The 144179-nt window shown below is 40.9% G+C and overlaps 2 protein-coding genes and 1 non-coding gene across 3 annotated transcripts; 2 read left to right on the top strand and 1 right to left on the bottom strand.

Moving 5' to 3' along the window:
* Positions 1-8447: 8447 nt before the first annotated feature.
* On the top strand, positions 8448-70818 carry LOC147000772 (uncharacterized). Its single transcript, XM_085831417.1, has 4 exons — positions 8448-8540; positions 47922-48038; positions 54540-54595; positions 69938-70818. Exons 1-4 carry the CDS (start codon positions 8501-8503, stop codon positions 70145-70147), a joined length of 423 nt encoding a protein of 140 aa, XP_085687543.1. The 5' UTR covers positions 8448-8500; the 3' UTR covers positions 70148-70818.
* On the bottom strand, positions 10122-14270 carry LOC110310052 (alpha-1B-glycoprotein-like). The gene is made up of 6 exons (XM_085831416.1): positions 14191-14270; positions 14053-14115; positions 12932-13234; positions 12459-12752; positions 11441-11758; positions 10122-10539 (listed from the first exon to the last, which is right to left on the bottom strand). The coding sequence occupies exons 1-6, from the start codon at positions 14222-14224 to the stop codon at positions 10523-10525; spliced, it is 1029 nt and encodes a 342-aa protein (XP_085687542.1). The 5' UTR covers positions 14225-14270; the 3' UTR covers positions 10122-10522.
* On the top strand, positions 55470-55601 carry LOC115029469 (small nucleolar RNA SNORA17). Its single transcript, XR_003835044.1, has one exon. It is a non-coding gene; the product is annotated as a small nucleolar RNA SNORA17 (small nucleolar RNA).
* Positions 70819-144179: the final 73361 nt, after the last annotated feature.

Consider the following 144179-nt stretch of genomic DNA (forward strand, 5'->3'; position numbering starts at 1 on the left):
CTATTATCCGTAGGTTTGGTCTTCTCATTTTGTCCTGGATTTTCTGGATATTTTGAGTTAGGATCTTTTTGGATTTTGTATTTTCTTTGATTGTCATGCCGATGTTCTCTATGGAGTCTTCTGCACCTGAGATTCTCTCTTCTATCTCTTGTATTCTGTTGCTGATGCTCGTATCTATGGTTCCAGATTTCTTTCCTAATGTTTCTATCTCCAGTGTTGCCTCAATTTGGGTTTTCTTCATTGTTTCTACTTCCCTTTTTAGGTCTTGGATGGTTTTATTCAATTCCATCACCTGTTTGGTCTGGTTTTCCTGCAATTCTTTAATGGATTTTTGCGCTTCCTCTTTAATGTCTTCTACCTGTTTAGCAGTGTTCTCCTGCAATTCTTTAAGGGATTTTTGTGCTTCCGTTTTAATGTCTTCTACCTGTTTAGCAGTGTTCTCCTGCAATTCTTTAAGGGATTTTTGTGCTTCCTCTTTAATGTCTTCCACCTGTTTACCAGTGTTCTTTTGTATTTCTTTAAGTGTGTTATTAAAGTCCTTCTTGATGTCCTCTGCCATCATCGTGAGATATGCTTTTAGAACCGGGTCTAGCTTTTCTGGTGTGTTGGGGTGCCCTGGACTGGGCGAAGTTGGAGTGCTGGGTTCTGATGATGGTGAGTGGTCTTGGTTTCTGTTAGTAAGATTCTTACGTTTACCTTTCACCATCTGGTAATCTCTGGGATTAGTTGTTATTGTTGTCACTGTTTAAAGATTGGAGCAGACTCTGTGTTCCACTCACCAGAAGTCTTAAGATCCTGTGGTGGGTGTTGTGTGTAGCTCTCGGGTGTCAGCAGACCCTGTGCTCTAGCTACCCAGGTGCTGGTCAGACCTGAAGAGGCTTGTGGCCCTACTCAGGCCGGTTTTCTGCTTCCCTAACTAATGCAGTCTCATTAACCTAGCTACCCCGGTGCTGGTCTCGTTAGTGACTCTTCTTATTGTTCAATCAAATATCTAATGAGAAGCAACTCTTAATATTGGTGTGGCTCAAAGGTTAGCCTATCATGGAAGAGGAGGAAAGAGGTTCCCATCTGTGACTGCAAAGAGTGAGGGTGCTCACTTGCATCTGGACAGATTGGGAAAAAGAAACAGGACAGGAAATAGCATTAGTATGTAAATCTCAAGATCTGTTTTACCTAGACTCAGCTCCTCCAGCTTGGATCCACTGCTGAAATCTTCCACAAGCTTCTAAGTCAGCATTGGGAACCAAGTTTATAAGTGTGTGTGGGGCATTTTACATGTAACACAGGACAGTAATTTTGTACTCTGCACAACTTGATTGGTGGAACTGGTCAAGAAGGGAGACAGGAATAAAAAAAGTCAACTGTTGATTCAATTTATTTCCAAGTTCTGGCAAAGGACTCTTGGGTAGATGACAGTGGGGACACATAGCAAGTAAATTGCCACTTTGCAGATCAGATCGAATGGAAGAAGCAAGAACTGTAAAAATGACCTCAGTGTGTAGTTTTTAGAGTAGAAAAAGAGATCAGTGCTTAAAAACCCACTTTCCAATGCACTATTATTCCAAAGAAAGACTAGGCAATCGCTTGGGAAACCTTGGAAACAAAGGCCCATATGCTCATATCCACATGTTCTCATACAACCACACATAAACAACCACAGAAGCATAAGAAGTTTTTGTAGTCATGAAATCTTTAATTTTGACATGAATGCTATGTTACATCTCATCCCTTACAGAAAAGGCTGGAGAACAGCCATTATGAAATTTTCCTGTATTGCATTCTTAGCTGTCTCAGAGAGCCTGTCCAGGGTACTTACTTACCAGAGCTGAGCAATGTTCACTTTCATGGTGTTCCAAGACTCATCCCAGTTTTAACAATGGTAACGGTCAAAAGGAAATTCCTGCTCAGCTGATTGTTGTTCTTCATTCTCCTCTCTCATCTCTGTGAGTCACACAGGCTTGAGATTCCAGTCAGCTGAAGGAGCCTTAAAGTACATGCAGGCCATCCCCGCTGTCCCCACAGGGGAAATTACTGTCCAGCAGGGAAGTGATTGGTTCTAGGTCACATGGCCACTTACATGCAGAAATCTGGACATCGGTCACAGTTTACTCCTCTCTGATTCTCTCCTCTCTCCTTGCCTCGCTGCCTATTCTGGAAGAGAAAGTTGCTGTAGGTTCAAGGAACCCATGCTCATGTTTGAATATTAAAATTTAATATTGTAATTTTGGCCTATATCCAAACTGAATTTAAAAGGTGCATCTGTTGCAAAACATTAAATAATGCATTTCTGGCTTCAGTGAGCATGCCTCTGAATAATTTGTACCCACAGAGCTATTTGTGGAAGCAGGGCTGGTACAGGCAGAAAGCAAGTCAGCTTCATAGAACCCACATCCTGAACCTGACTTCTCTTCCATCTGCCTTTGAACCTCATGCTTCTACACTGACTACTCCAAATCCCCTGTGCTCCTAAGAGCATCTTTCTATCACCCAAACTGACATTTATGTGTCCTCTTGAGTTGATAGGATTTCCATAGTAAAATGCCATCAAACGCAAGACTCAAATAATAGTTTATTCTTTCTCTCAGTATCCTGGGGGTTGGAAGCTGAAGATCAATGATTATTTCCATTGGAGAGTCTAGAGGAAATGTCTGACTAGCACTCTCTTCTTACCCTGTAGTGACCAGGGTAAGAAGTCCTCTCTGTGTTTTACAACATTGTCTTATCACAGTCCATGTCTGGGTCCATGTTTCCTATTCTAAAAGGAACACTGATTTTATGAGGTTTGAGTCCACACAATAATTTCATTTTTATTTTACTGATTCTGTACTGACTTCATCACTCACTGAGCTCATGTGGTGAGACCCTGAGGTCCATCCTTAAGCTCTGAGGTAGTGGCGAGATACTCATGTCCCTGCAGGAGCAGAAGAGAATACACAAGTTGATCCTCTCTGCTCTTCACTTACTACTGCCCATCTTCATTATCCGGGGCACAGAAAAATATCTGATTGCACTTCTTCTGAAATAGCAGAAGTCACACGTGCATGTTTCAGAGCTGGGATGATAGCATACAGGGTTGCTCACCATTCTAGAGGTGATGTTACCTGGGAGAATAGATTCAATAAATGAGGTGGACTAATGTCTCACACCATATCCAACTTTAGTCAGAGCATCAGTTTTCACTCTGGGGGTTAGGAGAGCCATGTCATAAAGTGTATAACCACAAGGGCAAGCTGTACCTGGCAGACAAGCTGTGCATGGCAAAAGCATGGTTTCTCACAAAGGCACATAAACAAATAACAACAACCAGTTTAATGAATAGTCTGGAGCAAACTCACTACACCTGGAAAGGGCACGAAAACACGTTCTGAGAACAGTTCCATAATTTTGAGGAAACTGAGGCACAAGACTCTCATCTTTTCTTGGAGTTTCGTCACAAGCATTCAGAATTCTCTTCACACAACTCCGTTCTTGGACCATGTTTCAACAGAGAATAAATGATATGATTCAACAAACAGCTAAGACTTGGAGAATCTTAGGACATGCTCCTTCCCTTACCCACAAAGAAAGTTTTAGAGATTCAGCCCTGTGAAAACAGCCCAAAGCCCATCCCCCACCCCACCCCCGCCCCGCATCTCTCCTTGAAAACTTATAAATAAGTGTGTTGTTTTTCTTATGAATATAATACATATCTCCTATCACAAAATGTAATAGAAAAGTTTTGCATAGGGCTGTACATAGGGGGTACATTGCATAGGGGGTACAACTCAAAGAGAGAGAGAGAGAGAGAGAGAGAGAGAGAGAGAGAGAGAGCACAAAGACCCTTGGTTCCATCACCAAAGTTATCAACTATGAATTATTCAAATTCCTGCACTAGGACATGCAATAGTGTACATTATTTGGGAATGTTATCCTCTACCTTATTCTGTGAAATTTGTCATCATTGTGCTTTTGTTTGTGTGCTTGCTTTTGTCCTTCATAGACGGAAGCATATTATATGTATTATTTCCTCGCTTTCCTTGTGCTCACCCACAGCCTGCTCTCAGAGTTCTGCTCATACTAGGAAATGGATTTATTCAAGGTACATAAACCAGCCAGAGGCTTCTTATTCTACCTCTATTGCCACAGAATCAGTTACTTAACTATTGAAGGAAAATCTTGTCTTATCAGGATGTGCCAAAGTTGGAAAAGAGAAAATAGCAGTTCTAGAAAGCAGAACAAAGCCCGCATCCTGAACAGGGGTCTAAGGAGGACTTAGGCTTGGAGGAGGACTGTCTGAACATAACACAGAGCATTGGTCTTAGGAAGGGAAAACCCAGCCATCTACATCATGAGTACACAGGAGCTTCCCACACAAAAATGGCTGTGGAGATCAAGTCTGCCTTCAGTAAGGAACTGCCTTCCCATTCTGCCTGCACTTCTACCATTGTTGACCTGTGTGGCACAGGGCTGGGAACATGTGTCCAGGAGATTGGTCCAGGAGCTACAGTTGGTTTTAGTGTACCAATATTAGCAAATCAGTCGGTGTTTCAGGCTGAGCTTCTGAAATCTGTAAAGAAGGGGGTTAGAAAATGCATATGATCTTTCTCATAGTCTAATAAAAGAGTTTAGAGTCTCCTAAATGAGACAAGTAATGGAATGAAGGAAGAGTTCCAACACAGGATAAGGGGTCGTAAGCACAGATCAGGGGCATAACCAAACTGTATTAAGCATTTTCTTCCACCTCGCTTATAATCCCATCACTCATGTTTACCTTTCAGCGTCCTGTCAAATTACCATTCAGATCAACTGACTAATTCAGTCTGAAAAGGGAATGGAAAATCTCCATGTCATCCAATGCACTTTACATTGATGGATGAGGCTGTAGTTGTAGGGAGAGTTAGGCAGCAAAATCTGGCTCTTTCAAACTAATTACAGCATATCTGATTTATTTCCTGCCTTAATGTTCTTTATTTTGTATTTATTCAAAATATAAAATTACTCACTGAGTTGTGAGATTAATGGATTTTTTCTCTTTTAGCAACAGATCATTTGTGGGCTCAGGTTATAAACAAGAGGTTAGAATCTCTAATGCAAGAAAACCCTGTTCATACAGAAGGTCCCCTGAGATTGACTGAGTTACATTTTTTTTTTTTTGCCAGTTAGAGACATTAATGTCTAATTATTCACTGGCTGTTCTATTAGAGGCGTTTGATTTTAGGAAAATGTAATGGTTTGTTTTAGCACCTTATTTCAGGAAAACTGCTCATCAGTAAGGTGGAATTGTCAACATCAGGCGATTGTGTGACTGGCTGTACATTTAATTGGTTTTGTGATTAATTTGTTTAACAAATATTTGTTGTCCACTTATGCTCTATAATGTTTGTGAGCATTCAGGTTTTTAGGTGCAGCCAGGGTCTGGGTCTGGGAGCAGGAGTATAGAGTTGGGAAGAAACTCACCCCCAAGGAGGGTTTGTTCTGGACATGGAGCATTTTAATTTGTTTATTATTTATGCACGGATCCAACATCCACTGCAGCTGCAGGTCACAGCAGTGTTCTATACAATGTGTGTGTGAGTGGTGTCCACTCATCCATTTACTAGCAATGCCAACCACCAAACAATCCCCTTTGAAGTACCACCCTTCTACTCAACTGTGCAGTATAGACTGATAGAGGAAAATAGTGAGTCTTTCTGCAACGTGCTTACAGAGCCGTAGCTTGATTTACTATCTGGGTTTTGTCCAGTTTTAATTAGGCTATAGGTTACCCTAAAGCTGTTTATTTTGGAACATGTTTATTTTGGAACATGTTACCTAACTTCTCAGTGCATTGGTGCCCAGTGAGAAAAAAAAAAAAGGAAGAGACCCTGCAGATATTTCCAACAAAGCGAGATTTAATGCTGAGAAGTAGTCAAAATGCTTGGATAGAGATACAGAAGTGAAAGAGAGATGGAGGCCTTTCTGTCTATGCCAGGGAGCATGGCTCAGCATTTAGGAGAGGCATAGGAGACTTATGATGTTGAACTATTGGAGGGAGGAGGTGCTGCTTCTGCTTGTTCTGCTTCTGCTGCTCTCAGGTGGTCCATGCAGTAGCATACACCAGACCATCAGCTTTAACTCCTACCACTGCAGAAGGTATCAAAAGAAGCTGGAAATGAGCAACGAAGAAAAAAACCCAATTCTCCCATCCTAGGACTTCTGGTGTCTTCACAATGCCTCCCATATGCAGAGCCCCAGAGATGGCAGCTGAGACAGGATTCTGGGACACACAACTCAACGGATTCTATATACTTCCGTGGAATAAGGGAGAACATTGGTGGGCAGGAGTGAACCTGTCAGTTAACAGATAATGACCAGCAAATGAGTCAAGTTAATAAAGGTATCAATTGCTGACACATAGTAAGCAGTTGGTATTAGCTATCATTACCCTAATGATTCCCAGGAATCAGGGAAGAGTGGGTAGCAGGGTGGTGACAGAGTTAGATTTGTGTTTGAGGAAATTCAGTGACGACCATGGGAGAGACTAAGCATGACTGACTATTTGAGTGGCAGTGTGCTCCTACAGAGTGGATGGTCTATCTCTCCAGCGGCAATAGAGATGAGGATGTTCTTTAAATAGAATTATCAAGAGCAACTGATTTATAGAACTGATGAAAGGAGAAAATTCAGGGATAATTCCTAAGTTTGGGTATGGGTGATTGGATAGTGCCACTATTATTTATAATTACACCACCAGGGAAAGGATGAAGGGTGTCATGTTATCTATTGACTCCCAATAAGTAGGATGTGCTTGGAATACTGTACTTATGATTGAATAGTACTTGGGAACAAATCATTCAGTTATCTTTCTTCATTAAGAAGATTGAAACTCCCAGATTCTCAGGGAACTATGGCCAGGTTCCACGCGTGCTTTGCTTTTCTTGGTTGTAAAGGGGCTGATGAACATCTCTTCTGAACTTGGACAAAAGTTGTGTGGATTTTGCTGGAAGACACATAGAAATGCCCACTCACTCCAGATTGGACACCAGATAATCTCAGCTATTACTCCCTCCAAGTCTGGCTTTTGAACCCGTGAGTGTGTGGGCTTATTGGAAGGAGCGTGGGTAAGGGATTCTTCTAGGCACATGAGTGACTCAGTCAGTGTTGTGTCGAACTTCAGATGGTGACAACATGTGGAATCAGCACTATCACGTGAGTCCCAGTTCCATTGACCTCCAATTTTGTCTGGCACTGCCCATGCAGTGGGAACAGGAATGGTAGCTGGCCTCTCTGGTGGGGAACTGATGACTTTCTGTCCTGCAACAGAATGTTAATAGGGCCTGATCGTGTGATATTTTGAGTGTCTCACTGATACATTTTAAGCTCCTATTTCAAGCAGTAGTGGTCATGCCATGACCAGAGGATGGAGGTTTATTCTGCCAGCCATTTCTTCAATGTTGTTGTATCTCAACATTGTTCCATGTTCAGCACAAGTTTTTTTGTTTTTTGTTTTTTGTTTTGTTTTTGTTTTTACAGGAACTATATTCACACATCGGCATTGTTTTTTTTGTGCTCTGAGTATTTACCTTTATTCTGTGAATTCTCTTCTGATCTGTCCTTCATAGTTGACACTGCCCTGCTATATAGGTCAGGAAATTGTGTTTTATTAGCATTCCTAGACTTTTCTTGGCAAAATACATTGAGTAAAAGGGTATGGAGTTAAGGAGCTGAGTCCCACATCGTATCTTGGCATAAAGGCTTGATGCTATGTTCCAGGGAAAGAGATAAAACTGATTCCAACCATCAAACTAGCTTAGTAAACTCTGTGACTTCCTGGTCCTGTTGCTTGGGTCTCTTGTTAGAATGAAAATGACAGAGTGGGCCTTGTTGAATTGTTACGTCCTTGGATAGCTGTACTTATATGCAAAGACAGACTTGGTTAAGGGTTAAATTCTCACCAGAGCTTACTGGCCTCTTCTCATCCAAGATGACTGTAGGAAACAATAATGAAGCCTTGCTCTGCATCAGATGCTGTGGGAGACAAGCTTCCCCTCAGCCCTAGTTCAGAAATAGAGCTCTTCTCTGACACATTCAGTCATTTCTTTTCCATGATTTGGAACAGAATTAATTAACTTGACCAAGCCCTGGGACTATCCTAAGTATTATTAATGATAGAATTAGCTGTTCTTTTTTCAGGGTATAGGTATTTCCTTATTCTCCTGGCACCTCCTAAGGATGAACCGCATTCCTTGTATTCTGCTTGCAATAAGCTCTGGTCAGTGCAGGAAATCTCTGTAAGACATAGAAGAAATCCATGAGAATTCAGCTTCTGTGATGTCCAGGGAAAAGGTTATGTTCTTTCCCATTAACTGTTAAATAATTTCACCCTAATTGCAGCCACATAAAGTTGATAACGTCCATGTTGTACAGATGAAAAAGGAAGACCAACGAATTATTCCATCAAAGGACAATAAGCAAAGGATTCAGAAATCATCTCAAGTTTGTTCCACTTTCAAATCATGGATGCTCATCACATACCACACTCATGCTTTCTATGAACACCATGGCGGCAAACCTGCTTTATGGTAAGGCTATCCCATCTGTATGTTTTCCCAGTTCCACACTAAGACTTACTTCCTCTATGAATCTCTATATTTGGGGTTTGACCCTGTGCAGAACATTCCATAGCTGTCCCGCTCTGTGTCTTCTTGTTTTTAATTCTTCACAGAAGCACTGGGCACAGTGGCACATGACTATAATCTCAGTGATTTGGATGCTGTGGCAGGATAATTAGGCACGTCATGTGTTCAAAGCTAGCTGGAGATGTGAGATCCTGTCTCAAGACACAAACAAAAAGTCATCCCTGGGATCCCTTGTGCCTGGGTTCACAGGGCAAATTAGAGACAGGCTGAGTTAATGATTAAGAGACTGGGGTTGATACATATTGAAATGAAAAACAGCTCTGCCGTTTGTTAACGCATTTTGAGAGATGTGTTTAGTGTTCACTAGATTGGGAATAGTGAGATCATGTTAAATCATTGCTATTTTTCTAGAATTCCTGTTTTCTCCTTCATATCTCCAGCCATATCCAGGGGTCAACAACTCCTCCTCACTGTAGGAACAGTCAGATTGCAGAGGCATCTTTCTGATTTATTGAGTGACTTTGTTATGGACTTGGAGTATTAACTCAGGTTGTCATGCTTGTAAACAAAGAAAGAGCTTTGACTTACTACCACTTGCCCCACCCTAGACTGTTTAAGAACAGGGACCACATATTGCTCATCTTTGCCATCACCACTAACCAAATTGAGCTCTGGATTATTCTGAACTTCCAGTTAGAGTTCGCTGGGGGAAAAGATAAATGAATAAAACAATTCCTCAGGTTTGGAGCGTGAGTCAGTATTTTAACAGTCAGTATTTTAACATCCAAGTAAGAGGTGTAAGAAGGAAAGGCCCTCTGAACAGGCGCTGCAGGATCAGTGGCCACAGGGAGACATAGCGTATTTCTGAGTTTATTATGGGGACCAGAAGCTTTGGGGGGTTGGTGGGGTACACAGCAAAGAGGCAGGGTGGTTTTGAGCTGAGGGTCCTGGCTCTGCCACAGGGATCAATTCTTCAGACCTCAGTCTCAGGCTCCACTGAGGCCTGAAGGGAAAAAAAAAAAAGATTGGTTCAGCTCTGAAGATGTTTTGCTGTTTTGTTTTGTTTTTTTTTTTTTGTTTGTTTGTTTTTTTGTTTTTTTTTCTAGTTGGGTCATTTCAGACAATGCATTGATTTGGAGACACCCTGATGCTAACCACCAGAGCAAAACTGTAAACAATAAAAACACAGCCAGAGCACTTAATGTATTGTTTTCTAACCTACTGCTAGTGTAGAGACAGCCTCTTCCATGCTAAGATAGGCTTGGTTAGAGGATCAAGCTGGATGTCCACACCTGCTGGAAGGGGAAGAAGTACTTGTGAACTATGAGACAGCCAGACACAGGAGGGCAAGAGAAGGGGATCTTGAGAGGTGTGGCGAAAAGAGCAGGCCTTCACTCTTCTGTCTTTAGAATCCGATCCTGACTTGCTTCTCTTTAAAGACACAGGATCCCAGTCCTGAAAGCACAGCCTCTCCCAACTGAAACTTCCCCAGACCCACAAATGGAAGGCATGCTTTAAACAAACTCTTGTTTGATCTTTATTAAGTGGAGGAAGTTTGAGGGAAACACATCTTGCAGCAGGAAGAATAGGAGTTCTGCCCGTCTGTCTTCTGCTCTTTCCAAGAACAATGTTTGGTCCTGTGTCTGCAGCTACATCAGTTTCCCAGGCAAAGTAGTAGGTGACTTGACTTCAGCAAACTGCCACAGGGCCTTTGAATACCAGGCTAGATCACACAATTAACCGAATGCATAGTCCAACAAAGATCAAGAGGCAAAACCCAACCACTGCCATACCTTCCACTAGGAGCTCCATGGAGTTGCTGGGCTCTGAGTGGACAGGCTCAGGCTACCAGGAGGTATAATGGCAGGTATAGTTCCCTGTATGTTCGGGACCCACAAAATGCAGCTCCAGTTTACTATAGGAGTTCAGTACTCGTAGGATCCTGTGGGGCACAAATTTGCCATCATGCAGCAGCTCCATGATAACCCCAGGTATATCACTCTGACAGCATAGAGCAACATCATAACTAGCATGCACTTTACCCGTTCATAGAGCTTGGAGCTTTGGTGTTGGGGGTGGACTTAGTGCAGTGTGAGGGATAGTACTCAGTTTGGGGCACTTCCTATAAGGCCCTATGGTGAGCTTACTCCTTTTGCACTACATACTAGGAATCTGGCAGCTCTCTCTGTTGCCTTGCTCCTTGCGTATCTATCTAATGATGTCTGTATCTTCTCTAGGTGTGCAACTCCCCAGCATCACAAGGGCTATGAATCTCCCAGACTTTGACCTGTTCCAGGGATTCCCTGGCTCCCCAGAGAGGCGAAGAGACCTTTTAGGAAACTGCTTCTGGCAGAAGCACAGTTCAAAGGTCTGAGGTCCGAATTAAGCCTGGCTGGAGGCCCCGCATGGTCTCTGCTTGGATGACCTCTGACTCAGGGAGACCTTGGTGAAGAGATCGGAGGAACAAATAGACCCCAGGAACTCAAGGGCTCTATAAGGTTACAAATTAGCTCCAGCCTGTGGAGACAGTCACAGCCCAGACTAGGCAGTCACTGATGTAAGTGGTGCTAATACACATGCATCACAGATGAGTGTACCTGAACACTAAAATCTTGAATCCTAACACTCCTGCACATTGTTTTACCTGACCACGGCCAGTTTTGACTCTGGGAAACATACCAGAGTCCCATGCCTTGCCTGGAGGAGGATTCTTCAAGAACCACTAAGTCCAATATCTCATTAAGGCACAACCCAAAAAGAATCACAGGATCACAGCACAGAACCTCTGCCCCCTTATCTAGCACCCCACTGGGTTGCTAGCCACGTGGCTTTGCTCAGCTCACCGTCCACCATCAGAGGCACAAGGTTGCTGGGAGCAGATCCCGAGAAGGGTGGTTTCAGTTCAGTATAGATGCAGCTGTAGCTGGCAGAATCTGTGGCTGAGAGGTTTTGCAGCTGGAAGACAGTTTCATGACCAGAAGACTTCAGTATCTGGATCAGGCTGCGCTCATACAAGTCTTCGGTATGCAGGCCAAAGCGCAGGCCAGACTCAAAGCGTAGGCCAGCCTTGGGTGCGGTACATCGAAACTTCACTGTCGAACCCGGCTCAAAGCTCTGATTCGTCGATGGCTCTGCAGTCAACACTGGTGCTGGTAGTCTTTCTGCGGAGGATCAGACACATTGTACTCAGTCTGAAGGCATGGCAAGATACCCATGAGTGATCCAGCCTGTGCTTTGACGAATTCTTTTGTCTAAAACGACCTCCTCTCTCTCTCTCTCTCTCTCTCTCTCTCTCTCTCTCTCTCTCTCTCTCTCTCTCTCTCTCTCTCTCTCTCCCTCCCTCTCCCTCTCCCTCTCCCTCTCCCTCTCCCTCTCCCTCTCCCTCTCCCTCTCCCTCTCCCTCTCCCTCTCCCTCTCCCTCTCCCTCTCCCTCTCCCTCTCTCTCTCTCTCTTTCTCTCTCCCTTCCTCCCTCCCTCCCTCCCTCCATCCCTCCATCCCTCTCTCCCTCTCTCTCTTCTGCTTCTAAAGGCCAGGCAGTACCACCATACTTAATACCGTGCTTCAACCTCCTAGCCTTGGCAAACCCCGTGTAGGCAGCAAGTCCACATTACTCTTGCTAGGATCCACAAGGAGTGTTTTCCACTAAGGTCTGTGCCTGACTTGCTTGAGGTGATCCAATTCTTTGCAGGTCTCAAGTTTATTGTGTTAATTGTCCTATTTGAAGCTTCGGAAACTGAGACTGACTGTATAATTTGTTCAGGTTTGGAGATTTCTCCTTTGGGGTCCCCATCTTGCTCGCTTCTGACACCACCTATGCCTTTCTAGACTACCCTGGTCTGCAGCCCTGCTATGAGGCTTACCGTCGCTCCACAATAGCTCTACGGGCTCACTGTCTTCCGACCAAGCTGTCATGTTGCTTAGACGGTAGCGGCAGGTGAAGGGGCTCTGGTCACCCATGTCTGACAATTTCAGATAGAAGTTGACTTGCTCTGGGCTGGTGCTGACCATAAGGACCTTCATCTCACGCTTTCCCTGCCTCAGCTGAAATTCAACGTCATTCAGAAAAGTGGAACAGAGAAGGGTCATACGGGCCATGTGGGGTGGCTCCTCTGTGGAACTTTCTGAGGAAGTCAGCAGGGGTGGAGGTGGTTTGGCTGCAAAGCAGAGAAGATCCCTGAGTGAGGAGTCCAGGAGACCCTGCTTTGTAGGGTACCACTACCCTCTGTCTGGCCCCTAACCTCCAGTGACAGCTCAAGAGCAACTGACTCATCTTTAGACAGTATACATCAAGTCTTATGCAGAGCTTTTCATTTTGGGGGGGTCCAACACTCACCAAACTTCTTGATGGTCACAATCCTACTGGGCTTAGAGGAGGTACATTCTCCCTGAGTTTGATAGCTGCAGCTGTAGTTGCCCGGCTGATAGACTCGAAACATGACTTGTTCCCGGTATCTTGCCTGAGTTACATCCCCCAAAACAGTGGTAGTTTCAGCTACCTCTAGGAAGTCATCATCTCCTTCCCGCCTCAGCAGGAAGGTTACTCCATTCACTCTCCCCTGGCACAGCACGGATGTGATCAGGCCAGGTAAGATCCAGGGCACAGGATAGGGCAAACTCCAGGGCCTGGGCAAGGAATCTGTGTGGATGGGGGAAGAGCAGGATCAGATCGGTGAGTGCTTCAGTCTCATCCTGAAGAAGATGAGAGTGTAGACTCCAGATTCAGAAAGTATAAGAAAGGCAAAGGTAGGGGTGGTGATAAGAGCAAGAGGAAGGGTACCAGCTGTCTCCATCACTCTATAGATTTATCCATAAGCAACTGGGGACAGCATAAAGGCCCCCAATTGACAGATGTGCAAACTGAGGCTAAGAGATACAGGGATGGAGACTTTGCTATCTTCTTCCCTCCATGGCCTCCTAACCCCATAAGGGTCCTGTTTTCCCGTCCCTGTCACTTCCATAAGATTGCTCATCTCTAGCTAGGCAGTGATGGTGCACATCTTTATTCCCAGCATTTTGGAGGCAGAGGCAGGCAGATTTCTGAGTTCGAGGCCAGCCTGGTCTACAGAGTGAGTTCCAGGACAGAGAAACCCTGTCTCGACAAACCAAAAAAAAAAAAAAAAAAAGATTGCTCATCTCTCTCCATCTACTAGAGTAGCCCAAGACTGATTGGTAGTGGTAGAGGCCCCTATTGCCAATTGTAACTGCTCCCAGTGAGAAATGGTATGACACAGAAGGTATAGCAACATGGGCAAGCTCCTGGAACATCCCATTATGAGTATCTGGAAGTCTTTGGTAGCCTCATGGACCTTACAAGTCAGTGTCAGACCTGCCAAGGGTTTTAGCAGGACTAAATGTCTGCCCATGGGATAGGTTTACTGGCAGTATCTGGAATGTAAAGGAGCCAGGGTTAGCTTGCTGCTGTTACGAAAGGAGATCCCCATAACTTAGGCTCACTGTTTTTTATGGCATCCTTGAATGTACAGGTGGCTGCATCCGTTGCTGGGCCCAGAGTGAAACCTGTAGAGACAGAGTGTGTGAGTCTTCATTCATACCATGCCTGCCCCAGAGATTCTAGAACCCAGGATACCTCACCCCAGAGCAGCAGTACAGTAGCCAGCAGAGACATGGCAGGTCTTCAGTTCAGCAGGAGTGTCTGTAGGGAGCATCTGCGGTGGCAAATTAATCTGAGGCCCTGACCTTGTACTTTGTTTGCCCTTCCTGGAAGGTAGGGGCAGAGAGGCAGCTGCTTGGCATGGGAACAGCGGGCATTCAGCAATAATGCTAATCAATAATAATGCGTAATTATCAAGACAAACTGATAATAACAGTAAAATCCTCTTATCCTGTCCTGACAAGAGCCAGGTGTGAACACATGTCAGAACTGTCACTGACCCATGGGGACACTCTCACCCAAAGAATGAATCCTCCTTTATCACTTTGTAAGGTTCCAGAGAGGCTGGCTGTTCTTGCTGCTCTGTAGACTTCCCGAGGAGGCAGAGTGGAGTAAACACCTGGGAGGGGGCTCCTGCAAGGCCTAATACTTGTCAGTGGACCCTTATGGCTCTCCAGCAAAGCCTCTTCCATAAGGAACTGACAGTGTGTCTCCTAGATGGCCATGCCTTCCTATTTCCATGTGTCCTCAACCGAGAGGACAGTGACAAGAAGGTGGCCATTGCCACTCTAAGACACTGAAACCTGCATGGGCACCGGATGAGGACTTAATTTGGCACTCCCTTCTCCTTCCAGAAATCTCTTATTTAGTCAAGTATCCTTCTTCCAAGTGACACTGTCTAGGTCAGACTTGGCACTGTCTTGACTCACCCATTGAGATGGAGTTTCCTAAGCTGGTTCAAACCTGATGTCTCAAACCAGTGCTGAAGCTCCTGCATTTTGAGATATTTTTTGTGGTTATTTTTGTCCTTTTTTATTATTTTAAAGTTATTCATTTCTTCCTCTCTGGTTTTTAATGTCTCTCCTCTGATTCTTCTGTTCATTCTCTAGAGTTATCACGTTTGAAACCTACCATACTTATGTTAAATCTATGTCCTTATCTCATGAGGACCACCGCATTTCCTAGATTTTCCCATAGGAGAACAACAAAAAGAAATTGAAATGAAAGACAACAGTGAGCTTTTTCTGCAGTGTCCATCTCTCTTCCCATTTTACAGAGAGAAAGTGAGCCAGACCTATAATCTGATAACCATATATAACATACATTTTCTATCACAGTATATCATTTTTTCTTGTGAGTCTCATTTTTTTTTTCAGAGTTCTACAAGTCTCAAATATGAAATCCAGAGGTGGGTGTGGTTCTGGTTTGTCTTTGCCTTTTCTGAGTTTCTGAGGGATATTGGGAATCCTTAGCAGTGCTCAGCTTGTGTGTGCATTCCTTTGTTGTCTGAGCATGTTTTTAGTATCTCTTTTTTTTTTCCTCTGTGACTACATTTCTCTCTTCCTACGAGCACCCCAGTACCTGGCTGAGGGTCCACTTGAATCTATTACTTAAAGGCATCTGTAGAGACACTACTGCTTTCTAAGGAAGTCTATGAGGACTAGAAGTAGAACATCTGGAGATCATAGGTCAAAGCACAACTGGTGTGTAGGGTGATGACGAAGCTGGGGCTGGTCAGAAGACATGAATGGACCTGATGCTAAGGGTCTTCTTGGTCACAGATGCTAGAACAGTTTCTCGAATTCCTTAGTGTGCACCTTGGGGCGTCTTTTCTCTGCATGTGAGAAATTTCAGCAAGGAATGACACCTGGGTTGGGGCTTGCCAGGGAGTAGGACACTTGATACAAAGCATAACCGCTGGGGAATCCTCCAATTTACTTCAAAAGCTCTATTTTTCAGCACTCAAAAGGCAGACACAGAAGGATCTTTGAGAGTTGGGAGCCAGCAAAAAAAAAAAAAAAAAAAATTCTGACCAGTCAGCAAGAACTTTATAGTGAGATTCTGTCTCAGTTTGGGGTGCAAGAAGAATAATTTTTGACCTTGATCCAGCTCTGAAATTTGGATCTGACTCACCTCCACACCTTCCGTTTGTCAAGCAACATTTTCTTTTAAGTTCTCTTTTTTTCTCATCAAAGATGGTGTCTATATAGCAATAATTTCCTGAGTCTAAGATATATTCCTCTAGTTCTGTCAGGGAACAGTAACAATAGCCACTAACACAATATTAATATGTAAAGCAGAGAAGTCTTGCTTGGACCACCTATCCTCCAAAGCTTTTATGCATAGTCATTCACTTAAGCCTGCCAAAGCCCCTGTCTTAGTTTTACTGAAGACACATGACCAAGGCAACTCTTACAAAAACAACATTTAGTTGGGGTTGGCTTACAAGTTCAGAGATTCAGTCCAGTATTAAGGTCGGAGCATGGCAACATCCTGGCAGGCATGGTGCAGGCAGAGCTGAGAGTTCTGTGTCTTCATTTGAAGGCTGCTATGAGGAGAATGACTTCAGGCAGCTAGGCTGAGTGTCTTAAAACCCATGCCCGCAGTAACACACCTATTCCAAAAAAGGCCACACCTCCAAATAGTGACACTCCCTGGGCCAAGACTATTCAAACCATGACAGCCCCCTTGGAAGAAATACTATTAACCTTTCCAATATTCAGTAAAATGAACCAGTATGACAGGGACCCCAATGTGGTTCTGCTGGACCCAAAGTCAGTATAACCATTTAAGTATCAGTCCATACATGTCTTGCTTCTAGTAGAAGTCCTGTGGGGACAGAATAACAGTGGATTGGCAAGAGAAACTGTGGTGATCCCAAATATTCAGTTTATTATCTACAGCATGAGCTCTATGTCAGCAGAAGACACAGTTGTCTACAGTAGCTAGAATCTTACTCCCCATGTTCCCTCAAGACCTTCCCCAAATGGGAAACTTTCTAGGTCACAGTATATGTGACTGTCCTCATTCTCACATCATGACCCGACTTATCTGGGTGTGTTCTGGGTTGAGTCCATCCTTGGCACAAGACGAATGCATTGTTCCCTCATGCTCTCCAGTTTCTTTCTTCCTGCTTTGTAAGTTTGACCTTCAAACATTTTTCAGAATTTTTTCACAACTCAGTCTTTTTTTTTTCTGTCACTTAAACCACATACTTAGGTTCTTAATCATAAATGAAACATAATCCCCTTTTGAGTCACACTTTTCAACACCAAGAAAGTGATCATTCTTGCAGGCATGTATTCTGGGAGAGTCCCTGCCTTGGCAAGGCACCTCTCATCCCCTTGGACTATTTGAGAAATGAGTTGGTGACTTCATCTGTAAAGCAAAGCAAAGAGGGAAGTTTAGAGATAACAGCCACTTCCAACTTCCTTGGTGGTTAAGAGGCCTTTTCATGTTTTCTATTTCTAATGCCTCCTGCCTTATCACCCTTTCTTTACCACCTACACACATGAGCTCAAATCCTTGTTATGTATACAGGAGCGAGTTCTGATACCCTGCCTCAAACTTCAGATGCCCTTTTAAAGGTCAGTGCATGCCAGTTCTCTAGCTCACAGCACTCCCTTCCCACCATCTCTTAATTTCCACCTTTGTTTCCATTTTCTGAAGTACACCATTATGAGGATGTTCATAAGGCAGATTTAATAAATATCAAGGCTGCCACACACCCAGGCATCCTGTTGAGTAAGTACGGCATAAACTATTACTCTCCCTAAAGTTCCTTCTCCATCTCCAAGCACAGGGAATTTTATAGCCTTATTATACTTACTTATGATACCCAGCCTAATTCTACTTACCAAGAACTGTTTTGTTTTTTCTTTTCCTATAGACATTTTCTTCTATTTTTTTTCTCTAGTCCCAGAGACACACATAGAAGATTCCGTCCCCTTCTCGGGAAAACAGAAGAGAATTTATTTACAAAACACACTAACGTAGTTTGTGAAAAGCATTTGTTTTTAATTTCTCCTCTTAGATCATGGTTTAAAGTGTGCCTTTCAGGTTTAACCCAAGGCTCTTCCTAAATTTATTAGTCACTTCTATATCCTAACTGTAGATTTATCAGCACTGGGAATCAATCATAGGGACGGGAGCACGCTAGGAATATCTTCTGCTACTGAGACATATCCCCTGCCCAGGCCAGCCTGGAATTTGCTCTCTTTCTGCTTCACCCTCCCAAGGAGCTGGGATCCAGATTGTACCATAAGATCTGGCTATACTTACTTTTAGAAAGGCAGACACCTAGGGAAAAACACTTAAGTCCCCCTCCCATAGGTCTCTTTACTTCAACACCTGCTGATAGAAGCAGAAAGTGGTAGGGGAAAAATGCAGTATTTTCTATTGTCAAGAGCAAACCCTAGAGGCTGAAGGGATCCCTATTATTGTCCAACTTCAGACAAAGCCTAAGAGGTATGATTGCAGTGAGTTACAAGGTGCTGGCCCTCTGAGGGTACATTTCCTTCCTGTTTCTCGACATTAGAGCAATGCTGAGCCAGGTGACTCTCCCGGTACTTAGGCTCTGTCCAAACACTTACCAAACATGGATAACAGATAAGAAGGGAGCACAAATGTCCTGCCAGAAAAATTCAGAATAGATTGCACACATAACTTTGGCAACTGTTTGGAACATCTGCCACTAAGGTGAGTGACACTTGCAACCCACCCCCAACAGCTGTTGGCAGCAACCTTTCTGTGAAGCTTGTTGGGTAATTTTTGCTTCCTTTGTATTGCTCTGCTCACTCCACCTGCAGTAGATTCTCCTTTTTAAAAAAAAAAAGCTGGCAGAGTATGGCTCATCTGTCACCATCCTCCAAACTCAGCAGTTTTAAGATCAACAGCAAGAGCTTACTGAGAATGAGGCCTTGAGAGACCATCTCAGGCTAACTCACCTTAACATAGGTCACGAAGGGAGTCAGGTGACATCCACTCTTCCTAAAACTTACTTTCTTTGTTCATTAAAGCGATCGATCCATGAACGTGGCTTAAAGAGTCAGATAAACCCAAGGCTTTCTGTTTCAAACAAATCAAAAGGTTGGTTTCTACACCCTTTCATTTATAAGTTCCCAGAAACAGCCATTAAAAACATAGTAGCCATTTTCTTTTAATGTATCCTCTCCATATCGCTAAACATTATTTATTTATTTTTATTTATTTTACTTTATTTTTTTGAGACAGAGTTTCTCTATGTAGTCCCAGCTATCCTGGAACTCACTCTGTAGACCAGGATGGCCTTGAACTCAGAAATCTGCCTGCCTCCACCTCCCAAGTGCTGGGATTAAAGGCATGTGCCACCACTGCCTGGCCCAGCATTATTTTTTTAAGTTACATATTTTATTTTTTCCCATCAATGATAGGAACTGACGCGTGAGTTCAGTTTCCTGGTAAAGCTGTCACCACAGATGAGTAAAAAACACACTGTTTTTCCTTGTTTCTGCTTTCCTATTTAGCTAATTACAGTGAACGTTTTAGAGTTTAATTAATCAAAGCATGCAAATTTATACTTACATATTTATATATTCAAATGGCCAGATGTAACTATATACAGTCACGTGTCCCTTCATGGGGATGCCTTCTGAGAAAGGCATCATTAGATAGCTGCACGGTGCAGACATCCAGAAGGCCCGCTGGATGGTATAGCCCACACCACACCCAGGTTGCATGGATGAACGTCTGGCTCCTAGGCTACAAACCAATGCAGCGCAGTCCCGTGCTGAATGTTTTCGGCAACTCTAACCTGACATCAATGACATTTATGCATGACAACAGACCTAAACACAAGAAAGGGGCAGTAGTAAGAATGAATTATGGGAATTTTTCCAGGTCCATTGGAACTGTTTTAGACTACTGTCCTGTGTGTGGGATGTTATTGATTTAACCATCAATATAGCTCATTGATAATTATACACACAATTAAGGACATCTTTGTTCTACATTTACCCCACCCCACACCTGCACAGATTCTTTTTACCTTTGCTGAAGTTAAAAAGGGCCTTTCCATGTTTGTTTTCTTTGCTGTGTGTCTTAGTAGGCAAGTCTCAGTCTGCCTTTTCCTTTCACTTTATCTGAGACATGAAAGGGTCTTTCAACTTTATTTTAGTGAAGAAGACTGTCTCTGTTTCTGAGCCATGGGACACAGGTATTATGGGGACACAAGCATCAGGGTCCCCTTTACCATCCTTCTACCTTTTTTTTTTATAATGAAAATCTTGTACAAACTCAAATTGTGTGTGTCTGTGTGTGTGAGAGTATGAGTGTGTGTGTATGTGTGTGTGTGAGTATGTGTGTGTGTGTGTCTGTATGTGTGTATATGTGTGTGTGAGAGTATGAGTGTGTGTGTGTGTGTGTGTGTGTGTGTATACAGGTAAGAGGACAACATTGGGTCTTCTTCCTTGCCTTTGACTTCGTTTGAAAAAAATTCTATTGTTGCCTTTCACTATGACTAGCAAGATGGTTGGCCCGTGAGGTGCCAGGGAGTGGCCTTTCTCCACATCCCATCTCCTTTTAGGAACACTGGGATTACAGAAGAATGCTACCATGCCAGTTCTGATACGTGTTCTGGGTATAAGAGTTCAAGTCCTGCTTGGGGGATAAGTACTTTATGTTCTGAGCCATCTGCCCAGCCTTTATGCTTTGTTACTACATTTCCTTCTTTCAGAACTCTCATCTTAAGTTGGTTACAGAGGAAGTAGAAAACATAAGATTTGACATTGTTGATATGATGTAAGCCTAAAAGCATATCTGTTGTCCTTTGGTGTGGCCTGAATGCTTCTTTTACCCTCCACATTTGCTTGTTAAGTCCTAACCCCCAGTGGGGAGTGTTAGGAGCCAGGACCCCTAGGGAGTCTCTGATCAAGGGATCCTTGCCCTTCCTACTACCAGAGGACATGACTAGAAGTTTCTATGTATGAACCAGAAAGTGGGGCCTACACTAGACGTTGACTTTTCTGGACCTTGGAGCTTGGTCTTTAGCCTCTAGTGTGGACTACACAGAGACAAGCTACTGGCATTTATGAATCGTCCTGTGTATGGAGCTCTGTGATACCACAAGCAAAATAAAGGCTATGCATGTACCCTGACTTAGTCTTATGTACTGCATAGAATATTAGGAATCACCTGCTGCTCTCAGCAGTACGCAAGGCATGATTTTAGTTAGACTCTCTTTCTAAGGTAGTATGCATGAAGCCTTTTGATTCTGGACCCTCTGCAGAGAAATTGCTCTTATGTTTTTCCAGGAAACTTGTGCTAATTTATTTATTTATTTATTTATTTATTTATTTATTTATTTATTTTTATTTGGGTGCTTTGAGTGTTAAAAAACATGTTAGTAATTTATTAGCTATTACACACACATACACACACAGACGTCTTCCATTCTGCAAACGGTTAATATTAAAAAAGTATTTATCATTATTTTTCTGTGAATGGGTATTTTGTCCACATATATGTCTGGACACCTTGCATATGTATTACCCATGGAAACCAGGGAACTGGAGTTAGGGACAGTTGTGAGCCACCATATCAGTGCTGGGAAGTAAACTTGGCTTCTATGAAAGAACAAATGGTGTTCTTAACCAGTGAGGCATCGCTCCAGTCCCAAATTTTCAAATTTCCATTTTATATTTTTCTTTTATTTTTTTCTACTTTCTCATTCTAGAATTGATGATGCCACTGGTATTTTGGAACTCAAAAACTCAGGCTCAAAAATTATTTTCTTATTTATTTTCCTATTTTGTTTTGTTTGGATTATTTTGTATTTGTTTTTACAGTTTTTGCCCACATACCAGAAAGTTATCTTAATTGCACCTTAAAAACCTTTAAATATTCTTATAGTCACTCTTACTGGTTACATCTAGATTTTATTGGTTCTAGAATATGTTGTTGCTTCCTGCTTGGTTGGTGGGTACTGTATCTTATCTTGATAGAAATATTTCACATAGCTTTATCATTTTGTATCTAACTGCTTAAGTTAAAGGCTTCTCTACGTTGTTGATCTATACCTGGATGTCTCATATTTAATGGAGTGGGTCCCAGACTCATATTAAGAGGGTCACCCTAAGAAGCTGACTAGAAGCTTGAGTGTGTACATTAGACTCCTCGGCTGTGGATTTCATGGTAGGATGCTCTGTCTGCTTTTATCTATAGGAAACTCCTATTGTATTTAAGTTGTCATTGGGCGGGACTTTTGTGGTTTCTCTGGAAGCAAACACCAAATCAAAACTAGGCATAAGACATTTTTTAGAGACCAATACTTTGATGGAAAGGAGTCAGTGATTGGCACAGTCACACAGAAACCATCATGCAAGCTACTCTAGCAGAATATAAAGGCAGTATTATTTATCAGTGCCCAGTGCCCTCTTTTGGGCTGGAACCCAACTTGGACAGTGACTAGCCAATGATAAATGTGTGACATCTCAGAGAGAGTGTGACTTTGGGCAACTAGACTTTCCATAGCTGAGCCAGACAATTAAAGGACCGGAGGCACAGCTATACAAATGCAAAGCCAGGTGTTCCATGAAGGGATATCCAGGGGGTGACTCTCTGTACTGTGGAGCCAGCCAGGCTCCAAGTGACTCTTTCACTCCTGCTTTCTGAGGATATAACATCGTTCTGAGATCTAGACAGGAAGGAGACAATCTCAAAACAGTTACCAGGCATTCCCATTGTATAATTGTTCATGGGATGGGTGCCTCATATTTATCTGTATCTCCTATTACACAGGGGGGGAAATACCCACAAAACTTTAATTGGCCCCCTTGGAAGGATGAACCATCCTGGTGTAACTCATTCCTGGACAAAGGTAGAGTTTAAGGGAATGAGCCTCCTGTTTACTTGTTTTGTTTTGTTTTGTTTTGTTTTCTCCTGTTTTGTTAGTCTGTGAGTTTTCCCATTCTAGAAGGACCACTAATATCTGCAGTTTGGGGACACATACAGCACCAATCAGCTTGCCTGCCCAGCTCCTCCGAAGCTCAGCATCCTTTAGTTACCCCTCCCTATCAGTCATCCATCTACTTTGTAGTTTCTAACATATTGCTACATTTATGTCCTCTCAGTCTCTTGGTCCTTGAATGTATATATACTTAAAACATGCCCTTTCTTCTCTTTTTACTGTTCAGGTCACTGAACAGATATAGAAGTATATATTGACACCTTTAACTTGACTTTGTGTTTAAAGAGACATGGCCAGTAAAATTTTCCCCCCTAGTAACTTCAACAATTCATCGACACAAATTAGAGAAGCTGAAGAGAATTTTGAAAATAGCCAAGGGTTTATAGAGTGGCCCTTTGAGCTGATCTGTGAGACCTTTATTCATCTGGGCCTCATCTGATTGTCAATTGGGAAGCAGAGAAGCAGCTTATAGGGCATCAAATAGGTCAGTTGTTTGGTTGTAGTCAATAGTTACTAAATTTAATTCTCTCTTCCTTTGAAGCCTTAGATGAGTGTGCCTTACAATTAAAACACAAGCTCAAGTAAAACACTTGAAATTAGGTAGTAGGCATGCGTGCTTATTTTCTCTCATTGTGGCTCAAATAGCCTTTTCATCTTTATGTATTGGAGGATCAGGTCAGATTTCCAAAGGATTCTGAACCCGAAGGTGGCTGGAATCTCTGGCTCGCTCCCATCTTTGGTTGATTGACAACACTTTGCTCTTCTGGAATTTCATTCTTTTGTTTGGTTTTTTGTCTTGATTTGATTTTCAGGTTCACAGTCATAGCCCATTTGCCTTATCCCCCTCAGTTTTGTTCGAGGATCAGGCTTGTAAGAGAAACCATGCATATAAACCCTGGGAACATTCCTTCTGGAATCAACAGTGACAGCAAGAAATGAAAACTTAATCACAGTTGGGCGACCTGCTGTGCACGGCTTGTTTGTGAGTCCACATGCAAGACTGAGAGTGTGACATTCCTTGGGCTATTCAGAATTAGCTTTCCTGGGAAGTCGTGCCATAAGCCTGCTTGACTTTCTGGTCTCATTTTCATGCACTATTACTCTTCTTTTTAAATTATCTTTAATCTTTTTTTTTTTTAAGTCCAGTAGTTATCCCCATTCCAGTCTGCCCTCCTCCCACAGTTCCTTATCCCATTCCTCCTCCCCTGTCTCCAAGAGGATGTCCCTACCCTTCCCCACCCTACCAGGCTTCTCCACTCCCTAGGACTTCAAGTCTTTAAAGGGTTAAGTCCATCTTCTCTCACTGAGGCCAGATCCAGCAGTCCTCTGCTATATCTGTATTGGGGGCCTCCTATCAGCTAGTGTATGCTGCCTGGTTGGTGGTTCATTTTCTGAGAGCTTTCAGGGGTCCAGGTTAGTTGACACTGCTGGTCTTGCTATGAGGTCACCCAACTCTCCAGCTTCTTCCAGCCTTTCCCTAATTCAATCACAGGGGTCCCTGGTTTCTGTTGTTTGGGTGTAAGTTTCTGCATCTGACTTGTTCAGTGCTTGTTGGGCTTCTTGGAGGGCAGCCATTCTAGGCTCCCATCTGTAAGCACATCATAGCATCAGTAATAGTGTCAGGCCTTGGAGCTGGATCCCAATTTGGGCCTGTGACTGGACCTCCTTTCCCTCAGTCTCTTCTCCATTTTTGTCTCTACAGTTCTTTTAGACAGGAACAATTCTGGGTCAGATTTTTGACTGTGGGATGGCAACACCATCCCTACACTTGATGCCTTGTTTTTCTACTGGAGGAGGACTCTACAAGTTCCCTCTCCCCACTGTTGGGTATTTCATCTAAGGTCCCTCCCTTTGAGTCCTGAGAGTCTCTCATATCCCAGAGCTCTGATACATTCTAGAGGATCCCCCTACCTCCTGCCTCCTGAGGTTGCCTGTTCCTATTCTTTCTGTTGGCCCTGAGAACTTCATTCATGTCTCCCCCTCCCCAAAATACCTGCTCATCTTCCTCTTTTCCCCTCCCTGTCCCCTCTCCTACCCAGGGTCCTCCCCCCACTATGTGATTGTTTTCTTCTCCCTCCCAAGCGGTATTGAGGCATCCTCACTTGGGCCCTTAGGTTTGCTTACACTGAATCTTATAGAAGAGAAAATGGAAAATAACCTTGAACTCATTGGCACAGGTGTGTGTGGGGAGGTGTGGGGAGGGGTGGGGTGGGGTTGGGAGGATTTCCTAAACAGAACTCCAATGGCTCAGGCTATTGATCCAATGGATCAACTATTGAGAAATGAGACCTCATTAAACTGAAAAACTTCTGTAAGGCAAAAGACATAGTCAATTGGACAAATTGGCAACCTACAGATAGGGAAAAAATCAGACATTATTGGGAGGAGAGACCCTTGGTCTTGAGAAGATAATATGCCCCAGTACAGGGGAATGCCAGGGCCAGGAAGCAGGAGTGGGCGGGGGGGGGGGGGAGGGAGAGGGTATAGGGGACTTTTGGGATAGCATTTGAAATGTAAATGAAGAAAACTAATAAAAAAAGAAGGAAAAACATGAACAACTTAAGAGATGAACACTAAAGAAAAAAATGGGGTATAAAACTAGACAGAGAATTCATAAAAGAGGAATCTTGAATGGCAGATACACTCTTAAAGAAGTGTTCAAAGTCCTTAGTCATCAGGGAAATGCAAATCAAAACGACCCTGAGATAGCACTGTAAACTAATCAGAATGGCTAAGATCAAAAACTCAGGTGACAGCACATGTTGGTGAGAACGTTGAGAAAGAGGAACACTTTTCTATTGCTGGTGGGATAGCAAACTGGTACAACCCCTCTGGAAATCAATCTGGAGGTTCCTCAGAAAATTGGAAATAGATCTACCTGAAGACCTAGCTATATACCACTCTTGAGAGCACCCATATGATGCTCTACCATGCCACAGGGGCATGTGCTCTATTATGCTCATAGTGACCTTATTTGTGATAGCCAGAAGATGAGAACAACCTGGATGTCTCACAAAGGAAGAATGGATGCAGAAAACGTGGTTCACTTACACAATAGAATACTATTCAGCTATTAAGAGTGAGGACATCATGAGTTTTGCAGGCAAATGGATGGAACTAGAAAATATCATCCTGAGTGCGGTAACTCAGAACCGAAAGGACATGCATGGTATGTACTCACTAATTAATGGATATTAGCACCAATGCTTCTTAGCTCTTCACTCCACCTCATGTTGCCCTCTGTTAGAAACCACATATATACTCTCAACTCCATACCAGACCCCAGAGGTTCTCAAAGATTGACCTCTTGACCCTAATACTAGAAACACCAGATTTGGCATCTAAAACCTAGAGTCATGTTAGTAAGAAGTAAACTTTATTTTATTTACAGACTTTGAATTTTACATTACATGGGTGTAATTCCAGAGTAATACATTTTAAATATGTATAATTAACTATAAGGAATAGAAAATGAAATTATGTTATCTTCAATCAACATAATTATATATAAATTTTCTCTTATAGTATAGTGTAGGCTTATTGATTAATATATAAAATAAAATTTGTTATCAAGTTTAATATCGATTATTTTCTCTGCATAGATATTATTTTAGAGTATCTTTAGCAGAGTACTGTATCATCGAAACAACTTGTGGTTTCTACTGGTGATATAACCTATGTTATCAGTACCATCTACTTAGATGCCTATTTCCAAAATGCTAAACTTCAGGGCTGGAGAGATGGCTCAGTGGTTAAGAGCACTGACTGCTCTTCCAGAAAACCTGGGTTCAGTTTGCAGCACCCACAAGGTAGCTTACAGCCATCTGAAACTCCAGTTCCTGGAAACCTAATGATCTCTTCTGTCTTCCACGGGCACTTGGCATGTAAGCAATCCATAGATATACATGCAAGCAAAATACCTATATACATTAAAATGTAAAATCAGAAAACTTCAGCTACAATGTAGTAAACATTAATATGTAGAGTTTTCGTTTAGGTTCAGGAGCTGTCTAAATTCCAGTTATGTCTGCCATTGAGGTTTGTGGAAGAGCATTGTTTGGACCAATCTCCTACACTGGGCTCCGGTTCACCAGAGTCAGATCCAAATGGGAACACTCATGTTAGGTTTCACATAATCAAAACCCGTCTTTAAGAGTGAAGACAACTCTCCAAACAGACACATTTCCATGCCAGAAGAAGAGAAGCAGGCACCTGTTAGCATGAACCCTTTCTACAGAGAGTTTAGCCCTCCAAGCTTACTGATGAGCTTAAAACAACAACAACAACAACAACAACAACAAACTATTTGGTTTCCCTGTTCTTACTGTATCCAAACCAAACCACTCAAAAATGCCAGGTGAAGCACACACACCCCAGTTAATGAAATGAAGTTTGTGTCCTCTGATTATTAGCTTTACAAGATATGGTCATTCAGTCTTCAAACTTAATGACATGTTTTCTTTTGATGATAAAACCAAAGTTCCCGTACCCTCCCTTCTCCTCCCTCTCCCTCCCCTCCCTGCTCCTCCCCTCCTTTTCCCTCCCTTCCCCTCTCCAAAAATTTTCTGCATCCCCTACACTTATCCTCAGGCAGATGTTTTGCCCACCTGTATAAGTGTGCACCACATGCATACCTGGTACCTGAGGAAGGAGTCAGATCCGATCCCCTTGAACTAAAGTTACAGATGGTTGTAAACCACTATATAGGTGCCAGAAAGTGAACCTAGGTCCTATGAAAGAGCAGCCAATGCTAATAACCACTGAACCATCTTGACAGCCAGTAATAGCAGGAAGACCCTAAAGAGCATACAAAGCCCTGGACAGCAGATTCTGTGTTCCCATTGACATAGTTCCCTAAAGCAGGGTCCATTTTGGAGTGGCATTTCTAGATAATTGTTCTAGTCTCTGAGCTCTGTTTTATGAGCTTGGAGTCACCCCTAGGATTTCCATCCCTCTCTGTACCCCTGTGCACCTTTTTTCCTCACCAGTCACTATTCTGTGCCATTCAAGCCTTTCCCTGTTTTCTCATCAATTTGGTTTTGAAGTGATATGGGACTTTAAGGGCTTTTAGATTTGGATGATAGACCAGCAGAAGGCAAAGCTAAAGAACGTTACAGCGCTGTAGTTTTCAAGAGGATTGTATTAAGCACAATCACAGTTAACTGGATCTTTATTCTACAGACTGCTTCCTGCAGTCACTTAACTTTGTATCTCATTATGTTGAATTGGACCCATTTTCTTCTCCAGTAAGAGTAACATTATAAAAGTCACTAAGCTAGAAAAAGCAGGGAGTAGAGAAAATATTCCTAGAGAGAAGCTCTGTCTAATCACATATGGTCATTTTTTTAAAGGCGCCTCTCTGTCCCTTGAGACTATACTTTTCAGTACTAAAGAAATGTATTTAAAAACAAATACTTTTCTTTTAACTTGTAGAGGAATTTTAATCTCTTTAAGAGTTAAAGTTCCACAATTTAAATTTAATTTCAGTAAGTTACAATTGTATAATTAAATGATGATCCATCTATAATCAAATTATCTTATATAGAACTTTTCACTCAGTGGAGCATTCACAGGTAATGATTCAAAAGGAGAATTATGAGTATTTCTCTCTTGCTTCTAACAGTCATCAGATTGCTGGCATGTAGTTTAGTATATTAAGAACTTGAAGTGAGACTATATATATATATATATATATATATATATATATATATATTATGAGACTTAGGAAATATATTTTCAAATTCTACTTCTGTTATTAACTTGCTCTTTGCCTTTAAGGAAATCTCTGTTCCTTCTGGAGTTAGCATTCCCAACCTCCACTAAAATAATGGACCATCCCCGTCAAACAAAAAGCAGTGGTTCAAAGTTTAGAGTCACCTGGGAATCTTCGTAGTAGTACTACTACTAACAACAGCAATGATAATTATATCATAAAATACTTGTTTCTAGACTCCCACTTTCAAATTTCATGAGTAAAATGGGTATTTTAACTTTTGATCAAATATTTTTTTTATCATCACCAGTTTGAAAACAGCTGGTCAAGGGTCTTCTTGCTTCCATCTCTCAAACATGCAGGGTGTGCATGGGATTCTGCAAGTGGAACTAAAGAAACTTTGAGTATTGACTTCCTTCTCCTGTTGCCTCTTCCACCTCTTCCTCCTCCTCTTCCTCCTTCTCCTCCTCTTCTTCTTCCTCCTCTTCTTCTTTTTAAAATTTAATTCTATTTATAATTCATTTTTTTATACTCCATATTCCATTCCCTGCCCCTCCCCTCCCACTCTCCAATTGCTCCACATCCCACACCTCCTCCTCAGTGGGAAGCCATCTTGGAACATCCAGGCTCTGTACGAGCAAATACACTAAGCTGAACCATGATCTACATACTCATACACATCTGAAACTCCCTTCTATCCAACTGCAAAGTATAGCTATATATATTCAACTCTATGAAATTGAAGAAAAAATACCTATTTACTCCCCCTACATACCAGCTAAATTAACTTTGAAATATAAACTATGTGTACCATATACACCAAAACCAAACTTCATTTTGGTCTCCAGAGGAGTGTGAACATTTGCTCTAGAATTGCCAGTTCTTTTACTGAGTAGCTTGGGGCTGCGTTTGGAGTCTTTTGTTGGCTGTATCAAACTTTCCCTAGTATGCACCTAAAAGTTGTTAACTTCCCAGTGAAAAAGACCTTAATTTTATTTGAAAGTTTTGACTTCTATAATTCTCTTTAATGGTGTAAAAATCAGCTCTGGACTCCAGCTCTCAGACTACCTTTTTTTTTTTTTTTCCCTCAAAGAATTCTTTGCTGGGAGTATCAAAGCCTTAATTACCATATTTATTGCCAGATTCTGCTTCTCAATCCCTGTCACTCTTTTATGTTTCCAAACTATTCTCTTTTTTCTTTGGCCATGGGTTTGGAGCTAAGCATGTTGTGACACTAATTGGAGAACCTTCTGGACAATAAGAAGGGGCCAGAGCAGAGGCAACCCTGAAATACACTACATTCCAGAGCAGGAGAGAAAGGAAACACTGGTTGTCAGCACTCAGTGTTGGCATCCGCAGCGATGTATTACAGTTTTAATGCATGTAAACTAAAATACATAAATAATCTGGTTCCTCACTTGCTCAGAGAGCTCAAGCCAAGAACCCCCCTCTACCTCTCTGGGATCTAGAGAGGACCTGTGTGTCATCCTTCTGTTTATAGAAGGTTTATAGTTATTGGTCACTGGTACTGAGGAAGACAAATGAAGTGCTGATCACATTTAGGCACCTTGCAATTCTATCCAGGTGAAAGTACGGCTGGAGTGCTGGAATCTTTAGAGGGACTCTGACTTGATTCATGGATGTCAAACTGTAGTTTCACACAGTCCAGTAAGCACAGCAATTTGTTTCCTTTGGGGGAAGGGGAGGTTAGTCACTGTGAGAAACAACCAGTCCCTGGGCTGAGTAAGTAGGTAACTTGATGAAGTACCCTGGGGACCTGTGCTCAGTCTCTAGAAGCCACAGATAAAGCTGAACACGGTGATGTGCCCTTATAATCCCGGGGACTGAGACTGCTAAGGAAGCCCTATCCCTGGGTTAGTTTAATTATTGTATCACTTCAGTTCTAGGCCAGTGAGGGACCCTGTTTTAAAAAGGAAAAGAAAACACCCAAACAGTGACCAAACGCCTTTTCTTCTAATGAAGCGTCTAGGAATATTTCCTACTCGCATGTTGGAATGGCAAAATCATTGCTGTATCTGCTTCTGAGTTATTATTAAGTTTCTTCTCAGGCTACTGCAGTATTTTCATATGTCCTTCCCCTTTTATCTTGGCTGAAGACTGAGTTTTTCTACTGACTCCATTTATTTTGTCAAGACACTGGGTTGTACTCCCGAGTTGGAGCTATACGCCTTGCACCCAGCCATCTCTGGCAAGCTGCTTTTCACTTACAGTGTGCAAATGGGAAGTCAATATTTGAACTACTGTACTGATATGGCAAAAAAAAAAAAAAGCCTAAAAGGCAAAAATACAGGCAAAGGGAGCTGAGGGCTGCTTGGAGACCTCAACTAATAATAATAAACCAACACGTAAATAATCATGACGTCATACACCTCAGAGGCCAAATTAAAGCTTGAGTGTTCAGTAAACCAGAGGGGAAACTCTTTACTCTTTGGGAGGAGCATTTTCAAAGACCCATAACTGAGTCGTCAGTGTTCTCCTATTTTAGTATTATTTATTGCTCAGCAGGATCCTTCAAGATAAGCATCACTGTCCCAGTAATATATACCCAATCACTGGCCCATTTCTTATTCACATTCTATGATGGGATAAGAAATATATTTGGTCTTTATTCTTAGCTCTGGACACATAACTCCTAAATTTTGTGATGTGATTAATAATAAAGGTAGTCGGGGTATCTTTGTTCAAATTGTTTGGGATATAGAATATTTAAATTCTTGCATCCTCTTGATGTGTTTTATTACTCATAATAAGAATTTAATGTGACCTGAGTTTGTCTAATGTGACTGGGATGGTACCATTATTCAGACTAGGGATGTAGCTTGTCACCAGAGAAACCAAGTAGTTATATGCTTAAAATATTCAGCATCATCCACCAACTTTAGAAAAAATGGATATTGAGATTCAAGCTCCATACAAATTTACATAATTTTTTATTTTTTTATTTTATATGTATGGTCATTTTATCTGAATATATAGCTGTGTGCCACATGTGTGACAGGTGCCTGCAGAGGCCATATGAGGTCAGCAGATCCCCTTGGATTGAAGTTACAAATGGTTATGAGCCACTTGCTAAGAGCTGAACTCTGGGCCTCCGGGGCCTGCTCTTAATGGCTGACAAACCTCTTCAGCTTCTCTATGTAAATTCTGGTGCAATGAGATTTGACAAACTTGTGGCTGTTGAAGCCATCAAGGTTCTGGGAGAGTTGTACTCTCTGAAGAGGGCATACAAGCTTCGGGAATCCTACAACTCTTCCTCACAAACTGTACTGTGCTCTATGCAGCTCTTCCATTCAGTTGCATCCATGTTGATCCATCATAGTAAATCATAAGTCAAATGTTTTCATAGGCTGTATGAATTAATAGAGCAAATTATCAGCCATGAGGAGAAAGTTATGAGAACCTCCAGAATTACTAGATGATCAATCAAAAATTCTAATTATTCAGAGACTTGTGAGTGGCATCTGAATTGGGTGTAGCCTTATGGGATTAAACTATTAATTTATGGATGTGATGATGATAACTCTGTAATTAATATTAGGAATGAAATAAATGGCAGTCTATTTAGCTATATGGAGGGAATCAGAGATGTGATTATTGGACATGGAAAATACTCAAGATATGTTCACACAAGTTATTAATTTTGTTTTATTACTACCTACTTGAGTCTAACACGCAGCACAATAAGCCTGTTTTAAGACCCTTGAAATTTAAATAGGGTAGGAAGATACATATGGAAGAGGCAAAATGAAGTCCTGAAAGGCTAAGAGCCATGACAGAGATATAAATAAGATGTTGAAACTAAGAGCAAAACCTGGAGTCATTGAGAAATTAAGGTACTTTCTCTTTCCTCCTTTCCCTGGATAAAACCTACAGAAAAGCAAGGTCTTGAGCCAAGAGACTAATTGAATCTGCTATGGCAGCAATCTCACTGATTTTCCCAGTAATGAAGGATACAGGTACTGCCGCGGGCTGTATTCTTTTTTTTTTTTTTTTTTTTTCTTCCTGCAAGCTGCAAAGAGACCCAATTTGAAAGGATGCTGAGCTGAATCAAGGGACTAACTCTACTCTGCAAGATAATGGAATTCACAGACATTATGGGTAGACAAGAACTTCCAATTTAAAGCAATTTTAAAATTAGTTTCTACTGGGAGTTGTCTGGGAGAGTTGCCGGTATGGTTCATTCTCAATGGGAAATTGTGAAGGGGTAGGATTTTAAGGGCCTGAGAGTGCTTGGGGCTCATGGAGAGACTTCGCTCTATTCTATAAAATTACATTGGAAGACCAGAGATAGTTGTATGATTTCTAATACCATTTCTGATACTTAGTATGAGTTCTATCCACAATACTTCTTTCCCAGCAACTGGATGTCCAACAATTCAGTTGAGTTCTGACAGAAACTATACAGAACTGATGCAGACCCTACTGATCAAGGTTCATGTTAGAGTCCCATGATGGCACCTACTCCCAGCTGGAAATGAGTTTCCTAGGCAATCCACATCTTTGTCCTGCCAGCTATAAATTTGAGGGACCCCATGCTCAGGTTTGACTGCTCCAGAAAACTGAGACAACTCTCCATTCATGTTTTCTACTTTCCATAAAGGATATGCTACAGAAAGAATGAAATGAAAGTAACACCAGGCAAGGGGTGGAGGTGTGTGGGGCACAGGGCTCTGATGGCCTCTGGGCTTTTCACCTTTGCACATCAGTTACTCTACCAACCTGGAAACTCTCTGCTCCCTGGACAAAAGTATTTATATTCCAGTTTCCAGTCATTTTCACACATTATCAAAAGCTACACCTAAAATGTCCCACTGCTTCATCGGTTTCAGTTTCCTGGTGACCATTCAATTACATAGTCATATAGTGGGCCACATACTGAGTCAGCTCATTAGACTAAACTTAGTTTGGGTGGAAGAGTCTTATTATGAATAAAAAAAGAAAGTTCCATTTCTCAAAAAAAAGTAAAAATTTTTTAAGAATGTTAGGAGTTCTGTTAGGAGGGACTGGGGGAAGTCCATATATTTATTTCTTTTTGTTATAATTGTACAAAGTCAGCAGAATAGAAAAGGGAGGATTTTTTCCCAGTTATTTGAGTCCTGTGATTTTCTTCCTTCCTTCCTTCCTTCCTTCCTTCCTTCCTTCCTTCCTTCCTTCCTTCCTTCCTTCCTTCCTTCCTTCCTTCCTTCCTTCCTCTTTTCTTTCTTTCTTTCTTTCTTTCTTTCTTTCTTTCTTTCTTTCTTTCTTTCTTTCTTTCTTTTCTTTCTCTTTCTTTCTCTCTCTCTCTCTCTCTCTCTCTCTCTCTCTCTCTCTCTCTCTCTCTCTCTCTCTCTCTCTCTCCCTCTCTCTCTCATTCTTTTGTTCTTTCTTCCTTCCTTGTGTTGTTGAGTATTAGCAACAGGGTCTAACACATGCCAGTAGACATTATCTACTGAGTTCCCTTGTGATGTCTTACAAAGGATAAGAAGGGACTCACAAAGTTGCCAGGGCTGACCTTCAATCCACCTTTTTATTCAAGCTGACCTTGAGCTTGGTTTCTGTTTGCCTTAATCTCTAGAGTAGCTGAGAGTACAGGTGGCATACCTTCTAAGTTCTTCTTAGGACTCCTCATTAGTTCTTCTGTATATTGATCTTTGACATTGCTACAATAATCATATCACTAAAGGAAAACTTCAGGTCCAACAATTTGCCTAGAAATTTCATAAATTCATTCTTTTTAATAGCTGATGGATATTAGCCCAGAAATTTAGAATACCCAAGATATAAGTTACAATTTGCAAAACACATAAAACTCAAGAAGAACGAAGACCAAAGTGTGGACACTTTGCGCCTTCTTAGAATTGGGAACAAAACACCCATGGAAGGAGTTACAGAGACAAAGTTTGGAGCTGAGACAAAAGGATGGACCATCTAGAGACTGCCATATCCAGGGATCCATCCCATAATCAGCCTCCAAACGCTAACACCATTGCATACACTAGCAAGATTGTGCTGATAGGACCCTGATATAGCTGTCTCTAGTGAGACTACGCCGGGGCCTAGCAAACACATAAGTGGATGCTCACAGTCAACTATTGGATGGATCACAGGGCCCCCAATGGAGGAGCAGAGAAAGTATCCAAGGAGCTAAAGGGGTCTGCAACCCTATAGGTGGAACAACATTATGAACTAAGCAGTAACCCAGAGTTCTTGACTCTAGCTGCATATGTATCAAAAGATGGCCAAGTCAGCCATCACTGGAAAGAGAGACCCATTGGACTTGCAAACTTTATATGCCCCAGTACAGGGGATCGCCAGGGCCAAAAAGTGGGAGTGGGTGGGTAGGGGAGTTGAGGGCAGGGTATGGGGGACTTCTGGGATAGCATTGGAAATGTAAATGAGGAAAATACCTAATTAAAAAAAAAAACTTCAGAACTTCAATATCAGTAAATGCACTGGTAGGGATGATGGCCTCAGAGATGCATCTTGTGATTCATAGACCAGCACTCTGGGATATAAAGAACAGATATACATGCTAGAACTTTTTTTTTTTTGCAGTGTTTCAAGTTGTTCAGTGATGAGGTTGTCCAACCAAAGACAGATGGAGACTGAAATCTTCTCTGTATTCTGCATGTCTAATGCACACACCGTTGTGAGACACAGGATGCTCCAGTTGGAGAGTCTCTCCTTGTTCTCTGGAAGTTGCCTTCTAGGTTATCTGAATATTATGAGATTTTATCTGATAATGTTGGCAAAAGGCTTTGGCAAATTTGAGTGAATGTTGAGTGTGTAGTTTTAAGCTTTGACTATAACTGTTGAAGGTTCCTAAAAATATAGGAATAAAACTCCCACATATTCAACAGTTCTACCACTTGGTATATAGTGAAAGGAAAAAGGAAAGTTGTATAACAAAGAAATATGGGCAGTTTCATGTTTATTGTCGTATTAATAATAGTTAAGATATAGAATAAAAGTAGGTGTCCTCTGACAGATAAATGGTGTATATTCACAATGGAAGGTTTTCATCTACAAAAAATGAACTATCATTTGCAGCTACATGTCTGGAGTTGGAGAACAGTTATATTGAATGAAATGATTCCGGCACAACTAAATCTCATGTATTCTCACATTCATGTACAAGCTGAAAAGTTGATTTCAGAAGCAGAGAGCAAAATTGTGATCAGGTAAGACTTGGAAGAATGGAGTAGGAGATGGAAAGAAGATGATAAATATATAGTTGTGCAGTTGAACAGGAGTACTTTAGATATTCTATATCATAACATTTCAATGCCATAGACAGAATCTAGACTGTACCTAAGACAATGAAATAATAAATAATTACGATATATACGCCAATTGCCCTTGTCTGAATATAATAAATATGCACATGTATCTATATTCCACATTGCATATATTATGTATACTTACTATGTGTGAATTAAAGAGTTAAAAGTAAATCATACACACTGTATAATTCCTGTTACTGCTATGAAATGTTCTGGTGAAAGCTACTCAAAGGAGAAAGAGTTGATTCTGGCTCAGTTTAAAGTTCCACTCAGCCCATTAAGGGAGATAAGTCAGGAATATGAGTTAGCTTGTCATATCCTAATCACAATTGGAGAGTGGAGAGTGATGAATGAATAATATGCCCAGCTAGGTTTCTTCTTTTAGTACAGTTCAGGATCCTAAGCAGGAGATGGTCCTTTGGATAACTAAGATGGATTCTTCCATATTAACTAACCTAAGCAAGAAAATTCCTCATTCATGGACTTTCTCAGAGGCGAACCTTAATCTAAATAATCCTTTATGGGTGGCCTTGTAGGCTTGTCTCCTTGTCTATTATAGGCCCTGTCAAGTTGACAATTAACACCAGCCATCACACTTAGTAAAGATAAAAGGTATTATGAGATAGTGGCTCTTTTTCTTCATATTTCAGTCTTTCTAAGTTCTCCAATAATGCAATAACCCATGGGTTGGATATGAGTGTCCTTCTCAGGCTCCTGGTCTGAATGTTTGGTTCTCAGTTGGGTAGTGCAGTTTGAAAGGTTGAACAAAGTTTGGGCAGTTAGGCTGAATTGGAGGAAATAGGCCACTTGTTGTTGGGTCTTGGAAAAAATATTTTCCCTGGCCAGTTCCTTATTCCTTTTTCATTCTCTCCCTTCTGGTTGCATTTGGAATCAATAGCTGGACTCCTTCAGATACTCCAGTCACCATGATGTCTTGTGAAATCTCACAGGACCAAATAATTGTGGATAGAATCCACTGAATCCATGTCCAAAACAAATCCTTCCCTGCTTAGGTTGTATCAGTCATGCCAACAAATAGTCACTAATATATGGTAGTTCTACTACCCATGGGATGAAGGTAAATATAAGATAAAACAATAGGGCTGTCAGATGTAATTTTGTTGGTAATGAATTGCATTATGTCATATAAAATGTAGATGAGTAGGCAATGAAATATTTATAGAGAAATATAATGAACATAATAGAATAAAATAATTTTATAAAATACTATAATGAATGAAATAGTGGCATGTCAAAAGTGAAAGGAAGCATGCTTTGTGTGTCAAAGGTGATACACATATTACTGACCATTTTCCCTCCTCGGTCAAATACTTGTTTCAACACTCAAAGTCTGTATTTGACCCAATAAGTGACTCTTTTAATGTGAAAATGCCTCTCCTGTGAAGATTAAGCCATCTGGTTCCCATTCTGTGAATAAACTTAATTAGATCAATGTCTAACAGAGAGAGAGAGTCCCCACATAGAGCTTTCTATTACCAAGACTTTTTTTCAGAGTGAGAAGCCTGTGGTGGTATACACAGTTTTTGATTATCTGATATCTCATAGTAGCAATTGTTTCTATAGACTCTACAGAGTAAAGAATTCATTGTCAGAGCTTCAAACAAAAATCATTCTAGTAATAGTGATACAACAATAGTGATGCTAAGTATAGAGAGTGAAGACAGGTGATGATTGTGCTCAAGACGCACAAGCTAGGGGTCCTTGCATGTATCACCTCCTTCATTACTTTTAACACTATAACGTGAGTGCTAGTAGTCCTACCCTACCATTCCTCCTGCCACTTAATACAAGAGTAAACTTTCATGAGACATGTAACTTGTTCAAGGTCACCCAGCTATGAAGTGCCTCAGCTGGGGTTGCCACTTGAATCATCTTAGTTATAGGACTTAAGGTTTTGACCAGCATGATGGTGGATGCCTGTAATCTTGATTCTGAGGAGGCTGAGACAAGGGAGTCTCCAGCTCTAGGAAGTCTGCAATATACACCAGACTCCTGTCTCAAAACAAAGCAAAGCAAAACAAAACAAAACAAAACAAAACAAAACAAAACAAAACACACAAAAAAACAAAAAACAAAAAACAAAAGACAAAAAAACAACAAACTTCTTAAATAAGCCTAAAAGAAAGCTCTTTGGTTAGGAGCACTGACTGTTCTTGCAGAGGACCTGGGTTCAGTTCTTAGCACCATTTTGTAGCTCACAAAACATCTGCAAATGCAGTTGTAGGGTTTTGATACCTTCTTGTGACACCTGAGGGTTCCAGGCATGCACATGCTACACAGATACACATGCATGCAAAGACTCATACACATAAAATAAATCTTTTAAAAAATTTTAAACTTAAAAATACTGAATATTTCTCTTCAACCAGAAGAAAATTTATATGCACAGGGACAGAGAGCAAATATTTTAGATTTTCTAGTTCAAGATGTAAAATAGATGATGACACTGTATGGATATTGTGATGGCTAATATTGACAGGATCTAGAATCACCTAGGAAACACACTTATGAGGTATTATATAGATTAGATCAATTGAAATGTACAGAAACACCTTAACTGCAGAGGGCACTGTGTCATAGCCTGGGTCCTGTGCTACATAAAGGAAGGCGTGAAATGCACACCAGTGGTCATTTACCTTTGTTTCCTGATTGCTCACACAACATGACCAGAAGACTTATGTTGCTGCAACCGTGCCTCGCTAAACCATGAGCTAAAATACACCTCTCCTTCTTTAAACTGTGGTTAGGAGTTTTGTCTTAGCAACAAGGGGAGTAAATAATATGAGTGCTCACATAAGCTAGAGGAAACTAATTTGAAGGATTCTTTTTATTCATATGTTAAATTTTATTTTTTGATACTTATATTTTAATTTCATCATCCATATGTGACAAAATATTGTTCTTTTTACTTATTGTCAACCATTAAAAATAAAAAAAAATAAAAAACTGTCAATTTGCAAGTCATGTGACAAGCTAAGAACATTAGGTAGGGCAAAGTCTGATGACTTCTTTTGGTGAAAATTGATCGGATGTGACATTCTAAGAGAGAAATTTTCAGAAAGGTTAATGAGGTGAGGTCATTCTGTAAATTCACCTTCACCTTGGATATTAAGGTTTCCATTTTGACTAACATTGTGAAAAAAAATCTTGAGGGAGAATGAATTGAATACTTGAAATTGGAACTTGCCTGGAAATCCAGCATAAGTTTGTTTAGCTGCAGTTAGGTTTAGATGTTACAATTGAATTGGACCTCTGCCCGCTTCTGTCTCTCTTGCTGTAACCTACTTACTTCTGTAGAGAGATTAGCCCAAAGGGAGGACCAAATGGAAGACAAGAAGAAAGTGGGAGAACTAAATCTCTTCCTTCACCTCATCGGGAGTATTACAGTTCCATCACCTTCCTTGACAAATACATGAATTGTTTGTATGCTATAGTGTTTTGGAATTTTGCCAACTTTAGGAGAGGCTGAGAGGTAGAAAGAATACAGAAAAGAGACTCAGAACTTGGCACTCATTCCTGGCTGCCCAAGTGACCTCCAATAGGTGATTAACCTCTGGTGCTCTCAGTCATCCAGTGCAAAACCGTGTGTGTGTGTGTGTGTGTGTGTGTGTGTGTATATATATATATATATATATATATATATATATATATACATACATATATGTGTATATATGTATATATATGTGTGTGTGTAGATAGATAGATGAGATGATAGAGATAGAGATAGAGATGATAGAGATGATAGAGATGATAGAGATGATAGAGATGATAGAGATAGAGATGATAGAGATAGAGATAGAGATAGACATAGACATACACATACACATACACATAGACATACACATACACATAGACATAGATAGATGAAGAGCAAACTGAAGGGTTCTTTGGAAAGTCACTTTGATGGTGTTTTGCTGGGGCAAACATGTGAAGGAACATTTAGCTGAACCAAACACAGATGAAATGATGTTCTGCTAAAGCAAGCATGTCAAAGGGTCCGTGATGAAGGATTCTTTGCTAAAAACACACATGTATCAGTCCACCTTATATTGTGTAATTAAGCGGCATTTGTTGGGACTCCATAGAGAGAAAGGCACCCAAATCTCCTGGTGGTGTGTTGCAGTTTCTTGCTGCTTCAGTGACTCAGGACGATTGGCACAGTGATGTCAGCTGAGACAGATCAAAGTGCTGAGGCAAGACACAGGCTGAGGCAAGACAGGAGGAGGACATGGACATGTGATGTTTGGAGGGTAAAAATAGGTCTCGATGGACAGTGATGGGGGGGGGGCGGTGAGCTAGCCTTCGGTACAGAGCTAGCTGAGGAATGCTTGTGGGTCTTGCATTTTTGCTGATTGATCTTCACTTCGCTTTGAACAGCCAAGAACTTCTCCTGGTGTTCCTTGTGGTCCCTCCTGCTGACTTGTGCTGAGGCTGATGCCTGGCTGTCTCTTCTAAATCATGTCACCACTGTTGTTAACGTGACTCTACCAAACTGGATTGCTGCTTTATCCTTGAAGTGTTTGCACGTGGATTGAGCTGCTGCCACCTGCTAACCTGTGAACATTACTGCAGATTTCCAGACAACCCAGACAGGAGTTGTCTCAAAGAACCTTTCTAAACACGCCCACTCTTCCCTACCCCACCCCGTATCCTTTCTTTCCAACTACTTCTGGTGGGTGGTGGTTACAAGGGAGGTTAAAGCTTGTAAGAACCATCCTTAAAAGTAAGGTTTGAAAAACTCAAGTTACATATACTACCTAGTCATGTACCTTAAAAGGCTTACAGCCTTGAGGGTGTAGGAGAATAACAAACAATATGGAGCAGAAATCGGATGCTGTGCACTTGAGAGGTAGGGCTGAGGAACAGAGTGAAGGCACCTTACCCTGCTTAAATGGGCAATGAGCATGCAAGGCTCAGGCAAGGGGAAGCTCAGGAAGAAAGTATGTCCCAGGTAAAGGAGCAACATAGGAAACAGAACACAGCAAGAAGAATGTGGTGTGTTTGCAAACATAGTTCTTTGCATCTCTGGAAAAGGAATTGAGAGGATTATTGACACATAGGTTATTTGATCCAGTTCCCTTCAAGTCAGTTCTGATTCACCAATCCATGATCAAACTCATTTGTTTGGATGTGAGTCATAGGGATTTCTTTCACTAAAGGGGTAGTGTGTATGTGTCTGCAAGTACATTGGGTTTCACATGTTGGTTTGCGTGCACAATACACAGATATATCTCATATATTGACTATGAGTGCTACTTAATGAAACTTGCAAAGAACTGAGAATGAAAAGATGAATGGGGTAGGGATGCTGCCTCTGTACCCTAGAGAAACCTGTCAACAATTAATGCAGAGTGGTGATAAAGGCTAACACCACTGATGAGTTATGTTGGTAGGGTCTGTCCTTGAACTGTTGCATAGGATATGTAGCAGAGGATGGCCTTGTTGGACATCAGTGGGAGGAGAGGCCCTTGGTCCTGTGAAGGCTTGATGCCCCAGTGTAGGGGAATGGCAGGGTGGGGAGGTGGGAGCGAGTGGGTGGGTGATAGGGGAAACTGTGAAAGGGGATAATATTTGAAAATAAAGGAAATATCCAATTAAAAAAGAAGAAGAAATGTTTCACAGGGATGACACTAAAGAATTCCTGTGAAAATCCACAGCTCCAAACTAACTGACATAGACTGGAGATGAGCCCAAAGGGAAATTCCCCCTATCTATGGCAGCTCTCAAAGGGTCAAAGCGCTGAAAAATAAAGCTTCAGGAAATCCACACAGTTCAGAAATAACCAGGAGAACCACGCTCTAACTTGGGACCCCAAACATGCTATCCCAGGACCAGAACAATAAGCAGGTATTAGTAGATCCCAAGAAAGGTGTTTAATTCTAATTGCAAATCTTGGGCTCTTTATTGTGATAAATGTGTCATGGTAATGTAACATGCTAATAGAAGGAGGTGGAAGTTAATGGAGATGTCTGTCTTGTCTTTGCAACCAGAACAAAACCTAAAATAAAACAAACATTTACCTATCTACTTATCTATCATCTATCTATATCTATCATCAATCTATCTAATTTGTTTTTTTTTTAAATCAGATATTTTCTTTATTTACATATCAAATGTTTTCCCCTTTCCAGGTCTCCCCTTCAGAAACCCCCTGTTCTATCCTCCCTCCCCCTGCCTCTATGAGGGTGCTCCTCCACCCACCCACTCCCATCTTCCCACACTAGTATTCCCCTACACCTTCAGGCCTAAGGGCCTCTCCTCCCTCGGATGTCCAACAGGCCATCCTCTGCCACATATGTGGCCAGTGCCATGGGTCCCTCCATGTATATGCTTTGGTTGGTGGTCCAGTCCCTGAGAGCTCCAGGGGGTCTGGCTTGTTGACACTGTTGCTCCCCCCATGAGGCTGCAGATGCCCTTAGCTCCTTCAATCTCTTCTCCAACTCCTGAGAGCATCTACCTCTGTATTTGTCAGGCTCTGGCAGAACCTCTCAGAAGACAGCCCTATCAGGCTTCTATCAGCAAGCACTTCCCAGAATCCAAAATAGCACCAGAGTTTGGTGGCTGTGGATGGGATGGATCCCCAGGTGGGGCAGTCTCTGAATGGCCTTTGCTTCAGTCTCTGCTCCACACCTTGTCTCCATATTTCCTCCTGTGAGTATTTTGTTCACGCTTCTAAGAAACACTGAAACATCCACATTTTGGTCTTCCTTCTTTTTAGGCTTCATATGGCCTGTGAATTAAATCTTGGGTATTCTGAAACTTTTGGGCTAATATCCACTTATCAGTGAGTGCATATCATGTGTGTTCTTTTGTGTTTGGGTTACCTCACTCAGGATGATACCTTCCAGATCCATCCATTTGCTTAAGAATTTCATAAATTCATTGTTTTTAATTGCTGAGTAGTACTCCATTGTGTAAATGTACTACATTTTCTGTATCCATTCCTCTGTTGGGAGATATCTGGGTTCTTTCCAACTTCTGGCTATTATAAATAAGGCTGCTATGAACATAGTGGAGCATGTGTCCTTATTACAAGTTAGAGCATCTTCTTGGTATATGCCCAGGAGTTACCACTGGGTCCTCCAGCAATACTATGTCTAATTTTTTGAGGAACTGCCAAACTGATTTCCAGAGTGGTTGTACCAGATTACAATCCCACCAACAATGAAGGGGTGTTCCTCTTTCTCCACATCCTCGCCAGCATCTGTTGTCACCTGAATTTTTGATCTTAGCCATTCTGACTGGTGTGAGGTGGAATCTCAGGGTTGTTTTGATTTGCATTTCCCTGATGACTAAGGATGATGAACACTTCTTATTTAGGTGCTTCTCAGCTATTTGAGTTTCCTGTGTTAAGAGTTCTCTGTTTAGCTCTGTTCCCCATTTTTTAATAGAACCCCATTAAACCCTATTTGGTTCTCTGGAGTCTAACTTCTTGAGTTCTTTGTATATATTGGATATCAGCCCTCTATTGAATGTAGGATTGGTAAAGATCTTTTCTCAATTTGTTGGTTGCTGTTATGTCCTATTGACAGTGTCCTTTGCCTTAGAGAAGCTTTGAAATTTTATGAGGTCCAGTTTGTCGATTCTTGAGCTTAGAGTATAAACCACTGGTGTTTGTTTTTTGAGACAGAATTTCTCTGTGTAACCCTGACTGTCTGGAAACTCACTTAAGACCAGGATGGCCTCAGCCTTGCAGAGATCCACCTACTTCTGCCTCCTGAGTGAGAGCTGGGATTAAAAGTATGTGCCACCACTATCCAGCTAAACATTTATTTTCAAAATACAATATTGTGTTTTTGCAAGAACTGTTGATGAAGTGTAAATGCATTGGCAAATAACTCACTGTTTTACAACTATACAACTTTCTGAGAGGGGTCAGTGCTAAGAAATGAGTATTGCTCAGATAGGCCCATGTTAAGTTGTACTTGAGGTGTAGGGTTTCAAAGAGAGTTAGTGAGATAGGTGTGAAGCAGAATAGAATAGAGCAGAGTGAGGTCTGGAAGGGTTTTATGTAAAGCCTTTCAAACCTCGAATATGTTGATTCCTCTGCAGGCATAAAGGTAGACCAGCATATCCAAATGAGACCTTGGCTCATTGACTAAAGCACATATCCATGTAGGGAAGGTTAATATGCTACCAAGACATGACATGTGACATTGTATGTGGACCTACATGTAACAGTGTGTGGAAAATCCTACACTATGCAAACTTGCACCCCAACCCTTAACCCTTGTGCCACAAGGCTCTTATTGCAGTCTCCTGTATCACCATCTTTTAGAAATGCAAGATATCCTAACACAGTGCCTCTCCTTATTCTTTCAAAGGCATAAGTACCTGAAGTTACCATTTTCTAGACCTCTTTTTACTTGACACATACTTTGATTTGATCTTATTTGCATCTTTCTTCTGATAATTTAGAATCGGAGAGAAACTGGTAGGATGCAGTTTCAGCTGCCTTTGTAAATCCAAGTAACTGACTACAAGTTGTCCTATAAAATGGAATAAAGAGAAATCCTTATAATAGGCAGATTCTACCAGTGGGGTGGGAACCACAGACCCAGATACAAGATGACTTTGGCCTGAGTTATAACCAGAATGTTGGCAGACAACACCCTTTATCTCTGCCATAAAAAAGACTCTGGAATGGTTTAGATTTTCCCTTCCAGCCCTAATATTCTAAGATTCATTTTCTAAACAGTTGACAACATGCTCAGGGCCATGACATCTCTTCATAGACTAGAGTATTTTGCAGAGCCAAGAGGAATTTCTAAACAGTGACTTAATGCAATTATAATTTGAAAAATAATTTATTTTTCAAACTAATTTGTTTGGATGAAGTAGCTTACAGGGGCACCATTTTGTCATGGCACTACTTGGTCTATTCATCTCTTCTTTTGGTTTTACTCATCGTAGTTGACTAGGTCTAAGGAAGATGCCCTTTCTTTAAGAAGAATTCTGGTCAAGGGGAACAATTTTCGGTTTTTCTGCAGCAGAATATTGTAAAGGACAGCCAGGTGCTAAGAACAAAGGGGGATTGGGGGGGAGAGTCAAGCAGCATCTCTGGCTTCTTCATTCTGATGATTGCTTCCTTCATAATTTATTTTTCACCTCTACAAATATGTAAACAGAACTACATTAGCTACTTACTAGAAGCTTATGCTCAAGGAAGGAAAAGTAAATTATAGAATTCAACATAAAGCAAGTATATAAAGTGTGCCAAGAAGCCTATGGGAGAAATAGTTAATCCAACATAGAGTTGCCAAGCCTAGTCCTAATTCAGAACCAAGGTACCTGTAGTTCCATAAATCTGACACTTCCCAAATATAGTTATTGTTTGCTGTGATATACAGAGTTCCATTTTCTGCTCCAAAAATCTTCTGGACTGACCTTTCTTAACCAATCTGTTTTCTTTACTATCCTCAGCTTTCTTTAGTGACATTATTATATATATTTCAATTTTTCATTTTTATTTTGCGTCTTTAATGTTCAGTTTCAGTAAGGCAAAACTTCATTATTAGTTATAATCTCAAACATACATAGGTCTGTGCTTTTTGAGTTTTTGTTATATGATGAAGGAAGAGAAAAAGAAAAGGATGGAGGAAGGTAAGGAAGGGCAAGCCAGATGATCCACAAATACTTCCTGGAGGAGTGAGGTTCAGGCAACGATTTAATGAGAGCTAGAATTCTGGGGAGAGGAAAAGCATGCGTAGAGACTAAGGGGGTGAATACAGTTTCCTGTGGTGTTGCTGAAGCTTGGGGATGTGATAGTGGCTGGAATAGGCAACAAGGAACCTGGAGACTTCATCAGAGTCTATCACACAGAGCTGTGTGTGCAGAGCCAAGAAAAGGCTGAAGAGGGCTAGAGGTGAAAAGTGAAGGGACATTGGAAGAATCCTGTCAGAGGATGAAGAATCCCATGTGCCTTTTCAAACCTTAGTCATGTTTGCTCCAAATTTTAGCAATGAAAGCCTCTTTCTGCTGTCTGTTCTCTAAATAGAAGCACTTCAAGCATTTTTTTTCCCTGTGACTTTACAGTGAAAAATGCACTATAGTGTAAAGGGTAGAGAGAATTCTTATAAGCATCACCTGCCAATAAAAAAGCTGATGGCCAACGAGCTGAGGCAGGAAATAGAAGGTGGGACATCCAGCAGAGAGAAAGAGAATGCTGGGAAAGAGGAAGAGGTGGAAGATTCATCCCTGAATGTAAGAAGACGAGAGTATGAAGGAGAGGAAACCAACCATGTAGCTGAACTCAGAAGAAAAATAATAACTGAGTTATGAGCTAGTTGGAGAACAAGCTAAAGTTTATGGCTTAAGCATTTATTAATAAATAATTCGTCTCAGTATCATAATTTTTGGGAATTAATGGTTGGGAGAAAAAGCTTCAAGCTACAGTAAAGTTTATGGACTGATATACACAGTATAGGTAGATATTAACCAGGGGTTGTAATGTGTTCATCTTTCCACCCCATTTTGTTCCATCCTGTTCCATTTCATCTCACCTCATCTCGTTCCATCCCATCCCATCGCAACCCATCCCAGCCAGTCCTGTCCGGTTCCATTTCACCCCATGCCATCCTGCCCCATTCCATTCTGATCTATTTTTAAGAGTCTAACTATTTTCACTAAGCTAATCTCTATCCACTGGTTTTAGACACAACAGCAACAACCTCAGATGGGTTATGGTGTATTTTTTTTTCTTTTTACTCAGGTTTATGTTTTCTAAAGTCTGATTAATATTTGACTATAGTCTGTGGCCCAGGCCCACGCATTTTAACATCAGAGAACACACTCCAGGCAATTTGCTCTTGACCCTAAGATCACTCAGCTCTCTCTCTGGGAGAATTCTGTGATAGAGGACTGGGAGGCCAGTTAGTGGCTCTTGTCTTCAACATCGAATGCTCAAGGAGTGGGCTACTTTCTGACAGTGTGCCTCTGAGCATGCTAAGAGCAGTTGCCTTCAAAGCATAGTTATATTAAATGAATTCTGTAAATGACCTGGATTCCTGGAAGAGAGCCCCAGGGAACGTGCGTTAGTTTCTTCTGAAGATCATTGCTGATATCAGTCATACTGGAAGAGGTGTTCAGGAAACTATTGCTTGTCTGGCGTGGGTTATAGATTGCTGATATTAATTTACAAGAAGAAAATTGAGTTTTGAAGTAAGACTTTCTTTAAGGCAATCATATATTCTCTATATCACCTTTTGTGTGGGAGAAGGCAGTGATCTACTGGAAAAGAACACAGAACTATGGATTAGACTCATGGGATTCATACTACAACTGTCTCCTTCTGTGACCATGGTCAAGTTATTTTTTACAAATGAAGCAGCTGGGGAAATACCTCCCTTGATGTTATAGAGGTATACTGGGGACATCAAAAACTAAAGTAGTCAAAGTTAATGTTATGGTTCTCTGTAACATCCATAAATTGCCCAAGTTTGTATTTAACATGAATCATGATAGACTTCCAGATAATAAAAAAAATGACATTTTACAGACAGGAAAACTGACTCTAGAAAAATTATTTAAAGAAATACAAAACGAGCTATGGTATTAAGCTATGTCATCAGAAGTCAAACTGAGATCATTCTGGTTTTAAGTCCTTTCTGCAGATCACTGTACTAGAAACCAGACACTCTAATTCCAATATGGGGTGCAGCTGATAGAGCAACTTTTATGCCTGTCTCTTCACACTCACTTGAATAAAAAAAATACTCATGTCCTCTGTAAAGAAAAAAATATTATAATAATATAACAAAATGTTATATATATAATAATGTATGTTCCCATTTTCTCTTTCTTTGAGGAGATTGTAATAAAAATATCAAAATTAGTTTGTCTCAGGCTCATTATCGTACTAAAGGATTTGGAACAGAAATAAAGGAACAAAGTTTGCAGTGTGTTCAGGAATACAAATTATTTAGTCTGAACAAGTATAACTAAATACATTCTTTCCCCATTTTTATATAGGAGCACTGCAAGGAATACATGCAATCAGGCGCCTCAATGCTATTGTCCCATCCCTGCTCATGTATACTAAAGAAACAAGATCAGTGCCCTGCCTGAAAAAGTTACAGCTGGCTCAAGGTGAGAGAGAAACATCTGGAATTTGCCCTATCTGAGAGGGTCTTGAAGGCCTGGCCCTGGCAAGAAGGAACTTACACATTCCCAGTCCCGAGTGTGGAGGTCTTCATGGACACAGTCCTGAGAAAGTCGCTACATGCTTCAGAAAGGGTTGGCATGCCGAAGCACCAGAGCCTGGATGGCTTTGAGGGCAACCTTTTATTTTCTCAGAATTGTTGATCTAGTGCAAGGCATCTGAAAGCTGCTGTTTCTGAGGCCTCACCCCTTGGCTTTCAGAATGGCCATTCTTTTTCTATTTTGTTCCATTGCTTTCCCATGCATGTATCTGTGCCCTTATCTTCTGTTTTTAGAAGAAAGCTAGTCAGGTTTCATTAGGGTGTATACTGGAGGCCATGCTTACCTTTAATTACCTCTATAAAGTCCTTCTTTCCAAACAGAGTTGCACGTTGCGCTACTGTGCCTCAGATACTTGTGTTTGGATAGGGACATGACCCAGCCCACAGTAATCCTTAAATTGGGTCAGATTAAAATGGTAATGGAATCTGTCTCTGCCTCTCCAGGTTACAGAAAGTCTTGAAAAACAGAAGTAAAAGGTGTGTGAGGTGGAAGAATCATAACACTGTAGGTTTGTATATCCCAATATCCAGAAAATAAGTTTATTTCCATTCTTTTCTTCTATTGTGAAACTATAAAGAGATTGCCTCCTTTACAGTTGAAAATATCATGCTAGTTCTAAGGGAAGGGGGTGACATTAGGGTTCTCTCTGAGTTTTTCCAGAATCAATCATTTTAAATGTATCTGCATTTCACAGGTCTCAGAAAGGAGGAGGGCAGCTACTTCACCCTATCAGGGAAGTGACCAGCAGCCAGACTTATTTTGTATTTTTTTAAAGGTAATAACACAAAGGAACTAAACAGAAGAGAAGCCCTTGTGGTTTTTGATGGGCTCAGGCTCCCAGGTACACCTGCACCCACACTGTCATGGGCACCATTCTCTTAGCACTTCTTGCTGGCTGCTGTCTTCCAGTGTTGTTATCAGACTCTACTTTCAGACTGGTTGTTGCCATTTGGGGTCTTCAAGGCCTTTAAAGTCCACAGAACACCCATCTCTGCTCTTTTCTGTTGAAATCTTTAAATCTTTAAATATTGAAGTATAACTACTTTATGGCAAAAGTTACTCCTTGCTTTAGATACAGAACTTCGTTTTTGAGCAACATCCAACACAGTAATCAAGATACAAATCCCAGGCTAGTGAGATGGCTCAGAGGGTAAGCATGGCCACCTGGGTTTGATCCCCAGAATTGATACAATGGTCAAAGGACAGAACCTAATCCACAACATTGCCCTTTGACCTCCATATGTGTACATGGGGCAGTGCACATACACACACACAGCATGCCCACTCTGTGAGTAATACACTTGCTGTGACAGCATGAAGACCTGAGTTCAAATGTCAGCATCCACAGAAACAGCCAGGCATGGCTGTGCATGCATCTGTCATCTCAGGGCCATTGGGTGGGGTCAGAGATGGGAGGATAGTTGGGGATTCCTGGCTGGCAATTTATCTCTAGGGAGAGATCAGAGAGGGGTTTAGCCCTAAGAGTCTCAGCCCTAATCCCTTGAGTCAGAGTCTTTCCTTAAACCTGGAGCTAGGCTGGCAGCCAGGAAGCTTCAGCTATTCTCCCTCCCCCCACAGTATTGGAGTTCCAGATGAAGAAGCTCACTTCTGGCTTTTAAATATGGCCAATGGAGATTTGAACTCAAGTCCTCATGCTTGCATACTAAGCGCTATTAACCAACCTCCCCCGTCCCCACCTCCCCCACGTTAGGAGTTTGACTGGGCTTGAGCTGAACCAGTAGGTTAGTGAGATTTTTAATCGATGAGCACAGAATCTCTCTCCACTTGTCACTTACTTGGTTCTCCTTTAGTTTATACTATCAAAGTTTTTGTTGTTGTTTGTTCGTTTGTTTGTTTTTAAGATATTTTCTTTGTTTACATTTCAAATGTTATCCCCTTTCCTAGTTTTCCCTTCGAAAATCCCCTATCCCCTCCTCCCCCACCCCTTGCTCACCATCCCACCCACTCCTGCTTCCTGGCCCTGGCAGTCCCCTATACTGGGGCATAGAACCTTCACAGGACCAAGGGCCTCTCCTCCCACTGATGACTTACTATGCCATCCTCTGCTACACACACACACACACACACACACACACACACACACACACACGCACACACACACACAAACAGATAAAATAAAAATTTAGATTAATCATAAATATATTGTTTTTAATGTTGTTGGTAAACACTATCATTTCTTACTAACTTTGCTGGGTAAAAGCTAATATGTTTGCTATAATTTATTTTCAATTATTTATTGCATTATAAGTATTGATTTTCTGAATTAAATTCATATCCTATGATCTTTCTAAACTCACATTTTAGTGCTAGTAAAATTTCAGCACAAGTGTAAATAAAGAAAATATCTAATAAAAAATAAAAATAATAAAAAAAACCTTTTAATTGCACCTACCTAAAGGGAGATTTTGTTTCCCTGTTCCTCTCTGTGAGCATTTTCCCCTTTCTCTTACCTTATTTAAGAATTTTTATTTTTGCAAGACCATGAATCCAACTCACTGCCTTATGCTTTCCAGTCAAATCTTCTACCACTGAGCTACACACTAATTGCCCTCTTTTACCTCACCATCCCCCTCAGGCATTCCAGAAAGATGAGGTAATGACACAGTAACAGCAGGCATGTCTTCCTCCTGCTTGCTTTGAGAGAAAGCTATCTCAGTCATTCTCCACTTAAAGAATCAGCCACAGACCTGGATCAGATGACTTCAATCACATTTAGGGATTTGCCTCCTTCCCTGGTATACATTTAACCTGTGCAAATGGTCATTTGAACTGGGATTTTTGAATGCCAAGATTGTGAATTACATTGGTTTATTTTTTTAAATTCCTATAATTCATATGCCATGCAATCTACCCACTTGAAAGGTCAGAGTCTGTCTTACATATTCATGTGCATGTACATCCATCAACATTAACTTTTGTGGTACTGTTTTTCTTTCAGAGCAAAAGTCTTTAGCCTTCATCTCTACATTCAGCCATCTCCCTAGTCAGAGTTACCACAAGCTACTTCACTCTATATTTTTGCCCATTCTGGACATTTCTAGAACTAGAAACAAATACCATAGAGTAATACTTTATTCCTTTGTGCAGCCAGACACCTTTGTTTGTGTTATTGCTTGGTATTTGGTGGCATGAATGACACATCATTTATCTATCTGGTGATCTATTTTGTCAGTCAGTGGGGTTTTGCATTTTTCCTCTCTCTCTTGACTTTTCGGAATAATCCCAGTATAAATCACTGCACACAAGCTTCTGTGGACATGTTTTTGGTACATACCTACTAGTGTCTTCTTGCTGAAATGTGTGTTAACTCAACATTTAATTACATGCGAATTTTACAGACTGTATAGCAAAGTATGCAAGTTGACATCCCTACCCGTCATAGATGATATGGTTCATATTTGCCAATACATGCTGTTACTTGACACTGGGGGGGGGGGGAGTCTAGTTATCTTAGTGAACTTGAAGTACTATCTTAGATGTTTTAGATTTGCATTTCCTGGAAGACTTTTGATGTTGGGCATCTCTTAATAGATTAACTGGCCTTTTTTGTATCTCTGTTAAAGATCATTTTCCTGTTTTTAAGCTGGAGTATCTCTTTACAATGGCTTATTAAGAGTATTTAATATATATTTTGAATTCCAGCCCTTTATTAGACAAAGTACTTAAAATATTCTCTTCTGTTCTGTGTTTTCATATGTTTTGAAACTTTTTTGATGGTGTTTTTTGGAACACGAGGGATTTTAGCTTTTATGAAGTCTCCTGCCTTTATGTCTGGCTTGCCATCTTAGTGTCATGTCTAAGAATCCATTGCCAGGTCTGACATGGTGTTGATTTACCCCAGGGTTTTCTTCTAACAACTTTGCTGTTTTAGGTTTTACATTTATGCCTTTGATCCATTTTGAGTTAATCTGGGGGAGGGGGAACCCAGCCTCACCCTTTCTGATGTGACTATTTGATAACCCAGAACTCTTTGTTGAGAATAGTTTCCCACTAAGTGGTCCTGACACTTTTGCCAAAAATCATTATCTATAACACATTGTTTTATCTCTGAGCTCTTAATTGTACTCACTGTGGCTATCGTTAAACAACACATTAGTCCTTTGATTGCTAACACTTTGTTGGAGATTTTGAAATTGAAATGTGTGAAGTTTTCTACTTTGTTCTTTTTCAGAATTGTTTTTAAGACCCATGCCAGTTAATTTGCCAAAGTTTTGAACTTCAGAAAAGAACATTAACTTCTTTTTCTCCTTCCTTCTTTCCTTCCTTCCTTCCTTCCTTCCTTCCTTCCTTCCTTCCTTCCTTCCTTCCTCCCTCCCTCCCTTCCTTCCTTCTTTCCTTCCTTTCTTCTTTTCCCCCACCCTCTCTTTCTCTCTCTCCCATCTTTATTTAAGACAGTCTCACTATGTGTCCCTGACTAGCCTGTAACTCACTATGTACACCAGGCTGGGCTTTAACACACAGCAATCCTCCTGCATCTGCCTCTCCAATGCTAGGATTAAAGTCATACATCACAAACACCCAGCATGAACATTAATTTCTATACACAAGTCAGCTGGAGTGGTGGGGAGATGACTTAGTGGATAAAGCACATGCCTTGCAAGCACTGAGACTGGAGGTAAGATCCCCAGAGGATCTATAAAGTTAGATATAGTGAAAAAAAAAACACTTAATCGCAGTGATCCTTTATTTATACAGGTGAATTCCAAGAGTTCATAGACCATCGAACATTGGTTACACAGTACTAAACATCAAGAAACTCATCTCAAACAAGGTGGAAAGAAGGGTGCTAAGGTCTGCACACGGGTTCACATGTGAATACATGAACACCCCCACCCAAGACAGACAGACAGACAGACAGACACACACACACACACACACACACACACACACATACACACATACACACACACACACACACACACACAAACACACACACACACACAGAGTCAGCTGGGATTCTAAAGGGTGGCAGAGGGGGATACACTGAATCAGTAGATCCCTTTGGACAGCTCTGACATCTTAATCAATTTTAAGCCTCTGGATATGTGAAGACAGGAGCTCTTCCTGTTGTCTTAGACCATCGTGGGTTCATTTTTTAAGTTTAGGTTTAAGACTATATATCTGCAGCATTATCTGTCATAAAATATGTGCTATTTGTCCTGTGCATAGCATTGCCTCTTTTCACTAAGTTTTCCGTGGCCAGTTGTGTCTCCAGGGTGGAACAGATTGCTGTTGCTTTAGCTGAGCACCAGATGAGGTACTTGGCTTGCATTGAGGGGCTCATGTTGAATGAAAATTATGCTTGTCTCTATTTTTTTGGCTCCGCTTGTAGAACTGAATGTGGGCAGATTAAATCAATGTACATATGATACAACTCACCATAAAATACTTGCTCAAACAATCTTTTCGTGAGCCAACAGGAATAGACAGGAATAAAAATAAACACCGGTGCCAGATTACAGACTTCCTGATCAGCACAGGTTGATGGGAAATTAATGGGCATGCATTGAAATAGCAGCAGATGATGTGTTCTGAGATCTCTCTGAAAGCAAGTTAGCATGGCAATGCAAGTTAGTGAGTCAGTGATAGTCAACAGGGTCACACTTCCAAGTGTGAGTGTTGAAGCTTTTATAAAATGATTACATTTAAAATGTAATTTGTAGCAAATCCAAGGTCTCAATGTAATAGTTTGATTGCCCACCAAGGCTTATTCTAGAAGGAGACAAAGACACAGCAACAATTAACAACAACAACAACATTTGGTGTAACTAGTTTTTTTGTTTTGTTTTGTTTTGTTTTACCACTTTCCATACACCAAGAACTGTTCTATATGTTTTAAGCATGCTGTTTAATTTGATATTACTATCTTCATTCAGCAAAATGCTTACTGTTCATTTTTTTTCTGAGTCAGGCATTATTTTAGATCATTCATATTCAAGAAGGAGAGATTTTGCACCCTGGAAACACTTGACACAATTTTGAAATACTTAGCACATTATAACTATGGATTTGCTATTGGCTTCTAGTAGGTCGTAGTCAGAAATGTCCTACAGTGCACAGGACAATATTCTGTAACAAAGGACTTTCCTGCTCCAAATATCAGTGAGAAGACTGAGAAACCCTGTCTGGGCTATAGATATACAATAAAAAAAGCAGGAAAAATGTGTGCGTTCATGGAATTTCTATTCTAGCAGAGTAAAACAAAATATTTAAATAATAAAGATTTCTCATTTATATTAGAAGGTGGTATAATTTTTAAAACTATTTTTGCTTATTTTTAGACACTTTTTGAACTGAAAATGATAAGGGTGAGTGTCTTTCCAATGGAATTACTACTCTGTTTAATTTGGACATGTTTCATTTCAGGAGTTTCTTTGAACCATGTAGCGAAGTCACCGCACTTACCTTCCTCCATGAAAGAGGTATGTTGTGACATTTTGTAGATGAACAGTTTGGGAATTAGAAAGATAAGTATTAGATACATAACCATCTAACTATTGAGTTGTATAACATGCATTCAAGAAGAAGAAGAAGAAGAAGAAGAAGAAGAAGAAGAAGAAGAAGAAGAAGAAGAAGAAGAAGAAGAAGAAGAAGAAGAAGAAACAGGCTCATCAGTTTCTTTCCCTCCAGGAATGTCATCTTTTTGTCTTAATTTACATAGATTGCCTGGATAGAAGCAGAGAGAGAGAGAGAGAGAGAGAGAGAGAGAGAGAGAGAGAGAGAGAGAGAGAGAGAGAGAGAGAGAGAGAGAGACTGTACTTAGTGAAGTCTTGAGATAAATATTTTTATGTGCTCAGTGCCTGGCAGTTAATGTTATATCTGTCAACTTTGCCTTAATGGGGTCTTAAAGACAGCAACAGTGTAGTGATTAAAGAAAAGAAAAGGTAGGAAAATTTCACCTGCAGGTAGTTTAGAAGATAGTGTTGTGTGTGTGTGTGTGTGTGTGTGTGTGTGTGTGTGTGTGTGTGTGTGTTTGAATCACTTGTTGAACTTTGGAGTCTTACAGAAAGAGTTTCATTGAAGCACAGCCTCTCGCACCCACTAGATGCACAGTGGCACCAACATAGAATTTTTCTACATATACGCTGAATAAGTGTGATAACGTGCACAAAACCATTACATACATGGTATGGCCTTTCCCCCTTAAATGCTAACTTTCTTTTGTGGAGGTTATTTTTAATGGGTCTGGAGTTTCAGCCTGTGAGAAGAAAAGTTCTGCAAAAAGATGGTGGCGATATCTGTACAAAATGTGATCTCATTCAATGCAACTAAATGTGATATTTCAAACATGATTGACCTGTTCCTAAAAGCGTTGCTGGTGTGGCTGCTGTGTCATACGAGCATCAATAGGTGGCAGAGAGGAGAGAGGCTGTATCTACGCTTAGTGTTCTGACCTGTGAACATCAGAATTATTGGTAGCTTTCCATCTCCTGAAAAAAGTAAGCCTGAGACAACCACCAATCCAGTGCTGCACAGGCCCTTATGACTCCCAGGACAAGGAGCAACCCTAAAGCTAGAAGAACCTGCTTGGGCCTGGGGTCCCTGGAGTGAGCCCAAGACAGACAACTCTCTCATGGGACCACTCAGCTGGCCAGGTGAGGAATGAGCAGAGACGACCACCAGACTAGCACCATGCAGCCTGGATAGGAAGCTAGCCTGAGATTATCACCAGTGCGGTACCTTGGGACCATGCCTTAGACCATACCTAACATGATTTCTGAACAACACCATAAAATATGAGTGGGGCATACCACTCCTGATAGAACTCTGGAGATGATGCCAGATGCTCAGAGAGCCCCCAAGCACAACTAAGAGAGGAAAATAAGTAGTGGAGATATTGAAGAGAAACAGAAGGATGTGGGCACAATGAAGAGAGGTAGAACTGCAGACTAGAGGGTAGTGAGGAATAGCCTCATGTGAGTGGGTGGTGATGCCACCTGAGACCTGTGCTGCCACCGGGGGCCATGTCTGAGTCTGTGGCCCTGCAGAAGCAGACATCTGTTACCACCAAAGATCAGGCAGATAGATGTCCCTGGTATGAGGTGATGCCCAGGGACATGTTGATGTCTGAGGGCTGGGCAGAACTTGCCCCACCCCTCACCTGGGCATTGTGGGAGACCTGGCACTTGGGACATGATAGCACTATTACCAGACACTAGCCATTTGTAGCACTTGTTAGGGCAGGCCCCGCACATTGCTGGAGTTCCTGGTGAGGTGACTCCAAAGATAGGAACATGGGAGACCTGGTCCTACCACCGGTCTCCCATGCAGTGGTGTCAGTGAGGAAGGGCTCCCCTTCCTTCCTCTTTGCCCTTGCCACTGACTGCAGGCATGAGAGCTGGTCTTGATGGGATCACAAGAGCAGGAGAGCCCCTGCCCCTCACCTGCTACAGTTCTTGGAAGAGCCAGCCCTGCACCTCACCTGGGCTGCATGGTAGAGCTGCCCTGGATGAGGGGGTTTCAGGAGAGACATCCTCCTCCCTTTCCCTGTCCCTCACCATTTATGGCAGACAGGAGAGCTGGGTCATGGGAGAACTTGCCATGCCATGTCCCTTCTCTGAATGCAGAGAACAGTCTCTGCACCTCACATGGGCAGCAGAATAGAGTTTGCCCTGGTAGTGGACGTTGCTGGTGAGTTGGAGCCAACAGATTGGGAGATCTGGCAGGCTAACTAGATACTACTCAGGCCCAGATTCAGAGCTTTGAACTGACCCACCCCAACGTTACTCCATCAGTGAACTGCTGGAGTAAATGAAGAGGCTGGTCCTATACATCCAAAACTACAGGATGGCCCACAAAACAGGGTAACAAGAGGACATCAGTTCCAGTGAGGTTCCAGTATTGATAGATTAGCAGAAGCTAGAGGCCTTGTACCAGACCAAGGAGTCATTCCAATGAACATTTGCAAAGAAATAAGTGTGTGACACACTAAAGCTTCCACAAAGATTTTTTTTCCTCTATTGGAGAGTAGGTTTCAAGGGTGAAGGATGAGTATGAGGGAGGGGGGGGGATGAGTGGGATTGTGGTGTATGCTGTGAAATTCACAAAGAGCCAATAAGCCAATAAAAAGTTAAAACACACACAGGGGAGGAGAGAGAGAGAGAGAGAGAGAGAGAGAGAGAGAGAGAGAGAGAGAGAGAGAGAGAGAGAGAGAGAGAGAGAGAGAGAGAGAATATACAAGGCTATAAAATAGCAGAGGCATTTGTTGCAAAGCCTGCCCTGAGTTTAATATTCTGGAACCTCACAGTAGGAAAGAAATGATGCCCATAAGTTTGTCATCTGACGCCACATATATACACAGAAGAAATGCAAGCACAGATTCCAAACTGGAAAAACAATGATTAAAACTCTTTCTGTAAGATGAGATGGTGAGTAAAGGTGTTTGCTGCCAAACCAGAAAACCAGATTTTGACTCCCAGCATCCACATAGTGGAGAGAGAAAGCTGACATCTGCATACTGTCCTCTGATCTCCACACACATGCCCTGGAATGTGCATGCATGCCTCAGCGCTGCAAAATAAGTAAATAAACAAAGAAACACAGACAGTAGATAAAATTGTAAACTTTATGTAATCTCTGTTGCCACGGGCGGAGGCGGGGCGGCGTGGGGGGAGGGGGGTGGGTGGGGGGAACCAACCAAATCAAAACTAGAGATTCCTTGTGATTTTTCTTGAGTGAATTGGAGCTGTGGATGTTGGGGGAGAGTAAGATCTTCAATCAGGAACCTAAGTATATTTTGTACTTTATGAGCTCAGTGAAGAGGTTAGCTCTCCAGTACTTCAAAAGGCTGTTGTCCAGGGTTAATGCCTGGAAATGCCTCTGCAGCTGTGGGGAAGGGGAAACAAAGACACTCTCAGCTCTCAGCTCTCAGTCTCTCTGTCCTTTTGCATAGAAGCCTCTGCCACAGAAAACTGTTTATAGCACTTTGATGACATGGCCTTTGTTGTACACAAAGCACACACACACACACACACACACACACACACACACACACACACACACAGAGGCAGGAGGAGAGAGGGAGAAGAGGGGGAGGGAGAGAGGGAAACAGAGAGGAGGAGAGAGAGACAGAGAGACAGAGACTTTCCCAAAAATGTGTCTGAAAGGTCAGTGTGTTAATTTTCTATTTTTGATGTAATAAAGTCCCACAGTCTTAGTGATTTAGAATAATACATCTGTATTGTCTTACAATCCTGTGTCAGTGCTAAGTTAGATGTGCTAGATTCTCCCTCCCTCCCCTTCCTTCCTTCCTTCCTTCCTTCCTTCCTTCCTTCCTTCCTTCCTTCCTCCCTCCCTCCCTCCTTCCTTCTCTCCTTCCTTCCCTCTCTCGCTACCTCTTTCTTTCTTTCTTTCTTTCTTTCTTTCTTTCTTTCTTTCTTTCTTTCTTTCTTTCTTTCTTTCTTCTTTTCCTTTCTATCCTCCCTCCCTCTCTCCCCTTTTTCTTTCTCGCTCTTTCTTGTCTGTCTTTCTCTGCTTCTGTCTCTCTGTCTCTGTCTCTCTCTCCTTTCATATATTTTGAAACAGAGTTTCCTAGAGCCCAGGTTGACCTCATGTTCCCTACCTCATCAGGCTTGTTGTTGCCACTCATCCTCTTGCCTCTGGGAATACTTACACAGGACCATATCCAGTGATGCCTTGCAGATTTCTCTAGTACTAGTTTCTCAAGACCAAAACCCAAGTCTCAACAAGCTGGGCTCCTTTTCAAGGTCATTGGAGAGGTATCTGTTTCCAAGTTCACTCAGGTTGACTGGCAAGTTCAGTCCTTTGTATTTTCTGAACTGGAGTCACTGTTCCTGAGCTGGCTGTCAGCCAGCACTTATTTGTGGTAATAATGACATGAGATGATGTTTCTTCTTATATTTCCCTTGCTTACACCTCTCAGCCAGTAGGCAAACCTTCTGCTTTGTTTGGCACACTCCCAGGCTACCTACATCTTTCCTCTACTCTCTCTCTCTCTTTTTTTTTTCATGCTCCACCTGATTTTTGAGGGGAGGTTTTACTCAGATAATAGAATAGTCTCTTCAGATAACTAATAAATGATTTATGGTGTCACATCAATACTATGGTAGTATTTGATTGGTCATGAAAAGGAGGGGGACATGGGAAGATATTCTGAGTTTCAGTGACACTGCAGCCCAGTGTCCCTCCTCTTCCATGCTTCATGTTTCTCAATAGTTGACGCAAGCTTCAGTATATTATGCTAAGTTTGTTATGGATTTGTTTTCTGTCCCCCAAACCAGAGCTTATGATTCCTGAAGGAAAGATATATGTTAATTTTCTGTTTGCTGCTCGGTATAGCATCTGACAGAGAGGAGAAATGCTTTTCCAAGGTCAAGTAGAGCTGGTTTCTGATCCCAGAAAGCCTGCCCTAAGCATCAATGCAATGGGCAGCCACACTATTCCATAGCCACCACAGTGGGTCTTCAAAACCCCATGACTTATCATCACCTGGCCAGGTACATTGATCCATTTCAGCCAAGCCTCTGTTGCCACATTTGGGGATCAGAAATAGAGCTCTTGTCCAGGAATCAGAGAAGCTTCCTTCTTTCTCCCAAAGGCCACTCATTGAGCACTTACTAATACTCATAGCAGGAGGCAGGTCCTAGTCACGTGGTGGGAGGCTATGGAGTTACAGACTCTTGAAAGCCCACTGCGCTAGGTCTGGAAGAATACAAAGCATCACCGAATAGTCTTTGGAGGCAGGATTTTTGGAGTTAGCATCCAGTTCTGCTATTTCATCTTGGTAAAACACTCTTCCTCTTCGTATCTCCATTCTCTCCATGTCAGTTAGAAATGGCAGCAGTGGACTAAATGAGAAAGAAAAGGATGGTGCTTTCAGTAGCATACAAAGTGCATGCTATATTCAGCTGTATTCCTTAATTTAATGGTATGAATGTGTGCCTGGTTCTAGTGATGTAACTCTGTGGCAGTCTAGGAACTTTGCATTGTCTAAATGCATTCACACTCGATAATGTCCTTATGTGCGTATTTCTGTGTGTGTGCTTGTGTGAAATTGTCCATTATATAATTGGCTTTGGTTTAACAAGCAGAGTGTGGTTCCTGGAAAACAGCTATGCATAAACTTGGGAACCAGAAGAACCACAAAAGAACATTCTGGAGAGATCATGTTAGAAATGTATAACCAATAAACATTTTCAGGTTTCTTTTTAAATGATAGTCAGCTACCAATGGCACAGAGAAGAGCATTGGTTTAGCCATAGTAAGGTGGGCTGGGTTTCCCGGATTCACAGCTGGCTGATGTCATTGATGTCACACTGCTTCACTTCAATCTGTATCTATCAATCTAGCTACCCAGTGAAAACTTTGGCCACAGTCTGGAGGATTTGTCATGATCAAGGATGGGTGTAGAAAGATATTTTGTGCTTTGCCTAGTCGGAGCCATTTATGTTTTGCTGAACTAAGATTAAGTCTGCTGTGCAAGATGCACTGTGCAGTCAAAAGGGTGAGGCCCATACATTCTTTCAGGAAAAGACCCTTGTCTTTGCCTCTCTGGTGCCTGCTGCCTCAGGCAGAACTCTCATTGATCTTTGCAAATCTCTGCAGTCTGCAAGCACTGGCCCCTTTACACTGAGCAAGGACCATTTTATTCAATAGAAAAAGATTATAGTAGAATAAATTCCCAAGGAATCTTTACACACACACACACACACACACACACACACACACACACACACACACCTCTAAAAGACAAATTAACCCAGATCTCATTATTAAGTGTTCATCACCATATTTCCCAAGTACTAAGGATATTGTATAGATACCAGACTTCATTAAATGTAAATGAAACTTTCTGTCATTCATTCATTCATTCATTCATTCACTCAGTATCAGTAACTCTGTTATACCTAGGTATTTTTCTAGGAAGCAGAGAGAAGAGGTAAGTAGTACAGAACTATTAACTAAGACAGAAACATTTTCATTATTTTCTCTGTGAAAGTTGAGATTTCAAAGCAGGTGTCCTGACAAAAAGCCTTACATCTCCACTAACAAACCGTATTTTATAGGAATTGAGTTGAGCATTGAGTTTGTCTCTGTGGTCTTCAATCTTAATGAGGGGAACTATTTGAATAACAATAAGCCTGTATGTCCATTTAAAGCCATCTTCTAATGGGTTTATTATAACACTAAGATGTCCCCTTTCCTTAGCTGTCCAGCCCTAATCCTCAGGACTCTGAATAATGATACCACACTCATGCTTATTTTATACTCCATTGTAAAAGGTTTTCTGTAGGTATAAGGTCTGATGATGTTTGGCTAATTAAAAATTACTCTGGGTGGTGGGGAAATTGCTGAGTTGGTAAAGTGCTTGGTGACAAGTATGAGGACCTGAGTTCCATCCACAGCAACCAGATGAATGCTAGGCCAGATGGTGCATAGCACTAACACTAGGGAGCTGAGGTAAGCAGATCTCCAGAGCTTACTGGTCAGTCAACCTAGTCAAAGCAGAAAGCTCCAGGTTTAGTGAGAGACCTTCTCAAAAACTGAGGCGGAGATATAGTTGAGGATACACGGACTCAACCTGGGATGCATCTCAACTGTATACATGCAAGTCCACCAGTAAAAACAATTATGGTGAGCCCAGGTGTAATCACTTTCAAACTAGATCATTCTCTATCTGGGAGTAGAAAAGAAAGGAAGTAGGGGAGACTTTCATTGAGATGCAGGGATCCTTGGGATAAAGGCCTAAGAACATCCCGTGAACGCTGACAGTGGGATATAGCTGTCAGTCAACATGAAAATAGGGACCTCAGCTCTATCATACAAGGGACTGCCTTTTGCCAACTTTCTAGGTAAACTTGGAAGCAGATCCTTCCCAGGGTCACCAGAGAGGAAATAGGCCAAATGAGATGTCATAGGGGATAAACATACTTAATTTGCAAGCCTAACCATCTGGACTTGATATTTGAGTGCATGTAGAAAGCCAGATGCAATGGCGTGCATAGGACACCTATGGAGAGATGAAGAGTGGAGATGAGAGAATTTCCAGGAGCTTGGGCCAGGTAGCCTGGGGTAGATGCTGAGACAATCACATAATTCCATAAATTTACAATAAAATCACCACCTTGTATTTGTAGCCTTATTTACAAAATGCTTTTACACTTTTTTTCAGCTTGTGAGAAAGTTTTTATTCCAGTGACAATTTATTTTTTTTTAATTTTTAAAATTTTTTATTACATATTTTCCTCAATTACATTTCCAATGCTATCCCAAAAGTCCCCCATAGCGCCCCCCACTTCCCTACCCACCCATTCCCATTCTTTTGGCCCTGGCATTCCCCTATATTGGGGCATATAAAGTTTGCAAGTCCAATGGGCCTCTCTTTCCAGTGATGGCCGACTAGGCCACCTTTCGATACATATGCAGCTAGAGACAAGAGCTCCTGGGTACTGGTTAGTTCATCATGTTGTTCCAACTATAGGGTTGCAGATCCCTTTAGCTCCTTGGGTACTTTCTCTAGCTTCTCCATTGGGAGCCCTGTGATACATCCAATAGCTGACTGTGAGCATCCACTCCTGTGTTTGCTAGGCCCCGGCATAGTCTCACAAGAGACAGCTATATTTGGGTCCTTTCAGCAAAATCTTGCTAGTGTATGCAATGGTGTCAGCGTTTAGAAGCTGATTATGGGATGGATCCCTGGATACGGCAATCTCTAGATGGTCCATCCTTTCATCACAGCTCCAAACTTTGTCTCTGTAACTCCTTCCATGGGTGTTTTGTTCCTAATTCTAAGAAGGGGCACAGTGTCCACACTTTGGTCTTCATTCTTCTTGAGATTCATGCGTTTAGCAAATTGTATCATATATCTTGGGTATCCTAAGTTTTGGGCTAATATCCACTTATCAGTGAATACATATTGTGTGAGTTCCTTTGTGCTTGTGTTACCTCACTCAAGATGATGCCCTCCAGGTCCATCCATTTGGCTAGGAATTTCATAAATTCATTCTTTTTAATAGCTCCATTATGTAAATGTACCATAATTTCTGTATCCATTCCTCTGTTGAGGGACATCTGGGTTCTTTCCAGCTTCTGGCTATTATAAATAGGGCTGCTATGAACATAGTGGAGCATGTGTCCTTCTTACCGGTTGGGACATCTTCTAGATATATGCCCAGGAGAGGTATTGCTGGATCCTCCGGTAGTACTATGTCCAATTTTCTGAGGAACCACCAGACTGATTTACAGAGTGGTTGTACAAGCTTGCAATCCCACCAACAATGGAGGAGTGTTCCTCTTTCTCCACATCCTCGCCAGCATCTGCTGTCACCTGAATTTTTGATCTTAGCCATTCTGACTGGTGTTAGGTGGAATCTCAGGGTTGTTTTGATTTGCATTTCCCTGATGATTAAGGATGTTGAACATTTTTTCAGGTGCTTCTCTGCCATTCGGTATTCCTCAGGTGAGAATTCTTTGTTCAATTCTGAGCCCCATTTTTTAATGGGGTTATTTGACTTTCTGGAGTCCACCTTCTTGAGTTCTTTATATATATTGGATATTAGTCCCTTATCTGATTTAGGATAGGTAAAGATCCTTTCCCAATCTGTTGGTGTTTTTTTTTTGTCTTATTGATGGTGTCTTTTGCTTTGCAGAAGCTTTGCAGTTTCATGAGGTCCCACTTGTCAATTCTCGATCTTACAGCACAAGCCATTGCTGTTCTATTCAAGAATTTTTCTCCTGTGCCCATATCTTCAAGGCTTTTCCCCACTTTCTCCTCTATAAGTTTCAGTGTCTCTGGTTTTATGTGAAGTTCCTTGATCCACTTAGACTTGACCTTAGTACAAGGAGATAGGAATGGATCGATTCACATTCTTCTACATGTTAACAACCAGTTGTGCCAGCACCATTTGTTGAAAATGCTGTCTTTCTTCCACTGGAAGTTTTTAGCTCCCTTGTCGAAGATCAAGTGACCATAGGTGTGTGGGTTCATTTCTGGGTCTTCAATTCTATTCCATTGGTCTATTTGTCTGTCACTATACCAGTACCACACAGTTTTTTATCACAATTGCTCTGTAGTAAAGCTTTAGGTCCGGCATGGTGATTCCACCAGAGGTTCTTTTATCCTTGAGAAGAGTTTTTGCTATCCTAGGTTTTTTGTTATTCCAGATGAATTTGCAGATTGCACTTTCTAATTTGTTGAAGAATTGAGTTGGAATTTTCATGGGGATTGCATTGAATCTGTAGATTGCTTTTGGCAAGATAGCCATTTTTACAATGTTGATCCTGCCAATCCACGAGCTTGGGAGATCTTTCCATCTTCTGAGATCTTCTATAATTTCTTTCTTCAGAGACTTGAAGTTTTTATTATACAGATCTTTCACTTCCTTAGTTAGAGTCATGCCAAGATATTTTATATTATTTGTGACTATTGAGAAGGGTGTTGTTTCCCTAATTTCTTTCTCAGCCTGTTTATTCTTTGTGTAGAGAAAGGCCATTGATTTCTTTGAGTTAATTTTATATCCAGCTACTTCACCGAAGCTGTTTATCAGGTTTAGGAGTTCTCTGGTGGAATTTTTAGGGTCACTTATATATACTATCATATCATCTGCAAAAAGTGATATTTTGACTTCATCTTTTCCAATTCGTATCCCTTTGATCTCCTTTTGTTGTTGAATTGCACTGGCTAGGACTTCAAGTACAATGTTGAATAGGTATGGAGAAAGTGGACAGCCTTGTCTAGTCCTTGATTTTAGAGGGATTGCTTCAAGCTTCTCACCATTTACTTTGATGTTGGCTACTGGTTTGCTGTAGATTGCTTTTATCATGTTTAGGTATGGGCCTTGAATTCCTGATCTTTCCAAGACTTTTATCATGAATGGGTGTTGGATCTTGTCAAATGCTTTTTCCGCATCTAACGAGATGACCATGTGGTTTTTGTCTTTGAGTTTGTTTATATACTGGATTATGTTGATGGATTTCCATATATTGAACCATCCCTGCATCCCTGGGATGAAACCTACTTGGTCAGGATGGATGATTGTTTTGATGTGTTCTTGGATTCGGTTAGCAAGAACTTTATTGAGGATTTTTGCATCAATATTCATAAGGGAAATTGGTCTGAAGCTCTCTTTCTTTGTTGGCTCTTTCTGTGGTTTAGGTATCAGAGTAATTGTGGCTTCATAGAATGAGTTGGGTAGAGTACCTTCTGTTTCTATTTTGTGGAATAGTTTGTGAAGAACTGGGATTAGATCTTCTTTGAAGGTCTGATAGAACTCTGCACTAAACCCATCTGGTCCTGGGCTTTTTTTAGTTGGGAGACTATTAATGACTGCTTCTATTTCTTTGGGGGATATAGGGCTGTTTAGATCATTGACCTGATCTTGATTCAACTTTGGTACCTGGTATCTGTCTAGGAACTTCTCCATTTCATCCAGGTTCTCCAGTTTTGTTGAGTATAGCCTTTGGTAGAAGGATCTGATGGTGTTTTGGATGTCTTCAGGATCTGTTGTTATGTCTCCTTTTTCATTTCTGATTTTGTTAATTAGGATGCTTTCCCTGTGCCCTCTAGTGAGTCTGGCTAAGGGTTTATCTATCTTGTTGATTTTCTCAAAGAACCAGCTCTTTGATTGATTGATTCTTTGAATAGTTCTTCTTGTTTCCACTTGGTTGATTTCGTCCCTGAGTTTGATTATTTCCTGCCGTCTACTCCTCTTGGGTGAATTTGCTTCCTTTTGTTCTAGTGCTTTTAGGTATGTTGTCAAGCTGCTAATGTGTGCTCTCTCTAGTTTCCTTTTGGAGGCACTCAGAGCTATGAGTTTTCCTCTTAGAAATGCTTTCATTGAGTCCCATAAGTTTGGGTATGTTGTGGCTTCATTTTCATTGAACTCTAAAAAGTCCTTAATTTCTTTCTTTATTCCTTCCTTGACCAAGGTATCATTGAGAAGAGTGTTGTTCAGTTTCCACGTGAAGGTTGGCTTTCTATTATTTATTTTGTTATTGAAGATCAGCCTTAGTCCATGGTGATCTGATAGGATGCATGGGAAAATTTCAATATTTTTGTATCTGTTGAGGACTGTTTTGTGACCAATTATGTGGTCAATTTTGGAGAAGGTACCATGAGGTGCTGAGAAGAAGGTATATCCTTTTGTTTTAGGATAGAATGTTCTGTAGATATCTGCCAGATCCATTTGATTCATAATTTCTGTTAGTTTCACTGTGTCCCTGTTTAGTTTCTGTTTCCATGATCTGTCCATTGGTGAAAGTGGTGTGTTGAAGTCTCCCACTATTATTGTATGAGGTGCAATGTGTGCTTTGAGATTTACTAAAGTTTCTTTAATGAATGTGGCTGCCTTTGTATTTTGAGCATAGATATTCAGGATTGATAGTTCCTCTTGGATGATTTTACCTTTGATGAGTATGAAGTGTCCCTCCCTGTCTTTTTCAATGACTTTGGGTTGGAAGTCAATCTTATCAGACATTAGAATGGCTACTCCAGCTTGTTTCTTCCTACCATTTGCTTGGAAAATTGTTTTCCAGCCTTTCATTCTGAGGTAGTGTCTATCTTTTTCTCTGAGATGAGTTTCCTGTAAGCAGCAAAATGTTGGGTCTTGTTTGTGTAGCCAGTTTGTTAGTCTATGTCTTTTTATCGGGGAGTTGAGTCCATTGATATTAAGAGATATTAAGTAAAAGTAATTGTTGTTTCCTGTTATTTTTGTTGTTAAAGTTGGCATTCTGTTCTTGTGGCTGTCTTCTTTTAGGTTTGTTGAGGGATTACCTTCTTGTTGTTTCTAGGGCGTAGTTCCTGTCCTTGTATTGGTTTTTTTCTGTTATTATCCTTTGAAGGGCTGGATTCGTGGAGAGATAATGTGTGAATTTGGTTTTGTCGTGGAATACTTTGGTTTCTCCATCTATGTTAATTGAGAGTTTGGCTGGGTATAGTAGCCTGGGCTGGAATTTGTGTTCTTTTAGTGTCTGTATAACATCTGTCCAGGATCTTCTGGCTTTCATAGTCTCTGGTGAAAAATCTGGTGTAATTCTGATAGGCTTGCCTTTATATGTTACTTGGCCTTTTTCTCTTACTGCTTTTAGTATTCTATCTTTATTTAGAGCATTTGTTGTTCTGATTATTATGTGTCGGGAGGTATTTCTTTTCTGGTCCAGTCTATTTGGAGTTCTGTAGGCTTCTTGTATGTTCATGGGCATCTCTTTCTTTAGATTTGGGAAGTTTTCTTCTATAATTTTGTTGAAGATGTTTGCTGGTCCTTTGAGTTGAAAATCTTCATTCTCATCCACTCCTATTATCCGTAGGTTTGGTCTTCTCATTGTGTCCTGTATTTCTTGGATGTTTTGAGTTAGGATCTTTTTGCATTTTACATTTTCCTTGATTGTTGTTCCAATGTTCTCTATGGAATCTTCTGCACCTGAGATTCTCTCTTCCATCTCTTGTATTCTGTTGCTGATGCTGGTATCTATGGTTCCAGATTTCTTTCCTAGGGTTTCTATCTCCAGTGTTTCCTCATTTTGGGTTTTCTTTATTGTGTCTACTTTCCTTTTTAGGTCTAGTATGGTTTTGTTCATTTCCATCATCTGTTTGGATGTGTTTTCCTGTTTTTCTTTAAGGACTTCTACCTGTTTGATTGTGTTATCCTGTTTTTCTTTAAGGACTTCTACCTGTTTGATTGTGTTATCCTGTTTTTCTTTAAGGACTTGTAACTCTTTAGCCATGTTCTCCTGTAATTCTTTAAGTGAGTTATTAAAGTCCTTCTTGATTTCCTCTACCATCATCATGAGATATGCTTTTAGATCCGTGTCTAGCTTTTCCGGTGTGTTGGGGTGCCCTGGACTGGGCGAAGTGGGAGTGCTGGGTTCTGATGATGGTGAGTTGTCTTGGTTTCTGTTAGTAAGATTCTTATGTTTACCTTTCGCCATCTGGTAATCTCTGGGGTTAGTTGTTATCGTTGTCACTGTTTAAAGATTGGAGCAGACTCTGTGTTCCACTCACCCGAAGTCTCAAAATCCTGTGGGGGTGTCGTGGGTAGCTGGCGGGTGTCAGCCGACCCTGTGCTCTAGCTACCCCGGTGCTGGTCAGACCGGAAGAGGCCTGTGGCCCTACTCAGGCCGGTTTTCTGCTTCCCTAACTAATGCAGTCTCAGGTCCCGTGCGCAATTGGATTGGAGCAGAAGCTGTGTTCCACTCACCAGAAGTCTCAAAATCCTGTGGTGGGTGTCGTGGGTAGCTGGTGGGTGTCAGCCGACCCTGCGCTCTAGCTACCCTGGTGCTGGTCAGGCCGGAAGAGCTCCATTGACAATTTATGAGTTTCTGAGCAACATCCTGATACGTGCTAAAGATGGGATTTGAATTCAGACCATGACAGGCTCTCCTCACTCAAACATAGGTACCGTAAAATGAGAATATGGCTCCATGCAACTACTTTTTAAATCACATTTCCCCTTAATTGCTCTAAGTGTTACAAGCATTGATGGACAATGTGGACAATGGCACCGTGACCGTTGCTTATCACATGATCATGGACTCCAGAAGGATGTCGGAAACAGCCTTAATTTTTACAAAGTCAAAGTGTTTATTGAGTACATTGTGTGCCATAGCACTTATGCTGCAGCAGATCAAGCAAAATTGTAAGTGCCTTCTTGGTCACTTACCACAGAGGATGTGACCTGTGTGTAAAATAGAAGCAGGCTGCTCTTTCTATAGCTTCTTCACAAAATGAGGTTATTCACAATCCCTTCATTGTCTCTGAAAGTTAATTAACTAATTATATGTTTTATTTTTCCTCTGTAGGGGGGAAAGTTGTTTAGAGGAATTATTCATTCAGGCTATGCCATAAAAAATAGTTATAATAATAATTTAGGTGTGGATTCTTACCAGTTTCTTCTTCTTTCTGTTTTTTGTTTTTGTTTTTCAAGACAGGGTTCCTCTGTGTAGCTTTCGATGCCCTGGAACTCACACTGTAGACCAACCAGGCTGGTCTTGAACTCACAGAGATCCATCTGCCTCTGCCTCTGCCTCTGCCTCTGCCTCTGCCTCTGCCTCTGCCTCTGCCTCTGCCTCTGCCTCTGCCTCTGCCTCTGCCTCTGCCTCTGCCTCTGCCTCTGCCTCTGCCTCTGCCTCTGCCTCTGCCTCTGCCTCTGCCTCTGCCTCTGCCTCTGCCTCTGCCTCCCGAGTGCTGGGATTAAAGGCATACACCACTAGTACCCTTTTGTTCATTTTTTAAATTTCATTTTTTAAAATTTTTTGAAGTTATTTTATAATTACATAATATCCTCCATTTCTTCCCTCCAAATACCACCTTTTGCTCTCTTTCAAATTCATGGCCTCTTTTTCTTTAATTGTTGTCTACACACATATAAACACACACACACCATATACATATACACATATACATATCCTAGATGCATAAATAGAGCCAATGTAGGGTCCCTTGCTTGTATATGTTTCCAGGATTGAATATTTGAATATTCTTGGTTCCAGAAGGCACTGTGCAAGCTTCCAAAGCAGCAAGCTCACAGATACACATATGGGTCCCAGCTGTGATGCTGTGAACGGCAACAATGACCAGCATGACATAATAACCCTAAGGGTATACTAGTGGCATACATACCTTGGTGTCAGACAATAGACCTCTAAATGTACTTAAAATCTGCCTAATAAATTATGCCTGGAATTGAAAATTATGCCAACTACCCAAAGCTAGTGAAGTCATGGATCTTGGAGGCAAACCTGCAGCTATCACTTTGCTATGTCAGCATAGTCCCTAATTACATTCTAAATATTTGTCCTTATACCCACAGATGAGTGTAGTCCTCTCCAATAAAGAAATCTTCCTTTTGGAACAGACAGAGACCATTTCTGAAAACTACAACTCATCAAACTGCAGAGGTGTGGAGTCCAGTTCTCGCTGCTCCATTTATCTACAACGTGCTCCAGTACCTGAAGGCCAGGAACCAGTGGGAGTGGTGGCAAAGGTTGTAAAAGACAGAGGACTAAGGAGTTCTCTGTGAGACTGTGTCTTCTAGAAATGTCAGAAGCTACACCTGTAAAGTCTCACCAGCCTGAACCAAACAAGGATGGTACCAATAGACTTGCTAACATGGACACAAAAACACAACATGTATTAGCTTTCTTGAGCCAGAAAAGCCCCTTCAACTTCTTCCTGTTCCAAGAAGCCTTTTAGAATAGGAAGGCCTTGATAAGATATTGAGACAGTCAACACAATATTCATTTCCTCCTTCCAAGGTCCTCTTTACCTGCTATCAATTCAAGAGTCTGAAGACCCTGTCTGAATGATCAAAGGCCAGATGATCCTAGGACCTGCTTCCCTGACAGCGTTTCCCTCCCTGCCTTTCCTTATATTTTTCTTACAGAAAAAAAGAAAATCAAGTGTTGGCATGGATTAAATATGAAACTGAGCAAGTGCCCAGTCACATCTATTATAACCCAATAACACAATTTGGGGTTATCATGATGGTGCTGAACCTGCAGCTCTCAGTGTAGAGTACAATCTGGCAGAGCACGGGTGCCATCATGGAAACAGAAGTCTGTGGGGGTGGACATCTCCGCCCCCAAGAACATCCTGAATTTATTTGAACTCTTTAAAGGTATCTATCTGCAGTTCCAGGCAAGCTTAGAAGGAACATTTTTGTGATCCGCTTAGGAAGGGTTTACAGGCTGTGGTCGGTTGGGGCTTGTCTTAAAGCCAACTTGTTATAGCACACCCACCTTTTTCACTTAGCCTATAGCTTTATGTAGGGAGGCTGAGGGAAACTGTCCACTAGCTTCCAGCGATAGCTTTTGCACCATCGCTGAACCCACTACCGTGTTACCAGCAGGTCTTGGATGTTCACACCATCGTACCATCCTGCACCGCTGTTTCTCAGCCAGATGGGAGATACATATGACCAATAAACTCAGTTTTACTTGGTCAGTGAGAAAAGTGAATTCTGGGGACTATTAGTCACAGAAGGAAATGGGGACACATAAAAGAGTGAAAAGACAGGATTCCTGTGTTGACTGTGTAGGTCAGGTGGGGAAGAGTCTACACTCTAACCAAGAATTTAATGTATCGTGTCTAGTTCCCCTTTACGGAGAGCACATTTCAAAAATTCAAAGTTCCATCTGTTATGTGTCAACATTGTATAAGGCACACTGTGTGTTTTATCAAAGGCAGCTTTGCCATGGTGTGGGCAGAGTTATATTTTTGGAATGTGTTTGTAACCCAGAGCAGCAGGAAAAGAACTCAGCCCTCTAGGCCCAATCCCAGTGCTGCCTGTATTTGTGTTCCTCTAGCAACTGATGTTTCTGATTGATTTGTTTGACTAGAGGATGGGGTGAGGGTTGACAGGTAAGGGCAGCTGAATCAACATGGGGAAGGACCTTTTGCACATCAGATCAATTTCCTGAGATGAATGCAAAGTTCTGAAGCTCACCGCAGCAGCTGGACTAACTCTGACACCTCCAGAGTTGTTCATTTGAGGGCTGGTGTGCTAGGGCAGTAGCCCAGGCCTGGATCCTCCTGTCTATCCATATTCACCTGTTTCCAGAGTCGCCCTCTGCTGGCCATTTGGCAAGCTCTTGTAGCCTCGTTCTTAATTGTTTAGCTTCCAGACCAGGCTAGAAAACACAAAGGGAGACACAAATTGTCTACCGTGTGCTGTTCTTCTCAGTGTCTTGTCCTAAACAATGTGTCCAAGATCAATGCCACAAGGGCTGCAGTTAATCTGAGAACCAAACATGTTGCCAGGAGATGACACAAGGAAAGGATTCTCACCCAATTCCCACCTTTCCTCAGTTGCTTTCTGGATTGGGCAGGGCTAGTCCTGAGATTGCTGCTATGAGGATCAAATTGCTGCTTCTAAAGTGCCCCAGACTTTCCTTACACTGGAGACGGTGACACGGGTCTTGAAAGAGCTCCTGTCCCAGTGGGTGTGGGGGAGGGAATCACTGAATGACTTCCTTCTGAAGAACAGGTTTAGTACAAAAGGAGATCTATTGAGACGGCTATGAGAATAGCCATCATAGACATTTGGTACCAAGCTGATTTCTGTGGAGTAGAGAAAGGGTCACTGCATTGAGAGTCCAAGATCAAAAGCAGTGCTGATTGACACGAAGCGCCGGCGATGGATCAGCACGGATGAGGACAGTTCAGCTGAAGCTTACTTTGGAAAGATCAAAAAGATTCTGCAAAGAGGAGCTTAGATAAGTGGACCAGGCCCATAGAAACACTTTACTTAGAGAGGGCTGCGGAGAAGAGCTGGCTTTGGCTAAATTAAGGCTGAAGCTAGGTCTGGGCATACTGGTTTGGAGCCAAATTGGCTAACCTTCTCTGTCTTATTAGTATTCTTATCAGTGAACTGTATCAACCAGTCTGCAGTGGGCGTGCCCTAATGGACAAGTTATGCAGGACCAGTCTGAGAGCGACATGATGTGGCAGGGAGAAGATTGGGCAGGCCAGACACTAGGTTTCTTTCTCTTGCTCTTTTGAAACAGCTCCCGTTAGAGGAACTGGATCTGATGACAGGCTTCTACCGCAGCTACTGGGGGAGGAATGAGGTCTCTGTCTGTCTTCCTGCTTATAGATGAGGTGGGTATTTTTGTGATTATTCACAAAAAAACACAAGCCAGCTATCACCATATTTGGAAGTCACACTGAAGCAGGCCTATTTTGTAGTTTCACCTCATGTACCCTGAGCTTGACAGAGAAATTTAGAGCTGAATTTTAAGAGTTATTTTAGGAATGAGACTCCAGCTTCTGTCTTTTCTGGTTGCAATCTCATCTGCTATAAAGCAGATTTGGGGGATAACCCCCAAATATTTTCATTGGAGAAAGTGCAGTCTGAGAATTTCCTGGCCCCAAAGAGAATAGATATGGTAACATGAAACCGTGTTTTCTTTTTTAGTTTATTATTTTTTAAAAAACATTTCTGAGGAGATAGTTCAAAGCCACTAGCTGGTGTCTACAGAGGACTCACAGCATTGCTGCATTCCTGAAATTCCCTAAGAAGCCACCACTTTAAATCCTCCACCAGCAACCACCATGTTCCTATTGGAGCCGACTCTAGGCCCCAACAAGAAAATCACTTCTAGGGATTAAAAGAACCCCAATTAAGTTTGCATTAGTGAAAGCAATTTAACTTGAGGTCATGTTAAATCAGGCCACTACTGCTAAATGTGTGCAATGGAATTTGCTTTGGTGGCTCCTCAGAGGAGAGCTTCGAGTGGGAGCTGAGGGAGTGGGGGATGGGTAGAGCAGGGAGAGCTGAGAAGTCTTCCCTGTGCTTCAGAACATTGGAGGGCTTTTAACAATTTATTTATTTGTTTACTTTACATTCCTATCAAGGCCTCCCTGTTGTTTCTTTCCTCCCAATCCCACCCTTACAAGCCCCTCCACCATTACCCTCTCCCCTTTTCCTTAGAGAAGGGGAAGCCCCCTTGGGTAGCACCCATCTCTGGCACATTCAGTCATAGTAGGACTAAGCACATCCTCTCCCCCTGGGGCCCAACCAGACAGCCCAGTTAGGGGAAAGCCCAATGGCAGGCAGCAGAGTCAGAGGCAGCCTCCACTCCAATTATTAGGTGACCCACATGAAGACCAAGATGAATATCTGCTACAAATGTGTGTGTGTTGGGGGGAGGGGGGGGTAGGTACAACTCCTGTATGCTCTTTGATTGTTAGATTAGTCTCTGTGAGCCCACATGAGCCCAGGTTAGTTGACTTTGTAGGTCTTCTTGCGGTGTCCTTCATTCCTCTGCTTCACTCAAGTCTATTCCCCACTCTTCCACAAGACTCACTGAGCTCTGCCTCATGTTTGGGTATAAGTCTCCTCTTCTGTTTGTATGCATTGCTGGATGGTACCTCTCAGGAGACCATTGTGCTAGGTTCCTGTCTGTAAGCATAGCAGAGTATCATCAATAGTATCAGGGATTAGTTCTTTTACATGGGGTATGACTCAAGTTGGGCCAGTTATCACTTGGCCATTCCCTCAATCTCTGCTCCATTTTTATCCACAGAGGGTGGTAACTTTAGTTTCCAAGTGCCCCATTAGTAGAAATCTCAGCTAGGGTTACCTCCATAGACTTGCCAGAGCCTCCCTGTCCCAGGTCTTCAGCTACTCCCAGAGATAGATGCCCCTCATCTCTTGTTGTTCTCACTCCCAGCAATCTTCCATATCCCCTCTCCCCACACCTGATGTCCATTCCACCGCTTCTCCCACTCAGTTCTCTCCCTCTATCCACCTCCCATGACTGTTTTGCTTCTCCTTCTGTATTCAGTTTTATAGTAAGGTCTTTGATACACTTGGACTTGAGCTTTGTACAGGATGATAAATTTGAGTCTATTTTAATTCTTCTATATGCACACATCCATTTAAGTCAGCACCATTTGTTGAAGGTGTTTTCTTTTGTCCACTGGTTTTGATATTTTTTGTCAAAATTCAAGAGTTTATAGGTGTATAGGTTTATTTATGGTCTTTGATCTTATTGCATTAATTATCTTGTCTGTTTTTATGTCAATACCATGGGTTCTTTATTACTATTGTCGTATAGTATAACTTGAAATCAGAGTTGGAAATACCAGCTGAATTTCTTTGTATAGGATTGTCTTAGCTATCCTGGCTTTTGTTATTTTTGTTCTTATTGTTGTTTTTGCTTTGTATTTGTTTTTCATGTAAAGTCAAGAATTGCTATTTCAAGGTCTATAAAGAATTGTGTTGGAAATTTGATGGAAATTGCATTGAATCTGTAGATTGCTTTTGGTAAGATGACCATTTTTGCTATGTTAATCCTTCTGACTCATGAACAAGGAAAATCTTTCCATCCTCTGATATCTTCCTCAATTTCTTTCTTCAGAGACTTGAAGTTCTTGTCATACAGGTCTTTATCTTGCTTGGTAAGAGTTACACTATGATATTTTATATTATTTGTGGCTATTGTAGAAACTTTTGAAGTAAGACCTAATGATCTTTTGAAGTTCCTCAGTGTCTATTATTATGTCTCCATTTTCATTTCTGATTTTGTTTATTTAGATACTCTCTATATCTTTTAGGAAACTCAGTCAAGGTTTGGTCTATCTTGATGATTTTCTCAAAGAACAAACTCTTGGTTTCATTGATTCTTTGTATTGTTCTCTTAGTTTCTAATTTATTAATTTCTGCCCTGAGTTTGACTATTTCCTGTTGTATACTCCTCTTGGATGTGTTCTCTTTCCTTCTTATAGAGCTTTCAGCTATACTCTTACATTCCTAGTATGAGAACTTTCTAATTTTCTTATGAATGCACTTAGTGCTATGGATGTTTCCTCTTAGCACTGCTGTCATCATGTCCCATAAGTTTGGATGTGTTGTACCTTCATTTTCATTGAATTATTGAAAGTCTTTAATTTATTTCTTTATTTCTTCCTTAACCCAGTGGTCATTGAGTTGAGAGTTGTTCAAGTTTCCATGAGTTTGTAGGCTTTCTGTTGTTTCTATTGTTGTTGTAGTACAGCTTTAATCCACAGTGGCTTGACAAGTTACAAAATGGTTATTTCAAATTTCTTTTATCTGTTGAAGCTTGCTTTGTGACACTATATGGTCAGTTTTGGAGAAGGATACAAGAGGTACTGGGAAGGTATATTCTTTTGTGTTTGGGTGAAATGTTCTATAGATATCTTTTAGGTCCAAGTCATAACCTATGTGAGTTTAATTATTTTTCTACTTAGTTTCTGACTTGATGACCTGTCCATTGGTGAGAGTGGGGTGCTGAATCTCCTGCTATTAATGTGGGGTTCAGTGTGTGGTTTAAGCTTTAGTAATGTTTCTTTTATGAATGTGGGTGCCCTTGCATAATTGAGAAGTCATCTTGGTGGATTTTACCTTTGATGAGCATGAAGTGAACATTCTTATCTGTTTTGATTAACTTTGGTTGAAAGTCATTTTATTAGATATTAGAATGGCTACTCTAGCTTGCTTCTTGGATCTGTTTGCTTGGAAACCCCCCCCCTCCACCTTTTTACTTTGAAATAATATCTATCTTTGTTGCTGAGGTATATTTCTAATATGCAGCAGAATGATGGGTCCTTTTTCACATCCATTCTAGTAGCCTGTGGGTTTTTTGTTTATTTGTTTGTTTGTTTTTAATTGGGGAATTGAGTCTATTGATGTAAAGAGATAATGATGACCAGTGATTAATTTCTATTATTTTGATGTTGGTAATATTAGTGTGTGTGTGGGGGGGGGAGGGGTTCTTTTATGTTTTTGCTGGTGTGGAATTATTTTCTGTGTATTCTTGTGTATATTTAACCTTTTGCACTTGGAGATTTCCTTCAAGTATTTCCTGTAGGGCTGCATCTGTGGATAGATATAGTTTAAATTTGCTTGTTTCTTGGAGTATCTTGTCTTCTTCATCTATGGTATTTGAGTGTTTTGCTGGGAATAATGGTCTAGGTTTGAATTTCTGCTTTCTTGGAGGCTGTAAGACATCTTTTCAGGCCCTTTTAGCTTGTGGAGTTAAGAAGTTCGGTGTAATTCTTATAGGTCTGGCTTTGCATGTTACTTGGCCTTTTCCCCTTGCAGCTTTTCTTTGTTCTGTAGATTTAGTGTTTTGATTATTATGTCACAGGAGAATTTTCTTTTCTGGTCCAATCTAATTGGTGTTCTGCAAGATTCTTACATGTTCATAGGCATCTCTTTCTTTAGGTTGTGGAAATTTTCTTGTATGATTTTGTTGAAAATATATATTCTGGTCCAAGGAAGTGGGACTCTTCACCTTCTTCTGTTCCTATTCTTTTTAGTTAGGTCTTTTCATAGAACCCCAGACTTCCTGGATGTTTTGTGTCCAGATTGTTTTAGGTTTAACATTGTCTTTGATTGATACATCTGGGATAGGGATAGGGAAAGGGCTTTAATCTGGATGCTCCTTGTGGGGCAGGCCTGGTGGAGGCTGGACAATGGAGCTTGGAGAACAGCATTCCAACACTGAAGTTTTGATGAGTTCTTGTTGGCACTAAGGTTGTAGCTACATTGTTGTGTTTGAAAATTGTTTTTCTTTACATTGTAAGGCTTCGTGTTTTATAAATAGAACTATATAATTTGACGAGATGTTTTTCTATTCCTGGCACTCATTATTGTTCATTGAGTGAAGAAGGAAATGACTGGATATGGATTATGGCGATGGGAGGCCTGAGCTTTGACCCAACCTCCATGACATAATAACTTCAGTCACTATTGCTAAAGAAGTCCTGAATGCTTACCTGCATTTAGGAAAGAAGATAAATAATGATTCTTTATATTATATTATATTATATTATATGTGTGTGTATGTATGCACACACACACACACACACACACACACACACACACACACACATAACTTTGTAGTTGACTCCAAAACTATGTGGAGAGACTCTTAGTCCATCTATGCCTTGCCTGCAATAATATGACAAGTTAAAAAAAATAGATTAAACAAAGTCAGGAAATCATATGGAAGCAGTCATTTTCCTGGGAAGTGAAATTTTTTTTCTGTGTCACAGTTCTTGTGTGGCATCTACCTTCACTCCCAACATGGAACTTCCTTGGAGGAATCCTAATTTTTTTCATAATACATCTTGTATTTTTTATTGCTTTGAATTATAATGATCTAATGCCCATGTAACTGGCCTATCTGGAAAGGAGAATGGTTATACAAATGTCTCAGCTCAAGAGCTTGTTCAGTAGCCAGGCAGTGGTGGCACACACCTTTAATCCCAGCATTTGGGAGGCAGAGGCAGAGGCAGGCAGATTTCTGAGTTTGAGGTCAGCCTGGTCTACAGAGTTCCAGGACAGCCAGGCCTACACAGAGAAAAAAAGGGCTTGTTCAGCAAGTGACACCAGTTATAGTTACTGTTTACAGGGATGAAGATGACTTGTGGAGAAGACTAGCAGGGATCATATCCTGAATGCTCTCATTCCTAGCTGTGTGATTTCAAGCCAAGTGCTGACCCTGTTTCAGGGTAAGACTAGGTAGTGTTATAACCAACCCTACAGATTCAAGTGTGAATTAAATAACAAACAAATGTGAAATACTTAAAGTACTGATATGTCTCAGCAATAGTAACAATGTCAATGTAAAAACATGATTCTTACCTGAAAGTGGGGGTAAGGGATAGTTTATTCAGTTGCCAAATATGAGTGACTATGGTCCAGGGGCACAGATTTAGGTCACTTGAAATTCTGTGTTCCAATGTGGAAACAGTTGAATGAAGTGTTTATAGTGTTAAAACAAAGAAAGTTGACATCACTCAGAGGAAGCTCCACTCTCAGGCACTCTAATATGCCCAGGATCATAGGGTCAGAAGTGAGGAAAACACAACATCTGTCCCAACATTGGGAGTAACTGAGACCAGCAGGATCCAGGGACACAGAAACCATGCACAGATTCCTTCCAGTCTGGGCCAGTGCCCTGAGCAGACCTTTGGCACAAACTCTGTAGCCAGTCCCACAATACCCAGAGGAAGTTCCACTCTCGGGTGCTCTAACACACCCAAGATCAGAGGATCACAGGATTACAGGATACAGGATAACAGTATCACAGGATCACAGGAGCTTAGTCACACTGGTATCTCAGAGTCTGAGAGGCAGCTTGATTCCCAGGTGCTCTGACACACCCAGGATCTTAGGATCCCAGGATCCCAGAATCGTAGGATTACAGAGACAGTTGGACTCTGAGGAGTTCTGACACAACCAGAATCACAGGAAGGACAGGCTTCAGTCAAATATAGCGATGGCAGGTAGCACTAGAGATGACCAGATGGCAGGAGGCAAGCATAAGAACATAAGCAACAGAAACCAAGGTTACTTGGCATCATCAGAACCCAATTGTATCACCATAGCAAGTCCTGGATACACCTTCATACTGTAAAAGCAAGATTCGGATATAAAATCACTTCTCATGATGATGATAGAGGACTTTAAGAAGGACATAAGAAATACAGGAGAACTCAGATAAACAGATAGAAGCCCTTAAAGTGGAAATACAAAAATCCCTTAAAGAATTACAGGAAAATACAATCAAACAGGCAGGCAAAGGAAATGATCAAATCATCCAGGATCTAAAAATGGAAATAGAAACAATAAAGAAATCACAAAGGGAGATAACACTGGAGATAGAATACCTAGGAAAGGGACCAGACATCATGGATGCAAGCATCACCAACAGAATACAAGAGATAAAAGAGAGAATCTCAGGTGCAGAAGATACCATAGAAAACATTGACACAACAGTCAAAGAAAATGCAAAAAGCAAAAACCTCCTAACCCAAAACATCCAAGAAATCCACAACACAATAAGAAGATGAAACTTAAGGATAATAGGTATAGAAGAGAGTGACCCTGTGTTCCCCAATGGAGGAACTAGAAAAAGGACCCAATACGTTGAAGTGGTTTGCAGCCCCATAGGAGGAACAACAATATGAACCAACCAGTACCCCCAGAGCTCCCAGGGACTAAACCACCAACCAAAGAGTACACAAGGAGGGACTCAAGGCTTCAGCCACATATGTAGCAGAGAATGGCCTTGTGGGCCATCAATGAGAGGAGAGGACCTTGGCCTTGTGAAAGCTTGATGCTCCAGTGCCAGGACAGTGAAGCAGGAGTGGGTGGGTTAGTGAGCTGGGGGGGGGGTGAGATATGGGGGTTTTCAGAGGGGAAATGAGGAAAGGGGATAACATTTGAAATGCAAATAAAGAAAATATCTGGACACCCGCCAGCTACCCACTACACTCACCACAGGATTTTGAGACTTCTGGTGAGTGGAACACAGCTTCTGCTCCAGTCCAATCACGCAGGACCTGAGACTGCTTTGGTTGGGGAGGCAGAAATCCAGCCTGAGTAGGGCCACAAGCCTCTTCCGGTCAGACCAGAACCGGGGTAGCTAGGGCACAGGGTCTGTTGACACTCGCCAGCTACCCACAACACCCGCCACAGGATCTTAAGACTTCTGGTGAGTGGAACACAGCTTCTGCTCCAATCCAATTGCGCGCGGGACCTGAGACTGCATTAGTTAGGGAAGCAGAAAACTGGCCTGAGTAGGGCCACAAGCCTCTTCGGGTCTGACCAGCACCTGGGTAGCTAGAGCGCAGGGTCAGCTGACACCCGCCAGCTACCCACGACACCCGCCACAGGATTTTGAGACTTCTGGTGAGTGGAACACAGAGTCTGCTCCAATCTTTAAACAGTGACAACAATAACAACTAATCGCAGAGATTACCAGATGGTGAAAGGTAAACGTAAGAATCTTACTAACAGAAACCAAGACCACTCACTATCATCAGAACCCAGCACTCCCACTTCGCCCAGTCCAGGGCACCCCAACACACCGGAAAAGCTAGACCCGGTTCTAAAAGCATATCTCACGATGATGGCAGAGGACATCAAGAAGGACATTAATAACACACTTAAAGAAATAAAAAAGAACACTGGTAAACAGGTAGAAGACATTAAAGAGGAAGCACAAAAATCCCTTAAAGAATGGCAGGAGAACACTGCTAAACAGGTAGAAGACATTAAAGAGGAAGCACAAAAATCCCTTAAAGAATTGCAGGAAAACCAGACCAAACAGGTGATGGAATTGAATAAAACCATCCAAGACCTAAAAAGGGAAGTAGAGACAATGAAGAAAACCCAAATTGAGGCAATACTGGAGATAGAAACACTAGGAAAGAAATCTGGAACCATAGATACGATCATCAGCAACAGAATACAAGAGATGGAAGAGAGAATCTCAGGTGCAGAAGACTCCATAGAGAACATCGGCACGACAATCAAAGAAAATACAAAATCCAAAAAGATCCTAACTCAAAATATCCAGGAAATCCAGGACAAAATGAGAAGACCAAACCTACGGATAATAGGAGTAGATGAGAATGAAGATTTTCAACTCAAAGGACCAGCAAATATCTTCAACAAAATTATAGAAGAAAACTTCCCAAACCTAAAGAAAGAGATGCCCATGAACATTCAAGAAGCTTACAGAACTCCAAATAGACTGGACCAGAAAAGAAATTCCTCCCAACACATAATAATCAGAACAACAAATGCACTAAATAAAGATAGAATACTAAAAGCAGTAAGGGAAAAAGGTCACGTAACATGTAAAGGCAAGCCTATCAGAATTACACCGGATTTTTCACCAGAGACTATGAAAGCCAGAAGGGCCTGGACAGATGTTATACAGAAACTAAGAGAAAACAATTTCCAGCCCAGGCTACTATACCCAGCCAAACTCTCAATTACCATAGGTGGAGAAACCAAAGTATTCCACGATAAAACCAAATTCACACAATATCTTTCCACGAATCCAGCACTTCAAAGGATAATAACAGAAAAAAAAAAAAAAAAAAAAACAATACAAAGACGAAAACCACGTCCTAGAAAAAGGAAGAAGGTAATCCCTCAACAAACCTAAAAGAAGACAGCCACAAAAACAGAACACCAACTCTAACAACAACAAAAAAAAGGAAGCAACAATTACTTCTCCCTAATATCTCTTAATATCAATGGACTCAACTCCCCAATAAAAAGACATAGACTAACAGGCTGGCTACAGAAACAGGACCCAACATTTTGCTGCTTACAGGAAGCTCATCTCAGAGAAAAAGATAGACACTACCTCAGAATGAAAGGCTGGAAAACAATTTTCCAAGCAAATGGTAGGAAGAAACAAGCTGGAGTAGCCATTATAATATCTGATAAGATTGACTTCCAACCCAAAGTCATCAAAAAAGACAAGGAAGGGCACTTCATTCTCATCAAAGGTAAAATCCTCCAAGAGGAACTATCAATCCTGAATATCTATGCTCCAAATACAAGGGCAGCCTCATTCATTAAAGATACTTTAGTAAAGCTCAAAGCACACATTGCACCTCACACAATAATAGTGGGAGACTTCAACACACCACTTTCACCAATGGACAGCTCATGGAAACAGAAACTAAACAGCGACACAGTGAAACTAACAGAGGTTATGAAACAAATGGATCTGACAGGTATCTACAGAACATTTTATCCTAAAACGAAAGGATATACCTTCTTCTCAGCACCTCACGGTACCTTCTCCAAAATTGACCACATAATTGGTCACAAAACAAGCCTCAACTGATAGAAAAATATTGAAATTGTCCCATGCACCCTATCAGATCACCATGGACTAAGACTGATCTTCAATAACAAAATAAATAATAAAAAGCCAACACACACGTGGAAACTAAACAACACTCTTCTCAATGATACCTTGGTCAAGGAAGGAATAAAGAAAGAAATTAAGGACTTTCTGGAGGATAATGAAAATGAAGCCACAACATACCCAAACTTATGGGACACAATGAAAGCATTTCTAAGAGGAAAACTCATAGCTCTGAGTGCCTCCAAAAAGAAACTAGAGAGAGCACACATTAGCAGCTTGACAACACACCTAAAAGCTCTAGAATGAAAGGAAGCAAATTCACCCAAGAGGAGTAGACGGCAAGAAATAATCAAACTCAGGGGTGAAATCAACCAAGTGGAAACAAGAAGAACAATTCAAAGAATCAACCAATCGAGGAGCTGGTTCTTTGAGAAAATCAACAAGATAGATAAACCCTTAGCCAGACTCACTAGAGGGCATAGGAAAGTACTCTAATTAACAAAATCAGAAATGAAAAGGGAGACATAACAACAGACCCTGAAGAAATCCAAAACACCATCAGATCATTCTACAAAAGGCTATACTCAACAAAACTGGAGAACCTGGATGAAATGGACAAGTTTCTAGACAAATACCAGGTACCAAAGTTAAATCAAGATCAGGTTAATGATCTAAACAGTCCCATATCCCCTAAAGAAATAGAAGCAGTCATTAATAGTCTCCCACTTAAAAAAATCCCAGGACCAGATGGGTTTAGTGCAGAGTTCTATCAAACCTTCAAAGAAGAACTAATCCCAGTTTTTCACAAACTATTCCACAAAATAGAATCAGAAGGTACTCTACCCAACTCATTCTATGAAGCCACAATTACTCTGATACCTAAGCCACATAAAGACCCAACAAAAATAGAGAACTTCAGACCAATTTCCCTTATGAATATTGATGCAAAAATCCTCAATAAATTTCTCACTAACTGAATTCAAGAACACATCAAAACAATCATCCATCCTGACCAAGTAGGATTCATCCCAGGGATGCAAGGATGGTTCAATATACGAAAATCCATCAATGTAATCCATTATATAAACAAACTCAAAGACAAAAATCACATGATCATCTCGTTAGATGCTGAAAAAGCATTTGACAAAATCCAACACCCATTCATGATAAAAGTCTTGGAAAGATCAGGAATTCAAGGCCCATACCTAACCATGATAAAAGCAATATACAGCAAACCAGTAGCCAACATCAAAGTAAATGGTGAGAAGCTGGAAGCAATCCCACTAAAATCAGGGACTAGACAAGGCTGCCCACTCTCTCCCTACCTATTCAACATTGTACTTGAAGTCCTAGCCAGAGCAATTAGACAACAAAAGGAGATCAAGGGAATCAAATTGGAAAAGAAGAAGTCAAAATATCGCTTTTTGCAGATGATATGATAGTATACATAAGTGACCCTAAAAATTCCACCAGAGAACTCCTAAGCCTGATAAATAGCTTTGGTGAAGTAGCTGGATATAAAATTAACTCAAGCAAGTCAATGGCCTTTCTGTACACAAAGGATAAACAAGCAGAGAAGGAAATTAGGGAAACAACACCCTTCTCAATAGTCACAAACAATATAACATACCTTGGTGTGACTCTAACTAAAAAAGTGAAAGATCTGTATGACAAGAACTTCAAGTCCCTGAAGAAAGAAATTAAAGAAGATCTCAGAAGATGGAAAAAACTCCCATGCTCATGGATTGGCAGGATCAACATTGTAAAAATGGCTATCTTGCCAAAAGCAATCTACAGATTCAATGCAATCCCCATCAAAATTCCAACTCAATTCTTCAACGAATTGGAAAGGGCAATCTGCAAATTCATCTGGAACAACAAAAAACCTAGGATAGCAAAAACTCTTCCCAAGGATAAAAGAACCTCTGGTGGAATCACCATGCCTGACCTAAAGCTGTACTATAGAGCAATTGTGATAAATACTGCATGGTACTGGTATAACGACAGACAAGTAGACCAATGGAACAGAATTGAAGACGCTGAGATCAACCCACATACCTATGGTCACTTGATCTTTGACAAGGGAGCAAAAACCATCCAGTGGAAAAAAGACAGCATCTTCAACAAATGGTGCTGGCACAACTGTTTGTTATCATGTAGAAGAATGCGAATCGATCCATTCCTATCTCCTTGTACCAAGGTCAAATCTAAGTGGATTAAGGAACTCCACATAAAACCAGAGACACTGAAACTTATAGAGGAGAAAGTAGGGAAAAGCCTTGAAGATATGGGTACAGGGGAAAAATTCCTGAAGAGAACAGCAAAGGCTTGCACTGTAAGATCGAGAATCGATAAATGGGACCTCATAAAGTTGCAAAGCTTCTGCAAGGCAAAAGACACCATCAATAAGACAAAAAGACCACCAACAGATTGGGAAAGGATCTTTACCTATCCTAAATCAGATAGGGGACTAATATCCAAAATATATAAGGAACTCAAGAAGGTGGACTCCAGAAAATCAAATAACCCCATTAAAAAATGGGGCTCAGAACTGAACAAAGAATTCTCACCTGAGGAATACCGAATCACATAGAAGCACATGAAAAAATGTTCAACATCCTTAATCATCAGGGAATTGCAACTCAAAACAACCCTGAGATTCCACCTCACACCAGTCAGAATGGCTAAGATCAAAAATTCAGGTGACAGCAGATGCTGGCGAGGATGTGGAGAAAGAGGAACACTCTTTCATTGTTGGTGGGATTGCAAGCTTGTACAACCACTCTGGAAATCAGTTTGGCGGTTCCTCAGAAAACTGGACATAATACTACCAGAGGATCCACAATACCTCTCCTGGGCATATATCCAGAAGATGTTCCAACCTGTAAGAAGGACACATGCTCCACAATGTTCATAGCAGCCTTATTTATAATAGCCAGAAGCTGGAAAGAACCCAGATGCCCCTCAACAGAGGAATGGATACAGAAAATGTGGTACATTTACACAATGGAATACTACTCAGCTATTAAAAGGAATGAATTTATGAAATTCCTAGGCAAATGGATGGATCTGGAGGGCATCATCCTGAGTGAGGTAACATATTCACAAAGGATCTCACACAATATGTACTCACTGATAAGTGGATATTAGCCCCAAAACTTAGGATACCCAAGATATAAGATACAATTTGTTAAACGCATGAATCTCAAGAAGAACGAAGACCAAAGTGTGGACACTGTGCCCCTTCTTGGAATTGGGAACAAAACACCCATGGAAAGAGTTACAGAGATAAAGTTTGGAGCTGTGAAGAAAGGATGGACCATCTAAAGCCTGCCATATCCAGGGATCCATCCCATAATCAGCTTCCAAACGCTGACACCATTTCATACACTAGCAAGATTTTGCTGAAAGGACCCAGATATAGCTGTGTCTTGTGAGACAATGCCGGGTCCTAGCAAACACAGAAGTGGATGCTCACAGTCAGCTATTGGATGGATCACAGGGCCCCCAATGGAGGAGCTAGAGAAAGTATTCAAGGAGCTAAAGGGAACTGCAACCCCATAGGTGGATCATTATTATGAACTAACCAGTACCCTGGAGCTCTTGACTCTAGCTGCATTTGTATCAAAAGATGGCCTAGTCGGCCATCACTGGAAAGAGAGGCCCATTGGACTTGCCAACTTTATATGCCCCAGTACAGGGGAATGCCAGGGCCAAGGGGTGGGGGTGGGTGGGTGGGGGACTTTGGGGGGGAGTGTATTGGGGACTTTTTGGATAGCATTGGAAATGTAATTGAGGAAAATACCTAAAAAAAAAAAGAAAGATTTACAGTCATGTAATAAGATCTTCAACTAACATCATATTTTATGAATGTTGGAAATTAAATAATATATTGCTCTTGAAAAAAAATGTTGAAAGTAATGTGTATATTGGTTGAAAAAAAAGAAAATATCTAATAAAAAAGAAGAAGAAAGTAAAGATTCTCAACTTAAAGGGCCAGTAATATCTTCAACAAAATTATAGAAGGAAACTTCCCTAACCTAAAAAAAGAGATGCCCATGAACATACAAGAAACCTACAGAACTCCAAATAGACTGTATCAGAAAATAAATTCTTCCTGTCACATAATAATCAGAACACCAAATGCCCTAAACAAAGAAAGAATTTTAAAAGCAGTAAGGGAAAAAAGTTAAGTAACATATAAAGGCAGACTTATCAGAATTAAACCAGACTTCTCGCCAGAGAATATGAAAGATAGAAGATCCTGGGCAGATGTCATACAGACCTTAAGAAACACAAATGCCAGCCCAGAGTACTATATACCCAGCCAAACTCTCAATTACCATGGATGGAAAACACCAACACAAGGAGAGAAACTACACCCTAGAAAAAGCAAGAAAGTAGTCTTTCAACAAACCCAAAAGAAAACAGACACACAAACATAATTCCACCTCTAACAATAAAAATAACAGGAAGTAACAATTACTTTTCCTTAATATCTCTTAGTATCGATGGACTCAATTCCGCAATAAAAAGACAAAGACTAACAGACTGGATATGTAAACAGGACCCAGCATTTTGGTGCATGCAGGAAACTCACCTCAGTGACAAAGACACTATCTCAGAGTGATAGGTTGGAAAACAATTTTCCAAGCAAAGGGTCCAAAGAAACAAGCTGGAGTAGCCATTCTAATATCAAATAAAGAAAGTCATAAGTCAAGATCTTTTCTAATACAGTCTTGGGCATATCAAGTTGGCAAGTTATACTAATGTAGAGTAGGGGTGGGAAACTCAGCTACTAGTCTTAGATGTTCTCTGACAGCATTCTTAGCCTATTTTGGGGAACTAAAATTCTGTTTGCAGATTCCAATGGACTTTTATCTGCTAGTTACAAGGTGTTAAGTGTGACCCAGATGTCAGCAAGAAATGCCCATTTAAGAGGCTAAAGATTGCCTAAGATAAATAGCAATCAGGGTTTGAACATCCTAACCATTCTACATCACCAAAGCTCTAATCAATGAATGAATGAATCAATCAATCAATCAATCAGCTTTGCCAACACAACTTCTTTCCAGAAAAAGTTCTTGTTCAGAAAACCCAGTGTTTTTCTCTCTGTTTCTTTTACAGGGATTTCATGTAATCTAGACTGGCTTTGAACTTTCAATGTGGTCTAGACTAACCTTGACCTCCAGATCCTCCCACCTCTGCTCCCCAAAGCTATGTTTCTATTCACATAGTACCACACTGCCATACCCAACTTAACGCTGTTTATTGTATGATGATATGTATATCAGCAATACTATTGACACTATCCATACCGGCGTCCTCATCCATCATGTAAAGTCCTTATGTAATAAGGATAAGGATAATGATGGTAAAGACTACATCTCACAGTGCTTTGGGGAGGATCAAACTTGACCATGCTTAGTTAAAACAAAACAAAATAAAACCCCTGAAGCTCAGAAAGGATTTCATACCTCATTTCTAGTACTCACTGCAGCTCAGGAAGAAAGGATTGGTACATAATTCCACAGTATGAAGGAAGCAGGGACAGGCTGGAATGTTCTCAATGCTTGCTTGAGGGTTCACGTTCTCTTCTGCTATGACAGAAGTGCCAGAGACCCTGGGCACTCTGGGCCTTTCCTAGCTCTTATGCTCAGTTATAGCCACCTGGTTCTTGATAAGAGTGTATTTTAAACACAGATGCTTCCCCATTGCTCCCTAACAGGGGCAGGGCAAGCTGAGGATGCTTCCATTTGTGCTTGACCTCTGAGATGCTGAATACCAATAGTTAAGTCTTTCAGAGTACACTTGATGTGGTTTGTATATATTTTATGTGGTATCATTGAGAACCTAGAAGAAGTAGAGCGTAAACAAGTAGAAACAAAGGGTTGGGATGTGTGGATGGAGGCCTCATACTCACTCTTAGTCCCACTGATTATTTTCCATATCTTCATAATAGCAGCACTCAAAATTCTGCTGGAGCTTTGGCAAGTCTCTTCTAGTCACTTGACCTCATCGTTAGTTTTGTAGCATTTTCCCCCATGCCAGATTATTTTCTCAGTTGTGTTCATCACTGTATCAGTTAATAGCAATGACATAAACACATGCTAATTAAAACAAAGACACACACACACACACACACACACACACACACACACCACTGGTAATGCTCAGTACATGCAAAGACTTATGGGTTAACTCTGCATAGCGTCTTTAATTTTTGTAACCACTGTATGTGGATGACATCTTCCTATTTTCCAGATAGGAGAACTGAAGTGAGGCTGGGCACATGTAACAGATTACCAGTGACACCACAATCGCATCATGTAACTAGGACTCACTTAACCATTATGCTGTATTAGCAACTAAAAGAGATCAATAAAGCTTTCATGTTTGAATATGAAATGTCCTCCACTAACTCATGTGTTTAAACTCTTGCTTCTCAGCTGGTGGTTCTACTTTGGGGAATAACAGGAAGTTTTGGAGAGAGAACTTAGCAGAAGGAGTTTGCTCATTGGAGAGATGGTTCTTGGGGCTCATTTCCTGTCTAGTTTCTGCTTCCTAATCTACCCAGAAATGAGGAAGCACTTCACACACTTGCTGCCATAGCTAAGAATCACTCTTGAGATCACACTTTTCTGCTATGATGGCCTGTTCCCTGAGCCATGAGTCAAGAATGAATCCCTACTCCCTTAAATTGCTTCTTATCAAATATTTGATCACAATAGTTGTGTTAATCCTACCTATGCAAGAAGGACCACTGTCCCAAATCATGATCAAGTAAATGCCCACTTTATTTGTGCACACAATTGTCTCTCTCTGAGGTGAAACTCAGAAAATTAGCTTCAAGCCAATATTTCAAGCCCGTTATATAGGTCAGAATCATAGGGTGGGGGTTTTGCACGTAAGTATGGTTACAGAGGTGAAACCAGGAAGCTAAGGAAAGTGGGTTATGGAACAATGGGTATAGAAACTTTCTGAGAACAGACAGCTCTGAGGGTACATTCTAAGGTTACTGGGGTAGGGCATAGTCCAGCTCTGAGGAACAGAAACCCAAATTTTATAGAAAACAGAAACATGTCTTTGCTAAGGACAGAAAATAGCTCCTAGGAACAAAATGTGGACGTGCTGGTTTGGAGTTAGACAAGTAACTAATGCCCTAGAGTAACCTCACCTTTAACCATAGTCACTAAACTTCTGGTCATATGATCACTGACTCATAGTTTGCCTAGATTTTTAGCTGGGATGTTCCATGTGAGGTAACTGGATCTACAGAGAGCTTGAAGATGACCCTTCTTCAGTGGAGATGCTTCAACTGAATCCAGCCAACCTAGGAACTATTCAAAGGTTTCCGTCCTCCACTTTGCCAACACTTTAAGCAATAAGGTGGAAAGGGTCATAGACTAGAATTTGGAAGGCATGAGACATAAACTGAATGCTATAGTAAAAATGAGGAAAGATGTGATCTCTGAGTGTTTAATGTACATTGTGATATTTTTAATGTCGTGACACTGAGTAGGACCTCCATTTTAAGATTGAGGAAACCCAAGATTAGGGAGGTGATTCCTCACTATTCAGAAAGGACATTATCACACAAATTGACTTTTATTTTTCCAAAAGGAGTTTGCTTTTAATTTGAACACCTTATGTTTCTAGAACACCAGGAAAGATAATACCCAGCATTCCAGTTCATTTTACAGTTAACATCTTACTGTACAGTGGTGGATTGTCAGTCAAATCAAGAATCTGAAAGTCCTAAAACCATCACTGCTAAGCTCCAGACTTTATTTGGATTTTTACATTTGTTTCTGTTAATATTCTTAATTTTTGAAAACTTCCATAAAATATCACAGGTTTTGTGTCTTGAAGCAAGTTTTGGAGGCTAAAAGTCAAAAACAAGAAGGCCAGAGGACTGAGTCTCTCCGAAAGCTCTCAGAAAGTTCTGCATTTCTTCTATGCTGTGGTGGATGCCATAAACCTTTCTCTTTTCTTTTATTTTTTTTTGGGGGGGGGGTGCTCTTCTCTGGTATCTATCTCTGTATACAAATTTTCTTCTTGTAGATTTACAAATTTTATTTATTTTATGGTTCACTTTAAGCCAGTGTAAATTCATCTCGATTACATCTGAAAAGAACCTGTTTTTTGTTTTTGTTCTCTCTCTCTGTCTCTCTGTCTCTGTCTCTGTCTCTGTCTCTGTCTCTGTCTCTGTCTCTGTCTCTGTCTCTGTCTCTGTCTCTGTCTCTCTCACCACACACACACACACACACACACACACACACACCCTCATGGACAGGACATTCAAACTCAACACAATCTTCTTTCTACTTCAACAATCAAAATTCAATACAAATCTGGGTACTGCATTGCATTTTATAATCACATCTGTACTGATCTACTAATGTTTGTTATTTCTGCCTTTATCTTCATGAGCTCCCAGCCAGAGCACTGGGAACAATGTATATTTTTCACAGACAAAGCTCAGTTTTCACTTACTGAAGCTTTCTTCCTGAGCAGCAGCTATGAGCTACTGATATACCATTCTCAGTCATGGATTGCATAGCAGTGGGCACATAGTTGGAGGCTCAATAAATATTTGATAACTTGACCACTGTAGGACCTGCTGCCTTCCTGTTCTTATGCCAAAAGTACTTCCCCAGTCGTGGGACTATAACCTTTCCTTTGTGGGAAGTATGAGTACTCTATTCACATTGCTAATGCTAAATTTCATTTTTAACATCCAGCATTATATAATGTGTTTTTTGCAAACACAGAGTTGGATATAACTCCTGCTTGGTGGGCTTGGCCACCTAAATGGCAGTAAAGTGCAGGTCACCTGTAATAGCTGAGTTAGGTATAAAGATTCCTCAGCTTGACAGTGTCCAAATAAGCAGGCAATTGGCTCTTCCTCTGTATAATACGAGTTATGCAAATCCAGTTCTTTCAATGAATATTAATGACAACAAGCTAGACAACCCTCCTATTACGTGTATCTTGTCCTTCAGTCCCATTTAGGACTGAAAGGGAGAACATATACAAATTACTACATTTTAGAATTCTATCTCAGTTAGATATTTACATGCTTGATCACACACTAATATATTCATCCTAGAAGCAAGTATCCACCATGAAATAGAGAGAATGAGTCCACCACTTAGCACAAGCAACTTTCTCCTAAGTCCAGGTTTTCAGGCTTCCTTCCTTCCTTCCTTCCTTCCTTCCTTCCTTCCTTCCTTCCTTCCTTCCTTCCTTCTTTCCTTCCTTTTTCTTCCTTCCTTCTCTCCTTCCTTTTTCTTCTTTCTCCATTTCTTTCTCTCTTCCTTTCTTTCTTTCTCTCTTCCTTTCTTTTTCTTTCTTTCTTTCTTTTTCTTTCTTTCTTTCTTTCTTTCTTTCTTTCTTTCTTTCTTTCTTTCTTTCTTTCTTTCTTTCTTTCCTCCTTTCTTTCTTTCTTTCTTTCTTTCTTTCTTTCTTTCTTTCTTTCTTTCTTTCTTTCTTCCTTCCTTCCTTCCTTCCTTCCTTCCTTCCTTTCTTTCTTTCTTTCTTTCTTTCTTTCTTTCTTTCATTCTCTCTTTTTCTTCCCTCCTTTATTTCTTTTATTCTTCCTCTCTCCTTCTTTTCCTCCCTCCCTTTCTGAATTTCATGGTGTATAGATTCATATTCACTCTTCACCACCTATAGCTTTCTCTAGATCCCTCCTAACACATTCCTCTCCTAACTTCATATTGTCTTTTCTTTTCTGATTCAAAAATAATCCACTATGTCAAATTAGTACTTGTTTGTAATAATGCGGGGCCAACCACTATGGCTTGGTAACCTACCAAGTGTCCACACCATAAAAAAAAGATTCTCCTGCTGTGATTATTAATTGCAAAAGCTCTTCTATAAAGGGTAGGGCCTGGAGGCTTCTTCTACACCTATGCTGGAATTTTGGTCAAGCTGCCCTAAATGGTTCACATTCATCATCACCCTTCCTTCACACACACAGACACACACACAGACACACACACACACACAGACACACACACACACACACACACACACACACACACACACACACACACACACTATTGGGGAACATAGTGGAAAAAGAAAGAATGTAAGAGCTGGAGGACAAGGAGGAGTACTGTGAAATGCTATTTTCTGGACATAACATGGCTATTACACTCACAAATTTAAATAACAGACTAGAACATGCACACACACACACAGCAGGGGGGGGGACAGAGACAGAGACAGAGACAGAGACAGAGACAGAGAGACAGAGACGTAAAATTATGTTAAGTCCCTGGAAGATGGTGTTGCTAATGAGAGAGAACTTAGCAGAAAGCAGCCCTCCTCACACCATGTTGTTGATCTCCTATTCTCTAGAAACATGAGAACATAAATTTGTGTCCTTGATATGCCCAGCTATGAAAGGTTAAATACACTAAGACAGTGACCAAGGATTTAGACTCTGGGGTGAGATGCCCTGCTTCATATGCCCATGGAACCATGAATGAACAAGTTGCTTCACCACTCAGTACTAACAGTTTGTGGGTGATGGGTGAACAAAAAGAGAGCAGGTGGTTTGCTTTGAGAATCTGTCAAGCCCAAAAGAAAAGAGAGAAAGAGCAGTTAGACAAAGTTGGCAAAGTTTCTCTTTCTGAATTGTCATTATCCCAAAGTCCTCTCCTGCATTTGGAGGAAACATAAGGGGACACTTGGGTTTTGTGACTTGAATAAATTTTGTTGTAATGAAGTGAGACATCAAGAGCAGAAAAAAATAAAAAAAAAAGACTGTCTTCTTCTTCTTTTTTTTTTTTTTTGGCTTATTAACAACTTTATTTTTTTAATATTTTTATTACATATTTTCCTCAATTACATTTCCAATGCTATCCCAAAAGTCCCCCATAGCGCCCCCCACTTCCCTACCCACCCATTCCCATTCTTTTGGCCCTGGCATTCCCCTATATTGGGGCATATAAAGTTTGCAAGTCCAATGGGCCTCTCTTTCCATTGATGGCCGACTAGGCTATCTTTCGATACATATGCAGCTAGAGACAAGAGCTCCGGGGTTCTGGTTAGTACATCATGTTGTTCCAACAATAGGGTTGCAGATCCCTTTAGCTCCTTGGGTACTTTCTCTAGCTTCTCCATTGGGAGCCCTGTGATACATCCAATAGCTGACTGTGAACATCCACTCCTGTGTTTGCTAGGACCCGGCATCGTCTCACAAGAGACAGCTATATTTGGGTCCTTTCAGCAAAATCTTGCTAGTGTATGCAATGGTGTCAGCGTTTAGAAGCTGATTATGGGATGGATCCCTGGATACGGCAGTCTCTAAATGGTCCATCCTTTCATCACAGCTACGAACTTTGTCTCTGTAACTCCTTCCCTGGGTGTTTTGTTCCCAATTCTAAGAAGGTGACAGTGTCCACACTTTGGTCTTCATTCTTCTTGAGTTTCATGCGTTTATCAAATTGTATCTTATATCTTGGGTATCCTAAGTTTTGGGCTAATATCCACTTATCAGTGAATACATATTGTGTGAGTTCTTTTGTGATTGTGTTACTTCACTCAAGATGATGCCCTCCAGGTCCATCCATTTGGCTAGGAATTTCATAAATTCATTCTTTTTAATAGCTGAGTAGTACTCCATTGTGTAAATGTACCATAATTTCTGTATCCATTCCTCTGTTGAGGGACATCTGGGTTCTTTCCAGCTTCTGGCTATTATAAATAGGGCTGCTATGAACATAGTGGAGCATGTGTCCTTTTTACCGGTTGGGACATCTTCTGGATATATGCCCAGAAGAGGTATTGCTGGATCCTCCGGTAGTACTATGTCCAATTTTCTGAGGAACTGCCAGACTGATTTCCAGAGTGGTTGTACAAGCTTGCAATCCCACCAACAATGGAGGAGTGTTCCTCTTTCTCCACATCCTCGCCAGCATCTGCTGTCTCCTGAATTTTTGATCTTAGCCATTCTGACTGGTGTGAGGTGGAATCTCAGGGTTGTTTTGAGTTGCAATTCCCTGATGATTAAGGATGTTGAACATTTTTTCAGGTGTTTCTCTGCCATTCGGTATTCCTCAGGTGAGAATTCTTTGTTCAGTTCTGAGCCCCATTTTTTAATGGGGTTATTTGACTTTCTGGAGTCCACCTTCTTGAGTTCTTTATATATATTGGATATTAGTCCCTTATCTGATTTAGGATAGGTGAAGATCCTTTCCCAATCTGTTGGTGGTTTTTTTGTCTTATTGATGGTGTCTTTAGCCTTGCAGAAGCTTTGTAGTTTCATGAGGTCCCACTTGTCAATTCTCGATCTTACAGCACAAGCCATTACTGTTCTATTCAGGAATTTTTCCCCTGTGCCCATATCTTCAAGGCTTTTCCCCACTTTCTCCTCTATAAGTTTCAGTGTCTCTGGTTTTATGTGAAGTTCCTTGATCCACTTAGACTTGACCTTAGTACAAGGAGATAGGAATGGATCGATTCGCATTCTTCTACATGTTAACAACCAGTTGTGCCAGCACCATTTGTTGAAAATGCTGTCTTTCTTCCACTGGATGTTTTTAGCTCCCTTGTCGAAGATCAAGTGACCGTAGGTGTGTGGGTTCATTTCTGGGTCTTCAATTCTATTCCATTGGTCTATTTGTCTGTCACTATACCAGTACCATGCAGTTTTTATCACAATTGCTCTGTAGTAGAGCTTTAGGTCCGGCATGGTGATTCCACCAGAGGTTCTTTTATCCTTGAGAAGAGTTTTTGCTATCCTAGGTTTTTTGTTATTCCAGATGAATTTGCAGATTGCACTTTCTAATTCGTTGAAGAATTGATTTGGAATTTTGATGGGGATTGCATTGAATCTGTAGATTGCTTTTGGCAAGATAGCCATTTTTACAATGTTGATCCTGCCAATCCATGAGCATGGGAGATCTTTCCATCTTCTGAGATCTTCTATAATTTCTTTCTTCAGAGACTTGAAGTTTTTATTATACAGATCTTTCACTTCCTTAGTTAGAGTCATGCCAAGATATTTTATATTATTTGTGACTATTGAGAAGGGTGTTGTTTCCCTAATTTCTTTCTCAGCCTGTTTATTCTTTGTGTAGAGAAAGGCCATTGATTTGTTTGAGTTAATTTTATATCCAGCTACTTCACCGAAGCTGTTTAACAGGCTTAGGAGTTCTCTGGTGGAATTTTTAGGGTCACTTATATATACTATCATATCATCTGCAAAGAGTGATATTTTGACTTCATCTTTTCCAATTTGTATCCCTTTGATATCCTTTTGTTGTCGAATTGCTCTGGCTAGGACTTCAAGTACAATGTTGAATAGGTATGGAGAAAGTGGACAGCCTTGTCTAGTCCCTGATTTTAGAGGGATTGCTTCAAGCTTCTCACCATTTACTTTGATGTTGGCTACTGGTTTGCTGTAGATTGCTTTTATCATGTTTAGGTATGGGCCTTGAATTCCTGATCTTTCCAAGACTTTTATCATGAATGGGTGTTGGATCTTGTCAAATGCTTTTTCCGCAACTAAGGAGATGACCATGTGGTTTTTGTCTTTGAGTTTGTTTATATACTGGATTACGTTGATGGATTTCCGTATATTGAACCATCCCTGCATCCCTGGGATGAAACCTACTTGGTCAGGATGGATGATTGTTTTGATGTGTTCTTGGATTCAGTTAGCAAGAAGTTTATTGAGGACTTTTGCATCAATATTCATAAGGGATATTGGTCTGAAGTTTTCTATCTTTGTTGGGTCTTTTTGTGGTTTATGTATCAGAGTAATTGTGGCTTCATAGAATGAGTTGGGTAGAGTACCTTCTGTTTCTATTTTGTGGAATAGTTTGTGAAGAACTGGGATTAGATCTTCTTTGAAGGTCTGATAGAACTCTGCACTAAACCCATCTGGTCCTGGGCTTTTTTTGGTTGGGAGACTATTAATGACTGCTTCTATTTCTTTGGGGGATATATGGCTGTTTAGATCATTAACCTGATCTTGGTTCAACTTTGGTACCTGGTATCTGTCTAGGAACTTCTCCATTTCATCCAGGTTCTCCAGTTTTGTTGAGTATAGCCTTTGGTAGAAGGATCTGATGGTGTTTTGGATGTCTTCAGGATCTGTTGTTATGTCTCCTTTTTCATTTCTGATTTTGTTAATTAGGATGCTTTCCCTGTGCCCTCTAGTGAGTCTGGCTAAGGGTTTATCTATCTTGTTGATTTTCTCAAAGAACCAGCTGCTTGATTGGTTGATTCTTTGAATAGTTTTTCTTGTTTCCACTTGGTTGATTTCACCCCTGAGTTTGATTATTTCCTGCCGTCTACTCCTCTTGGGTGAATTTGCTTCCTTTTGTTCTAGTGCGTTTAGGTGTGTTGTCAAGCTGCTAATGTGTGCTCTCTCTAGTTTCCTTTTGGAGGCACTCAGAGCTATGAGTTTTCCTCTTAGAAATGCTTTCATTGCGTCCCATAAGTTTGGGTATGTTGTGGCTTCATTTTCATTGAACTCTAAAAAGTCCTTAATTTCTTTCTTTATTCCTTCCTTGACCAAGGTATCATTGAGAAGAGTGTTGTTCAGTTTCCACGTGAAGGTTGGCTTTCTATTATTTATTTTGTTATTGAAGATCAGCCTTAGTCCATGGTGATCTGAGAGGATGCATGGGACAATTTCAATATTTTTGTATCTGTTGAGGCCTGCTTTGTGACCAATTATGTGGTCAGTTTTGGAGAAGGTACCATGAGGTGCTGAGAAGAAGGTATATCCTTTTGTTTTAGGATAGAATGTTCTGTAGATATCTGCCAGATCCATTTGATTCATAATTTCTGTTAGTTTCACTGTGTCCCTGTTTAGTTTCTGTTTCCATGATCTGTCCATTGGTGAAAGTGGTGTGTTGAAGTCTCCCACTATTATTGTATGAGGTGCAATGTGTGCTTTGAGATTTACTAAAGTTTCTTTAATGAATGTGGCTGCCTTTGTATTTGGAGCATAGATATTCAGGATTGATAGTTCCTCTTGGAGGATTTACCTTTGATGAGTATGAAGTGTCCCTCCCTGTCTTTTTTAATGACTTTGGGTTGGAAGTCAATCTTATCAGATATTAGAATGGCTACTCCAGCTTGTTTCTTCATGCCATTTGCTTGTAAAATTGTTTTCCAGCCTTTCATTCTGAGGTAGTGTCTATCCTTTTCTCTGAGATGAGTTTCCTGTAAGCAGCAAAATGTTGGGTCTTGTTTGTGTAGCCAGTTTGTTAGTCTATGTCTTTTTATCGGGGAGTTGAGTCCATTGATATTAAGAGATATTAAGGAAAAGTAATTGTTGTTTCCTGTTATTATTGTTGTTAAAGTTGGCATTTTGTTCTTGTGGCTGTCTTCTTTTAGGTTTGTTGAGGGATTACCTTCTTGTTGTTTCTAGGGCGTGGTTCCTGTCCTTGTATTGGTTTTTTTCTGTTATTATCCTTTGAAGGGCTGGATTCGTGGAGAAATAATATGTGAATTTGGTTTTGTCGTGGAATACTTTGGTTTCTCCATCTATGTTAATTGAGAGTTTGGCTGGGAATAGTAGCCTGGGCTGGAATTTGTGTTCTTTTAGTGTCTGTATAACATCCGTCCAGGATCTTCTGGCTTTCATAGTCTCTGGTGAAAAATCTGGTGTAATTCTGATAGGCTTGCCTTTATATGTTACTTGGCCTTTTTCTCTTACTGCTTTTAGTATTCTTTCTTTATTTAGAGCATTTGTTGTTCTGATTATAATGTGTCGGGAGGTATTTCTTTTCTGGTCCAGTCTATTTGGAGTTCTGTAGGCTTCTTGTATGTTCATGGGCATCTCTTTCTTTAGATTTGGGAAGTTTTCTTCTATAATTTTGTTGAAGATGTTTGCTGGTCCTTTGAGTTGAAAATCTTCATTCTCATCCACTCCCATTATCCGTAGGTTTGGTCTTCTCATTGTGTCCTGTATTTCTTGGATGTTTTGAGTTAGGATCTTTTTGCATTTTACATTTTCCTTGATTGTTGTGCCGATGTTCTCTATGGAATCTTCTGCACCTGAGATTCTCTCTTCCATCTCTTGTATTCTGTTGCTGATGCTCGTATCTATGTTTCCAGATTTCTTTCCTAGGGTTTCTATCTCCAGTGTTGCCTCATTTTGGGTTTTCTTTATTGTGTCTACTTCCCTTTTTAGGTCTAGTATGGTTTTGTTCATTTCCATCATCTGTTTGGATGTGTTTTCCTGTTTTTCTGTAAGGACTTCTACCTGTTTGATTATGTTATCCTGTTTTTCTTTAAGGATTTGTAACTCTTTAGCAGTGTTCTCCTGCAATTCTTTAAGGGATTTTTGTGCTTCCTCTTTATTGTCTTCTGCCTGTTTAGCAGTGTTCTCCTGCATTTCTTTAAGTGTGTTATTAAAGTCCTTCTTGAAGTCTTCTATCATCATCAGGAGATATGCTTTTAAATCCGTGTCTAGCTTTTCCGGTGTGTTGGGGTGCCCTGGACTGGGCGAAGTGGGGGTGCTGGGTTCTGATGATGGTGGGTGGTCTTGGTTTCTGTTAGTAAGATTATTACGTTTACCTTTCGCCATCTGGTAATCTCTGGGGTTAGTTGTTATCGTTGTCACTGTTTAAAGATTGGAGCAGAAGCTGTGTTCCACTCACCAGCAGTCCCAAAATCCTGCGGTGGGGGTCGTGGGTAGCTGGCGGGTGTCAGGCAACCCTGCTCTCCCGCTACCCCGGTGCTGATCCGGCCGGATGAGGCCTGTGGCCCTACTCAGGCCGGTTTCTGCTTCCCTAACTAATGCAGTCTCAGGTCCCGCGCAATTGGATTGGAGCAGAAGCTGTGCTCCACTCACCAGAAGTCTTAAGATCCTGTGGCGGGTGTTGTGGGTAGCTGGCGAGTGTCAGCAGACCCTGCGCCCCAGCTGCCCCGGTGCTTTTCTGACTGGAAGAGGGTTGTGGCCCTATGTAGGCCGGATTTCTCTCTCCCCAACCAGAGCAGTCTCAGGTCCCGCGTGATTGGACTGGAGCAGAAGCTGTGTTCCACTCACCAGCAGTCCCAAAATCCTGCGGCGGGGGTCGTGGGTAGCTGGTGGGTGTCAGGCAACCCTGCGCTCCCGCTACCCCGGCGCTGATCTGGCCGGATCGACTGTCTTCTTCTAAGGCAGTGGTTAGGAAAGGAAGGAAATTAACCATATGAAGGAGGTTCCTGGGATGGAACTGTAGCTCGGTAGCAGAACACTTCTCTAACATGCATGAGATCTTGGTTCCTACCACTGAAAACCTATCAGTGAGAAGAATTTCTATTTGTGTGCCTTGAATGAATCACCTCACCCCCCCCCCCCCATGACTCATCCTTCATCTCCAAGATTCCAGTAACAAACCTGCCTCATAGAGCATTGTCAGGAGTAGCCCACTGAGGAAATGCATCACATTGTGGTATTGATCATATTGTTGTCCATATGGGGTTAGGGGCTCCATACATTCCCTCAAAACATGGACACAGACACACAGATACATATACAGACAGACAGACACATACATACACAGACAAGCTTATATACCATATATTTAGACATAACCATATAGTCTGCAGAAACTTACTGGCCTTCCTGTTTCCATGAGGAAAATTTGAATGCTCTTAGACACATGTACAACGTTTTGCTTCAGGATTCTTGATGTTGCTTACTGACTTACACTGAGAGTAGGCTCTAGGCTTTCATACATACCACAATGTAAAGCCAAATTTGAAGCAAGCTTTAATTAAATACTGACCAGGTCCATCTCTAGTCCTTCTGTGAATTCCCAGAAAATAACCATGAGTTACACCTTGCAGAGGCCTAAAAAGACAACCCCACAAGGCCACAGTATTTTTCATCCAGTCAGTCAAAGGCAAGCATATATCCTGACCTGTTTCCTGCCTATGTTATCTCCTGCCTACATCCAATCAGGGGCAAGTGTACTTCCCAATGTATTTCCTGCCCATGTACCGCCCACCTACATGTGATCAAGTACATCCAATGTAGATGGGTCAAACAAGCATAGGATAAACAGGGAGTTCTTTTTAATTGCCAACAGAACTCTTAACTTGAAAGATCATTTTTCCTGATTTGATCTCACACTGCATCCCTAGGACTCACACTTATTTATCTCACATTCTCCCACTTCCCCTACTACCCTTCAAATCAGACATGCTTGTTCACCTTGAGCCAGAACTGTACCCACTTTGCCATCTGCCAGTGTTTCCCCTTTCATCAAAGGTGCGTGGCAGCTGTCTACTTTTTTTTTTTTCCAGACTCAACTCTGTCATGGCCTCCTTGGGTACAGAGGGGAATTATTCTGGGGACTGTGGTCTCATCAAAGCCCACTGCCACTGTTTGTTTATACACAAGTCTCTCACATTCAATCAGGAGCTTCCCAGAGCTAAGTCTCTCAGCCTTATCTTTGCACCTGTAGTTAAATCTCAGCTGATCTGATAAAACCCTCCAACGACTGATTTACAACTTCTCGTGATTGAAGGTTTAATTTGGGTCATAGACTTCGGTAAAAAGAATTCACACTCACACCTCATTTAACCTGCAGGTAGGAGGAATGGAGCTAAGAGAAGCTAAGTTGCTTGTTCAGATGCTGTCCAGTGATTAAGTGTGAGGAATGAAGCTCGAACTCAGGACTCGGTAGCCGATTTAGCTGGGTCTCAAGCATTTAAAAAAACCAGGCCCTATATTCAAGGTGATTCACTATAGCGTTTGAGATTCTCACACAGTACTGAACAATACCTTCTTTAAAAGAGCAAGGGGAGAACCAAAGCCGTTCCCATTCAAAGGGTCAATAGCCCATCAAAAGCAACAGAGTATTGATAAGGCTATTGATAAGGAGTCCTAATGAGCACTCTGCATTCCTTCCCATGGATGGGATGGGAGTAGGCTTAGCATTGCCAGAAGAAGGTCCTCAGTAATAAAGAGAGGAAACACCCTGACCCTGGAGGTGTGGGGTATGAGAATGCAGGCTGCTCTGTTTCTGAGGGTATGGCCCACTTTTCCATGCTCCAGGGTCTGTATTTTATTGCTCTGTGGGAAATATTTTCTTTAAATACCTTCCCCACTCACAAACACATTTTATCCTAGCAACCAATGCACAGGAGCACAGCTCCCCAAAATCGACTCCCAACGTTCTCATTACACGGGTTACTGTGCTTCTCTGAAAGTCTTTCCTTTTCCTCCCCTTCCCTATTTAAGGGGACACAATGATTAATGACCAGTGGATCTCCATACATGAGAATAAAGACAGAAACTTCCCATATTTGAAACCATGAGATCACTTGCCCCCTAAGTACCAGGTAGGATGCTTTTACCAGAAAAGGCAGGCTTCTTTTGTAAAATTGTAGAGTGAAGCTCTGCGTGGGTGTAAAGGAAGTGGCCAACTAGGGTGGCAAGTTTATGGGCAGAAGTATTACAGCCCTTTCCATTCCTTGCAGTTTTGAAGCCTGTCTGACATTTCTGCTTCTCTGTATTATTCACTGGTAGCCAAGTGGGTTTTGCACCTGACAGACAGCAGTCAGTTGGAGAGGAGCAGACACTCTCTCAAGGTTTAGTCAGATGAGGCAATGCTCACCTATGGAAGCTCTCCTCTCTCATACTGATGCTGATTGGTATGAAGAGCTTCTGAAACCTCCGGTTTTGAATCTCTTGTTAATCCTACCAGGCGAGAATAAGACCGCTACCACAATTTTAAGCCAGATTTTTAGCAAGCTTTAAATACATACTGGCCAGGTTGTTGGACTTTGGCCAGATCCATACCAGGGTTCCCAGGAAATAACCACATCTTGAAGAGGCTTAAAGCCTATTCAAGCCTCTTTAAGCCTCTTCAAGGCCACCATATTCCACACAAGGCCACCATATTTCCCAGCAGGTCCAATCAGGGACATACATCCTGACACATTCCCTGCCCATGTAACTCTCTCCAACATGTGATCAAGCAAATCTGGTATTCTTGGGTCTAACAAACTTGTTTATGGGAGTGAAAACAAGTGGCTTGTTATCTTCCATAAACAATAGAGCCTCTAGCATCTGCCCTTGGACATGGGACTTGCAGGTAAGAGGCATTTTTGTTTCACGTGTCTCTTAGGCATAGTAATTAAAATTAAAACATAACTTTGGCTTTCACACTTTATTTTTTATTGTATATTTTATTTATTTACATTTCAAATGTTATCTCTTTTCCCAGTTTCCCCTCCACAAATCCCCTATCCCATCCCCCTCCGTCTGCTTTTATGAGGATGCTCCCCCACCCACTCACCCTCTCTCATCTTACCACCCTGACATTCCCCAACACTGGGGCATCAAGCCTTCACATGACCAAGGGCTTCTTCTTCCATTGATGCCAGATAAGGCCATCCTCTGCTACATATGCTGCTGGAACCATGGATCCCTCCATGTGTATTCTTTGGTTGGTGCTTTAGTCCCTGGGAGCTCTTGGGGGTCTGGTTGGTTGATATTGTTGTCTTTCCTATGGGGTTACTTCTTCAGTTCTTACCTTCCATTGGGTCCCTGTGCTCAATCCAATGGTTGGCTGTGAGCATCCACATTATTTGTCAGACTCTGGCAGAGTCTCTCAGGAGACAGCTATATCAAGCTCTTGTCAGCAAGCACTTCTTGATATCAGCAATAGTGACTGGGTTTAGTGGCTGCATATGAGATGAATCTCCATGTGGGGCAGTCTCTGCTCTACACTTTGTCTCTGTAACTACTTACATGGGTATTTAGTTCCCCATTCTAAGAAGGATTGAAGTACCCACAATTTGGTCTTCCTTCTTTTTGAGTTTCATGTGGTTTGTGAATTGTATCTTGGATATTTTGAGCTTCTGGGCTAAAATCCACTTACCAGTGAGTGCATACCATGTGTGTTCTTTTGTGATTGGGTTATTTCACTCAGAATGATATTTTCTAGTTCCATCCATTTGCCTAAGAATTTCATAAATTCATTGTTTTTAATAGCTGAGTAATATTCCATTGTGTAAATGTACCACATTTTCTGTATCCATTCCTCTGCTCCACCCTTTTCCCCATATTTCCTTTAGACAGGAGCAATTCTGGGTTAAAATTTTGGAGATGAATGGGTGGCCCCATTTCTGAGGGCCTTGCCTAACCTTTGGATATGGTCCCTACAGGTTCTCCCTCCCCTTTGTTGGGCATTTCAGCTAATCTCACCCCCATTGGGCCCTAGAGCCTCTTGCTTTCCTGGCATCTGGGACTTTCTGGTGGCTCCCTTCAGTTCCCTATCCTCCACTGCTACACATCTCTGTTCAGTTTCCTGACCATCTGTATTTCATCCCAGTCTCCTCCTATACCTGATCCTACCTTTCCCCCACTTTCCCCAACTCCCTTCCAGTCTCTACCTCCTGTGAGTATTTTGTTGCTCCTTCTAAGAATAACTGAAGCATCCACATTTTGGTCTTCCTTCTTCTTGAGCTTTATATGGTCTGTGAGTTGTATCTTGGATATTCCCAGCTTTTTGCCTAATATCCACTTATCAGTGAATGCATTCCATGTGTGTTCTTTTGCGATTAGGCTACCTCACTCAGGATGATATTTTCTAGTTCTATCCATTTGCCTGCGAATTTCATGAAGTCATTCTTTTTAATAGCTGAGTAGTACTCCATTGTGTAAATGTCCCATTTTCTGTATCCATTCCTCTCTTGAGGGGCATCTGGCTTCTTTCTAGTTTCTGGCTATTATAAATAAGGCTGCTATGAACATAGTGGAGCCTGTGTCCTTATTATATGTTGGATCATCTTTTGAGTATATGCCTAGGAGTGGTATAGCTGGGTCCTCAAGTAGTATTATGTCCAATTTTCTGAGGAACCGACAAACTGATTTCTAGAGTGGTTGTATTAGCTTGAAGTTCCACCAACAATTGAAGAGTGCTCCTCTTTCTCCATATCCTTGCCTTGTATGTACATATTCAACCTTTCCTACTGAAGGGATTTAGAACATACATCCTTAAATATACTTCTTAATTATATTGGTTACTTAAGGACTTAAAATCCTAGCCTTCATCAATTTATTTTTCTGGTAATTTCAACAACCTGGGACGAGCTCACTTTATCACTGGAAACTGGTTAGTTATCAATACCACACCCACACAAACATTTTTTTTTATAAGGTGTTACTGGAGCTTCCAAGAACACACCCTAACCTTTCCACATGCTCCTTCAATGCTGTCCTATAAACAGTGCTATGTGAGAAGCCACCAAATCTCATGAAGGATTTGGGGGCATCCATTTTTCTGTGATTCCCTAGACATATAGTAAATTCATATGTCTTTTCTCTTACTCTCAAAGGCAGAAGGAAAATGTCTTTTATATGGTTTACTATTAATAAACTATTTTTAAAACTACCACTGATGGCTTGTTATGAGCCAGGAAACATGGCAAAGTGCTGTGCACCCAAAGTGTCATTGTGCTATAATCCTATTACTTACAAGGTATAAATAAGGTTATTAACTTTTTAAAGTCAACATAATCAAGAATTGGGGGATTCTGGATTCAAATGTGTTTAGTTTCTCCAGAACCCTTGTTTTTTTAATCAACTGAATGAAGAAACCACATCTTTTCTGTTGCATATACTAACAGTGACTCTTTTGTGATGATGTCTGACAAAAGACCTGGGCTCACACAGTGGCAGTCAGGAGAGGTAGCAAGGTTAAGATCCTTGAAACTGATGTTCTGTAACCATGTGCAAGATTCGTGAGATCCTGGACTGATTGACAAAGCCTCCTTGTGGATTTTATTCTGTGCCAGAGATGTTTCTATCAGCTTCTTCCAATATTTAGATGTACAGTAAATTGTACTTGAAACTTAAAAAACAAACAAACAAACAAACAAACAAACCCCCAAAAGATTGAATATGGTTAATTGCATAGGATTTAGCCTAAAATGAAATTACAACCAGAGGGGAAACTCGTTCCCTTTGCTTGGTTTGTCCTTGTGGTTGATGGTGTGAATGAGAATAGCACCCATGGGTATATATATTTGCATCCTTAGTCCCTTGTTGATAAACTGTTTGGAGAGAATTAGGAGGGGTGTGTGTGTGTGTGTGTGTGTGTGTGTGTGTGTGTGTGTGGCCTTGCTATAGTAGGTGTAACCTTGCTGGAGGAGGAAGTGTGATACTGCCTTTGATATTTTGAAAACCCACATCAGGCTTGCTCTCTCTCTCTCTCTCTCTCCCCACCCTCCTTCTTTCTCTTTCCCTCTCACCCTCCCCCTTTCCCCATCCCCTGGCCTAGGAGGCCCCTTGGTCTAGCAAAATTTATATGCCCCAGTACAGGGGAAAGCCAGGGCCAAGAAATGGGAGTGAATGGGTAGGGGAACAGGGCAAGGGGGAGGGTATAGGGGACTTTTGGGATAGCATTTGAAATGTAATGAAAAAATATCTAATAAAAAAAAGGAAAAAAGAAATATCTAATAAAAAAAGGAAAAAAAGAACTAGATTCACTAATTCTTCAACAGTTTTCTTAATACCTCATTTAAATCACATGGACTATAAATCAAGTTCAAATCTGAAAAAGAAAAAAAAAATGCTTTCTCTTATAGGTTGCCCTGGTCATGGTGTCTCTTCACAGTGATACAATAGTAACCAAGACAGTTCATTTCCCTATGTCAATCCCCCCCCCAAAAAAAACCCTTAAAGAAACTGACAAATAAATGAAAAGCCACATTAGTCATACATTCTGCTAAAGACAGACAGTATATAAAACAAAAAAGGCAAAGAGCAAACATTTTCAGAGAAAGGAGAGATAGTTGACAAGGAATGCTTTTGCTTTTTTTTTTTTTTTCTTCTCCCAATTCTTTGTTGATATTCTTTATAGAGTCCACGCTGCTTAGAGATCCACCATTTAGAAAGTTTCCTTTAACAATACAATTCAGAAAAGCTTCCCTTTTAAGTTCCTGCAGGTCTATGTGTGGGGGGTAGGGGGGGAAGGAATGCTTAGAACATCTTGTTTACCATTTATCATTGTTCCATCTTGTTACATATTTTGTGGGTGCACAACTCTCCCTGTTTCCTAGACAAAGAACACTTGAAGTAGATGACAGACTTCTTTGTTACAGACAGGTATGATGTGATATAAGATTAAAAAATAAAAATAAACAAAGAAAGAAACTTAATTTTAGAACACATGGGTCCCAGCAGTTCTGCATAGCTTGTTCTATGACATGCATAGACCCCCTTATTGTTCAGAGGACTTGTCTCATGGTCTGTCCTGGAGAAGTTCACAACCCAATGATGATATCTCTCCAGTTCTTCTGGTACTAGGAACTCCCTAGGATAAAATGGGAGCAAATCAGCCCTGGTGCAAAAACAGACTCAGCCAAGAGCATGTGTCCTGTGACGATATCAGCATGAATGGAGTGTGCAATACTCATATTCTAACAAGGATCAGTGCTGCCCAGTAGCCAACCCTGCCCTGGTCATCTACCCTTTGCTTCTCCATTGCTGTTTGTGTCAGTGAAAGAAATGGAGGGTGGAGGTGGGGGACACTCTTCTAACCCACTCAGACCACTGTCCTGACTTGACACTGTGCTTCTGTTGACTCACATCCTTCAGTTTCTATTTTTGTTTGTTATCAAGTGTTAGACTTGGGACTTCTAGAGAAAGAAAGCAATGGGATCTACTCAAAATCAAAGAGTGGGGATGATCAGAAAGGTAGTTGGGTAGGCAGCCAGCACACACTGTTGTGGGGCTGGGGAGAGAGCTTAGTAAAGTGGAGAGATAATGAAAACTTGAGATCCTATATGATTTGAGTCATATAAACACTGGAGGTGATCATGTACACCTGTCACCTTACCAATGGGAGAGAAATGAATGTTTGAAGTTCCTTGACCATCCATTCAAACCAATCAGTGATCTCTGTGTTCAGCGAGAAATCGTACCTCAAATAATAAGGCAGAATTGTTTTTTAAATAAAGAGGTCGTGAAGTTGAGAGTGAATAGGGAACTGGAGGTGGTGAGTGGGAACTGAATATGATCAATCAAAGTTCACTACACACATGTAAAAACCTCCCAAAGACATAAAATATTACATTTTTAAATAAAGGTAGTGATGGGAGATACCTATTGTCAACCTTTGGCTTCTAAACATGCATATACACTTGAGTGAATGCATACACATACGCAAATACACAGGTGGTGCAGTTGTCAATTAATCTTGCGGACAACCAGGCAGCTTCTATGAGCATTTCTTGCTATCCACCCTAATTTTCTAGGTTCCCGAATGAAAGACACACTTAAACACACACACACACACACACACTCATACACACACACCTTTCTATTTTAATATGTCTTACACAGCTCAATGCTTGGGCCATTCCACAACTCCATATGGCAAACACCTCCCCTCTGATATTCCTGAGTTATTACTTACTAAAATCTATATTCTATTGTCGTGGCCCTAGACCCAATCGGGGGTCTAGGGGGGCCGCTCTTCCCCAACTTTTACATGATTGTTATGCTCTCTCCTGTATCTCTGAGTCCTGGTCTTTACTCCTCTCCTGGCATGGCAGTTCTAAATCCTTCTTTCTCTCTCAGTACCCTTGCCCACTAATCTTAAAGTCCTGCCTGTCTTCCTGCCCAACCATTGGCCTCTGAAAACTTTATTTACCAATTAAAACCAACTGGGGACAGAGAACCTCAGCGTTTTATATGTATATTTTCCTGAAGTTCAAAATCTCAGTTTTGCCAAGTTCAGTGGTACTGACATATTTGCAGGTTCTAGGATACACATTTAGGGAGCATGGTGAGGACCAGCCTCCATAGAAGTCACATTTCTGGTCATGGATATAAAAATGAAGTTAGTATACTTGACTATCAAGAAGGGGACATTATGTCTCTGCCTTCCCACTTCGTGGATCTGGGGGGAGATATCTAACTCAGCTTTTTAATGGCTATTGTGAATAGAAGAAAAAGCTGTTATTAATAAGAAGATTAAAAAATGCTTTTACATTCTCTGTTTAAATAAGAGGTAAGTATGTCTCATAGCTTCAAAAGACATCCTCAAAAATTCTAAATTTGTCTGCCAGTCGCAGCCAGCTATCATTGAGATATGGTAAGTTCTCAGTGCTTATGACTGGTGAGATAGAATATGCCTTTCATGGGTGAGGTTCTGAATTCCATTCTCACCACTGCAAAAATGAAACAAAGACAAAAGTATGAATGGGAGCTGTGATACTCATCCTAAGTTATTCTCAAAAGAAATACTGTTTAACTATTCTGAGGAAACTCTCAAGGACATTCACTTTCCCACAGAAGCCTTCCCTATTTCCTGACTGATGATGAGGAAATAATTATTTTTACTTCAGAAAGGAAATCTGTGCATATGTCTATAAGATCACTTGTATGGAAATACGTTTCAAGGGCTGTTATGAATATCTACATGCGTAAACTCATCTAATTCTAATAACTCTTTGTTGTGTGATCAAAGCCCAATTCTACAATGAAGCAAACAACACTTTAGAAGTTAGAGTAATTGCTGAAAGGCCACAATGTCGAGAATCCATGAGTGGGATTTGGGTGCCTGGTTCCTGGCTGTCTGCATGCACTACAGGATAAAGACATTGTCAGAGGATCAGCTATAAATGTGAGGTACTAATCTTGGTTTCCCATCACTTTGGAGTTTATACATTGTGTTGAAGATTGAAGGACTCAGTGGAGGTCTAAGTCCAAGAGCCAGATTCTTAAAGGTGCATTAAGTTCCTGAGCAAAAGATACCATGCTTAGTGCCTAGTGATTAATACAGAGACATGTTCGGGCAAGTCTCCATTTACCCTGTGAAATTTGGACACTATCTCGAGTCCTGTCTAATCTGGAGCTATTTCTGAACCCTTTGAAGGGAGTAAAGTATGTCACAGATACAGACTTTTAATAATTAGCATTTTTAAACACATAAAAAGACTGGATTATAACATCAAAAACTCTTCTATGGGGCACAATGCAATTAAAATGTGAGCCAATTTATATGTGGCATACAAATATCTTTCTCCTCTTATTTATTCATTAGAATGGCCTCCCTTTTAAGGAAAAAACATTAACAAAGTCTTCTTCACCCATTTGAGTCAATTCTAACAAAGAAATAGTTAATAGTTAGTGAGAATCTATTTTGTACTTGACACTATTGGCTGTTTTGGCTCTAAGCACAGTGATACTTCTTTGTAACTTTAATTTCTTTCAAAGCCTATTTTAAATGATGGTTCTTAAATGCTTTAAACTCTCTTTTAGCCCACCACCTACCAGAGGTAGAGGAAAAGAAAAGATACAGGGTAAGTGAACCTGCTTAGAAATGGTTCTTTGGAACGGCTCTTGCCTGTGTTGTCTGGAAATTGGCAGTTCAGTTCACAGGTTAGCAGGCAGCAGCAGCTCAATCCACTCACAAACACTTCATGGGTATGCCAGCAGTCCAGTTCGATAGAGTCGGGATAGCAAACATGAATCAGCAGTTGGGGCACTACCTAATAGAGACAGTCAGGCCTTAGCCTAGGCACTCATCAGCAGGAGGGCCCAGGGGGGGATGCCAGGAGCAGTTCTCAAGATGTGCCTCTCTCAGAGAAGCAAAGATGAGAGACCAACAAGCATTGTACAGCTAGCTCTATAAGCAAGCCAAGCCTAACTGTCGGTCCAGTCCTTTTTATAGGTCCTCCAAACATCACAATTTCTCTACAGGTCTTGCCTCAGCACATGCATCTGTCTCAGCTGACCTCACTCTGCCCATCAGCCTGAATCTGAGGAAGCTGCAAGAACCTGCAGGACACAATTGATATTTTTTGGTGCACTTCTCTCTATAGAGTACCGACAAAATGAGCTCAACTATGCACTTGTGTCTGCTTCAGCTAAATGTTCCTTCACGAGTCTGCCTCAGCCTTTGTGTGTCCATGTCAGAAAATCGCTCCTTCATGTATTTGCGCCAGCAAAACATTATCCAACACAACTGATTTTCCAAAGAACCCTTAAGTTTCCACTCCACCGCTTGGTATAATTTCAGCCTAGTTTTTTTTCGGCATCCAGACACCCATTTTCCCATCTAAGCAAGTTGAGTAGACAAAGAGAATAGCATTCATATCAGAGGTAGAGGAGATGTGCATATTTATCATTAACTTTATTCAGCACATTGTTTTTCTGAGAAAATGTCCCCAAAGAAACTACCTATGCTCCAGTAAATTGCTTTTCTCATGCTGGCAGCACCAAGTGGAGTAAGCGAGTTTCTAAAAGAGAAGATGTAAAACCAGGAAAGAATAATAATGGTGGAGGTGTGTTTGGGGGGGGGATCGGGGTGAACTTGATTAAACATTATAGGAATATATGATATTTTCAAACAATAAAAACCAAAACAAGCCATTCCCAGAAGACACCAATATAGTCTTATGAATTAGAGTAATTTTTCAGTCCTTGGAAGTAAAGTGATTTGAAAAGACACAGAAGCCATTCCTGCCTCGTATGAAGGCTCCAAGTGATCAGGAAACAAAGGCTGAGGCTCCACTCTTCTGGATACTTAGAGAGCTGATGGAGTAAAACTGTAGAAAAGACATGCAGGACCATGTTGGATCAAGCAATGGATCCCAGCAGGCACCGAGTATGGCTTAGCTACACTTCTGGAATAATCTATTTTCTCCCTCAACACATCTACCAGGAAGTACATTTTAAATAGCTTTATTAAGATGTTATTGACATGTAATAAACTCTATATATTTAATGTATACAACCTGAAGAATTTGGACATGTGTGATTCCATCTGAAACTGTCACCATAATCAAGGTATTATATGTATACATAATCTCTAAAAGCTTCCTGTGCCCTTTACATATGTGTGCATAAGTGCATGTATGTGCATGAGTATATGAGTACACATGTGTTCATGAACACATGAGTCCATGTGTGAAGGTGTATGAACATGAGCATCTATGTGTGTGTGTGTGTGTGTGTGTGTGTGTGAGTGTGCCCACATTTTATGGTAAGGAATGACTATGTTGGACCTTCTTTTCATTTAGAAAATGAAGTTGAAGGAATTAGTAAATTCTTCAAATGGCAGTTGGGTACCTGAGCATTGCATGAATATATCCACTTAAATGGACTGACGGGGGTCTGGCAAAAGCTAAAATAGGATAGAGAAACTTTTCAAGGTTTCTTCAGAATTTTATCCATAATGTAGAAATGATGTTATAAATATCTTGTAAAAAAACTTCATGGCTCAGGAAGATGTATAGACTGCACAAACTTCAACTGCCAATGTGGATAAGTTTTGTATCCAATTTCCTAGTCAGATAGTAAGTATTCTAGATGCTTCCATAAAGGTATTTGTTAAAGTGTGGTTAAGACAGATAGTTAGTAGTCAGTTAATTAATAAGATTCGCCACTGTGAGTATGCCTCATCCCATCAGTCAAAAACCTTAAGGCCAAAGAAAAGATTTCTTATTGGATCAAATGTACAAGTAACTTTGATGTGACAAAATGCACAACAGACCAGCTTAAGGTAGGACACACCTATTTTGGTCCATGCCTTCAGGACTATTTCAATCCATGGTGGAGATTACAGCAAAAGGAACATTTTGCCACATGGTGGCAGACCAGGAAGCAGACAAAGTATGCCTGAAGTGGGTGAGTATACCTTCAAAGGCTCTCCTCCCATGTCCCACATCACCTAGCCAGTCCTCACCTACAAAGGTCTCTGTAACCTTCTAAGCTAATACCATGAGCTGGAGATCAATCTGCACACAAAACACAAGCCCTTGGTGGACACCTTAGATGCATTAATAATGTAAGTGATTCTTCCAAGTAACAATGACAACATTATTCCTGAGTCACTAGACTTGAGACAAAATCCGTTGGTGTCAACTCTTACCAACTCTCTGTCTTGCTGGTCTTCCCCATAGATTAGATTTTGGATTTACCAGGATCACGTTTATGCCAAGTCTTTAAAATCTTTCTCATATTGGTTTGTTTCTCTGGAGAATCAAGACTAACTCAACCTGGTACCTGTAAACTTCAAGAGTAAATTTAATTGCCATCTAGATTGTAGTAGTGACAACAGAAACACTCAGGTGCATTGGTCAGGTAGGCTAACTGTGCTGTGATAACATATAACATCATAAAATTTCAGTGGTTTAATATTATACAGACTCATTTCTCCCTGATGTCACATTCTGTCACAGGGCACAGAAACTCAATGGACTACAGGGTCCAACCTATACAGTGTGTGATTGAGAGAGTGTGTGATTATAGGAACCTGGAGAACAAACACTTTATTCTAAATTAGGAAGCTGGTATGACATTATATCATAAGCAGTCAGAGCCTCTGTTCACATTTCTCAGAGTTTTAGTAGACAACACACAACAGAACTTGGGAGTTTTTAAATCTAAAATGTCTATCATTGATATTTTGGCAACACAATCTAATTAGAAAAAAATAAAAGCATATGTGGGCCAAACAAAGCCATTCTGCTTATTCCAATAGACCCAGGGGCCTCCAGCTGGCAACTTCTGCTTGAAAAGGACTACCCAATACAATTCATTCTTGTTTATCCTGAGATCAAACTCAGTATGATCAAAACAACAGCTCCAAGAAGAGGCAAGACCTACTTATCATTCAGAGAGGCTTTCTTCTGCTACTACCATGTGGAAAAACAAAAAGCTCTAATGATGAGAACACAAAACCCGCCTGCACATACATTCACTCAGTGAGAATGCAAACCAAGGGTGAGCAGGCTAGAGAACAGTGTGACCTTCAGAACAGAGCATCATCATGTGCACAGGTTGATAGCCACCTTGGTTTAAATATCCTTGACAGAGATATTCAGTCTCAAGTCAGGTACCAATGAAATATTTTCAATTTGTCTTAGTGGTATTATCTAAATTATCTGTGGAGGAACATTATGAAGTTCCAGTGAAAGCAAGTTGTACGGTAGAAGGGAGGAAGGGTTTGTTGATGGGCATGCTAAGACAGTAAGAACGAATTCAGCAGCATTCATATGTCTTATGGGGTGACCAGAATTATTTAATGATCCTCAGAAATTACATTCAAAAATGATTTCATTACCTTGACCTAGCTGAGCAACAGAAAGCATTTGGAGTATTCTCAATACAGGAAATAAGTTACACAGCATGGTTGGTGCACAGAATGAAGATCAAACAAGAGTGAAGAATCTAGAAATTAACTCCACAGAAAAGCCAAGTCACTATTATCCTTTGGTGGAAAGAACAGGGCAACAAGGCTGCATGCCCCCACTCCAACATAGCACTTAAGCTATATGAGGGGAAGGTCTCATTAGTTTGATATTTGTCTTTTTGTTAGGATAGTGCACCTTAATGTGTCAGTCTGTTTAAGGCTTCTAAAAACAAGAACTAAAGTAAACTGAAAGCAGTCATCTGGGTGTAGTGCCCATGTGCTGCCATGCTTCCCACCATAATGAAAATAGACTGACCTCTGAATTATAAGCCAGTCCCAATGAAATATTTTTTTTACAAGAGTTGTCATGGTCTCGGTGTCCCTTCGTAGCAATAGTAACCTGAATTAGAACAAAGTTCAAAGCCAAAACTGTAAAATGAGCTGAGAATATAGCTCAATGGTAGGGTCTAATATGTGTAAAGCTTTGGACTCAAACTCAAACACTACACACATACACAGATAAGTGGTGATTCGTTCCATGTGGTTCTAGAGCCTAAATTCTAAGGTGCCCAGAGGGTTTTTTTTGTTTGTTTGTTTTGTTTTCTTTTGTTTTGAAGACATTTCTTCTTAGGTGGTATGTGGCTACCTTCCTGTTCAGACTGATTTTCCTCATACAGCAAATACAAAGAGGGAGAAAATCCTGGAGCTTCTTTCACTTTTTATAGGAGCCAGGCACAACCTGTCTGGCCACACTGAAAATATCCTTCCTTGAAATGCACTGGGCAGTTAGAGCTTTACCAGGGAGCTTTGGACGGTACTGTGGATTAAGCCCACAGTACTGGTACATAGCACATTCTCAGTATTTGTAGAACTGAATTGCATTGTCTGCATCTGTCTGCATCCTGGGCTCATGACACTTTCTGCACTGGCATTCAACACTTTGCTAGCATGAAGAAATTGACATTGAGGTATATTCAACTTTTCACCAAGTGGATTATTAAGAACCCCAAAGGAATTTATTCTCTTCATTCTGGGTGTCTTTTAATTAACCTCTCTAAGCTTCGGGGGCCTTGGAGGAACAGCACACATCTTTCTGAAGTAGAAGGTGAGACAAGTTGTTGTCTAGCTTATCAGAAAAGTACAGTATAGCAGAACTGTTGAGTGCACATGTTGCAAAGGAGAAGGAACATTTGCAGCTTTGTGTCGAGTAACAACAGAGAATGTATATTTGAAAATGAGTGGTATTTATGGGTAAAAGTTGGAAAATACGTACCTTGAAATATATAATATAAAATTATTTCTATAGACCAAAGAAGTCAATCTATGTATGGGGGAGCTAACACAAAATTTGTGTGAGTGAATTTTTTTTAATGTATATGTGATTTACATTGCACAGGTATGTTATGTGTGTGTATAAGGAAAAATATATGCCTGTAGTCTGCAGGATATAAGGACAGATGTGTAGGTGGTGTAAAGGAAGGTCTTCCTGTGGAAGTTTAATACTGAAATCCAGAGGGGATTATGCTGAGCTGTCCGTACCTATATCCTGGCCTGACATCCTGTAGATGCCGCCCAGGAGGCCTACAGATCTGTTATCCTGCCTCCCATCAACAAATGGCCTCAAAGTAGGCAGAGTGGATTGAGAACTCCCTTCAACACTCATTTGTTCCTGGTTAGCTGTAGAGAGGTCAGTTTGCAGGAAATTCTATACACTTGAACAAGAGGCAGAAGGAGAGAAGGGAAGGTAGAGGTAGGTGATTAGGGGCAAAGAGAAGATGATGGCAAAAGGAAGAGGCAAATAGAGGAAGAAAATCAGGAGGAGGAGGAGGCAAGCAGGAAAGCTGGGGAATAAGTCTTTGTGCTCAGAACGCCTCGATGGATAGCCCTTGCTGGATTGAAATTCACTAAGTAGACTAGGATGGTTTCATAATCTCAGCCCCAATTGAGCCTCCTGAATAGCATCATTAAGGATGTGTGTCAGCACTCTTAATTTAAGGTTTTGTGGTAGAAAATAAATGTTTACCATGTAATTAGGGGGATTTGAGTCCTGGGAGGAAGACAAGATGGAGAATCAATTGATGGGAGATAGCCTGGGTATATTTGAAAAGATACTTTGGGATATTTATTGAAGAATGTAGAAGCAAACAATGGTGGTGGAGGGGGAGGGTTGAGCATCCTTCCATCACCTTGCTAATGTGCTACCTTGCATTTAATTTTTTTTTCTCCTGAGTTAGCGCCCCAGGATTCCATCCCATCCTCATTTGAAAGCAGTCGGATTTCACAGCCCCTGGGCCTATGAAGAGGCTGCTCTGGCTTTATTTTTTCCCCATGGCTTTTCCATCTGCTCCAAACCATTGCAAATCCAATTTTGTATTTGGCATAAAGTAAATCAGTTTCAAGAAAGATCTTGTCATCATCCAAATCAAAACGCCACATTCCAAGTGCTCAGTGCCAGCTACAAATAGTCAGAAGGGGCTGAAGGAAGGGGAGAGACTCTCCTCTAGACAGGAGGGTGAAAAAACGCATATTGGAATGCAGCGTAGTCACTCTCTCGTGTCTAAATCACTCAAATGAAGCTCAGAAAGATTTTAAAAGCCTGGCCAATCTGTTCTGCTGTTAAACCTCTCTCCTTCTACCCTACCCTCTAGCTTCCTCTATTCTGGAAACTTCTAACAGCAAGAGGCATTTCTAAGTGTAAGCATATTCCTTTCTTCTGAGAACCTGAGAAGGCAAACTGCATTGATGTCTAATGAACTGAGCTGTCCCACAGCTCTGCTAGTGCCTTGGAGACCAGATGGGTTCCCCAAAGCCCGAAAATTTCAGGACGTCTCCGTTAGGAAGGAGGCCCACGTGGCTTTCCAAAGGCAGCCCAGGTGACATTACTTCTAACTGTACTTGGTTATTACATATGTGACAGCTAATCTCTCTTGACATGTTTGGATTTGGTGTGATAATGGGTCTCTTCTTGGCCTTCTTGCTAAGGTCTCTGTGTGTCTATGAGAGTGTGTCTAGAAAGGTTTAATGGAGGAAAGACCTGCCATAAGTGTTTGAAACCCATGGGCTGGGCTCCTAGACTGAGTAACAAAGAAGAAGTGATCTGAGCTCCAGCATGCACCTCTCTCCACTTCTGGACTGTGGATACAATGAGACCAGCTGCTTCCCACAGCTGTCAACACGACCATTCCTCCCTGATAGGCTGGCTGTACTCCCTCAAACTGTAGTCCCAGGTAATCCCTCCCTCTGGTAAACTGCTTGTTAACTTTGCTCACAAAAATACGACAAATCCAAAAATTTCCTCTGAGATGGTAATGGTAACTATGCATATTTAATAATTACCCACTGTGGGCATGTGCTAAAGGATCACACCATTCTCCATAAATCTCTTCAGTAAAAATAACATCTAAAAAGAAAGAGCCCTGGGCCGCATGAAAATGTAGGACAGAACAAGAAGACCTAGGCAGGTGGGCTGATGCTCCTGTGACCTCAGGACAGATGCATGCTTGCCACTGGAGACCTTAAATGCCCTTGATTTCATTTACAAAGTCATTAAACGCTAAATGCACAGCTATCTGGGAGAAACTCTATATTACAAGTTTCAAAACAAAAAGATAGTGTTGTTTTTTAAGCAACGAAGAGAAGCCACATGGAGAGGGGCTACTATGTTTTGGGGAAAAATGAGATAGAGAAACAAAGAGAGAATGAAATACAGTTGTCCCTTATTATCTATGGGGGATGGTGCATTTTGAAAGTGCAGAATCATATTACTCTCTTTTAAAATATGTACACATACATTCGTAGTATAAAGTTGCATGCATAAACCAGTCACATTGAGGGGTTACTACATTAACTAAAAATACGATAGAGCAAGCATAATAATATACAAGAATGAAATATGAATTTTTCTTTCAAAAATATTCATCTGAGCTATTTACCATGCTCATCCCCTGCACATAAAATAAAATGAAATGTGTTCACCTTGTGACGTAGAGAAAGCACTTCAGATATTCTCTTTGTCATATGCAAGCCATCATCTTTGGGTTTTATCACCATTTTAAATAAAATAATTTTTTTAAGAAGAAGAAGAAGAAGAGTATGTTGACACTGTGAAATTCAATCTGCTAACATGAAAGAAATACTCATGAATAATGGGCAGGTAGCATCCACAGCAGGGGTACACTGGACAAAGCAATCACTCATGTTCAGGCAGGACAGAGTGCAAATGACATGACACTGAATGACTTGTAAGATAAAACTCACAAGTTGTGTTTGTCTTGGCTTTTCCATGTAATATTTAGACCAAAGTCAATTGCAATAACTGAAAGTCCAGGTGAGGAGGACTACTAAACAGTGAGTACTCCATTGGCTTTTGTTTCTATGCTTTTGTTAACTGCTATGGCTAATGCTTTTAAGTTATTTCTCTTGGCTACTTAAAGGACCCATTCAAATTTTAGAATGTTTAAAAGCATGTTTCCAGAAATTCCAAGATGCACTTGTCACTTGGTGGGTTTCTCAGCTCATTTCAGATACTATAGCAAAATACCTCAGAACCAGATAGTTTATCAACAAAAGACCACATATCTCAGCTCTAAAAGCTGAAAAATCTAAAATCAAGGTGCTGACAGGTTGGTTAGGATATCCTTTTCTTCACTGAATTTTCATATGGTAGACGGAAGAAGGAGTCGTTTTCATTTTAGACACTGAGCCAGTTCACGAAGCTGTCACCCTTCTGATCTAATTACCGTTTAAACGCCACACCCTTGCTTGTCATCCCATGGAAGATGAGACATACAATGTGAATGTTGGTGAGACAGGAGCATTCAGACCACAGCAGCAGATACCCAGTGAACGCTGAGAAAGAACAGATAGCAGACGTCTGTGATAGCGTTCAATCTGCAAATTAAGGTTCTTCCAGTCTGCTAGACCTCAACTATCCTCCACTCTGCCCACACCTAACTCTGGTGAAATGAAAGAATCTCACAATCTATTTTTTCCCTCCATTGAACTGTGTGATATTTAAACATAAGAAATTGTTTTCCTTTTCCTCAGAACATTAACTACAGTGTAACCTCCTGGTAGATCATCAACATATGTTGAAGAATAAATAACAATGATTTTAACAAATTAATGATAGGATGATGGAAATGGGCTGCATGAGTTGGGATGGGCTTAAGTCAATTGAAAAAAAAAACCTAGAAGGTATCTAAAATTAATTTAAAGGGGTAAAATAGCTTCAGAGGAACTGTTAAGGTTTGATTTAGATAGTTTTTTAAAAAATGTTCATCTTCAACATAGGCTCAGAGATGTATACCTGGTTCAAAGTGGGCCCCAAACAAACTTGGCAGCACCAGTGAATGCTACATGGGGCCTTGGTGCTTTTTGGGTACTCATAAGAGTAATAGAACCACTAAGCTCTAATCATAAGTAGCTGGAGCTGTGACATTAGATGCGGAATTATATAGATTTCTCAGGTAACCTAATCCTCAGGCACCAAATCCCTGTTCAGAAATCCTTCCTTCCCTGGGATCCAGGCAGAAACTGTCTTTAGAAATCCACTTGGTCTTTCCAGATTTCATAGCAGCCATCATGGTAAAATTTCAGTAGTCACCAGAGTTATGAGAGGATGCCTGGCCATTTCCAATGAAGATCAGGACTACAATGATGGGCTCAGAATTCATTCATGACTTCAGAAACTGGTTCTGCCAAGAAGCTCACTGGGTGTGTCCTTTGAGTGCTAGACTTTGTATTACATTCTTATAAGGTAATAGTAAAAACATGAATAAATAAATTGATCCTTAGTCTCTCTGAGTGTAGGCAAGGACCTAGCATTGATATTTGTACAACCAAGTAGCCACGAATAACCTGTACAATCTGCCTAGACCAGGATACCACTGCTTAGGAAAGAAGGAAATAAAAATATTCTGATCAAGCAAATATGACTGGCCCAGTTGCCTGTATTTTTAAGAAGCTTTAGAGCTGGATCTGGTCAGGTAATCCAGGACTAAGCACTTAAAAATAGAGGAGAAGCCCTTGGTCTTGTGAAGATTCTAGGCCCGAGGATAGGGGAATGCCAGGGCCAGGAATGGGAGTGGGTGGGTTGGGGAGCAGGAGGAGGGGAGAAGGGATAGGGGATTTTCGGAGAGGAAACTAGGAAAGGAGATAGCATTTGAAATGTAAGTGAAGAAAACATTAAATAAATAAATAAATAAATAAATAAATAAATCTAAGAATAGAAATAAAAATTCAAATGAAGTGTATATATAGTGTATATATAGGTATATATAGGTCTATGTCCAATTTTCTGAAGAACTGCCAGGCTGATTTCTAGAGTGGTTGTACCAGCTTACAGTCCCACCAGCAGTGAAGGAGTGTTCCTCTTTCTCCACATCCTTGCCAGCATCTGCTGTCACCTGAGGTTTTGATCTTAGCCATTCTGACTGGTGTGAGGTGGAATCTTAGGGTTGTTTTGAGTTTAAGTGGCCAAATCTTTTAATGGTCTCAGCACCTCACTGAGATCCAGACTTTCAGCACATGAACGCTTCGGGGTCACTCCAGATCATACTGGAGCCATGACATCCACATCAAAGCTGTGATCTATAGGCCTGTAATCTGGGTAATCTCATCAACTCAGCTCATCAGAATGCATCATATTCTGTATACATTTTCTGTAAATAGATTTTCATTCCCAATTAATTACCTTTTCTTTTCAAGTTAAAGCCATTTCAATAAGAACTTCCTGGACAGAACAGGCAGAAGTGATGTAATATTGCTGTTCATTGCAGAGCAGTCTTAGGGCAACAATCTATAGGTAACAAACTATCTAGGCCCCCTTACCTTTTCCTCCTCCTCCTCCTCCTCCCCCCTCCCCCTTTTCCTTCTCCTCCTCTTTCTTTGCTTCTCTATCTAGGGTTTTATCTCACACACGGTGTGGTTCTTGGACTCATGAGTTCTCTGTCATTCTTCCTCTCCTGAATCGTCTCCGTGTCGCTCTCTTTTTAAGGAGTGTGTTCCTTTTAATGCTTCTCTATGACCTCTTGCATGAAATTGGAACTTTCTGGGCATTACAGATTTTCATGCTCCAGCCCAGCAATAAGCAAGTAGAGAGTGAGACACATCTTGCAGGCTCCTTGCTTTGGAGGACTGGGAACTAAGGTTGTTGTGTTGTTTTGTTCTTTCAATTTTTAAATGTGTAAACAAACAAAAATAAAAGAATGAAAGGTTTTGAATGCTAAAGTTAAGGTAAAATTTAATTTTCCAGACCCATAAATTAAAGTGTATTAGATATACTTACCAGAATATATATTATTAGAATATACTTAGTCTCCTTCAACTATCGTTGATGTCTGCTTTTATACAATAATTACAAAATGGAGCTGCTAGGACAAACTTAAATTATACTCAATAACATGTTTGTTTGTCTGTTTGCTTGTTTTCCAAGACAGGGTTTCTCTGTGTAGCCTTGGCTGTCCTGAAAACTACTCTCAGAGATCCTATTGCCTCTGCCTCCAGGGTGCTGGGATTAAATGTGTGCAGCACCACTGCCCAGCAAAATGTTTATTCTTAAGAGAAGAGAGATCCAGACATTATATTCTAATTTACTTAATGTTTTTCTGCAGAAAATATTTCTAATGTTAATATATCTCTTAGTGTTGCACATTAAATGTCATTTTAAATGAGAATTCAGCAAGAAGAAGGTGAATTTATTTCTCAAGCCTACAGAATATTGGCATATTCCCAGTATTTACTGCAGCCACTCTTTCTCTCTCTCTCTGCAGGCTGGCAGTTGGGGCTAGGGTTGGATGCCTTCTCTGCTGGCAGAATTCTCCTGCCCTTTTCTCACCATTTGTGGCCTCCCCACCCCAGCCACCCACCCCCACTGCATCACTGTAGTTTAAACCATCATCTCTCCCCTTGGACCATATGGTAGCTTCCTAGTTAGTTTTCCTTATTAGCTTTGGCGTTTATATTTTAACGAATGCCAGAACTATTTATCTAAACCACAGATTTGACTATATAGCCCTCTCTTGTTTGAAAACATCCAATGCTTGGTAATTACTATGAGAATTTGGCTCCAGTTTTCCATGGGACCCAGAGGTTTTCTATAGCCCCTGATGTCACAATAATCTCATTCCTACTCTACTCCCCCACTTCTTTTTTATTAATATGTGGATGGATGGTTCACAGTTTTCAAACCATTATTTAGGAAAAGGGAAGGCTTTCTCCTTCCTTATCAGATACAATGAATTGTCAGTGTTACCTGTTATGTGTCAAACTCACAATAATCATAATACTGCAATAGTAAAAAAAACCATACGGTTAGCATTTATTAAAACTGTTCTGACATACAAAGCACTTAGAAAACAGTTTGGCTTATATTTGATTGTCAGTGCCCTAATTGAAACAGAAAAATATGAAAAGACAAATACCCTTTCCTTTTTGTTGATGAAAAATCTGAGTCTCAGGAAACTTAAATCAGTTGCTGAAAGGTATGGACCTGGTGAATGGGCATAGCCAGGAAAAATCATTGACACACAAGCTTCTCTGATGCCAAAACTCAAGCCCTCCTCCACCAACGAATGCATCTCTTCCGCCATTGTGTGCTGGACGTACCTTTAACCAGCTTTTTCCTTCTGCTGGGCATCAGTCAGGAACCCCTGATTTGTAGTACCTACCCACGCGGCAGCATAAATATTCCAGCTACAACGTGTTTCAAGTTGTAAATCTGTTTAGATTCAAGTGAAAAACAGATGTGCCATGGTGTATAGTCACACAGAATTCACCCCTCCCCCACCATTACAATCATCATACATGCAAACAGCAAGAGTACAGACACCAATAAAATACAATACATCAGGAAACGAAGAGTTTGGAATATAAATTACCTTTGTAATTAAGGTTAGTGTCTGAAATCACTTAAAATGAGCCTTCCTATAAACTCTCAACAATTGGCTTTCCTGAGTTCAAAGATGAGCTGCCTCTGGCATACCATTGTGCCCGAGGAAAAGGGAGAATCACAAAATATATACAGTGATTTCTACTATTAACAATTACCAAAAAAAGAGATAATGTCTTGTGATGAACATTTAGAATATAAAAAGCAAAAGGTCAAGAATGACTTAAATTTTGAGCATATTCCTCATGGAGGTGAGGGTCAGTTGAACAATGGGATTCTCACAATTTCAAAAGAATCAAAATCTTTAATGCAAAGAAATCTTTAATGAGTCATTAGATATCTCTCTTGTCTTTATTCCCTCTGCTGGGGTTATGTTCTGAATTAGCTCTAGGAAGGACAGCATCCAGCAGGGTAGGCGCTGGACAGACACCAGAGGAACTCAATGGATGCAAGTTACATGGTGCCTGTGAAATATAGCTCAGCAGTGGTTGGTGTTTCTGAATTCCCATTTCTGGACATCTTCAAGGCTGAGTCCGAATCCAATCTTTGCAGGCTAGAGCCTCTTTTATCATTAGAATTATTCCAACTGCTCTAAAAAATACAGTTGCTATCTTTTAAGTCACGAGCTACTAAAGTTCTTCTCCTGTCAAATCTGAATATGCTGTGTTCTAAAAGTATCTAATTAAAAACAGATATGATCAGTCAGTAGACATTATAAAAGACATTCTAATTATTTTCCTCTTCAGGTGTGATCATCATTTGTATGCCCACCCCCACCAATTTAGTTACAGAACTGCTCAAGCTTAGACCTGAGTTTAACGGACTTGGATGAACTTTGAGATATTAACACTCCATGTATAACACTTACATTTGCTTTACATTGAGGAGTGAAATTGAATTTGGAACTCTGAGTCCCTGGCTAGCTTGAAGACATGACTCCTTGTAGAAATCCACAAGTGACCATGATCCAGTAAAATAAACCTGGTGCTCATTTAATTACTTGCTTCAAATCTCATCACAGGTGAATAGCATAACCGCACAAGTCTCTGTACACACCTACGGGAGCGTCTAGGTTTTCTATGATTGAATTTCTCAACATTGAAATAACAATGGCGGCAGCACAACAGGGAACCATCATTGCCACTAAAGGAAGCACAAGCAAATAAAAAAGGCGTTTGGGAAACCAGATATGTCAGTTTGCATCAGGAATCTAAAACACACAGAGATTTTTTTCACCCATGGTTATTTATATTGGCCAACAGTGAAAGTCACATATAAAATCTAAATAACATCCATAACTGTTTTATTTATTCATATATTTTTACAAATATGATATCTTATATTGTACAGTTATTAAGATAATATTCTAGAGGAACATTTTAAAAATTCAGTGAGATGATTTTTAATTCATAAAAATGAGTGTTGTAGTTCACCTATGGTGTATAATGTGTTTTTCCAACTCTGAAAGGCAAGGAGGCCCAAAAACTAAGCACTCGTTTCTGGACCTTAGAACTGTTCTGAGTGGTTTAACTTCCTCCTGTTTTGTCCCTCCAACTGTATTTTAAACATATGTTACTTGAAAAATAAAAATGTGAAACTTAAATCCTCTGTATGGATTAAACAGTATGTCAAAAATACAACCAACCCATTAGTCTACTAAAAAGCAAATAATTCCCAGCATCACTCACAGTATTTCAGGTGTAGATACGGTACAGAAGTTAGAATGAGCAGGTTATATGAGCTATATGAGTTCTTGGGGCTAGAAGTCACTGATGAGTTAATGCCTAGAGGTTTCTAGTGTGTGTGAGTTGAGATTTGGTTATTAGGGCTCTTAACTATTGGGCTAGACCCAGTAATCAGAGGTGAGTTAATGGAGTTGGATTCAGAATAACCACTTGAATCAGAGTAAAATTGGAAATACAAGAGCTGGTATCCTGGAAGAGGAGGTGGATTGGATTATAGGATTCAGGTTAAGTGAAGAGAGGGAGGTCAAAGCTTAGCTGAGAAATGAAGAGCAATTTCAAGGAATGGAAACTACCCAACTAATTTAAATAGCAGAGGAAGGGAGGATTCTCCCAGGGATGCCTGACTATGGGGAAATGTGTGGAGGTGGCAAGGATGCTCTGATGAAAGGACTCCATAGTGCCTTCAATTCTAGAAACACACCCTACGCACCTCACCTCCACTTTTCTGTGCGCATCTGCTCCAGAACTTTCTTTACAAACCACTTGGCTCTGCACATTCTTTCCAGTTCTACAAGCCCTAGGCTTGTATTTGATTGAGTGTACTCTGGTTCAACATGTGCTTTCAGTTTCAACACAATCTCATTTTTTTTCAACATTTCAGATTTCTGAGAGAAAAAAAATCATGCCTGATTCTCAATCTCTCCCTCTTCCTCTCCCTCTTCCTCTCCCTCTCCCTCTCCCTGTCCCTGTCCCTGTCCCTGTCCCTGTCCCTGTCCCTGTCCCTGTCCCTGTCCCTGTCCCTGTCCCTGTCTCTGTCTCTGTCTCTGTCTCTGCATGTGTGTGTGTTTTCAAGGGAGTACAGTCGTGCAAGTGACATTTGAAGGTCAGAGGACAATCTCAAGTGTCATTCGTTGACTGCCATTTTGTTTAACACACAGATTGTTTGTTTTGTTTTTACAGTTGTAAATGCCAGACAAACTGAACTGGTCCACAGCTTCTGGGACTACTCCTATCTCCATCTCCCAGCCAGCTATAGGAATGCATGGGCCCCAGACATATGCTACCATGCTTGGAATTTTTCCTTAAAAAATTTTTATATGCGTTCTGGAGATCTGAATTCAAGTCTTCATGTCTATGTGGCAAAGACCAGTGAGCTGTGTCTCCAACCCCTCAACTCTTTCTAATCACCTGTGGCTAAATGTGTGAGTGAAGTGGATCAAGCAGTGCTGAGACCAATTCCTTAACAAAAGAACTAGTGGGAAGGTACTGAGAACTCTCCAAGATATTTCTGCTTAGAGGCAAGGGGCTGATTGGGATGATTGGTTCTAAGCTATGGGAGTCAAACATCTATCCTGTGGCTCTGGGGCCAACCCTTTGCTATAGCAGGCAAAACAGAGAAGACACACCACATAAAAGTTAACACAATCTGTAAATTACAATAGCTTCTTCCTTTGGCTACTGTGAAATGTAGGTGACCCTCCAAAATATATGTACCTCTTGGAGGCCGTTGGCAATCCTTTATCTTTCAAGCCTATCTTGCTTTTATCCTTTCATGCCTGTGCCATCTACCCATCTCATGCTGCCTGGTGTCTTTTCCAAAATAAATAAATAAATCAAAGGAAGGTATGTATTGAAATAACATTGAATCAATACAAACTGATTTCCCTCCATTGATTTTGATTTTGAAATTCTAAACTTACAGAGTAATTGAAAGAATAATGTAATGGACACGTGTTTATTTGATCTTGATTCATAAGTTAACCTTGTACCGTATCCAATTTATTTTTCTCTCTGTTTTTTTCTCCCGGCCTTTTAAGAAGGAGTTCTGCATATCAATGATGTGTGAACCTGATACTTTTCAGCATGCATCTCCTAAGAATAGAGGCTTTCTTTAGTACAGCCCAAATAAGATGGTCACCCACACTTGAATTGATGATTTAACCTCACCATAATTCTCTAATTTAATATCAGGCAGTCCACATGCAGGTATTCCCAATGGTTCTAGCAATCACTTTTATAGCTATTTCTATGCTCAACAACCCTATTCAGTATCCAATCTAAGATTACATGATGCATTGTATTGGCATGTCTATTTAGTATTCTTTAATGTACATGACTTTTCCTGCCTTATTTTTAAATGAACCTGACAGTTTTGAAGCACACAGGCAAGTTATACTCTTGATTTGTTTTTGCTAGTCTTTTGATTTGATTTAAGTTGAGTTTTTTGGGGGGGTGGGGTGGGGGCAGAAACATTTGAAAGGTAATGCTGTGTCTACATCCATATGTTATGATAGGATTCAATTAAAGTTCTTTTGTAATATTATTATTGACACTGTTTAGTTATTGGGCTCAATTTATTTGTTAATCCACCCACACATATTATAGATATTTTGTAATAAGTTATCTTCTGTCAGTAAGCAATAGGAACACAACAGTCTGTAATAAAGCTGCTGTTCAATACTATAGAGCTCACAGATTCCCTAAGGTACAAGGCTCTATGGGAATTTCTGAATATTATTTTACTGGGAGTACAGAGGCATTAAAATGCACTACTTAGGTTTGAATCCCAGACTCACAACTTATAACATGAGTCACTTTGAGGTTGTCATTAATCTCCACAAGCTCTTATTCTTCCTCTATAAAACATGAATAATGATTTGCCAACTTTCAATTATTATATGAATTAAGCTAAGTGATGAATGTCATGTGCTCAATACAGTGTTTGAGAATCAGTTTTCAATAAACACTGTTATTTTCCTAAATTCCATATCCTTTTGTAAACAAAGGAAATCACTATGAATCACAGCACAGAAGTTGCCTAAGATTGTAGGTGCACATGATGTTTTCTGAGCTGTTGTTTAAAAGACCCCCCAGAACATAACACACTTGATGTCATGTTAGAGGCATCATTTTGACCTTAAAATCTAGCATATAGTCTCCAACCCCTGACAAAATGTCAACAAAGACCTAGTCTACAGTTCCAGGAAAGTTTCTACGTGTCATCTAAACCTTGCTTTCTGGCATCTGTAGATCTGCATCTTGCTAACTGGAGTGTGACAATCAAGATGTGTGTGTGTGTGTGTGTGTGTGTGTGTGTGTGTGTGTGTGTGTGTATAAAATAAAAAAGGCTATAAGCCCCACTGCTACATGATTTGGGCACGTCCTCCATACAGCCAATGGCTGGCAATAAAAGTGTTATTTTTGGCTCTAAGAATGTCCAAGAAGTTGTCTCTGGTGGACTTACCTCACACCATTCTGCAGGTTCCAGCAAGATCTTAGGAACTGAGACTCCAGAACACTGGGGATGTCGATGCCATCTGGGGTGATAGCATGAAAAGTGGAGAGTTCCTAGAAGAAGTGCACCCTGAGACATTTCAGGGTCCATTTTCTCCTACTTCTAGTTTTTCTACATCACAGACTCCTGATACCTCCACCTTAAAACAGGAAATTGCCAGAGAGTCACCTGAATCTGTCACCTCTAAAAGTAAGTCTGTTTATGGAGTTTTCTGAATAGGACACTTAGGAAAAGCTAAATGTGACCCTAGTCTTGATGGCCAGGATCCACACAAGATAGCATCAGATATCCTAATTTAAGTCTGTTTTGTGACTACCTCTGGCTTTCTTTACTGTCCACTTGTCTGCATGTCTCTGTGTGTCCCAGTCCATTCTTTTGGTTGGGGAAACAGATCTCAAATGGGACAGGGAGTGAGAAGTCAGTCCCAAGGCACCGCTGTTAAAACACTTCAGGAGTTCCTTTCTCTCCTGCAAACCTAAAGACCCTCTGTGGAATTTATTGCCTTCTTTTGGAATTGGATGGTCTAACCAGGGATTGCCTGCCCCCTCCCACCTGTCTCTCCCAGGGTTCTTGACATTTAGAATGTGATGACCATAGACCCCTGCCACACTGACCAGTTTTTCTATATTGACCAATATTGGCTTTCTCTGGTATAAGACCCAACTCCTTGACTTGAGACCAGTTGCCTTGTTGGGTGCCTTCATTGTTTTTCTTTTGCAAGGTCATACTGATAAACTCAAATACCTGCCTGTTTTCTCAGCTTCACTGGAAGCAGTTGACTTCCCCCACCTCTAATACCACAGCATATCCTCGGGCCATGCCTGGGGAGGGAGAATTAGTTCTTCCAGCTTCATTTGGGCATAGGGGGTAGACTTCTACCTCGAGCTTCCTTGAGCCTCCATACATGTGGAGTAGCTCTGTTCTGTGGAGGCTCTGGGAGGAATTTCCCTGAGGTACTCCACCCCCATTCTTTCTCTAAAGAAGGCATCTCTATCAGGCCAAGGAGCCAAAGAATTCCCCCTCTGCTCCTTTCATGGTCCGTGTTATCTTTAAAACCAATGATCTGTATAACTGGAAAATTCAGAGCCCACCATTCTCTGAAAAGCCTTCGATTCTCATTAGCCTCTCTACACAGCATTTTACACTTACCAGCTGACCTGGGATGACTGCCAACAAGTCCTGGCCACCCTCCTCATGGCTGAGGAGCAGGATAGGATCTAGCTCAAGAGTAGAAAAGCCACTCCCTGTGCCAGGTGGAAGATCCCTTGAAGACAATGAAGCTGAAATAGAGCAGACTTTCCCTTTTATCTAATTGACTGGAATCCCACTGACTAAGGTAAGGAGACTCTGGAAAATTTTCTTTATGCTTTCCTAAGAGGATTGAAGGCAGATGCTAGAAAACCCACCAATTTGTTGAAGGTCAGTGAGATTATACAAGAGTCCCAAAATTGTTTGCTGGGTTCCTGAAGCACCTGGTTGAGACTTATTATGTGTCTATCCACATAGATCAAGATGGAACAGAAAATCAGAAAGCAACCAATATTGCTTTTGTTATGCAGTCACAGATATTAGAAAGAAATTTCCAAAGTTAGAAGCATTTGAGAGTATGAATAGGTCCCAATAATTAGAGATTGCTCAAAAAGTTTACCAGAATTATGACTCAGTAGAAGAAAAGCAGAACAAAAGATTGACCTGAGCAGTAGTGGCAGCACTCAGGGAGATCAAACAAAGATGTCCCAGAAAAGGAACTGATAGACACTGGGAAAGGAAGAGGCCAGAAAAGGACCGATGTGCTTAGTATAAGCACAAAGGACATTAGAACAATGAATATCCACATCATAAGACAGAAGAAAGACACCCTGTTTTCAATTTGTGTGAGAACTAGGGGTCCATTCCATTGAGCTCCAGGAACCCAGGGTAAAATAAGCATAGGGAAAAATATTTTAAGTTCCTGGTTGACACAGAAGCAGCCAGCTCTGTCCCGACAGCCATTTTGATCGCCAATGTCTCAGTGCATAGCTGTTCAAGGGACAACTGAACAGACTGTTTTCTCTTCCTTGACAACCTCTCAGATGGTAGGCATGAGACAGGGTATTGTGACCACCTCTTTTTACTCATGCCAGACTGTCCTTATCCACTAATTTAGAGAGACTTATTACAAAAATCATGGAGCAGCATATCATTTGGGAATGCCACCATCCACCAGAGGTGGAAACTTTTGGTTTCTTTGGAAAGTCAAAAGATGTTTTCCTGGGGCACATAACTGAAAGGATGTTTTGCTATAGCAGACACATGAAAGGATGCATGATGATGGAATATAAATATAACCCCACAGACAGTGGGAACTTGAGTATTGGTTTGTTTGGCTCCGCCTCACTATTCTTTGCTAACATCAGGCAAGTATTACTTTGCCTTACATTGCATTGCTGAGCTCTACTTTTGGTGATGCCATAGAAAGAAACTGGCCAAAGAACTTCTCGTGAGGCTCCTACAGCTTTTTGCCAACTTCCACAGTGGTCTTGGGTTGGCTGGCAAGCCTTGTGGTTCCTTCTAAATTTAACTTCCCTTGCTGGTTTGTGTGAAGTGTCTGACTAGAGGACTGGACTACAGCTGCTGATTCATATTCGGTGTTTGCTGCTGGACTGAACTGCTAATATCCTGACAACAAAGAACTATTTCGAAATAGGTCTACTTCCCCCATGACCTAATAACTTTACTTTCCTAATACCTCTGGCAGATGGTGGGCTAGAGGGAGGTTGATCATTTATTAAAGTAGGTTGAGAAAAATTTATGCCTATATCCACCATACTTTGACTCTCACTCAACCTCCACCCCATTCTTATGACCCTGTTGGAGAAATTCATCCACCAACCAAATTCAGTACATGGAAATGATTCTCAAGCTTCAGAATGCTAGCTGATCCTCTTTCTGCCTGATGACCAGTGTGTTTGAGAGGAGTTTCCACTACATCAATGCTAGTAAAAGAAGCAGACAAACTCACCTTGAACCAAGAACTATTCCTAACCACCCCATACCCTGTAACACAATTATTAAGTACTTCTGGACCAGCCCTATATCTCATTCTGTAAAACTTCAGTCATTAGCTCAGTCACCCTATTGACAGATGATAACTCAACAGAACTCCTCCATGATTGCTTAGAAGTGACTGATATGGTCCAATCCATCTTACCTGACCCAACAGATGTCCCACTATAATAAGAAAAAGAGGCACTGTACAATGATTGAGCCAGTTTTGTTCAAGATAAAATCAGTCATGTCAGGGTTTGCAATTGGGCCCAATTTGGGTCCAGTCAGAACTTCAATACAAAGAGTAGCTTCTGGTGTTCAGTCAGGTACTTTGCTGAAGGAAAGACAAAATCATTGCTGTGTACACATAAGGTCAGTATGCATTAGCCATATGTCATGTCCATGGGGCCTTCTATTAAGAAAGGACATTCCCTACTTCATCCAGAAAGGAAATCAAAACAAAAGAAGAAACACTGGCCCTGCAAGAGGACATATGATTGCCAAAAGAGACAGTCATTGTTCATTACAAAGGGCATCCCCTGGAGGTCCATGGAAACAGGGCAGCAAATTTCCCCCATCCCCAACCCTAGAAGAAAGCCCTACACCCAATCTGAATTGCTCCAGCACCCAAACTACACATAGGAAAAAAAAATCAAGTTAGAACCAAAAGGAAGATGCTAACCAGGATTTAAATATATGGGAGTACTTGCCAGAAGGGATACTTATATTCCCTGCTGCCATCAGAACACAAATAGTCACCAAATTCTACCAAGCTACCTATATAGAGGAATCCAAAACTGTTCAGTTACTCAGGCCCTGAACTTACATCCTTCAACTAGACAATCCCGTGAAAGATGTCCAAATGTACCAATTGTGCAGAAAAAAAAAGCCCTGGAAGAAATTCATACCTGAGGACATTGGGAAATGGCCTTCACAGAGATAAAACCCATGATTCTTTTGTAAAAGTATTTGTTAGTTTTCATAGACATCTTCTTTAAATAGGTACTTAAACAGAGACAACCTCAATTGTTACCAGGAAACTCCTCAAAAAGTTGATTCCTAGATTTGAATTGCCTATCTCTCTGTGATCTGACAATGATCTGGTCTTTATGACCAACATTTAACAAAATCTTACAAAGGTGCTAAAATAATTGGAAGCTACATTGTTTCAACAGTCCATAAAGGTCAAGATAGATAGAAACAATGAATAGAACCTTGAGGGAAACGTTAACTAAATATGTCCTTGAGAGAGTTAAAAATTGTTCCAACCACCTACCATATGCCCTTCAAATGGCCAGTGTCACCCCATATTAGGAGTTTCACCTCCATTTAAAATTGATTTGGGAGGCCTCCCTCTCTCCTTTCTAAATTAAGAGATGTTCATAAGGCAGGGATTATTAATCACTCTCTTTCCTCAAGTCTTTACAGGTCCTTCAACAAGCCCAGAAAACTATTCATCTGATGGGTCAAGATGACATGTCCTGGACCCTATCTAAGTTTGCCCATAAGTTCCAGCCTGGAAACCTTATGGGTATAAAGAGGATCCCTAGCTAGAACCTGAAACCAGTGTCCACAGGCTTATATCCTGTGGTCCTCATTCAATGAAGGTCTCCTGTGTCACCCTGTGGATCTACCACACCCAACCAAAGAAGGCTACCAAGGACCATACTGAAAGGGTAGTTACTAAGTGCTCTGACCCACTAAAGATAAGACTGAAATGACTGCTCCAATCCTGGTTGTACTATTTTGTCCTTCTTATCTCCTCTTGGGAAAGACCTATAACCTTTATATTATGTTGGGATTGGAATTAATCAAATAATAAGATCCATTTGTAATCCTAGCAGTTGTAAATAGAACCAATAAAAACTTACCTTGAGAGACCACAAAGAAAAGGGCTATCTAATAAATGTCACCAAGATACCTCCTAGATGGTTCGCCTGTGCAGATTCTTGCAGCCATATACATTAGGTCAAATCTAGGAATGGCAGTCAAATATATTTTGAGGCTCTAGGATTCACTTAACTTACTTGTAATAAACACTTAACCAAGTGGACATTTCTGAATTGACTAAACTGGAAGAGATCCCATTCCTTTCATCCTCATGCATGATATACCACAGGTGTTCACGATTAATGGAGAAAAGGGCAAGGGACACCTAAAACTAGACTTTTGGCTTCCCATGTGTAGTAAGACATATCCCTTCTTGTCTCTTCTTCTTTTTATTTAATTGGGTATTTATTTCAATTACATTTCCAATGCTATCCCAAAAGTCCCCACACACACTCCCACACCCACTCCCCCACACACCCACTCCCACTTCTTGGCCCTGGCAATCCCCTGTACTGAGGCATATACAGTTTGCACTACCAATGGGCCTCTCTTTCCACTGATGGCCGACTAGGCCATCTTCTGATTCATATGCAGCTAGAGACGAGAGCTCGGGGGAGGGGAGGGAGAGTATTGGTTAGTTCATATTGTTGTTCCACCTATAGGATTGCAGATCCCTTCAGCTCCTTGAGTACTTTCCCTAGCTCCTCCATTGGGGACCCTGTGATCCATCCAATAGCTGACTATGAAAATCCACTTCTGTGTTTACCAGGTCCCGGCATAGTATCACAAGAGACAGCCATATCTGGATCCTTTCAGCAAAATCTTGCTAGTGTATGCAATGGTGTCAGCGTTTGGAAGCTGATTATGAGATGGATCCCCAGATATGGCAGTTTCTAGATGGTCCATCTTTTCGTCTCAGCTCCAAACTTTGTCTCTGTAACTCCTTCCATGGGTGTTTTGTTCCCAATTCTAAGAAGGAACAAAGTGTTCACACTTTGGTCTTCGTTCTTCTTGAGTTTCATGTGTTTAGCAAATTGTACCTTATATATTGGGTATTCTAAATTTCTGGGCTAATATCCACTTATCAGTGAGTACATATTGTGTGAGTTCCTTTGTGATTTGGTTACCTCACTCAGGATGATGCCCTCCAGGTCCATCCATTTGGCTAGGAATTTCATAAATTCATTCTTTTTAATAGCTGAGTAGTACTCCATTGTGTAAATGTACCACATTTTCTGTATCCATTCCTCTGTTGAGGGGCATCTGGGTTCTTTTCAGCTTCTGGCTATTATAAATAAGGCTGCTATGAACATAGTGGAGCATGTGTCCTTCTTACCTGTTGGGACATCTTCTGGATATATGCCCAGGAGAGGTATTGCTGGATCCTCCGGTAGTACTATGTCCAATTTTCTGAGGAACCGCCAGACTGATTTCCAGAGTGGTTGTACAAGCTTGTAATCCCACCAACAATGGAGGAGTGTTCCTCTTTCTCCACATCCTTACCAGCATCTGCTGTCACCTGAATTTTTGTTCTTAGCCATTCTGACTGGTGTGACATGGAATCTCAGGGTTGTTTTGATTTGCATTTCCCTGATGATTAAGAATGTTGAACATTTTTTCAGGTGCTTCTCAGACATTCTGTATTCCTCAGGTGAGAATTTTTTGTTTAGCTCTGAGCCCCATTTTTTAATGGAGTTATTTGATTTTCTGGAGTCCACCTTCTTCAGTTCTTTATATATTGGATATTAGTCCCCTATCTGATTTAGGATAGGTAAAGATCCTTTCCCAATCTGTTGGTGGCCTTTTTGTCTTATTGACAGTGTCTTTTGCCTTGCAGAAGCTTTGCAATTGTATTAGGTCCTATTTGTCGATTCTTGATCTTACAGCACAAGCCATTGCTGTTCTATTCAGGAATTTTTCCCCTGTACCCATATCTTTGAGGGTTTTCCCTACTTTCTCCTCAATAAGTTTCAGTGTCTCTGGTTTTATGTGGATTCCCTACTCCACTTAGATTTGACCTTAGTACAAGGAGATAGTAATGGATCACTTGTCATTCTTCTACTTGATAACCACCAGTTGGGCCAACAACATTTGTTGAAGATGCTGTCTTTTTTCCACTGGATGGTTTTTGCTCCCTTGTCAAAGATCAAGTGACCATAGGTGTGTGGGTTCATTTCTGGGTCTTCAATTCTATTCCATTGGTCTACTTGTCTGTCGCTATACCACTACCATGCAGGTTTTATCACAATTGCTCTGTAGTACAGCTTTAGGTCAGGCATGGTGATTCCACCAGAGGATCTTTTATCTTTGAGAGGAGTTTTTGCTATCCCAGGTTTTTTGTTGTTCCAGATGAATTTGCAGATTGCCCTTTCTAATTCCTTGAAGAATTGAATTGGAATTTTGAGTTGGCATTGAATCTGTAGATTGCTTTTGGCAAGATAGCCATTTTTACTATATTGACCCTGCCAATCCATGAGCATGGGAGATCTTTCCATCTTCTGAGATCTTCCTTAATTTCTTTCTTCAGAGATTTGAAGTTCTTATCATACAGATCTTTCACTTCCTTAGTTAGAGTCACACCAAGGTATTGTATATTGTTTGTGACTATTGAGAAGGGTGTTGTTTCCCTAATTTCTTCCTCAGCCTGTTTATCCTTTGTGTACAGGAAGGCCATTGACTTGTTTGAGTTAATTTTATATCTAGCTACTTCACTGAAGCTGTTTATCAGGTTTAGGAGTTCTCTGGTGGAATTTTTAGGGCCACTTATACATAATATCATATCATCTGCAAAAAGTGATATTTTGACTTCTTCCTTTCCAATTTGTATCCCCTTGATCTCCTTTTGTTGTCAAATTGCTCTGGCTAAACTTCAAGTACATTGTTGAATAGGTAGGGAGAGAGTGGGCAACCTTGTCTAGTCCCTGATTTTAGTGGGATTGCTTCCAGCATCTCACCATTTACTTTGATGTTGGCTACTGGTTTGCTGTAGATTGCTTTTATCATGTTTAGGTATGGGCCTTGAATTCCTGATCTTTCCAAGACTTTTCTCATGAATGGTTGTTGGATTTTGTCAAATGCTTTTCTACATCTAACGAGATGATCATGTGGTTTTTGTCTTTGAGTTTGTTTATATACTGGATTACTTTGATGGATTTCCATATATTGAACCATCCCTGCATCCCTGGGATGACACCTACTTGGTCAGGATGGATGATTGTTTTGATGTGTTCTTGGATTCAGTTAGCAAGAACTTTATTGAGGATTTTTGCATCGATATTCATAAGGGCAATTGATCTGAAGTTCTCTATCTTTGTTGGGTCTTTTTGTGGTTTAGGTATCAGAGTATTTGTGGCTTCATAGAATGAGTTGGGTAGAGTACCTTCTGTTTCTATTTTGTGGAATAGTTTGTGAAGAACTGGGATTAGATCTTCTTTGAAGGTCTGATAGAACTCTGCACTAAACCCATCTGGTTCTGGGCTTTTTTTGGTTGGGAGACTATTAATGACTGCTTCTATTTCTTTAGGGGATATAGGACTGTTTAGATCATTAACCTGAACTTGATTTAACTTTGGTACCTGGTATCTATCTAGAAATTTGTACATTTCATCCAGGTTCTCCATTTTTGTTGAGTATAGCCTTTTGTAGAATGGTGTTTTGGATTTCTTCAGGATCTGCTGTTATGTCTCCTTTTTCATTTCTGATTTTGTTAATTAGGAAGCTTTCCCTGTGCCCTCTAGTGAGTCTGGCTAAGGGTTTATCTATCTTGTTGATTTTCTCAAAGAACCAGCTCCTTGATTGGTTGATTCTTTGAATAGTTTTTCTTGTTTCTACTTGGTTGATTTTGCCCCTGAGTTTGATTATTTCCTGCTGTCTACTCCTCTTTGGTGAATTTGTTTCCTTTTGTTCTACAGCTTTTAAGTGTGTTGTCAAGCTGCTAATGTGTGCTCTCTCTAGTTTCTTTTTGGAGGCACTCAGAGCTATGAGTTTTCCTCTTAGAAATGCTTTCATTGTGTCCCATAAGTTTGGGTATATTGTGGCTTCATTTTCATTAAACTTCAAAAAGTTCTTAATTTCTTTATTCCTTCCCTGACCAAGTATCAATGAGGAGAGTGTTGTTCATTTTCCACATGAATGTTGGTTTTCTATTATTTATTTTGTTATTGAAGATCAGCCTTAGTCCATGGTGATCTGATAGGATGCATGAGACAATTTCAATATTTTTGTATCTGTTGAGGCTTGTTTTGTGTCCAATTATGTGGTCAATTTTGTAGATGGTACCATGAGGTGTTGAGAAGAAGGTATATCCTTTTGTTTTAGGATAACATGTTCTGTAGATATCTGTTAGATCCATTCGTTTCATAACTTCTGTTAGTTTCACTATGACCCTGTTTAGTTTCTGTTTCCATGATCTGTCCATTGGTGAAAGTGGTGTGTTGAAGTCCCCCACTATTATTGTGTGAGGTGCAATGTGTGCTTTGAGCCTTACTAAAGTTTTTTTAAGGAATGTGGCTGCCCTTGCATTTGGAGCATAGATATTCAGAATTGAGAATTCCTCTTGGAAGATTTTAAGTTTGATGAGTATGAAGTGCCCTCCTTGTCTTTTTTGATGACCTTGGGTTGGAAGTCGATTTTATTTGATATTAGAATGGCTACTCCAGCTTGTTTCTTCAGACCATTTGCTTGAAAAATTGTTTTCCAGCCTTTAATTCTGAGGTAGTGTCTATCTTTTTCCCTTGGTTGGGTTTCCTGTAAGCAGCAAAATGTTGGGTTCTGTTTGTGTAGCCACCCTGTTAGTCTATGTCTTTTTATTGTGGAGTTGAGTCCATTGATATTAAGTGATATTAAGGAAAAGTAATTGTCTCTTCCTATTATTTTTGTTGTTAAAGTTGGCGTTCTGCTCTTGTGGCTGTCTTCTTTTAGGTTTGTTGAGGGATTACCCTCTTGCTTTTTCTAGGATATGGTTTTTGTCCTTGTATTGTTTTTTTTTTTTTTTTCTGTTATTATCCTTTGAAGGGCTGGATTCGTGGAAAGATAATGTGTGAATTTGGTTCTGTTGTGGAATACTTTTGTTTCTTCATCTAAGGTAATTGAAAGTTTGGCTGGGTATAGTATCCTGGGTTGGCATTTATGTTCTCTTAGTGTCTGCATAACATCTGACAAGCTCTTCTTGCTTTCATAGTCTCTGGTGAAAAATCTGGTGTAATTCTGCTAGGCTTGCCTTTATATGTTACTTGACCCTTTTCCCTTACTGTTTTTAATATCCTATATTTATTTAGTGCATTTGTTGTCCTGATTATTATGTGTCTGGAAGAATTTCTTTTCTGGTCCAGTCTATTTGGAGTTCTGTAGGCTTCTTGTATGTTCATGGGCATCTCTTTATTTAGGTTTGGGAAGTTTTCTTCTATAATTTTGTTGAAGATATTTGCTGGCCCTTTGAGTTGAAAATCTTCATTTTCATCTACTCCTATTATCCGTAGATTTGGTCTTCTCATTTTGTGCTGGATTTCCTGAATATTTTGAGTTAGGATCTTTTTGCATTTTGTATTTTCTTTGATTGTTGTGCCAATGTTCTCTATGGAATCTTCTGCACTTGAGATTCTCTCTTCCATCTATTGTATTCTGTTGCTGATGCTTGTATCTATGGTTCCATATTTCTTTCCTAGGGTTTCTATCTCCAGTGTTGCCTCACTTTTGGTTTTCTTTATTGTGTCTACTTCCCTTTTTAGGTCTTGGATAGTTTCATTAAATTCCATCACCTGTTTGGTCATGTTTTCCTTTAATCCTTTAATGGATTTTTGTGCTTCCTCTTTAAGATCTTCTACCTGTTTAGCAGTGTTCTCCTGTATTTCTTTAAGTGAGTTATTAAAGTCCTTCTTGATGTCCTCTACCATCATCATGAGATATGCTTTTAAATTCGGGTCTAGCTTTTCGGGTATGTTGGGGTACCCTGGACTGGTTGAGGTGGGAGTACTGGGTTCTGGTGATGATGACTGGTCTTGGTTTCTGTTAGTAAGATTCTTACGTTTATCTTTTGCTATCTGGTAATCTCTGGAGTTAGTTGATTTAGTTGTCTCTGGTTAGAGCTTGTTCCTCAGGTGATTTTGTTAGCCACTAGCAGCAAACCTTGGAGACTAGCTCTCTCCTCTGAGTTTCAGTGGTCAGATCACTCTCTGTAGGCAAGCTCTCCTCTTACAGGGAAGGTGGACAGATATCTGGCATTCGGACCTCCCTCCTGGCCGAAGATGAAGGCCCAAAACAGGACCTGTCCTCGAAGCTGAGTTGCTTCGGCCTGTCCCAGAAGCGTTTAGCTTCTGTATTCCACACTCTCACCTGTGCAGAATACTCTCAGTGGAGTCCAGGAACCAAGATGTCTGCCACCTATGCTCAGGCAAAGAGCTCCCGGGCTGGGGTCGGGTGGACACCTATCCTGTGGCCTGGAAAGTGGCCAGATATCTGGGCCCGAAAAGGGGGCTGCCTTAGAAGCTCTGTGGCTCCTGCCTGTCCCCGAAGCTGTTAGCTTCTGTATTCCACACTCTCACCTGTGCAGAATATTCTCGGCGAAGTCAACATATTCCTTCTTATTCTTCTATTAGTGAGGAAGGCATCATGGGCTCTGATGAACGTGGGACTTCATCCCTAATTGTGGGGGACAAAACTTTAAGGAATTTAGAGCTCAAGTAGACATAGACCTGGCCTATATGGAAAGGTTGGTTTCCTGCCTGTAACCTCAGGTATACTCCGTAGTGGAGTTGCAGAGGACTAGACCTCCTCTTCATGAAGACACTGACAAATGTGACGCTTCTATGGCAACTAGTCAAGGGTAATTGGAGACCTCTTTTAAGGGAAGAGAAAAGAGACATCAAGAATCTGACAACTGGTACCAATCTTTGTTCTCTAAGTTCCCCTGGTTAATCAATTTCAGTTATTGCTGGGCCATTAATCCTTTTGCTTCTATTCTTCAATATAGGACTTAGATTGCTCAACTGCCTACTTTGCTCTGTAAAACAGAGGGTAATTTCTGTTAAACTGTTAATGCTGAGGAAATGATATAATCACTTTGCCCCAAGATAAGTCTATGATTTGACTCATGTCTACAGAAACCCCAGATCTTAGCACAGCTGATGGCAAATAAAGGGCACCATTGTGTCCTTAAAACCTAGCATATAGACTCTAACACCTGCCAACATGGAAACAATGACCTAGTCCATAGTTCAAGGAAAGCCTACAAGAAAAAGTCCCTAAATATACTAACCTTGCTTTTTGGCTTTTCTAGTTATGTCTTTTTATAACTAGAGTATATCAACTAGGATCCAGAATGTGGGTATATTTGCATTGTTGCTGTTTTTGTTTACATAAAAGACAAACAGCTGTACAGCTCCGGGCCACATGAATTGGGCAAGTTCCCCATGCAGCTGCCGGCTGGCAACAAATACTTTTCTGCTTTAACAGTGTCTTTGTGATGGTCTTTGTGGGCTTATGAACAGTTATAACAGGGTACATCATTTACAATTTAATGCATTAAACTGCCACATCTGCAAGTTTAAAAATCCATAAGAATCATATCAAGACCTTGTAAAAAGAAAAGGGGGGTTCTAATTTAGTAGGAGCATACTCTTTAAAAACTGTCTCACAAATTTCCACATTATGTCAATGCCACAGATCAATGACTGGGCCAGCATCTGACAATCAGACTGCAAAGCACTCAAGGAGCAAAGTCCCATGGTACTTGCAATAGAGCACCGTCTTATTATAGTCATTCTTCACATAAAACCATCTCCAGGTTTTCTCTTGCTTTGGAGATATATCTAGTAACCACTAATTACATAGTACTGTTGTTAAATCACTAAGACTTTTCAAAAGGTGACCTTGACTTTAAATTTCCTACTACTTTATGTTTCTGCTAGTATGGCTGAGCTAATCCATGCCCTGGAAGATGAAATGGTATGAAACACTTTGAATGTAGACTAATGTTAACCTTTCGTGTTTTTAAATAGCTATCAGGTCATGTAATTTGACTTCTTAAAATCTCTGTAGCCTCATTTAAAATAGTGATAATAATGTTACCCTCAAACATCATTTTACGTGTCAAAATTTATGGGCATATCTATGCAGGGGGTGGGCAGGAGCACAGACGGCAGAAGAAATCCAGAGAAAAGATTATTTTTAGCCTGTAATAGTTGATAAGACAATTACTTTAGATAAATTCTATTGATATTATTTGTGAACCAGTCATTTTGTATTTATATTTCCATTAAGTACTTTTTAAGGGTTACAGGACTATAGAACAATACTGTAACATCATTATGAATCTGAAGACAGCTGCTGGCATTTCTTGAAGACGTGTCCTAACCTGAAGGTAAATCCATCATTCTTCTCCCTTGGGTTTTGATAGCATGAAAACATGGGTCCCTAGAAGCTCACATCCCCTTATTTCCCTGCAAACAGTCTTCAAATTAGATTAGCTGCTTTCACTGCTTATGGTCAAGATTCCAATTTGCTTCAAACTCAGTAAGCACAGATTTGTGTTTAAAATTCATCCCACACATTCTCCAAATGAGGAAAGGTCTCTAAAGTCTCTGAAAAGTGAAGTTGTGGTTACTTTTAATTCCCCATGGGTGCCCGAGCACCTTCGATGAACATCTCAGGTGTGTATAATAAAGCAGGAAGACTACCTTCTGTAAAGACAGAATGGTCTTCAGAGGAACACATATTTTTTTGGGGGGGTGGGGGGGGGCTAACATTGGATTTCGCTACAGTATGTTTTATTTTTCTCAGGGAATATATAGCTGCACATGGTTGAACACACAGAAAGTGCCAAATTTTATGATAAAATAAAATGTATTTCTTCAGAATTGTAGGTTAATTACTGGCTTTGATAGAGGATGGTGATCCTCCATATAGGATGCATCATGAGTACTGGAGGAACCACAGGTCCTCAGTACACTATGAGTACATCAGACATAGAGTCCCCAGATTGCTGAGGGGACAACCTTGGGTTTACTACCAGAATCAATAACTTGACTATACAGATGAGGGCTCTATAGGACCCAAATTGTACACTTAAGCAGGGTTATGTCTTTGAATGAAACCCTTCACTTCTGTTTAAGTGTTCTTTCATAGTATTCTGTTCTTCCAACAAAACCAGAATTGCAGATTTTCTTGTCGGAAACAAAGATGAATAGTTTGCAATTCTATGCATAACCTTGGTTTCCAATGACACATCAGCTTGACTATCAAAGGACTATTCTGACTCATTATTCACTCTCAAAGTCTTCTTTCCAAATTCTAGTCCAGAGATTTCCTGACTCTCCTCATTATACTTGCCCTTCTGAATGCCCCTGCCCTCTACCCTGTAGGACTTTCATCTTTGTACCTAGAAGCAGCTCCATCTTTAACTCATATCCTTAATGAAGTCTTTCCTTCAGTCAACCCGTACTCTAGCCTCACTTGAGATAAAAGAAAGGAAAGACACCTGTGAGTATCCTCACTGTGAAGATCCAGTGAGGTCCTGCTCTTGTTTGAGATGAGACAATTCTCTTAACCCTCAGCATCTTGAGGAGTGTGTCACAAATTCTGCCAAAACCTAACCCAGACTACAGTCATCTCTGAAATTACAATAGTCAGTCCATGGACTCAGAATAAGACTCTGGCGCTTGGAGGCAAAACATATCTCAGGGTTCTTAACTGAGAGAGGTAGAGTTGGACAGTATGTGCACCAGCCTTCATGGGCTACAACCTCAAGGGGTACCACTTACCAATTAGTTCACATGACTTTTGGAACCCAACCAAGTCTTCAACATCCATGAATTCACATTTCAGGCTCTGCAAGGAAAGAAAATCAAGGGAACATCTACTGTAAATCCACAATCCTTCAGGATCTTTGGTTTAAATAATGTGATGCAGTTGTGGGAAGTCTAAGAAAGAGGACCTCTGGGGACTTCTCTAGTCTCTAGAAAGTCTCTTCTTTCTATGTCTTATGGGAAAGATACCTAAAACCATTGTTAGCATTGGTAAATAGGGGTGCACTACACAACCACTAACTTGTTTATCTTTCTAAGAAATGCTAATGCTACTGCTGATTAGGAGGAAGGGAAGGTGGAGAAGGAAGAGGAGGAGCACAACCATGATAATTAAAAAGAAATAATGATTCAAGAAGTTCAGAGGCTACAGGTTGGAGATTACAAGTATAAAGCCAGCCTTGGCTACCAACGAAAACCCTGTATTAAAAAAAAAAGACAGGAAGGAAAATGGAGGGGATAAAGAAGAGGAGAGATGAGCATTATGCATGAATCAGGCATTATGACAGTCACTCGACATAGCAGATTTTAAAGGCTTCTGCTAATGCTGTAATAGAACATGACTCTTCCCATTAAATCTATGAGAAAACTGAGTCTCCGATGGATAGATTCTCTGAAGCAAGAAAGAGACAGGACTGGGATTATTTCCAGGAAAACTCATTCTCTTGCTCCCATAACCATCTGATACCCTAATACCCAATTACTTTGGATTCATGGCTGCCTGGAAGAGTGAAAGCTCATGTTATCTTTCATGTATAAATCTTAACAATTGCAGAAATCAGGCTGCTGACATGAAGGCTCATTCTTAATAACCAAACTAGAGGCAAGGCTTCTGGATCTTGCTTCTTCCCACAACAGGAGACACACCTCTGCTGAGCCACTTCCTCGAGGGCACTAAAGAATTGTGATTGCAGTCATTTTATCACAATTATTCAATAACCTCAACACAGGAGGGGAATGTCAGTCAAACTTACTCTCCTTGAATTACATGTCTGCCCTAGTTACCTTAGCATAGTCCATCCATCTTCTATTCTCCAGGGGCGTTCAGGGGACAGCCGCTGAGGAGAGAGGGACACTCAGCTGATTGACATGGGGCTGTGTGCAGAAAGTAAGGAAAGCTTTTGAGTGGAATTATTGAAGTCTGCCTGCTTTGCTGATAAAGGATCTGAATGAAAATTGCCTTTAAAGAATACTAAAAAGAGGGGGATAACAATAGATCAAAGCCAGTCCCTCAAAGACAGAACACTTTATTTATAGCTTCCACATTAATTCAAAACAATCCAATGAGCAGAGCTTTGCCCATGCACACACACACAGCCACAAAACCCAGATGCCTCTCAGGTTGCTATTATTCTAATACAATATCAGTGCCCAAGGCAAGAAGTATTCTGTACTTCACTCGGCAGAGCCTGTCCAAATTTACAATTAAATGGAACTGACACAGCTGATCTTCCCAAAGCTTACTTCCTTTCAGCTGGGGCTTCTCCTTTGGATGCTGGATATAATGCTGGCCATGCCCCAAACTGATGGAGCTTACTGTGCCATTTCCTGGTAGGCACTGGGATATTGTGTTCCATTAAAGCAATGGAGCTTCATCTAGGGTGATTTGTCTCCCAGGAGACACCTGGCAGTATTTGGAGTCATTTTGATTGTCACAATGTGTGTGCGTGTGAGTGTGTGTGTGTGTGTGTGTGTGTGTGTGTGAGAGGGGGGGGGGAGGGAGGGAGGGGAGAGAGAGAGCGAGAGGAAGGTTCAGGTTGTCTAATGTCATCTAATGAGCACAGTTTAGAGATTTAAATATTTTTACGACACACGGGTCAGGTTCTGGTTTGCATATAATTATCTATCATAAAAAGTCAGTATTGTGGGGTTTAGCATGGGGAGTTAGAGAACAGCAGATTGAGAGCTTTTTCTGACACTGAGAGGATGAACTCTCCCCTTCCTGAAGCTATGGGATACACTGTCAACAGTGGGTGGAATGGAGGGACAAAAGAACCCTCCATTTTTTCCAAGAAGAAAGTTAGAACAATGCAAAGAGATGAAAGGACAGTTAGGCAAACACAGTTAACTGATGCAAGATGATGAATGTAATATGTAGCATGATAGAGGTGTATAAAAGAAAGTGATGAGTGGCCTTGCAGCAGGGTTTGCTCATTATTCTATTCTGGCTTTCAATGCTATTGTCCACTGCAAAGTAGAATGTAGAAGAGATGGTATTGTTCTGTTGTTTATGATGATGCCTTGTTTGTTTGTTTGT

The sequence above is a fragment of the Mus caroli genome, unplaced genomic scaffold (assembly GCF_978045245.1).
Source record: "Mus caroli unplaced genomic scaffold, Mus_caroli_1 scaffold_16, whole genome shotgun sequence".
Classification (NCBI taxonomy): Eukaryota; Metazoa; Chordata; class Mammalia; order Rodentia; family Muridae; genus Mus; species Mus caroli.

Bases quoted from the DNA above. Each gene is read 5' to 3' on its own strand.
- LOC147000772 (XM_085831417.1), top strand. From the start codon at position 8,501: ATGCTTTCTATGAACACCATGGCGGCAAACCTGCTTTATG. The intron at 8,541-47,921 runs GTAAGGCTATCC...ATTTTTATATAG, and splicing joins GGCGGCAAACCTGCTTTATG to GAGCACTGCAAGGAATACAT. The intron at 48,039-54,539 runs GTGAGAGAGAAA...GTTTCATTTCAG, and splicing joins AAAGTTACAGCTGGCTCAAG to GAGTTTCTTTGAACCATGTA.
- LOC110310052 (XM_085831416.1), bottom strand. From the start codon at position 14,224: ATGTCTCTGCTGGCTACTGTACTGCTGCTCTGGG. The intron at 13,235-14,052 runs GTGAGCCTAAGT...CCATCCACACAG, and splicing joins CAAGGATGCCATAAAAAACA to ATTCCTTGCCCAGGCCCTGG. The intron at 12,753-12,931 runs GTGAGTGTTGGA...TCTGCTTTGCAG, and splicing joins TGTGACCATCAAGAAGTTTG to CCAAACCACCTCCACCCCTG.